Source organism: Leucoraja erinacea, chromosome 1 (genome assembly GCF_028641065.1).
Source record: "Leucoraja erinacea ecotype New England chromosome 1, Leri_hhj_1, whole genome shotgun sequence".
NCBI lineage: Eukaryota > Metazoa > Chordata > Chondrichthyes > Rajiformes > Rajidae > Leucoraja > Leucoraja erinaceus.
Window position 1 is genome coordinate 2,947,938 of NC_073377.1, and position 144,179 is coordinate 3,092,116.

A 144,179-nucleotide genomic window follows, 5' to 3' on the forward strand; every position below is an offset into this window, starting at 1 on the left:
GAGAGAAGGAATGGGTGACGATTCGCGCCAAGACCCTTCTTCAGACTGGTCAGGGATAAGGGAAACGAGAGATATAGCTGATGATGTAGAGAGATAAGGAACAATGAATGAAAGATATGCAAAAAAAGTAACGATGATAAAAGAAACAAGATGTTTGTTGGGTGAAAACAAACCCAACAAACGTGAATCTAGTGCAACTTGGGTGGGGGAGGGATAAAGAGAGAGGGAATGCCGGGGTTACTTGAAGTTAGAGAAATCAAGTTCATACCACTGTGCTGTAAGCTGTCCAAGCGAAATATAAGATGCTGTTACTCCAATGTGCATTTGGCCTCACTCTGACAATGGAGGAGAGCTAGGACAGAAAGGTCTGTGTGGGAATGGGAAGGAGAATTAAAGTGATCAGCACCCGGGAGGTCAGGTATGTCCAGACGGACTGAGCGAAGGTGTTCAACGAAACGATAGCCCAGTTTACGTCTAGTCTCGCCGATGTACATCTTGAACAACGGATACAGTGGATGAGGTTGGAGGAGGTGCAAGTGAACCTCTGCCAAACCTAAAAGGACTGTCGTGGTCCCTGGACAGAGTCAAGGGAGGAGGTATAGGGACAGGTGTTGCATCGTCTGCGGTTGCATGGGGAAGGTACCTGGGGAGGGGGTGGTTTGGGTGGGAAGGGAAGAGTTAACCAGGGAGTTGCGGAGAGAGGTCTCTGCGGAAGGTGGAAAGGGGTGGAAGAGAGGTAGGGGTTGACAAAGCCTGGCAAGTGATAGGTGCCAGGATACAGGGGAGGGTTTGTTTTGATGGGCAGACGGTTGGACAAAGGATGGAGATGAAAAGCCAAAATGTTTCAGATAAGGAGAAATGTTATCTTATTCGTTTTCTCCAGAGATGCTGCCTGACCCGCTGAGTTACTCCAGCATTTTGTGTCCATCTTGAAGGCTTGAGGTTTTGGGAGAGGTTGGGCAGGTTGGAGCATAGGAGGAGGATGTTATAAAGGTGGATAAGATAGGGTAGATGCAGTCATTTGACCAGAGTAGAGGAATCAAGAACCACAGGACATAGGTTTAAGGTGAGAGGGGAAATAATTTTTTAGGAATCGGAGGGGAATTTTTTTTTACGCAGATGGTGGTGGGTAAATGGAACTACCAGATGGAGTCTGAAGAAGGGTTTCAGCCCGAAACGTTGCCTTTTTCCTTCGCTCCATAGATGCTGCTGCAGCCGCTGAGTTCCTCCAGCTTTTTTGTGTACCTTCGATTTTCCAGCATCTGCAGTTCCTTCTTAAATATCAGATGGGGTAGTTGAGGCAGGTGCTATGGCAGCATTTAAAATACATTTGGACAGAGACATGGATAGGAAAGGGTTAGATATATATGGGCAAAACACAGGCAGATGGGAGTAGTGTGAATGGGGCACCTTGGTATACATGGGCAAGTTGGGCCGAAGTGTCCGTTTCCATGCAGTAAGACTCTATGTCTCTTTGTGCCTGGGACGCTGTTGCAAGCAAGATTTTCATTGTACCCGAGCATTTGACAATAAACAAGATATTACTTGATGATATTTAATTTGCAACAGAGGTTAGGGTGACCTTGGTTCTGGAGCGGAGGTGCTATTATGCGAACCGTTTTCCATTCAACCCACAGATTGGCTTCACTCCATTGGAAACCTCAATGGATGCGAGGTGTACAAATGATAAGACCAACATTTTAAAAATTAGTGTCGGTGTGATGACAGTCTTGCTTGACACTAGTTTCCATTGAGGGTCGCTCTGTTGTAAACCTGCTGGTTAGTTTATGCCTCTGTCATTAAGTAATAACTAAGATTCATACACATTTCTGTGGACAGTTACATTAGTGTTCTCAGCCCCTGATGAAACTAAACATAATGCAGAAACCATTCAGATCTGGGCCACACACCCGCCCAGTGGCCAATGCATGCAATTGCATTTCTTAATTCACAAACGTCAGCAATGTTTAATTGTCGTGAACTGGGAACAGAATGAAGAAATTCTTATATGCTGCAACTTTAGAGGCACATTAATCCAACAACAAATACATGTACAATAAAATATAATACAATAAATTACCAGATAATCATTTATGTCTGAAGGGGTTTGACCCAAAACGTCACCTATTATTTTCTCCAGAGATGCTGCCTGATCCGCTGAGTTGCTCCATCCTTTTACGTCTGTCTTAAATGATCAGATAAACTAGGTAACCAGACGATAATAGTGCAAGCTGAAGTACGTAGGGCAACCTTGTGCCAAGTCCATAGTAGTTGGGTGCTAAGATAGGGTTGTGGCTGGGATTTTACTGTGTCATTCAAGAGCATTATGGTGGATGGGAAGAAGCTGTTCTGGAACCTGGAGGTTACGGTTCTCAGGCTCCTGTGCCTTATTCCGCATGGTGGCAGCGAGAATTATGGCGTGGCAAGGGCAATGAGGGTCTTTGATATTAGCTGCTTTCTTGAGGCAGAGCATTTGTGCATCCAATTGCTGGTGGAGAGGACGGTACCAGTATTACATTGGTCAATGTCCACCACTTTCTGCAGCCTCCTTCATTTTTAGTGTTCGAGTTACCAAACCGGGCAATGATGCAACAAATCAGGTTGCTCTCCACCACACACCTGTAGATGTTCGAGAGGGTATTTGACAACATGTTGGAGTTACTTGAGTGAGATTTTGAGGTGCTGACAAAGGCGATCGATGAGGGTCGGGCGATAGATATTGTTGACAAGGCAGTTAATAAAGTCCCACAGGGTGGGCAGAACCTGAAGCATGATATCCAGTGATGGTCATTTGGATAAGGTTTAGATTTATTATTATCCAATGTACCGACAGTGAAAAGCTTTGTATAGGAAGGAACAGCAGATGCTGGTTTATATCGAAAATAGACACAAAATGCTGGAGTAACTCAGCAGTTTAGGCAGAAGGGATCCAACCCAAAACATCACCCATTCTTTTTCTCCAGATGCTGCCTGATCCACTGAGTTTCTCCAGCATCTTGTGTCTCTCTTCAGTCTTGCAAGCTATCCAAACAGATCACATAGTACTATACTTCACTACAATCAAGTCAAAGTCAAGTACAATAAATGGAGCAACGTGGAAGATAGAGTGAAGAATATAGTTATCAACATTGTAGTGCTCCAGACAAAGTCCAATTTCTGTAACAGGGTGTAGAGGTGAATCACAGTACCCTAGCGTATGGCAGGACCGTTCAGAGGCCTGATAACAGAGGGGAAGAAGCTGTTCCCGAGTGTGCTGGTGGACACTTTTAAGCCGCTGTACTTTCTGTTGGACAGGAGTGGGGAGAAGTCCCAAGATGGGACCGCTATGTTTATGTTGGCTGCTTTTCTGAGGCAGCATAAAGTGCAGATGGAGTCAATGTTGGGAAGTCCAGTCTGTGTGATGAACTGGGCTACATCCACACATTTCATGTGTTGTTGGGGCAAAGCTATTCCCAAACCAAGCTGTGAAACAACCCAACAGTACGCCTTCTCTGGTGCATACGTTGAGCCATTGGAGACAGGTCAAATTTCCTCGGTCAGTAGAGGCGGTGGTGTGCCTTCTTGGCTGTTGCTTCAAGATGTTTGCACGTGACAGAACTTGAAGCTTTCAACCATTTCCATTTCGGCACCATCGATGCTGATTGAAGTGCATACACCAGCACACTTCCTGAAGTCAATAACTAACGCCTTTGTCTTGTGATATTGAGGGAGAGATAATTGTCCAGACACCATGTTACTAAGTTCTCCATCTCCTTCCTGTATTCCATCTCATCATTATTCATAATCTGGCCCACTTCAGTGATGTCATCTGTAAACTTGCAGATGGAGCTACAGGTGAACTTGTCCGTAGTCATGAATGCATAGGAAGTGCACAGTAAGTATAGTAGGGGACTGAGAACGCATCCCTGCAGGGTACTGGTGTTAAGAATCATTGGGGATGTGTTCAGTTTATTGTATTGTCATGTACACAGATTTTTTTGCTTCATGCTAAAAGACTATACTCGATTACAATCAAGCCCTCCACAGTGTACAGATACAGAATAAAGGGAATTAGCGTTCAGTGCAAGATAAATTCCAGTAAAGTCCGATCCATGATAGTCAGAGAGTATCCAATGAGTTAGATGGTGGGTCAGGACCGCTCTCTAGATGGTTTAGTTTTATCACCAACTAGAGAGCGGTCCTGACCAACCATCTACCTGATTGGAGACTCTCGGACTATCGGACTTTACTGAACTTTAACTGGCTTGTCACCAATCTTTACTGATTGCGGTCTGTGAGACAGAAAGTAGAGGATCCAGTGGCAGTGGGGGAGGGTTCTGATTCAGAACTAGCTGCGGTGTTATTTTGACACCGATGTCCTGAAGTGCATAGAGTGGATGTGGAAATGATGTTTCCACTGGAGGGAGAGTCTAGGACCAGAGGTCATAGCATCAAAATTAAAGAGCACTCTTTTACAAAGGAGTTGAGGTGGAACTTCTTTGGTTAAAGGGTAGTTAATCTGTGGAACTCATTGCCACAGAGGGCTGTGGAGTGCGGAGGCCAAGACAGCAGATATTGTTACATAGAAACATAGAAACATAGAAATTAGGTGCAGGAGTAGGCCATTCGGCCCTTCGAGCCTGCACCGCCATTCAATATGATCATGGCTGATCATCCAACTCAGTATCCCGTACCTGCCTTTTCTCCATACCCCCCTGATCCCCTTAGCCACAAGGGCCACATCTAACTCCCTCTTAAATATAGCCAATGAAGTGGCCTCAACTACCCTCTGTGGCAGAGAGTTCCAGAGATTCACCACTCTCTGCGTGAAAAAAGTTCTTCTCATCTCGGTTTTAAAGGATTTCCCCTTTATCCTTAAGCTGTGACCCCTTGTCCTGGACTTCCCTAACATCGGGAACAATCTTCCTGCATCTAGCCTGTCCAACCCCTTAAGAATTTTGTAAGTTTCTATAAGATCCCCTCTCAATCTTCTAAATTCTAGAGAGAGTATAAACCAAGTCTATCCAGTCTTTCTTCATAAGACAGTCCTGACATCCCAGGAATCAGTCTGGTGAACCGTCTCTGCACTCCCTCTATGGCAATAATGTCCTTCCTCAGATTTGGAGACCAAAACTGTACGCAATACTCCAGGTGTGGTCTCACCAAGACCCTGTACAACTGCAGTAGAACCTCTCTGCTCCTATACTCAAATCCTTTTGCAATGAAAGCTAACATACCATTCGCTTTCTTTACTGCCTGCTGCACCTGCATGCCTACCTTCAATGACTGGTGTACCATGACACCCAGGTCTCGCTGCATCTCCCCCTTTCCCAATCGGCCACCATTTAGATAATAGTCTGCTTTCCTGTTTTTGCCACCAAAATGGATAACCTCACATTTATCCACATTATACTGCATCTGCCAAACATTTGCCCACTCACCCAGCCTATCCAAGTCACCCTGCAGTCTCCTAGCATCCTCCTCACAGCTAACACTGCCCCCCAGCTTAGTGTCATCCGCAAACTTGGAGATATTGCCTTCAATTCCCTCATCCAGATCATTAATATATATTGTAAATAGCTGGGGTCCCAGTACTGAGCCTTGGGGTACCCCACTAGTCACTGCCTGCCATTGTGAAAAGGACCCGTTTACTCCTACTCTTTGCTTCCTGTTTGCCAGCCAGTTCTCTATCCACATCAATACTGAACCCCCAATGCCTTGTGCTTTAAGTTTGTATACTAATTTTTTATGTGGGACCTTGTCGAAAAGCCTTCTGGAAGTCCAGATACACCACATCCACTGGTTCTCCCCCTATCCACGCTACTAGTTACATCCTCGAAAAATTCTATAAGATTCGTCAGACATGATTTACCTTTCGTAAATCCATGCTGACTTTGTCCAATGATTTCACCACTTTCCAAATGTGCTGCTATCCCATCTTTAATAACTGACTCTAGCAGTTTCCCCACTACCGATGTTAGACTAACTGGTCTGTAATTCCCCATTTTCTCTCTCCTCCCTTCTTAAAAAGTGGGGTTACGTTTGCTACCCGCCAATCTTCAGGAACTACTCCAGAATCTAAAGAGTTTTGAAAGATTATTACTAATGCATCCACTATTTCTGGAGCTACTTCCTTAAGTACTCTGGGATGCAGCCTATCTGGCCCTGGGGATTTATCGGCCTTTAATCCATTCAATTTACCCAACACCACTTCCCGGCTAACCTGGATTTCACTCAATTCCTCCAACTCCTTTGACCCGCGGTCCCCTGCTATTTCCGGCAAATTATTTATGTCTTCCTTAGTGAAGACGGAACCAAAGTAGTTATTCAATTGGTCCGCCATATCCTTGTTCCCCATGATCAACTCCCCTGTTTCTGACTGCAAGGGACCTACATTTGTTTTAACTAATCTCTTTCTTTTCACATATCTATAAAAACTTTTGCAGTCAGTTTTATGTTCCCTGCCAGTTTTCTTTCATAATCTATTTTTCCTTTCCTAATTAAGCCCTTTGTCCTCCTCTGCTGGTCTTTGAATTCCTCCCAGTCCTCCGGTATGCTGCTTTTTCTGGCTAATTTGTACGCATCATCCTTCGCTTTGATACTATCCCTGATTTCCCTTGTTATCCATGGATGTACTACCTTCCCTGATTTATTCTTTTGCCAAACTGGGATGAACAATTTTTGTAGTTCATCCATGCAGTCTTTAATGTCTTCCATTGTATATCCACCGTCAAACCCTTTTAGAATTAATTGCCAGTCAATCTTGGCCAATTCACATCTCATACCCTCAAAGTTACCTTTCTTTAAGTTCTGTTAAGGCAGAGATAGACAAATTCTTTAGAAAGGGTGTCAAGGGTTATGGGGAGAAGGCAATGTAAGGTAGACAACAATGCTGGAGAAACTCAGCGGGTGAGGCAGCATTAATGGAGCGAAGGAAATAGGCAACATTTCGGGTCGAGACCCTCTTCAGTCTGATGTGAGGGTGGGGCGGGAAGAAGAAAGGAAGAGGCAGAGACAGCGGGCTGAGAGAGAGCTGAGAAGGGGAGGAGAAAGCAGGGACTACCTGAAATTAGAGAGTCAATGTTCATACCGCTGGGGTGTAAACTGCCCAAGCGAAATATGAGGTGCTGCTCCTCCAATTTACGGTGGTACTTACTCTGGCCATGCAGGGGGCCCAGGACAGAAATGTCGGATTCGGAATGGGAGGGGGAGTCAAAGTGCTGAGCCACCGGGAGATCAAGCAGGTTAATGCGAACCGAGCGGAGGTGTTCGGCGAAGCGATCGCCAAGCCTACGCTTGGTCTCACCGATGTAGAGCAGCTGACACCTAGAGCAGCTAGAGCACCTAGACACCTAGAGCAGCTGATCCAATAGATGAGGTTGGAGGAGGTGCAGGTAAACCTCTGCCTCACCTGGAAAGTCTGCTTGGGTCCTTGAAAGCGGCAAGTGTAGCATTTCCTGCGGTTGCAAGGGAAAGTGCCAGGAGGAGGAGATGGGAAGATGTAGCCGGTGGCCGGATCCTGTGGCAGGTGGCAAAAATGTTGGAGGATTATTTGTTGTATGTGATGGCTGGTAGGGTGGAAGGCGAGGACAAGAGGGACTCTGCCCTTGTAGGTAAGTTGCTTAGCTTTAAGCTTATTATTGTGATGTGTATCAGGGTGCAGCAAAGAGGTGGTTTTTTTTGCATGCTATCTAAACGGATCAGATAACACTATACATAAATACAATTGTCAAATGCAAAGTATACTGGATAGAGCAAAGGGTAAGATACAGAATGTAGCTCTCAGCTTCGTACAACATTAGTTATTTAGACAAGGTCCAATGTCCACAATCAGGTAAAGGTGAATTAGACAGTACCCTAGCTTGTGGAATGACTGTTCAGAAACCAGATAACAGAGGGGAAGAAGCTGTTCCTGAGTCCTGTGCTGCACACTTTCAAGCTTAGGAAGTATGGAGATGACATGGATGAGGTATATAAATCATGAGAGGAATAGATTGGGTAGATACAGTCTCTTGCACAGAGTAGGTGAATCGAGGACCTGCGGGCATAAGTTTAAGGTGAAGGGGAAAAGATTTAATAGGAATCTGAGGGGTAGCTTTTTCACACAAAGGGTGGTGGGTATATGGGACAAGCTGCCAGAGGAAGTAGTTGAGGCAGGGACTATCCCAACATTTAAGAAACAGTTAGACAGGTACATGGATAGGACAGGTTTAGAGGGATATGGGCCATACACAGGCAGGAGGGACTAGTGTAGCTGAAGGGCCCGTTTCCACACAGTATGACTATGGAATGGAGGGGGATGTAAGTAGAGGAGATTCGGTTAACTTGGCATCATATTCATCACAGACATTGTGGGATATAAGTGCTGTTCCTGTGCTGTACTTTTCTTTGTTCTATGAAACTGTTGATAAAACATGTCCCCTTCCTGATTTGGTGATGCACGGTAACTGTATTCGAAATTCACACACGTGGGAGATAACATATATATTATTAAATTCATGAGTCAATATGTTGTATCTTTCAGTTTCAATAAACGGAAGATCACTCAGCACAATTCAAGAGTTTATTGAATTTTTGACTTGTAGGTAGTCACAATATTGCAATGCACCATTTATTCCTCGTGCCACCAACCCCAATGGATTGATAAACCGTAACAGTTTTTACACTGTTCAAGCCAAACAAAATCTAAAACCCTCGGCAGTCGCATCTATCCAGAATTTCGTCATGATACAACTATAATAAAAAATTATTGCACAATTATGGACCCAAATGCTGTACATAATTACATTGGTTAACAATTTTTTTGATCAAAGACAAAAATACATTTAAGCAGCAGAAGCCTAACGTACACACTGACAGAATGAGGCAAGACTTTTTGCACAAAGGATTCAGCACAGTTATCCGATAGTTAATTCCAGCCTTAGACCAGCCAATTCTAAAACGGAAGACCATGCAATCAATACTGACATCAGATACTAGCACTGATGTTGCTTAAAAACTAAATAAAATCTCTACCAAATTATGTGCCCAGCTGATGCCACTGGCCAACTCAAAAGAATATGATTTGGAGGAAGTATGCGAGAGAGAAGGATAGTTATGAAGCTGCTGTTCAGTCATCAGTACCCTGGCAGCAGAAGACTAACCAATATAGGAATGCCCTTTCAAAGCCTTTCAGTTCTGCACTCTGACCAGAAGGTGCTTGGATGCCAATCCAGGCACGTGACTCAGAGGGAAGATGGACTTCGATGGACAAAAAAATATCACATCCAACAGAAATTTCACAAGTAAAAATGCATTTGAGGGTTTTGCTGTAGAAACAAAGATACACAAAAGGACATAAATTGCTAGAGTAACTCAGTGGGTCAGGCAGCGTGTCTGGGGAATGTGGATAGGTGACGATTCGGATCTAAAGTAGAATCTTGACCCGAAACTTCATCTATCCACGTTCTCCGAGGATGATGCTTGACCTGCTTAGTTACTCCGGCACTTGGTGTCCTTTTGTATAAGGGTTTAGTGCTCTGCTCATGAAGGAAGAAGGGTCTCGACCCGAAGTGTCACTTATTCCTTCGTTCCATAGATGCTACCTCACCCGCTGAGTTTCTCCAGCATTTTTATCTACCTGCTCATGAAGAAAAGTTGCTTTACACAACAAAAATGGAGAATTTGACGTACTCAGAAGACTGCAGTTTATGCAAAACTGCATGGCAGTAGCCAGCAAAATGTATGGAACATGGCATGCTGACTTGGATAGAGAGCTACATGCAGTGGTATTTTTTATTTAATGCCAGTTTGTCCCCATTACCCCAAATGGTAACCGACAACATTTAAGAATGACAGGGGATTTTCCAGTTGCTGGTGAAGATGATCTTGCAGAACAAGTCTGACCACTCCAGCTCTCTAAAGCAAGCCTAACCTAAGGAAATTCCTGACTGGCATGATCTTAAAAAGCAAGGTCAATGCAAAGGCGGGAGCTATGCTAAAGCATATCAGGCAGCCAAAGGTTAGGAGCTGTAGCAAGCGCTTATCAAGTTTCAGCAATTGCAAAATTAATCTCAGCTCTCAAGTCAGCATCAATCTTTATGCAAGACAACTGCCCGTGGTGCTGATCAGGGGAAAATAAAAGAAAATTTGTGAAAATATAAAATCCGGATGTAACACTGGAAATCCAGAGCAGAAAACTGTGAAAAATCACAGAGGAAACAACACAATTAACAGAGGTATTACAGCATATGTTCTCTGGCACAATTATGGACCCAAATGCTGTACATAATTACATTGGTTAACAATTTTTTTGATCAAAGACAAAAATACATTTAAGCAGCAGAAGCCTAACGTACATACTGACAGAATGAGGCAAGACTTTTTACACAAAGGATTCAGCACAGTTATCCGATAGTTAATTCCAGCCTTAGACCAGCCAATTCTAAAACGGAAGACCATGCAATCAATACTAGCACTGATGATTGCTTAAAAACTAAATAAAATCTCTACCAAATTATGTGCCCAGCTGATGTCACTGGCCAACTCAAAAGAATATGATTTGGAGGAAGTATGCGAGAGAGAAGGATAGTTATGAAGCTGCTGTTCAGTCATCAGTACCCTGGCAGCAGAAGACTAACCAATATAGGAATGCCCTTTCAAAGCCTTTCAGTTCTGCACTCTGACCAGAAGGTGCTTGGATGCCAATCCAGGCACGTGATTCAGAGGGAAGATGGACTTCGATGGACAAAAAAATATCACATCCAACAGAAATTTCACAAGTAAAAATGCATTTGAGGGTTTTGCTGTAGAAACAAAGATACACAAAAGGACATAAATTGCTAGAGTAACTCAGTGGGTCAGGCAGCGTGTCTGGGGAATGTGGATAGGTGACGATTCGGATCTAAAGTAGAATCTTGACCCGAAACTTCATCTATCCACGTTCTCCGAGGATGATGCTTGACCTGCTAAGTTACTCCGGCACTTGGTGTCCTTTTGTATAAGGGTTTAATGCTCTGCTCATGAAGGAAGAAGGGTCTCGACCCGAAGTGTCACTTATTCCTTCGTTCCATAGATGCTACCTCACCCGCTGAGTTTCTCCAGCATTTTTATCTACCTGCTCATGAAGAAAATTTGCTTTACATAACAAAAATGGAGAATTTGACGTACTCAGACAGAAAACTGCAGTTTATGCAAAACTGCATGGCAGTAGCCAGCAAAATGTATGGAACATGGCATGCTGACTTGGATAGAGAGCTACATGCAGTGGTATTTTTTATTTAATGCCAGTTTGTCCCCATTACCCCAAATGGTAACCGACAACATTTAAGAATGACAGGGGGATTTTCCAGTTGCTGGTGAAGATGATCTTGCAGAACAAGTCTGACCACTCCAGCTCTCTAAAGCAAGCCTAACCTAAGGAAATTCCTGACTGGCATGATCTTAAAAAGCAAGGTCAATGCAAAGGCGGGAGCTATGCTAAAGCATATCAGGCAGCCAAAGGTTAGGAGCTGTAGCAAGCGCTTATCAAGTTTCAGCAATTGCAAAATTAATCTCAGCTCTCAAGTCAGCATCAATCTTTATGCAAGACAACTGCCCGTGGTGCTGATCAGGGGAAAATAAAAGAAAATTTGTGAAAATATAAAATCCGGATGTAACACTGGAAATCCAGAGCAGAAAACTGTGAAAAATCACAGAGGAAACAACACAATTAACAGAGGTATTACAGCATATGTTCTCTGCACAGGATAGGTGCCTGCCCTGTTGAATACTTCCGCTTGAAATTCGAAGCTCACCACAATAACTCCTTCAACATTCTTAATACAGTCTTGGCCACCAATTTTCAAGATTTCATTCACAGACCAATGATTTTCAGATAAAGCCATTTTGGGGACAATTTGTCCATTTTACCTATATGTCTTTGGACAGAAACCATAGGGAACTGTTCAACAAAACCTGAAGAGCGGACAATTAATAAGCAGCGTTAACAAAATGTCACTTGTAAAGACGCTCATTCCCGATCGAGATCATTAAAAATGCATAAACGTTCCTTTGACCGTGAAACTTGCACAGCAAGACAAATATTTCAAAATACATTAGATGTCTTGACCACTAATCTGGTGGTCCGGTTAACATTCTCCCTTATCTATACCATTCGTTGCACTTTCACATCAATGCAGGCATTCTAACTCTATGTTTTGTTGCAGGCAGGGAACAAACAGCAAGCAGATAGATGGAACAAGGTGAATGGCAGCTTTGTTTTTCTCTCTCCATGGACGCTGCCTGCCCTGCTAAGTATTTCAAGCCTTTTCTGTTTTATATCACAAACGGCAGGGTCCCTTCGGTTTTTTTGTCTTCTGGGTGATGGATGATTGTGCTCTTGAGACAAGGACCAGGTGAAGGAATGGGAAATGCAAGTCTCCTTAGTCAGCAATGGAGAGCTCGTCACACTGAGATGTTTTAGTTTGCACTTTCCTCCATAATGCAGGCACCTGCTCCGTTCGACACCTGCGCGTATATAAAAGCGAGCTGGTGGAATCAGTGACAAATTAATCGGAGTCTGTGCAAGAGAGGTAACCTCAAGGCAAACAGTGTCTCTCATTGGTATAGCCTTACCCATACACTTCGGGTCCATACTTAATTTTTTAAACGTTTAAACTTTCAGTGTGGAAGTACAGCAGGCCGCCACTTGGCCTTTTAACCTTTGGCAACTCGCAGAAGTGACAAAGCCTGTTTTCGTATTCATTCAAGGACATTGGCTGCCCACCGTGGAATGAAATAGAAGGGCCCGTGGATCAAGAAACTAGAGATCGGCCGGGATGGCTTTCCACTGCTAGGAGACTGATCCCCTCAAAGTCTTGCCTCCACTGGTACTCAGTGTCCGTGATCTCTGCCTCAGCGACTGCTTGTCCGGAACCTCAAAGCCTTCGAAGAGAGTGTTGCCAATGATGTCTACGGCCTCTGGGCGCTCCCCGGGTTCAGGAGAAAGCATTTTCTGCACCATTTCATGCTGTGCCAGAGATTCATAAAAATCCAGAAGTTAATTTCCACAGAGATTAGTTCAATTCTCCTCACTTTTCATTTAGTTTAGAGACACAGCATGGAAACAGGCCTTTTGGCCTACTGAGATTGCACCGATCACCAATCACCCGTAGACGAGTTCTATCCTACACACTAGGGACAATTTACAGAAGCCAATTAAACTCCAAACCTGCACTTCTTTGGAATGTGGGAGGACACCGGAGCACCCGGAGAAAACCAACGCGGTCACAGGGAGAACATGCAAACTCCGTACAGATTGCACCCATCGTCTGGATCAAACCCTGGGTCTCTGGCGCTGTGGATAAATGTGAGGTTATCCACTTTGGTGGCAAAAACAGGAAAGTAGACTATTATCTGAATGGTGGCCGATTAGGAAAGGGGAAGATGCAACGAGACCTGGGTGTCATGGTACACCAGTCATTAAAAGTAGGCATGCAGGTGCAGCAGGCAGTGAAGAAGGCGAATGTTATGTTAGCATTCATAGCAAAAGGATTTGAGTATAAGAGCAGGGAGGTTCTACTGCAATTGTACAGGGTCTTGGTGAGATCACACCTGGAGTATTGCGTACAGTTTTGGTCTCCTAATCTGAGGAAAGACATTCTTGCCATAGAGGGAGTACAGAGAAGGTTAACCAGACTGATTCCTGGGATGTCAGGACTTTCATATGAAGAAAGGCTGGATAGACTCGGTTTGTACTCGCTAGAATTTTGAAGATTGAGGGGGGATCTTATAGAAACTTACAAAATTCTTAAGAGGTTGGACAGGCTAGATGCAGGAAGATTGTTCCCGATGTTGGGGAAGTCCAGAACAACGGGTCACAGTTTAAGGATAAGGGGTAAATCTTTTAGGACCGAGATGAGGAAAACATTTTTCACACAGAGAGTGGTGAATCTCTGGAATTCTCTGCCACAGAAGGTGGTTCAGGCCAGTTCATTGGCTATATTTAAGAGGGAGTTAGATGTGGCCCTTGTGGCTAAAAGGATCAGGGGGTATGGGGAGAAGGCAGGTACAGGATACTGAGTTGGATAATCAGCCATGATCATATTGAATGGCGGTGCAGGCTCGAAGGGCCGAATGGCCTACTACTGTACCTATTTTCTATGTTTCTATGAACTGCATCAGGTACAGGCAATCGCTCCTAGCTAATGGATGCGAGGAGGATGTTTCCACTAGTGGGACAGTCTAGGCCCAAGGATCATGGCCACAGATTTAAAGGATGTTCCTCAGATTTAAAGGAGATGAGGATACATTTCTTCAGTCAGAGGGTGCTGAATCTGTGGAATTCATTTGCACAAAAGGCTGTGGCGGCTGTCAATGGATACCTTTTATGGAAGAGATAGATAGATTCTTGATTAGTACGGGTGTCATGGGGTTATGGGGAGAAGGCAGGAGAATGAGGTTGAGGGGGGGGAGATAGATCAGCCATGATTGAATGGCAGAGTAGACTTGATCAGTTTCCATTTGTTACCGTTGCGATGATATTTCATTACTGCAAATGAAGCTGTGGGAAATGATGGATGGGGAGCTGGGAGACAATGATGATGGTGCTTTGAATCCTCTGCCTTACCATCGCCCGGTGGGGTCACAACATCTGAAGCCTGGATCGCCTCGACGCAGCAGAGGGAGAATAAGAAGGGATGAGACAAAGACTTAAGACTTTTGCCTTCCATCACAGTGAGGAGGTACCTGGTGAACTCACTGTGGTGGATGTTAATTTGTGTTTTTGTCATTTTGTACTATATGTAGGACTGCAAGGCAACAAAATGATGTTCAGGTTTGTAAGCTAATTGGCTTTGAAAAGAATTGTAAATTGAGTGTGTGAGACAGTGTTAATGTACAGGGCGATCGCTGGTCGGTGCGGAGCCAGTGAGCCAAATGGCCTGTTCCGTGCTGTATCTCCAAACTAAACTAAACTTGAGACTTTACTCTACATTGAAAGATTCAATATAAGCGCAAGTTGTTGTCACTGCTGAAGAAAGATGCATGTAGCAACTCACTGCATTCGAAAAAGTAATTTTATCATTATTTTTCACTAGAGATAGGCTGGATGAACAGAGTAGCCACAACTTCCGAGTTTTATTCTTAAGCCACCTCAACCCATGTGAATTAATCATATATCTGGTACAAATAACACTAGACATGGCCGTACAATACCACATCCTTAACAACTTACCTCCTGAAGATATTCCTCCAGGAATAAAGAGGGGAACTTTAAATTCCGAACTTCTGTTAAGGTCTGTAAAAGGAAACAAGATCCTTGCTGGATTCATGCAGCTTGAACCATACTCAAAAAAGCTTATACTATACCGTATAGCAGCCCACTTGATAGGGACCCCATCCACAACCATTTCACTGTACTTCAGGGTATACGTCACAATAAAGGACTATGGAACTATCACTCACTCCAGCACTTGCATATTTATTGCAACAGTTCAGAATTGCCAAGGACGCTGTGTGAAGCTAGGAAAGAAATTGCAGGAGTCCTGGCTGAAATACATGAATCCTCACTAGACATAGGCGAGGTGTGGGAAAACTGGAGGGTGGCTAACGTTGTGCCTCTATTTAAGAAGTATTACAAAGAAAAAGCTGGGAATTATAAACCAGTGAGCCCAACATTTGTGGGAGAAAAGTTACTGGAATGGAATCTGAGGGATAAAATGATGATGCATTTACAAAGACAGGCTGATTCCAGATAGTCAACATGACTTTGCCTCACAATTTAGAGTTTTGAGGATGGGACCAAGGTGGTTGATGATGCATGGCAGTGGACAGAGTTTATATGTACTACTGCAGGACTTTGATAAGGTATTGCATGGCAGCTTACTCTTTAAAATAGATGACATGGGATCAAAAGAGAGCTGGATAGGCGAATACAGAATTGGTTTGATGGTATGAAGCAGCAGGTGATGGTGGAAGGATGTTTCTCAGTCTGGAGACTCAGTGTTCGGTACCTTTGACATCTATGCTTTAGGTTTAAGGCTTAAGCAAGGCATGATGACAGGTTTGCAGAAGACACTGAAGTTGTGGTATCATAGACATCAAAGCAGATTATCAAGAATAAAGGCAGGATATCAATCAGATGGATAAGCCAGTTGAGGAATGGCAAATGGAGTTAATTCAAATGAGTGCAAGGTGCTGCATAGTGAATGACAAAGGAGTACAATTACATACTACTCTGAAAGAAGCATCACAGTGATCAGGGTGATGGAGGAAGCTTTTGGCATGCTAGCCTGTACCACTTAGGCCATTAAGTATAGAAGTTGGGACTTTTGTTAGGGCCAAACTTGGGAGTGTTGATCATGTTTTGGTCATGATATCCGTTTTGGTCATGCCTCCACCGGAGATGTCATTAAGCTGAAAAGGGTGCGAAAAAGATTTATGAGGATGTTCCCAGGGCTGATGGAAGTGAGGTACAGTGAAGTGTTATGCAGGCTGAGACTTCATTCGTTGGAGCTCAGGAGGGTGATTTTTTGTTTTTGTTTAAGGAGATGTATAAAATGAGGGGCATAGATAGGTTGAATGCACACAACCGCATCATCACTCACTACCCTGCCACTCAACACCCCCTGCCCCCGCACTGCCTAATTGGGGAAATTAATCAAAATTAATTACGTTTAGAGGGATATGGATCAAATGCTGACAAACAAAACCAGCTTATCTGGGCATTGTGGTTGGTATGGATGAGATGGGTTAAAGAGCTTGTTTCTGTGCTAAACCACACCATGACTCTGCAGCGCCCCAAACTGAAATGTCGACTGTTCGTTTCCCTGCACAGATTCTGCCTGATTTACTGATTATTTTTTTTTTTTTTTTTTTTTTTTTTTTTTTTTTTTTTTTTTTTTTTTTTTTTTTTAAGCATCATTGTGCTTACCTGGACTCTCTCCATTTGAGTGCTGAAGGGATACAGCAACTCGAACAGGATCAGGCCCAGGGAAAAGATGTCAACTTTATGGCAATAAGTGTTTCCAGATATCTGACAATTGCAAAAGAAATTAATCAATATCACAGATCTCCACCCTGCAGATCTAGATTTACCAGTTCATAAAATAGATGTGGAATGACTTTTGTCACCTGCTCTGGGCTCAATAGAGTTTAGGGAGTGTCTGGCATACACTGTTGGTGGTAAGTATAGACCCCTCCTCTTCGTCTTGATCCATTGCCGTCACCAGCCCAAAGTCACCCACTTTCACCACATCATCCAATGTAAAGAAAATATTTGAAGGCTTTAAAAAAAGAAATAAAAAAGGAACCCATTTCAAACAAAAGAATACAGGAATGAGGGTGATATTTGCAGGGGCGTTATTGAAAGAAATGCAATTAGTTCAAAAGTTATGTGTAGGAAGGAACTGCAGATGTTGGTTTAAACCAAAGATAAACAAAATGTTGGTGTAACTCAGCAGGTCAAGTCGGAACCCTTCTTCAGATTGAAGTTCGAGGTGGGGGAGAAATAAACTGGAGGCGATAAAATGCCGGAACAAATCATGGCCGGCAAAAGATGACCTCAGGAAGGGTGGAGCCATACTGACCTTTCTTTCCTGGGCCTCCTCCACTGTCAGAGAGGCCACACACAAATTGGAGGAACAGCACGTCATATTTCGCTCGGGCAGCTAACAGCCCAGCGGTATGAACGTTGCTTTATTTAATTTCAAGTAACTGGCATTCCCTCCCTTCCCCTCTCTCCCCTACCCTAGTTGTCTTACCAGTTCCACTGGATGCATCCTTGTATACCTCTTGTTATCACACTTTCTCCACCTGACAAAGGGCCATTATGTAGCAATGTTACAAAATTTTGAGATTTAAAAAATCAAGTCTGCAATTTATCCCATCAGATAAAGCATAACAATAAGTTTAATTTGACACCAAATTCACTTTCATATCTCAAGTATTAAAAAAGTTATGACCATTTTCATACTCGGAAATTAGCATCTTGTTCCCTATTGATTTTCAATGGGCATTACAAAAAAGCTGTGATCTTAGATAGTCAAAAGCACATTTCTTAAGGAAAGATTAACATTTTTAAATAGCCTAAGTGTCCAAAGATTATTCACAAATAATTCACAATATAACATGATTTTTATATCTAATTTACATTAATTTATAGGCCAAATGGAAGGAATTTAGTGTTCAATTGCTGTAAATAAATGCCCATTTAAATCGGTTTTCTAGTGGGTTCATGTGGAACGCGCAGGTTTAGAATGTTGACAGCGCGCTGGATTAGTGCCCTCAAGTGCCGAGAAAAATACTGGGGGATATAAAAAGCCCAAAATGAGCTACTCGCTATAGAAAATTATAATTATAGGGTTATATACATGCCCCATTTAATGCAAAAATAAGGTACATACCTTTAATTGTTTGCTTTATAAAACCCTGGGGCTGCCAGAGCTTGCGGAATGAACCAGAGCTTTTAAATTTATTATATCTACTCTTCGAGGCCTATAAAACTAATAATAGCTTTTGGGACGGGTCTTGCAGCGATTCTCCGTTAATGATTTACTAGGCTGAACATCTGCGATTGGAACAGCCTAGTAAAAATCGGGTTTTAAACCCGCCCCCTCCAAACAGCTCCAAAATCACACACAAGGGGAGGGGCAGATGCTCAGCCACGATTCTGGTACGTTTTGTAACATACCTACATTATGGGCTCCACCTTTCCCGAGGTCATGGAGTGATACAGTATGGAAACAGGCCCTTCGGCCCAACTCGCCCACACCGGCCAACAATGTCCCAGCTACTCACATTCCTTGACCTCACTATCTCCATTGCAGGTGATAGACTTCTAACCGACATACACTATAAACCCACTGACTCCCCATGGCTATCTGGACTACACTTCTTCCCACCCTGCTTCCTGTAAGGACTCCATCCTCTACTCCCAATTCCTCCGTCTACGCCGCATCTGCTCCACGGATGAGGCGTTCCACACCAGGACATCTGAAAAGTCCTCACTATTCAAGGAACGGGGGTTCCCCTCCTCCACCATAAATGAGGCTCGCACCAGGGTCTCCTCCATACCCCGCAACACTGCTCTCTCTCCCCATCCCCGCACTCACAACAAGGGCCGAGTCCCCCTAGTCCTCACCTTTCACCCCACCAGCCGTCACATACAAAAAAATAATCCTCCGTCAGTTTCGCCACCTCCAACGTGACCCCACTACTCGCCACATCTTCCCATCTCCCCCCATATCTGCCTTCCGCAAAGACCGCTCCCTCCATAACTCCCTTGTCAATTCTTCCCTTCCCTCTCGGTCCACCCCCTCCCCGGGCACTTTCCCTTGCAACCGCAAGAGAGGCAACACTTGTCCCTTTACCTCTCCCCTCGACTCCGTTCAAGGACCCAAGCAATCGTTCCAGGTGCGACAGAGGTTTACCTGCATCTCTTCCAACCTCATCTATTGCGTCCGCTGCTCTAGATGTCAGCACATCTATATCGGTGAGACCAAGCGGAGGTTGGGCGATCGTTTCGCCGAACACCTCCGCTCGGTCCGCAATAACCAAGCTGACCTCCCGGTGGCTCAGCACTTCAACTCCCCTTCCCACTCCGCCTCCGACCTCTCTGTCCTGGGTCTCCTCCATGGCCACAGCGAGCAGCACCGGAAATTGGAGGAACAGCACCTCATATTCCGTTTGGGGAGTCTGCACCCCCGGGGCATGAACATCGAATTCTCCCAATTTTGTTAGTCCTTGCTGTCTCCTCCCCTTCCTCAGCTCCCCTGCTGTCTCCTCCCACCCTCCAGCCTTCTGGCTACTTCTCCTTTTCCCTTTCTTGTCCCCACCTACCCCCACCCCCGATCAGTCTGAAGAAGGGTTTCGGCCCGAAACGTTGCCTATTTCCTTCGCTCCATAGATGCTGCTGCACCCGCTGAGTTTCTCCAGCTTTTCTGTGTAACCTCCCAGCTACCCTAGTTCCACTTGAACGTGCTTGGTCCATAACCCTCCAAACCTGCCCTATCCATGTACCTGTCCAACTGTTTCTTAAACAATGGGATAGTCCCTGCCTCAACTACCTCATCTGGCAGCTTGTTCCATACACCCACCACCTTCTGTGTGAAAAGGTTAGCCCTTGGATTCCTAATAAATCTTTTCCCCTTCATCTTGAACCTATGTCCTCTGGTCCCTCGATTCTCCTACTCTGGGCAAGAGACTATGTGCATCTATTCCTCTCATGATTTTGTACACCTCTATAAGATCTCCCCTCATCCTCCTAAACTCAATGGAATAGAGACCCAGCCTACTCAACCTCTTCCTATAGCTCACACCCTCTAGTCCTGACAACATCCTCGCAAATCTTTTCTGAACCCTTTCAAGCTTGACAATATCTTTCCTACAACATGGTGCCCAGAACTGATTACAATATTCTAAATGCGATCTCACCGATGTTTTATGCAACTGCAACATGACCTCCCAACTTCCATACTCAATACTCTGAATGATGAAGGCCAAAGTGCCAAAAGCCTTTTCGGCCACAAAAAAGGTTATCTTTTGCCAGCCCAGATTTGTTCCGACCTTTTTTCGCCTCCTGTTTAAACTATGCCTGGAGGCAAGACCACTTCAAACCCAATGCATCAATTCCTTCTAGCAACCAGGCATCAAATCCTTCTACACATCAAGATACAAAATGCTGGAGTAATTCAGCGGGTCAGGTCGCATGTCTGGAGAACATGGAGGTGTGATGTTTTACGTCGGGATTTTTCTTCATGAGGTCTGAAGGGTTCCGACCTGAAACATCCATAAGTGACGTTGTTCTCCAGAGATGTTATTAAGCGGCCCGCTGAGTTACTCCAGCATTTGTATTTTGTTGTGCAGAAAGATTTGATGCCTCGGTGCCAAGACAGCGTGGATTGACATACTTTACAGTTTGTGATTTTTAGGATATTGTACAGATTGTCAGGCCAGCATGTGTTGTCAGCTACAACTACCCTGAAGCATTGCATGTACGTTTCTTAAACCAACAAAAAGCAGCTCAACAAGTGGATAGGTACAAATCTACTCAAATGGTAGTCGGCAGAGAGCAAGGACCAGGATTTGCAGAAAGCGTAGAAAGTCCAGGGGCAAAATACCTGAAAATATTTCGTCTTGGGTTCATGCTATATGCATGAACTAAATGAGTCAAATATCCTTCTGACCACATTGATCTCATCAATTCACCATTTTTGAAATAATTGTAATAATAAGTACATCACCTGAAACAGGCAGTGCAGCAGGCAGTGAAGACAGTGAATGGTATGTTAGCATTCATAGCAAAAGGATTTGAGTATAGGAGCAGGGTGGTTCCACTGCAGTTGTACAGGGTCTTGGTGAGACCACACCTGGAGTATCGCGTACAGTTTTGGTCTCCTAATCTGAGGAAAGACATTCTTGCCATAGAGGGAGTGCAGAGAAGGTTCACCAGACTGATTCCTGGGATGTCAGGACTTTCATATGAAGAAAGACTGGATAGACTCGGTTTGTACTCGCTGGAATTTAGAAGATTCTTATAGAAACTTACAAAATTCTTAAGGGTTGGACAGGCTAGATAACTTATACAGCACGGAACAGGCCATCTCGACCCTTCTAAAACACATAATCTCCCCTAGTCCCATATACCTGGCTCAGACCATAACCCTTTCCCTTCCCATCCAGGCTAAAAACGATGCCTCCACCACCTTCACTGGAAGCTCATTCCACACAGCTACCACTCTAGATGTGGAAGATGCTCCCGATGTTGGGGAAGTCCAGAACAAGGGGTCACAGTTTAAGGATAAGGGGGAAATCTTTTAGGACTGAGATGAGAAAAACATTTTTCACACAGAGAGTGGTGAATCTCTGGAATTCTCTGCCACAGAAGGTAGTTGAGGCCAATTCATTGGCTATATTTAAGAGGGAGTTAGATGTGGCCCTTGTGGCTAAAGGTATCAGGGGGTATGGAGAGAAGGCAGGTACAGGATACTGAGTTGGATGATCAGCCATGATCATATTGAATGGCGGTGCAGGCTCAAAGGGCCGAATGGCCTACTCCTGTACCTATTTTCTATGTTTCTATCACAGTACCGTTACATAGCTCAAAAATCTCTCAACTGTATCCCACACCAGGGAGGCTAACATTCTATTAACCTCTCTTCATGATGTTCAATTAACTTCTGGGTCAAAATCCCAAACTATCCATGCCCCTCAAATTAATAACATACTCAATCACAGTACATTGAAGTAAAGAACAGCTCTCTCAGCACACAATGTCTGTGCCAAATACGATGGCAAGATAAACTAATCTCCTCTGCCTGCTTGTGATCCAGATTCTCCATTCCCAGCCTGTCCTGTCTCCTCCGCCACCGCTGGTAATGCGTCCCACAGACCCATCACTTTGTGTAAAAAAATAAAAAAAAATTCCCCTGCACATCTCAGTAAACATAGAAACATAGAAAATAGGTGCAGGAGTAGGCCATTCGGCCCTTCGAGCCTGCACCGCCATTCAATATGATCATGGCTGATCATCCAACTCAGTATCCCGTACCTGCCTTCTCTCCATACCCCCTGATCCCTTTAGCCACAAGGGCCACATCTAACTCCCTCTTAAATATAGCTAATGAACTGGCCTCAACTACCTTCTGTGGCAGTGAATTCCTGAGATTCACCACACTCTGTGTGAAAAATGTTTTTCTCATCTCGGTCCTAAACGATTTCCCCCTTATTCTTAAACTGTGACCTCTTGTTCTGGACTTCCCCAACATCGGGAACAATCTTCCTGCATCCAGCCTGTCCAAACCCTTAAGAATTTTGTAAACGTTGCCCGTCTCACCTTAAAGCTATGACCTCTGGAGTTTAACATTTCTGCACTTGGGGAACAAAGTTGTGACCATCTACCTCATCTCTGCACAAAACACTTGCCCCCGGTTTGCCAGTGTGGTTTGAACAACTGTACTCCATAGATATGTGCACATTCATGGACAGTCCCTTTTGCAAACATTAAGGCGACAATTCGGTGCTCCGCACATGTTGCATTATACCTTAAGATCCCTGTGCATTAGTCCTTTGGTGTGCAAAAAGCAGACAGCATCGGCCATCTGCAAAAATATCCGAAGACAGTCAGTACGATCCCGTTCCTCCATGCGACATCGCCCATTCATCCAGTCCTTCAGCGTCTCTTTCTGGCAGAGCTGCATCTGTATGTACAAGTAAACTTTGGGGGAGCTTTGCTGCTTCACTTTCTCTTCCACTCCTTTGGACAGACCCAGATTTAGTGAGGTGGGTCTTGGTGGAGAACGTGATAAAGTACAGTCAGGGTGCAAACCCTCAGTTCTACTGTTCACCTCCACCCTAGACGTGGTGGTTTGCTTGCCACTGCTGCCTGTGCAATGGCATGATGGCTCGAGGCCTGATGCTTGTTGGCAGCCCGAATCTTCAAACACAATGTCAAAGGAAGCAGTCTTGTCATCACCCTTGACTTTACCAGCAGCCGTTGGGAATATTTCAAAGGAGTTTGTCAGGTTGGAGTTTCCATCAGTTTCACCCGTGGACAGGTGACCATTCTGGTCACATTGCCTGCGCTCTGAGGGCTGGTTAACATCCTTGGAAAAGTCCAGACACATGCATAGCTCCGACGACGAAGGCTGACTCGCAGCAATCACAGAGTAGGAACTGAACTTCACAGAAGGCGCAGAGGTCCCCGCGCAGTTTCCCACGACCGGATGCTTCAGCTGGTTGATGGAGGGAGAACTCGCAGGCCATTCAGTACTGGGAAAGTGAAAGCAGGGACAAAATTAAACTCAAGTCACGACTTTCTTCCGCTATAAATGTGAATGCAGGAATTCACAAAGGAAATATTTGAAGTTATAAATAAAAATAAGAGGAGGGGAAAAAAAGATATGCAATCATGCATACATGCAGATATAAAGTTACATGTGTTACTCTAGCATTGTTGTGACTTTTTGGCATTTCAAAACAGGATTTGTGGAATAAACAAAACCAGATGTCAATTCTGAAAAGATAGAAATGACATAAAAGAACAGAACAGTGGAGCACAGGAACAGGCCCTTCAGCCCACAATGTCTGTGCTGAGCATGATGCCAAGTTAAACTAATCTCCTCTGCCTGAACATGATCTATAGCCCACCATTCCCTACATATCCGTGTACTTATCTAAAAACCTCTCAAATACCCCTATCGTATCTGCCTCCACTACCACCCCAGCAGTATGTTCCAAGCATCCACCATTGTGTAAAAACATCCCTCACATCATGTTTAAACATTGCCCCTGTTACTTTTAAGTAATCCCCCCCCCCTCCCAGTCTTTTACATTTCCACCCTGGGAAAACTGCTGACTCAACACTATCTATTCCTTTCATAATTTTTATATCCTTCTATCAGGACTGTAAAGTGCACAGAGAGATGAGATGCTCTTAGTCAGAATTATATTGAGCATTGTTATAACAGGGCAGGGGTCAAGATCTGATGAGTTCGAGTGGGAGTGGGATGTAGAATTAAAGTAGCAATCAGCAAGGAGCTTAAGAGTTCTCTCTGTGAACTGAACGCAGGCACTCCATAAAAGCGGACAAGACTGCTGATTTGATCAACGTAGACAGATAAACGCATTGTGAAATGAATGCAATGTAAGTTGTGCAAATGAATCAGTGCTTCACTTGGATAAGACTGTTCAGGTGCTGGATGGTGGGAAGGGAAAAGGTACAAGGCCAGGATACATGGAAGCAAAACTAATTCCTGTTTGGGAATGAAGCCAGTTGCACACGCAACCCAAAAGTTGCTAAAGCCTCTGAATACACTGTTTTTAAAATAAAGGAAAAGGAAACGCAGATCAGGAAAAAAGTCAGAACAATCTTTCGATTACAGATCAGTAAATTAAAAATACATATCATATCCCAGGAAACTACAGATACAGAATAAGTTAAGATGGTTAAGGTCACAAATATTTCCTTGGGAAGTCCGCAACTTATAAAGGGGACATAAAGATGTGGGAAATCTGACCTGTAAGAAAATAGATTATTTCTTGTATTTACAGTATGTCCTACATCTGACGTACTAATCACGTGTGTTATAAACTGCAATTAATTTGGAATAGTGTTTGGGACAGGTTGATGACCTTGATGAGCACCTGAAGGCACTCCCTGGAGTTTAGAAGGATGAGGGGGATCCTCGGTGAAATTTACTGAATAGTGAAAGGCCTGGATAGAGTGAATGTGGGGAGGATGTTTCCACTAGTGGGAGAGTCTAGGACTAGAGGCCTTAGACTCAGAATAAAAGGATGCACCTTTAGAAAGGAGATGTGGAGGATTTCATTAATCAGAGGGTGGTGAAGCTGTGGTAATTGTTGCCACAGACGGCTGTGGAGACCAAGTCAATGGACATTTTTAAGGTGGAGATCGACAGATTTGTTGATTAGTAAGTTTGTCATGGGCAATGGGGAGAAGGCAGGAGAATGGGGTTGAGAGCGAAAAATATATCAGCCATGATAGAATGGCGGAGTAGACATGATGGGTCGAATGGCTTAATTTTGCTCTTAAATCTTCTAAACCTTACAACACGGCAATATTTATTTACCCTTCGTCCTTGAGAAGCTGCCGGTCCATCTCCTCCTGCCAGCCTTCAGGAGGTGCCTCCAGCCAAGCGTTGAAATAGCGGACGATGCCTGGGTGCTCCAGTTTAGCTAGTGCCTTCACCTCTCGCATAACCTTCTCCCGCGCTTGATCACTGCGGAATCACAAACAATAAGATGAGGACACACCGATCACAAGTCCTCAGTACACAAAAATGGAGCCACAGGAAGGAGAGCAACAGATGTTCACTAGACTCGTGCCAGCAATGGCTGTTGCATCTTATATGGGGAGATTATGGGGGACTGGAACTGCATACTCCAGAGCAAAGATCCTATAGCAGAGCAAGATGGGTTACTCTCACGCAAAAGTGAAGTACGTTCATGGGCGGATTCATGGACGATTTTATGACTCATTTTAGCAACCAGCCCCAGCCATCTTGTTCCGCCATCTTGCTCCGCTTTCTTGCTCCCACCTTCTTGCTTCCGGCCAAAAATTGGATCCGCAGCGAGGAGAAGGGAGTGCGGGGTCCGGGGCAGCGAGGAGAAGGAGTGCGGGGTCCGGGGCAGCGAGGAGAAGGAGTGCGCGGTCCGGGGCAGCGAGGAGAAGGAGTGCGCGGTCCGGGGCAGGGAGGAGAAGGAGTGCGCGGTCCGGGGCAGCAGGAGAGGAGAAGGAGAAGGAGTGGCGGGGTGGGCGCGGTCCGGGGCAGCGAGGCAGGAGGAGAGCGGTCCGAGCGAGGAGTGCGGGGTCCGGGGCAGCGAGGAGAGGGGCGCATAGGAGGGGGGGACATTGTAGTAAGGGGGCAGGCAAGAGAGTGCCGGGGGGGGATAAGGCCTAGTGTGTGTGAAGTTGCAGGGAGGTTTACAATGTTTCTTATTTACAATGTTTCTTATTTAATGTCCCTTGTCTAGTCTGAAATAAAGTTCATTATTGGATTAGAAGAAATATAATTGTGTGTGTTATATACGTTTATATAATTTTCATGTATGTGTGTTTATAAACATTTTATTCTTTAACAAGAATTAACAGAATTATGAACTAACAGAATTATGAATCTAACCCTATATCACACACAAAAAGTCCCCCCTGTCAATCACCCTGCGAGTTGGGTCGGTTCCGGTTACTACAAAATCAACTCAAACACTGCTTGTGAGCCATTTAAAAAGAAATGATTTAAAAAGCATTAAAAAAGACAATTACCAGAATCAAATTGTATTCTTGACAAGAAGTTTGAACTGACAGATTTATGAATCTAACCGACACAAACTGTTGCCCCGCAACATTGATTACAGTGCGAGTCGGGTCGGGTTAGGTAGGCTCAGGTTGCTAAAATGGGCATGGAAAAATGCCCATGATCCCCTCCATAGCGTACTACACATCAGTCCATTGCATTTAGCAGGAGTAGCCTATCTTGCTCTGCTATAAGATCTTTGCTCCAGAGTGCGAATGAGAAGGGATCTCATTACTGTGGACTGTGGTTCCCACCTGTTTTGAAAGGAAATCAATAATACCAGTGCCGAAGAAGAGTTTAGTTTATTGTCACGTGTACTGAGGTACAGTGAAAAGCTTTTGTTGCGTGCCGAAAGACAATATGATTACAATTGAATCATTTACAGTGCATAGGGATTTAAAAGTATGGAGCAAAGTGACATGCCTCAATCTACCGACGTGTGGCACTAATGTCCATGGTAATGAAGTGCTTTGAGAGGTTGGTTATGGCACATACAGTATCAACTTCTACCCGAACAGGAATCTGGACCCACTACAATTTGCCTACTGCCACAGTAGGTCAATGGAGGATGCGACCTCGCTGGCTCTCCACTCTACACTGGACACTTGGACAATCAGAACACAAACGTCAGGCTGTTGTTAATACTACAGCTCAGCATTCAACATCATCAGCCCCTCCAAACTGGTTATCAAGCTCAGGGAACTGAGTCTCTGTGTATCCCCTTGCAATTGGATCCTCGACTTGGTCAGCAACTGAACACAGTCAGTTTGAATTGGCAGCAACACTTCCTGCTCATTAACCATCAGCACAGGAGCACCTGAAGCACAGCCCACACCCCTACACTCACTCTGTACTCATGACTGTTCCAACACCATCTTTACAATCGCCGATGGCACCACCGTTGTTGGACACTTTACGGATGATGACGAGTCAGTTGGGAGAGAGATCAATCGATTGACCGAATGGTGCCAGAATAAACTTGCTCTCAACATCAGTAACACCTGAGAGGTTGGTTATGGCACATACAGTATCAACTCCTACCCGAACAAGAATCTGGACCCACTGCAATCTTGAAAATATCAGACTTGTCTTAGCGGAATAAACAGAGCATTTTTCGAAGACATGGACACCATTCATTGATTTACTACAAGGATAGTATGGGTGCAACACAATTTTGGAGTTAAATATAATTATGGGTTGGGTGATGGGTGGGGAGGGATGCGAGGTAGGTATATCACCACCTTTTGTTTGATTCTTTCTGTTTTTGTCTTTTTATTTCTCTACGTCTTCCTTATTTCTTTTACTTACTCCCTCTTTGGCTACACCGCTTTGGTAGTCTAGGGGTTCTATCCTTGCACATTTCACTTTTCCTCTTTCCTGCTTTTTCTTTCTTCTTTTCGCTCAAATATAGCTAAAATCAAAATTGAAGCTGTATTATGTCATATGCCGCTGGTTATATCTTTGTACACTTGCTTCTAATAAAAAAATAAAAATAAAAATAAAAACATCAGTAACACCAAACAACTAATTGTTGACTTTCGAAAAGGATCCACAAACCTGTCTTCATCGATGGGACGGAGGCAGAGTCAGTAAACTTTGTTCCTGACTGGCACCAGACTGATTCCTGGGATGTCAGGACTGTCTTATGAAGAAAGACTGGATAGACTTGGTTTATACTCTCTAGAATTTAGAAGATTGAGAGGGGATCTTATAGAAACTTACAAAATTCTTAAGGGGTTGGACAGGCTAGATGCAGGAAGATTGTTCCCGATGTTGGGGAAGTCCAGGACAAGGGGTCACAGCTTAAGGATAAGGGGGAAATCCTTTAAAACCGAGATGAGGAGAACTTTTTTCACACAGAGAGTGGTGAATCTCTGGAACTCTCTGCCACAGAGGGTAGTTGAGTCCAGTTCATTGGCTATATTTAAGAGGGAGTTAGATGTGGCCCTTGTGGCCAAGGGGATCAGAGGGTATGGAGAGAAGGCAGGTACGGGATACTGAGTTGGATGATCAGCCATGATCATATTGAATGGCGGTGCAGGCTCGAAGGGCCGAATGGCCTACTCCTGCACCTAATTTCTATGTTTCTATGTTTCCTGGGCATGCATAACTCTGAAGATCTATCCTGGACTCAGCACATTGATGTAATCATAAAGAAAGCCCATCAACGCCTCCACTTCCTTAGAAAATTGAGGAGATTTGATATGCCGACATATACTCTCTTCAACTTCTACAGTTATATAGTAGAGAGCATATGGACTAGTTGCATCATGGCCTGGTTCAGCAACACCAACACCCAGGAATGAAGATGATTACAAGTAGTGAACACTACCCAGCCCATTACAGGTAATTAAATTCCCACCATCGAAAGGATTTACAGGAGTTGCAGCCTCAAAAAGCACCCAGCATCAGAGACCCACACTACATTGGCCACACTCTCATTTCACTCCTGCCAACGGGAAGGTGGTATAAGAGCCTGAAAACTGCAACTTCCAGGTTCAGGAGCAGCTTCCTCCCAACAGCCGTCAGGCTAGTAAACCTACAACCTCCAACTGAGCTTCGAACTATATAGACTTGTATTTGTCTTTGCACTATTAATGTGAGGTTTTTTTTTGTGGATGGAATACAACGCAACACAGTGTGGCAACGGTGGAGTTGCTGCCTTACAGCATTTGCAGCGACGGAGACCCAGGTTCAATCCGGACTACGGGTGCTGTTTGTACGGAGTTGGTACGTTCTCCCCGTGACCCATGTGGGTTTTCTCCGAGATCTTCGGTTTACTCCCACACTCCAAAGATGTACAGGTTTGTAGGTTAATTGGCTCGGTATTAATGTAAATTGTCCCTGGTGTGTGTGGGATAGTGTTAATGTGCGGGGATCGCGGGTCGGTGCAGTGCAGACTCAGTGGGCCAAAGGGCCTGTATCTGCGCTGTGTCTCTAAACAAAACTAAACGTTTCTCTGTTTATTCTGGTGTTCACTGAGTACTATGTTTTCATATATGATGTGCTGCTGCAAGAAATAATGTAATTATTCTTTTTCAGGACATATGACAATAAAACCCTCAACTCTTGAAACTTACAGTATTCTAACAGGATGAAGGGAGGATGTTTCTCCTGACAGAGTCAAGGACCAACAAAAGCTTTTCACTGTACCTCGGCACACGTGACAATAAACTAAACTAATTGTGAGCTGCACCAGATCAACGTGATAGGAGAGAGAAGTGAATTTATCTACTTAATGGACCTCAGTGATCCAGATTTGGTCACCTGCTAATTGACAATCTGTGAAACTTTGCAGCAATTGCTCACCGATTCGGGAGTCGAATCCTTTTGATGGCGTAGTTGCAGTCGTCGACTTTGTTTTTTGCCTCAAAGACTACTCCAAACCCACCACGTCCGAGACACTGGACCAACTCAAAGTCACTAAGACATCTGAAAGAGCAAGATCTGCATTAATGGATGCTTTGTAACTGTTTCAATGAGTAATCCCAAGAGAATTAAAATCATAAAATATTTAAGTGCTTGGAAACTCAGCCCAACCCCAAATCTAAGAACAGGCTAATCATCTCATTAAACCTGCTTTATCATTCAATTAGATTGTGGCTAGTCGGAATCTCAATTCCATTTTAAATAGCTTTCATCTTTATTCATTATAAGCCTAACAAAAAAAGGTCACGGCCACACAAGTTTAAAATTCAGCAGAGAGCATTTTACAGGGAGAAGATTTAAAATTTCAAATGTTTTCTGAGACACTTTCCTCCCATGGCCAATTTATATCATTCACATAGGGAATACAGATGCTGCTGGAAAGCGTGGCGTTTGTCGTCTCTCCAACATGTTCTTGAACTTGGCAGCTTGACCATTTCAGAGAAAATAGTCTTTGAGAGATAAACCGCAGGAGATGTAACACCTGTCCCTCTATACCCACCCTCCCCCCACTCGACTCTGTCCAAGGGCCCCAACAGTCTTTTCAGGTGAGGCAGAGGTTCACTTGCACCTCCTCCAACCTCATCTATTGTAGCCGCTGTTCCAGATGTGGACTTCTGTACATCGGCGAGACCAAGCGTAGGTTCGGCGATCGTTTCACTGAACACCTCCGCTCAGTCTGCCTAAACCTGCCTGATCTCCCAGTTGCTCAACACTTTAACCCCCCTTCACGTTTCCACACTGACCTTTCTGTCCTGGGCCTCCTCCATTGCCAGAGTGAAGCCCAGCGCAAATTGGAGGAACAGCATCTCATATTTCGCTTGGGCAGCTTACACCTCAGTGGTATGAACATTGACTTATCCAAGAAGCCCTTGCTTTCCCTCTCTCTCCATCCCCTCCCCCTTCCCAGTTCTCCGACCAGTTTTACTGTCTCCAACTACATTTTATCGGTTTGATTTGGTGTTACCTTCTCCCAGCTAACAATGATCTATTATATATTTAATCTATGTCTGCCATGATCTCCATTCCCTTGGTCCCGTCTCACACCATACACTTCCTTATCTATACACATCCTTACCTATGTATCTCCCACTCCTGACATCAGTCTGTAGAAGGGTCTTGACCCGAAACATTACCTTCCCTCCAAAGATTCTGCCTCTCGCTGAGTTACTCCAGCATGTTGTGTCTAACTAATATTGCACACAATACCCAAGGTGTGGCCTCACCAAGACCTTGCATTTTCACAGCAAGATTTTTCACATTCAATCTTGTCTTTAAAAACCCATGCACCATGTGGCTTCTTAACCACCTGTTGCACAAGGACACCTAGGTCTCATTACACCCCCCCTCCCCCCCGCACCTCCCAATCTACCGCCATTCAGAAAATAATGTGCCGTCCTGTTTTAGCCACGTTAGACTGCATCTACCATGCTTTTGCCAAACCCAACCTGTCCACATCATGTTGCAACTTCTTTGCAACCTCCTCACACTTTCACTCAGCTTTGCGTCATCTGTAAACTTGGAGATGACATTTAATTGCCTCCTCTGCAGCTGTAATATACATTGCGACACAAGCTGGGGTTCCAGTATGATCCCTGCATCACTATATATATGTGGGAAACGTCTCATTTATCCCTTCCCTTTGATTTCTGCATGCTAACTAGTTTCCTACCCATGTCAGTACCTTAGCCCCCAAACTCAAGTGATTTAATTTTACAAGCTAATGGGGGACTTTATCATAAATCTTTTGAAAATCCAAATACATCACTTTCATCGATTTCCACCTCATTTATTCTGCTGATCAGATCGTCAAAGTTCCAGAAGATTAAGAGAGAATAATTCTCCTTCTACAAACCCAGTTTGATACTATCTGATCTTGTCACCGTTTTCCAACTGCACTGCTATTACTTCTTTTATAATGAAACGCTAGCATTTTCTCTATAATCAATGTCAGGCTAACAGATCTATAATTCCCTGCTTTTTGCTTAACTATTTTTTGAGAATAGTGGAATTACATCAGCTACCTGCCAGTCTATTGGAACTGTTCCAAACAACCATGCCACTTGGAAAGATAATTAGTTTGCTTGAGATTCTATGTAATGTAGATTATCAGGCCTTCGATCAATCAATTTCCCCACCACAGTTCCCAACTAACATTAATTTCATTCAGTTCTTCCATCTCACTAAATCGGATACTCCCTATATTTCTGGGATTAGCATTCCCTTTTTAAAACAGAACCGAAGTACTTACATGCTCTGCCATTTCTTTGGTATAAATTCCCCTTAACCTGCACTGTAAGGGGCTTTTCACTGCTTTTTCTCTGTTCATTAATATTTTTTCACTAATCTTTTTCTCTCTGTATGTATGTCATTTCAGCCTTCCCTCAAATTCATCAATTCCTTTTTCATTGCCAAATTCTCAACTACTCCCAACTGCCGTTTGTTCCCTTTTCTAGCCGTTTTATATTCCTTTTGCTCGTCAAAAAATGATCAAATCCCGTTTGTAAGATGCAATTGAGCCACCTGTTATGTACACAAGAATGAGCAATTGTTGCAATTCATCCATGCGATCTTTAAATGCTAGACATTGACTACGCATGTCACCCTTTAAGCAACATTCCCTGATCTGTCATAGGCAACTGATGTCTCATACTTCATAGTTTTTTTCTTTATTTAGATTCAGGATCATAGTCTCAGAAATCAACTCTCTCACTCTCCATCTTAATGAAGAAAGGCATCATGCCACGATTGTTGTTCCCAATTATCCCGTACAATAAGATGGCTAGTTTATCCCTTCTCTAAGATGCCCGGTTCTCCAGTACAGCACCCACCAATGTGTAACAAACTTGCCCCGCAAATCTCCTTTAATCTTTGCCTCTCTTACCTTAAAGCCATGCCCTCTAGTCTTTGATATATCCACCTTGGGGAAAAAAGTTCTGATTGTCTAGAGTAAACAATTCAAGTGTGCCCAACTTCTCCCTGTAGCTAATGCCTTTGAATCCAGGAGACATTTGCAAAGGCTACTGGGGAGACTTTAAACTAGAATGGTTGGGGCAAGGTACTCAAATAGAGAAAGCTAGTAGACAGAATGGGAAGCAGGAAGCAGAAAAGGGAAGCACTCGGGCACAAGAGGAGAAAGAAAAAAAAAGGAAATAAACAGAGAATAAGAGGCGGGGGGTTTCTTAAATGTGCATATTTTAATGCTAGGAGCATTGTAAGAAAGGTGGATGAGCTTAGAGTCTGGATAGACACCTGGAAATATGATGTTGTGGCGATCAGTGAAACATGGTTGCAGGAAGGCTGCGATTGGAAACTAAATATTCCCGGATTTCGTTGATTCAGGTGTGATAGAATTGGAGGGGCAAGAGGTGGAGGTGTTGCATTGCTAGTCAGGGAAGATATTACAGCAGTGCTTTGGCAGGATAGATTGGAGGGCTCATCTAGGGAGACTATTTGGGTGGAACTGAGAAGTGGGAAAGGAGTAGCAACACTTATAGGGGTGTATTATAGACCACCAAATGGGGATCGAGAATTGGAAGAGCAAATATGTAAGGAGATTGCAGATATTAGTAGTAAGCACAAAGTAGTGATTGTGGGAGATTTCAACTTTCCACACATAGACTGGGAAACACATTCGGTAAATGGGCTGGATGGTTTGGAGTTTGTAAAATGTGTGCAGGATAGTTTTTTGCAGCAATACATAGAGGTACCTACTAGAGGAGGGGCAGTGTTGGACCTCCTGTTAGGACATGAGACGGGACATGTGGAGGAGGTATGCGTTGGGGAGCACTTCGGGTCCAGTGATCACAATACCATTAGTTTCAATATAATTATGGAGAGGGTCAGAACTGGACCTAGGGTTGAGATTTTTGATTGGAGAAAGGCTAACTTTGATGAGATGCAAAATGATTTAAAAGGAGTGAACTGGGACATTTTGTTTTATGGGAAGGATGTAGAAGAGAAATGGAGGACATTTAAAGGGGAAATTTTAAGAGAACAGAATCTTTATGTTCCTGTTCGGTTGACAGGAAACAGTAAAAATTGGAAAGAGCCATGGTTTTCAAGGGAAATTGGACATCTTGTTCAGAAAAAGAGGGAGATCTACAATAATTATAGGCAGCATGAAGTAAATGAGGTGCTTGAGTATAAGGAATGTAAGAAGAATCTTAAGAAAGAAATTAGAAAAGCTAAAAGACATGAGGTTGCTTTGGCAAGTAAGGTGAAAGTAAATCCAAAGGGTTTCTACAGCTATATTAATAGCAAAAGGATAACGAGGGATAAAATTGGTCCATTGGAGAGACAGAGTGGACAGCTATCTGCAGAGCCAAAAGAGATGGGGGAGATATTGAACAATTTCTTTTTGTCGGTATTCACCAAGGAGAAGGATATTGAATTATGTGAGGTAATGGAAACTAGTAGAGTAGCTATGGATACTATGAGTTTCAAAGTAAAAGAAGTACTGACACTTTTGAAAAATATAAAAGTGGATAAGTCTCCAGGTCCTGACAGGATATTCCCTAGGACATTGAGGGAAGTTAGTGTAGAAATAGCCCTGGCTATGACAGAAATATTTCAAATGTCATTAGAAACGGGAATAGTCTCCGAGGATTGGCGTACTGCGCATGTTGTTCCATTGTTTAAAAAGGGTTCTAAGAGTAAACCTAGCAATTATAGGCCAGTTAGTTTGACTTCAGTGGTGGGCAAATTAATGGAAAAGATACTTAGAGATAATATATATAAGCATCTGGATAAACAGGGTCTGATTAGGAACAGTCAGCATGGATTTGTGCCTGGAAGGTCATGTTTGACTAATTTTCTTGAATTTTTTGAAGAGGTTACTAGGGAAATTGACGAGGGTAAAGCAGTGGATGTTGTCTATATGGACTTTAGTAAGGCCTTTGACAAGGTTCCTCATGGAAGGTTGGTTAAGAAGGTTCAACTGTTGGGTATAAATGCAGGAGTAGCAAGATGGATTCAACAGTGGCTGAATGGGAGAAGCCAGAGGGTAATGGTGGATGGTTGTTTGTCGGGTTGGAGGCAAGTGACTAATGGGGTGCCTCAGGGATCGATGTTGGGTCCTTTGTTGTTTGTCATGTACATCAATGATCTGGATGAAGATGGGGTAAATTGGATTAGTAAGTATGCAGATGATACCAAGATAGGGGGTGTTGTGGATAATGAAGAGGATTTCCAAAGTCTGCAGAGTGAGTTAGGCCATTTCGAAGAATGGGCTGAAAGATGGCAGATGGAGTTTAATGCAGATAAATGTGAGGTGCTACACCTTGGCAGGACAAATCAAAATAGGACGTACATGGTAAATGGTAGGGAATTGAAGAATACAGTTGAACAGAGGGATCTGGGAATAACCGTGCATAGTTCCTTGAAGGTGGAATCTCATATAGATAGGGTGGTAAAGAAAGCTTTTGGTATGCTAGCCTTTATAAATCAGAGCATTGAGTATAGAAGCTGGGATGTAATGTTAAAATTGTACAAGGCATTGGTGAGACCAAATCTGGAGTATGGTGTACAATTTTGGTCGCCCAATTATAGGAAGGGTGTCAACAAAATAGAGAGAGTACAGAGGAGATTTACTAGAATGTTGCCTGGGTTTCAACAACTAAGTTACAGAGAAAGGTTGAATAAGTTAGGTCTTTATTCTCTGGAGCGCAGAAGGTTAAGGGGGGACTTGATAGAGGTCTTTGAAATGATGAGAGGGATAGAGAGTTGATGTGGATCAGCTTTTCCCTTCGAGAATAGGGAAGATTCAAACAAGAGGACATGACTTCAGAATTAAGGGACAGAAGTTTAGGGGTAACATGAGGGGGAACTTCTTTACTCAGAGAGTGGTAGCGGTGTGGAATGAGCTTCCAGTGGAAGTGGTGGAGGCAGGTTCGTTGGTATCATTTAAAAATAAATTGGATAGGCATATGGATGAGAAGGGAATGGAGGGTTATGGTATGAGTGCAAGCAGGTGGGACTAAGGGAAAAAAGTTGTTCGGCACGGACTTGTAGGGCTGAGATGGCCTGCTGTAATTGTTATATGGTTATATGGTTAATATGCTACGCTAGATAACAAAGACCCCACCCCACATTCTAGTAAATCTCTTCTGCACCCTCTCTAAAGCCTCCACACCCTTCCTGTAATGGGTTGACCAGAACTTCAAATGCAGCATAAGCAAAGTCCTCTAAATCTGAACCATGGCTATCTGACTCTTAGCCTCAAGGCCTTGTTCCATGAGGAAAAACATATCATATGCCTTCTTTCCTGTTACCGTCTTGTGGTGCAACATCATGTTTGCTCTGATTAAACCCCATCTGACAATTCTCCCCCCATTTCTATAGCTGATCTAGATTCTGCTATATACAGCCTTCTGCACTGCAACTCCACCAAGGTTGGGGACATTTGCAAACTTACTCACCGACTCATCTACATTTACATACAAGTCACTTATACATATGACAAACACCAGGTCCCAGCATAGATCCATGAGGAACTCCGCTGGTTACAGGCCGGCCTTCCGCCAGAATAATCCTGTCTTTTCTATAAGCAAGCCAGTTCTGAATCCAAACAACCAAATCTCCGATGATCCAATGCAGATAAATCTTCTGGATCAGCCCACCATGAGGGACTTCATCAAACGCATAAAATCCAGACAACATCCACTGCCCTACCCTATAGGGAGATAATGTTCAGATTATCACAACTGGGATATCAAGTGCATCATATAACAATTACAGCACGGAAACAGGCCATCTCGGCCCTACAAGTCCGTGCCGAACAACTTTTTTTTCCCTTAGTCCCACCTGCCTGCACTCATACCATAACCCTCCATTCCCTTCTCATCCATATGCCTATCCAATTTATTTTTAAATGATACCAATGAACCTGCCTCCACCACTTCCACTGGGAGCTCATTCCACACCGCTACCACTCTCAGCGTCAAGAATTTCTACCCCGTATTTCCCCTAAACTTCTGTCCCTTAATCATTTGGAAGGAGATTTTTAACATTGAGAATTATAGAATTAATCAGGGAAGTTGCCAAATAAATAGTCTGGCAGGTTACCCTCAGGATCACCAGGTCTACTGGTGGATATTTGGAAGCAATGCGGATGTTCATCTTGGATGGCTGATAAACTGCAAACTGGGAGGCACAGCCAGATCAGAAGAAAATATCAATGGTGAACGTCGATCAAGAAATCAACATAATGAAGCAATGATAAACAAACACCGCCCCTAGTCACTTGACCCTTCCTCCACTTAAATAGTGCCTTCTGAAACAGGACCGCTTCGAAACTCTTCTCAATGGGACCATTAAGTGTGGGTCTTGTTGTGAGCATGTACCGTATATAATAGAATCCAAGAACACCACCAATGCACAACGAATCTTACCTGGACATATAGTCAACAATCCCAGAGGAATTTGCCAACTCAACTTTCACTGGTTCTAAAGCTACATCGCTAGTACTGTCAGGTTGACATGGTACCTCGTATTCCTTCTTTTGCTGCAGAGATGAAGCAAACATAGAAATTAAACAGTAAACCTTCACTCCACTAAAAAGGCTAAGGGACGTGGTGATAGGTTTCAAGGATACAGACAGTCTGATGGCATAGGTGAAATAATTCAAGTATAAAGAACTCCAAGTACAAATAATTTATGATGCCTGGAAGAATGAGGAGAGAAAATAGACTCCAAATAGTACATTAAAGAAAAAAATCAATGCAAGAGAAAGATCTAACATTGTCTGTGCACAGTTCTTGGACAGTGGAAGGACAGGCAGTTAAAGCATGTGGGCGAAGATTAGTGCCTGATGTGGCAAAAAAACATGTTCTGTAGAAGAGCAATAAAAATGTAGTTCAAGCCATACAAGAATATCATGTCCAACTCCAGGCACCAGACAATAGGAAGAACAAGACTTAGAGCAGTGCTTCTTAAACTGGTGAATGAAATTATTTTGGGGTGACTTAGTTAATTTATGTTTTTTGCTCATGTGACAAAATAAATTATATATCTGTATCTGTATCTTTACGTATAATCACCATCACTGGTTGTTGCATATGTTATATAAAATTATATACAAGGGAGAATAAGATGAAAATTAGCAAAAAACATTAGAATATTTCGTTGAGGGTAAATGAAATTTTGTGATATACTGAAATAGTTTAAGAAGCACTGGCTGAGGACGATATGAGGTTTATCGGAATGGTCTGGGAGACGAGTTATTAGTTACACAAATAGGCAGATAGATCTGAAGATGTTCTCCCTGCTAAGCAACCTGCCAAATCTTCTATTGATGCCAATCATTGGCCAAACAACACAAATCCCCACTTGCCACAAAGCCCAGACCATCTCTCAGGACTAGACAGATGAATATAAAAAGGGAGGGAAATTAAAAGGCAGAATATTCAAGCTATTTTCTGCATCAGAAATAGAATAGAGTCTGAAGAAGGGTTCTGACCCGAAATGTCACCTATTTATTTTCTCCAGAGATGCTGCCTGACCCACTGAGTTACTCCTGCACTTTGTGTCTCCGTTCAGAAACTACTCCGGCATGTAGTAAGGAATGTTTCAACACCCATCTGATGGAACCAGTAAACCAGCAGCAGGGTCATTTAGGCAGCTTGCAGCAGCAAACTGAAAACATCTTTTCAAGTTGCAAAATGTCCCAATGTAATCCCGACAAACACAAACTATGGGGATTAGGGAAGGCAACCTAAAGCTTGGTTAAAGAGATATATTAACATTAGGGGAGAAAGAATGGAAAAGAGAAAGCAAGAGGGGGTGGGAAGAAAATTGAGAGAAAAGGGAAAAAGAAAGGGTGTACAGAGATATACAGAATGATGAAGGAACTTCCAGATGACATGTCCTTGGCAAGCAGTAACATAAACTCCAGATTCCTCCCACATCCCAAAGATATGGTGGATGGTAGATTCATTGACTGCTGTAAAATACCCATAGCTTCGGAGAGTGACAGGAGGGTTGGGGAAGGTTGATATGCATGTGAAGGAGAATACAGGAAGATTGTTCCCGATGTTGGGGAAGTCCAGGACAAGGGGTCACAGCTTAAGGATAAGGGGGAAATCCTTTAAAACCGAGATGAGAAGAACTTTTTTCACACAGAGAGTGGTGAATCTCTGGAACTCTTTGCCACTGAGGGTAGTTGAGGCCAGTTCATTTGCTATATTTAAGAGGGAGTTAGATGTGGCCCTTGTGGCTAAGGGGATCAGAGGGTATGGAGAGAAGGCAGGTACGGGATACTGAGTTGGATGATCAGCCATGATCATATTGAATGGCGGTGCAGGCTCGAAGGGCCGAATGGCCTACTCCTGCACCTAATTTCTATGTTTCTATGTTTCTATAAGCCACAGACAAATAAACAAGTCACAGGGATGGGACTGATTGGAATGCTACAAAACCAACATAAACATGATGGACTAAATGGCCTTTAATGTCACCAAATCAAAATGAAATGAATACAAAATATGAATGTAGAGATTTTGAATGGTTGGAGATAGACACAAAATGCTGAAGTAACTCAGCGAGACAGGCAGCATCTCTGGATAGAAGGAATGGGTGACGTTTCGGGTAGAGACCCTTCTTCATTCCTTCCGTCCAGAGATGCTGCCTGATCCGCAGATACTCCAGCATTTTGTGACTCGGTACTGTTTTCAGACATGGATCGCTGGCAGATAAAGGAGCAAAAAGTGCCGTTAGAGAATTTCAATGACATAAAGACAAGAACAAAAGAAGCTGCATAGAATCCAGTCAAGTTTTTAAATCCCTTGTGCATGTATAGCCGCGATTCATGTGCCTAATCAGCCACACAGCAACATAAATGATACCAGTCATTCCAACACCCCCCCCCGGACACGTCTTCCTCAGTGACTGATCTCCCTCCCCGGAAATTGCACTACTGCTACTGTATATGCTACTGGTAGGCGGTGCGGCTCTAGCCAGCAGCGGCCTCTGCAGCCTGTCCGCGTTTTTATTATTTTTTGTCTGTGTTTTTATGTAGTTTTTGTTATTTTATGTTGGGGTGTGTGTGTGGGGGGATGGGGGGTGGGGTGGGGGGGAGGGGGGGGAAACTTTTGAATCTCTCCCTGCACTGGAGACCCGACCTTTTCTCGTCGGGTCTCAGTTGTCGTTGAGGCCGCAACGAGGAGCGGCCTCCAACGGGAAGAAGCCGGGGACTCTGGTGCCGACTCACCGTTGCCGTCGCGGAGCTGGCCGAGACCGGAGCGGGTGGAGCGGTGGAGGAGCGCTGCTGCTGCTGCTGCTGCTGCTGCTGCTGCTGCTGCTGCTGAGTCGGAGGCTGCAACTGCGGGTCTGCGGACGGCGGCACCGGGAGCCCGCGGATCCCTGGAGGGAGACCGCTTTTCGGGGCTCCTGCAACGGCGAATTCTCCCGCCCGAGTTGCGGGGTTGAAGAGCTCCTGGAGCGGGGCCTGACACCACTGCCCCGTGCGGCTGGAATGGCCGCGGGACTTTGCGAGCGCACACCGGGGGCTTCAACACCAAGACTCGGTGTGCGACCTCGCACCACCCGGCGTGGCTTCAATGGCCGCGGGACAATCGCCATCGCCAGCCAGGGGCTTTGACTTTGACTCTGACATCGGGGGGGGGGGGGAGAGTGCAGTGGAGAGATAAGTTTTTTTGGCCTTCCATCACAGCTATGTGATGGATGTTTATGTAAAATGTAATTATGTTGCGTCTGGGGTCTATTTGTGTGTAATGTATGGCTGCAGAAACGGCATTTCGTTTGGACCTCCAGGGGTCCAAATGACAATTAAATTGACTCTTGACTCTTGATATACATATATATATATATTTACTGTTCCATTATTCTGTGTTCGCACTTCTGGGTGAGATACTAACTGCATTTTGTTGTCTCTGTACTTGCACACTGCACAATGACAATAAAGTTTTGAATCTCAATCTGAATCTGAAAGTTTGCAAAGCTTCCTACAAGGGCTGGCGGGGGATTAAAAAAAAAAAAAGTGGATGCCGAATACACTTCATAATCCATAAGCTTCCAAAAGTTATGGTGTTCGATTCTCCTTTGCAGACATTGAACTTTGTCTACGGAGCTGATGCTCTACAATTTTGAGAAGTATATTCTGCACTCTATATCTTCCCATTTTACCTATTAACGTACAAACGTTGTACAGTCAGCACCTGTAGCCAGGATCAAACCCTGGTCTCTGGCGCTGCAAGGCAGCAGCTGCACTGCTAACACACTATACAACCCCTGAAGTCCAGGTTGAGTCCAGGAATAAAAACCCAAGCAATATTTGGAAAGCATTATGAACAGGATGATGCACAGTATATACATACCTCAATAGATACTGGGTGACGGACGAGCTTACGAACAACATAAGTAGTAGCGAGGACGCAGAGGAGGATGGTTCCTGCTATTTCCCCCCACCAGTCCAGCAGCAAGACGGGGTCTTTCTTTCTGGCTTTTTTCTTCGGTTTTGAGGAGTCGAAGAGTCTGACAGAAATATGGATGTCTCGCTTACTCCGATCTTTCCCGTAGTAGGGCAAATAAAAGCCACTGTCTGGCAACGCAAGCATAAAAACGTGTACTTTAGCTACGGTAACCACCACACGCCTAACGTTAATCTACAACTGTAATTGATCATAAAAGAAACGAGGCAAAAACAAATGTATTATTGCAATGATATCCAGCATCACAGCCCCCTCTGCTGGTAGAGTGGCGATATTGCTTCAATGTTTCGGCAAAACGGTTGCCCAGTCTGTACTTGGTCTTGCCGATGTGAAGGAGGCCACATCGAGAGCACCAAATGAAAAATAAATGTCTTGCTTCATTCTCGGGTAAGGTTTGGCTTTAGAGGCAAGTTGGGGAATGCTGTCACAGAGACATCGAGTCATGCAGAGTGGAAACAGACCCTTTGGCTCAACTTGCCCACGCTGCCCAACATGTCCCATCCAAACTAGTCCCACCTACCTGCTTATAGCCCATATCCCTCTAAACCTACCCTATCCATGTACCTCTCTGAATGCTTTTTTAAATGTTGCAATAGTACCTGCCTCAACTACCTCCTCCGTCAGCTCGTTCCATATACCCACATGTGGACTGAACTGCAGAGAGTCACCAACAATAGAATGGGAGAAGGCTGGGACGGGAGAAGGCCAGGACGGGAGATGTTCAAGAAGGAACTGCAGATGCTGGAAAATCAAATGTAGACAAAATTACTGGAGAAACTCAGCGGGTGCGGCGGCATCTATGGAGTGAAGGAAATAGGCAACGTTTCGGGCCGAAACCCTTCTTCAGACTGATGCAGGGTCATCCACAGAAAACCCTACACGGTCACAGGGAGAACGAACAAACGTCATACAGACAGCATCCATGGTCAGGATCGACCCATGACTCTGGTGCTGTAAGACAGCAGCTTCATTGCTGCGCTACTGTGCTGCGTAAACTTGGCAAGATTTACAAAGCAATGCGATGGTGAAACAAGTGGGGAACTAAAAATAAGCGATGCTCAAATATAATGCAGTATGGAATTATGTAGACACAAGAAACTGCAGATGCTGGTTTACATAAACACTGCTCGAGTAACTCAGTGGGTTAGGCAACATCTGTGGAGGACATGGACAGCAATGGTTTGAACCAGGGAACTTCTTCAGACTGATTGTAGTAAAAGAGAAAGTTGGATAAGAAAGGATACCAGGACAAAGCCTGGTAAATGATAGGTGGTTGCTGTGGAAATACATAGAAACATAGACAATAGGTGCAGAAGTAGGCCATTCGGCCCCTCGAGCCTGCACCGCCATTCAATATGATCACGGCTGATCATCCAACTCAGTATCCTGTACCTGCCTTCTCTCCATACCCCCTGATCCCTTTAGCCACAAGGCCCACATCTAACTCCCTCTTAAATATAGATAATGAACTGGCCTCAACTACCTTCTGCGGCAGAGAATTCCACAGATTCACCACTCTCTGTGTAAAAAATGTTTTTCTCCTCCCAGTCCTAAAAGATTTCCCCTTTATCCTTAAACTGTGACCCCTTGTTCTGGACTTCCCCAACATTGGGAACAATCTTCCTGCATCTAGCCTGTCCAACCCCTTAAGAATTTTGTAAGTTATCACATTGTAATAATCTATAACTCTGAGAAATGATTATAACACTTACCGTACGGATATTGCAATAGAGACAGGGCTCCGATACTGTATTCCTCGTGTGAGTGTATGTCATTGCTGAGACATTTATCATGTTCATCAGAGCGGACCAAAGCTGGCGTTCTAGCAGGTGAATCTTTATACACAAAAGAAAAACAGTTTTCAATATTTTGCAGTTGTGTATTTGCACTCCTCATCCACAGTGGCTCATTAAGAGGTTGTGCATTCAAGACCAATCAGGATGTTTGAGAGTATAATCCAGGCAACCACTCCATTGCCATTACAGGACTTTCTACATGGAGAGAGGATTCAGAAATCGGAGGTGCAAAAGGACTTGGGAGTACTGGTGCAGGGTTTCCAAAAGGGTAATTTGTCGAATCCATGCCAGGAAAGCAAATGTAATATTCACAATTACTTCGAGAGGACGAGAATGTAGAAGCAAAGATGTAATGCTGTGGCTTTATACGGAGCTGGTCAGACCACATTGTAAGCTGTTTGAGGCCCTACATTTGGGGAAGTATGCACTGGCATTGGAGAGGGCCCAGAGGAGGTTTACAAGAATAATCCTGGGGATTATTGGGTTAATGTATGAGGAACGTTTGATGCCTGCACTTGCTGGTGTTTAGAAGGATGAGGGGGATTCCCATTGAAACCTACTGAATAATGAAGGGCCTGAATACAGTGGATGTGGAGAGGATGTTTCCAGTGGTAGGAGAGTCTAGGATCAGAGGGCAGAACATCAAATAGGATGCACCTTTAGAATGGAGCCGTGGTGGAGTTTCTTTAGCCACAGGTCGGTGAATCTGTGGAATTCATTGCCACGGACTGCAGTGAAGGCCAAGTCACTGGGTATTTTTACAGTGGAGATTAATAGGTACTTGATTAGTCAGGGAGTCAAATGTTGAGGGGGGGGGGAAGCCAGGAGTACGGGGTTGAGAGAGAAAAACAAATTAGCCACGATCAAATGGCAGAGCAGACTTGATGGGCCAAATGGCCTAACTCTGCCTCATGGGTCTTAAGAAGTTATGAACGACTGTCAGATCGCCATATTTTGGGATGATTTTAATGGAGGCTCAGTCTGCCATCTCAACCGCATGCTGGAGGCCAGAGGAGACCATTTCAAAGAAGAGCAAGAGAGTTCTGTTCTCACTGATACAGAACTGAAACAGGTTAGTAGATCACGGTTTGAGAGCTGGCTGTGAACTTTCAATGACATTTCAAAAGCTGCTGGGGTTGAATGTCCAAGGTTCAGAAAGGCATTGAAGCCTTTATCTGGAGCAGAACGGCACAATACTGCCACCTGCTGGACAATGTGATAATTGCACCAATAGACCAGTGCTGTCAGAAGTGGCTTCAAATTCCTTCAAAAGAGGAATAACCTATGAACAGAAAAGTTTACTTAAGGAAAGGAAGGGTTGAGAGCTGGAAGGCGAGCAAAGGCTGTGCATTCAAGGGAAATGTGGGAAGGTGAAAGGACGGAGGGTCTTAGAGTTTGATGAATGAGTGGAAATTTAAGCCAGTGGAGGATTCTGGTGGGGATGTGTATGAAGATCCTCTGCTGCTTTTTCCAGTCAAGTGTCACAAATTGGAGAGGACACACACACACACTTTAAAAATCTGTCCTTACACTTTACAGAATAACTTGATTCCAAGGTCCCTGGCTTAAACCTTCTTTACTAGAATAGACCAGCTGGGGCAAATAGCCTGCTTTTGTGCTGCAATTGTATACCATCAATATTTAAACTCGGCATAACAAGTACAATGGCTACCTGCAATTATGTCATGGGTTATGGGGAGGAAGCAGGAGAATGCAGTTCGGAGGGAGAGATAGGTCAGCCATGATTGAATGGCGGAGTAGACTTGATGGTTCGTATAGCCTAATTCTGCTCCTATTACTTAGAAACATAGAAAATAGGTGCAGGAGTAGGCCATTCGGCCCTTCGAGCCTGCACCGCCATTCAATATGATCATGGCTGATCATCCAACTCAGTATCCTGTACCTGCCTTCTCTCAATACCCCCTGATACCTTTAGCCACAAGGGCCACATAACTACTTATGACCTTATCTCAAATCATTATGATGGTGATATTATTTTCAGAAAAACAAATTTCAATACATTGCACGCAAAAGGATTTTAAATACTGCGTTAGTACTGGATCAACTTACGAATTAGAGGCTTCCATCTGATGTTAGGCAAGGAGATGATGTCCGTCTCATGTTCCCCAACAGCCGGCACCATCAATGGGAACTTGTCCGATAATCTAACAGATGCCTGCATGTACAGCTGTCCCTTGTACATACCTGGAAATGAGAGTGAAAGGTTGACAGTGTCAGCAACAGGCTTAAATGTAATGGAACTGAACTATTCAGACTGTACTGCTGAACGACAGTGGTCTCATATGCATCAGATTCTGTGCTTGGGATAAATAAATCATAAATTGAAGACATCGGAAATGTATCAGGTTTGATCTTTCAATTCTATCATGGGGAACAGGGGTTATGGATTACATTATGGTTATTGCATTACATTTCTTCCTCTGACAAATCCAGACTGTGAATATCCTCCCTGCACTTTTAAAACATGAATCCTCGACGTAAACATCACCAACAATGTGTTCTGGAACACTCATATTCTACTTCTTTAGAAGGCTTAGGAAGTTAGGCATGTCCCCAACAACTTTCACCAACTTCTACAGAGGTGCCATAGAAAGCATTTCATCATTTTATCAGGATGCACCACACATGGTTTGGGAACAGTTTGATCCAAGATTGCAAGAAATTGCAGAGAATTGTGGACACAGCCCAGACCATCACACAAACCAACATCCCTTCCATGGACTTAGTTCACACCTCGCGCTGCCTCGGCAAGGCCATCAGCATAATTAAGGACGAGTCGCACCCTGGCCACTTCTTCTTCTCCCCTCGGGCAAATGGTATAGAGATGTAAAAACCTCTATGCCATTCAGGGACAGTTTCTTCCCATCCAGCTGTTATCAAGCAACTGAATCAGCCTACCAACAACAAGAGAGCAATCCAGAGCTACTATCTACCTCATTGGAGACCCTCGGACTATCTTTGATCGTGCTTTACTGGACTTTATCTTGCACTAAAGGTTATTCATGTTATTCCCTTTATCATGTACCTGTACACGTGGATGGCTCGATTGTAATCATGTGTTGGCTTTCCACTGAGCAGTTCGCACGCAACAAAAGCTTTTCACCGTACCTTCGTACACGTGACAATAAACTAAACGACCACTCGGGAGTGCTCTGGTCATGTTTGCCACCTACTTATTCACAGGCTATCGTTTCATTGGTATTTGAGACTATTATGCTGTGCACTAATTTGCTATTAGGTTTTGTGGATGAAAGAATATCGACAGAGAGCATTGGTTTAATTAGCAAGCCTCTCTTGTGGAACTTTTGCCTCCCAGTGGTCCAGATGGAACAATTCATTGGACTTTCTCAGAGCACTTCAGTAGCCACTTACTTCCAAAGGTTAGTTATGTAGCACAGTGCCTCCTTTCAAAAAATCCACCCAATGGACTGGAACTCACCATGTGGGGAATTACCCCAAACCAACAAGCATCCTCGTGACTTGCTCCCCCACCCCCTACACTCCTGACACCCAATTGTCTTTTTTTTTTTGCCTCTAGCCATTTCCACCGATCTGATAACCACCTCCTGACCCTCAACTGTATCCACCGATCACTTGCCAGGCTTTGCCCCATCTCTACCTCTGTAGCACGGTGACACAGCGGTAGAGTTGCTGCCTCACAGCGCCAGAGACCCGGCTTCGATCCTGACCACGAGCGCTGTATGTACAGAGTTTGTACGTTTTCCCTGTGACCGTGTGGGTTTTCTCTGGGTGCTCCATTTTCCTCCCACACTCCAAAGATGTACAGGTTTGCAGGTTAATTGGCTTTGGTAACAGGCAGGTAAATTCTCCCTAATGTGGATAGTGCTAGTCGGTGCAGACTCGATGGGCTGAAAGGCCTGTTTCCACACTGTTTCTCTAAACTAAACGCTCTCTTTTACAGCTTTCTTCACAAGATCCCCTCCCACCCCATACACACACAATCCAACAGTCTGAAGAAAGGTCCCCACCCAAAAGATTGTCTGTCCATTTCCCTCCCCAGATTCTGCCTAACCCATTGCGTTCCCCCAGCACCTTCTCTTGCTCTTGCTTCCTTGTGCTCACAATAGTAACTTGCGTAAATCAGGAAGCCAGGCCGCTTAATTTAAAGGAATGGCACCGGATCCGTGGATGAGTTTACCAACTGGCTTTTCCACTCTTACCCAGATAGACGCTGGATTCTGCCGACTCAGCTGCTCCTCTTGCTGCCTCCACGAGATCTTCCTCATCATCTTTGTCATCGTTGGCGGAGTAGCTGGCATCATCGAAGAGGCTGACTGGGGTCACTTCTCCATCTTCTACCAACCAGGCCGACGCTACTGGAGTACAGAACTGCCAAAGCAGATTGGGCAAGGGCACGTCACAATCAACACACTGAACATAGAAGAGTGCAGCACAGGATCAGGCCCATCGGCCCAGTGTCTGAGCCAAACATAATGCCAGGTTAAACTAATCTCCTCTGCCTACATGTGATCCATATCCCTCTATTCCCTGCATTTCCATGTACCCATCTAAAAGCCTCTTAAATGTCACTGGTGTATCTACTTTCACCCTTACATCTGATAGCATGTTTCAGTCACCCACCACTATTTGTGCACAAAAAAAAAAAAAAAAGTTGCCCCCACCCCCCCCTTTAAATCTTATCTAATTGGAAAATTATTTTTTTTTTATTTCCATCCTGGGACAAAGGTTCTGATCGTCTACCCTACTGTGCCTCTCATAAAATTATACATGTCCATCAGGACACCCCTTAGTCTCCGATGCTCCAGAGCAAACTATCCAAGTTTGACTAACCTCCACTAGCAGCAAATACCCTCTAATCAAGGAAGCATTCTGCTCCCCGTTGGATTGCAACCTTGTCGTGGTCGGGGAGCTTGTGTGTCTCAGTGACCCCAGAGCTATGCCAGCAGGAGATTCGTCTCCTGTTAGTAGGTATGTTACAAAACCTACCTGAATCGTGTCTGAGTATCTGCCCCACCCCGTGTGCGCGATTCTGGCGCTGTTTAGAGGGGGCGGGTTTAAAACGCGATTTTTACTAGGCTGTTGCAATCGAAAATGTTCAGCCTAGTAAATCATTAACGGAAAATCACTGGAAGGCCCCGTCGCAAAAGGTATTATTAGTTTTTATGGCCTTGTATAATAGTTATAGTAGTTTAAAAATCACTCTCTCAACCCACAACCTCTCGCAGCCCCAGGGTTTTATAAAGCAAACAATTAAAGGTATGTACCTTATTTTTACATTAAAAGGGGCTTCTTAAGAACCCTGTATATAAAGTTTTCTATAGCGAATAGTTCATTTTGGGCTCTTTATATCCCGCAGTATTTTTCTGGGCATTTGAGAGCACAAATCCAGCGTAATGTGAACGTTCTAAACCAGCGCGTTCACAGGAACCCACTAGAAAGCCGATTTAAATTTACTTTAATTTACAGCAATTAAACACTAAATTCCTTCCATTTGGCCTATAAATTGATGTAAATGAGATTTAAAAATCATGTTTTATTGTGAATTATTTGTGAATATTATTTGGACACTTAGGCTATTTAAAAATGTTAATCATTTATTAAGAAATTGATAGATGTTTAGATCTAGTAATTGAAGTTTGAAATTAGCTACAATTGGGTAACTAACTAATTATACACTTTAATTTCAGGTCCTCCAAGTAAGATTATTTTATATTTGTTTCAGAATGGTTCAATCTATGATAACTGAAAATTTCATTCAGTTCTCTTAATTTTTAAGAAGGTTATGGGCTTTTGACTGTCCTCGATCACAGCTTTTTTGTTATGTCCATAGAAAATCAATAGGGAACAAGATGCTAATTTCCGAGTATGAAAATGGCCATAACTTTTTTATTACTTGAGATATGAAAGTGAATTAGGTGTCAAATTAAACTTATCGTTATGCTTTATCTGATGGGATAAATTGCAGACTTGATTTTTTAAATCTCAAAATTTTGTAACATTGCTACTGTTAGGTTCACCCGTGCTGGACAGGTTGAAGGGTAGAGGCAAGACGAAGAACGATCCACTGGTCCTCCAGGTTGGAGGTTGAGCACAGGGCTAACAGCCCTGTCTCGTAAAACAAATATTTACGGAAACAGCAACTGAAAGAATCAACACTACTGAGTGGAGGACATTCGTTGCTGCCTACATGCCAGGAGGCATAATAGGCAGTAAGTAAGTAAGTCAAGGAAGCATTCTGGTAAACCTCCTCTGAACCCTCTCCAAAACCTCCACATTCTTCCCGTACTGTACACAATACTCCAAATGCACCCTAACCATGTGCTGTAACGCTGCAACAAGACTTCTGGACTCGCACTCATTACCTCAACCAATGAAAGCAAGCTGATACAGATGTCATAGCACACAGAACTTATAAAGTGACTAATTTTACATACACGCACCTTCGCATATACATAAACTGAGTACCAATTTCGTCCCTGTTCTGACAAAGGGCTTTGAACCTGACATTTTACCTCTGCTCCCTTTCCACTAATTCTACCCAACTTGCTGAATGTTTCTGGCATTTTATTTTTTTCAGATTTCCAGCATCCAGTTGTTTTTTAATTTTTTTAAATCATCACCTGGTGTTCCCATTCCAGCTGTCCATCATGTTTGTTACTGAAGGACATCACCTTCCAGTCTGAAACAGAGACCTTTATCACCCTGTCTTTAGTGCTGCCGTCCTGTTCCATTTCTGAGAGGACCTTCGATCGACCCTTCCAGTGGTTGGCACTGCTCTCACTCTCAATGTAGTTGATGCTCGATGTGGCATCGCGGACAAACCTTAGGTCACAGTGTCCAACACTGAAGTTCCACCTTACAAAGAGCAAACAAATATTAGATTCTCCACACAAGCTAAAACATCCAGCTTTAAAGCACAGTAAAATGTCCCAAGAGGCTTAAGTAAACTAAATACAAACCGCAGGAGTCAAATAAAAGGTTTGCTCACCAGTAAATGTTAATGGCAATGGAATTTAAGGAGGCAGAAAGGGAGGGAGGGAGGGAATGGGGAAAGGAGGGACCTTAAGGGGAGGGGGGGGAGGGGGAGAGGAGGGGAGAGAGACAGAGAGAGACGGAGAGATGGAGAGAGACGGAGAAAGGGAGACAGAGAGAGAGAGACGGAGAGAGACGGAGAGAGACGGAGAGAGACGGAGAGAGACGGAGAGAGACGGAGAGAGACAGAGAGAAAGCTCTCTAAACTAAACACATAGCTGAATTATTCACGTTGAGTGTATGTTGAAATATGAAGTAAGGCACTGCGAATGGTCAAACAGTCATTTGATCAGTTTCAGTAAGAAGGTATTGCTGAGACAAATTGCAGATTGACATAGAAACATAGAAAATAGGTGCAGGAGTAGGCCATTCAGCCATTCGAACCTGCACCGCCATTCAATATGATCATGGCTGATCATCCAACTCAGTATCCTGTACCTGCCTTCTCTCCATACCCCCTGATCCCTTTAGCCACAAGGGCCACATCTAACTCCTTCTTAAATATAGCCAATGAACTGGCCTCAACTACCTTCCGTGGCAGAGAATTCAGGAGATTCACCGCTCTCTGTGTGAAAAATGTTTTGCTCATCTCGGTCCTGAAAGATTTCCCCCTTATCCTTAAACTGTGACCCCTTGTTCTGGACTTCCCCCAACATCGGGAACAATCTTCCTGCATCTAGCCTGTCCAACCCCTTAAGAATTTTGTAAGTTTCTATAAGATCCCCCCTCAATCTTCTAAATTCTAGCGAGTACAAACCAAGTCTATCCAGTCTTTCTTCATATGAAAGTCCTGACATCCCAGGAATCAGTCTGGCGAACCTTCTCTGTACTCCCTCTATGGCAAGAATGTCTTTCCTAAGATTAGGAGACCGAAACTGTATGCAATACTCCAGGTGTGGTCTCACCAAGACACTGTGCAACTGCAGTAGTACCTCCCTGCTCCTATACTCCAATCCTTTTGCTATGAAAGCTAACATACCATTCGCTTTCTTCACTGCCTGCTGCACCTGCATGCCTACTTTCAATGACTGGTGTACCATGACACACAGGTCTCGCTGCATCTCCCCTTTTCCTAATCGGCCACCATTCAGATAATTTATACACCTGACTACCTGAATACACCAGACATTTATACACCTGACTACTATCAATGTAAGAAAGTGGCTGAGACAGTTTTACAAACCTTGTGAACTACCCATTATCAATAAAACATATCTGGGAAAAGACCTTATGAAGTGGAGACAATCAGGCTGATAATCATAAGAGCATGTGGTTAAAGTGATCATAAAAGCCAAGTATTATCATAAAAGCCATTTTATCTAAATGGTGGCCGACTAGGAAAAGGGGAGATGCAGCGAGACCTGGGTGTCATGGTATACCAGTCATTGAAAGTAGGCATGCAGGTGCAGCAGGCAGTGAAGAAAGCGAATGGTATGTTAGCTTTCATAGCAAAAGGATTGGAGTATAGGAGCAGGGAGGTTCTACTGTAGTTGTACAGGGTCTTGGTGAGACCACACCTGGAGTATTGCGTACAGTTTTGGTCTCCAAATCTGAGTAAGGACATTATTGCCATAGAGGGAGTGCAGAGAAGGTTCACCAGACGGATTCCTGGGATGTCAGGGCTGTCTTATGAAGAAAGACTGGATAGACTTGGTTTATACTCTCTAGGATTTAGGAGATTGAGAGGGGATCTTATAGAAACTTACAACATTCTTAAGGGGTTGGACAGGCTAGATGCAGGAAGATTGCTCCCGATGTTGGGGAAGTCCAGGACAAGGGGTCACAGCTTAAGGATAAGGGGGAAATCCTTTAAAACCGAGATGAGAAGAACTTTTTTCACACAGAGAGTGGTGAATCTCTGGAACTGGCCACAGAGGGTAGTCGAGGCCAGTTCATTGGCTATATTTAAGAGGGAGTTAGATGTGGCCCTTGTGGCTAAGGGGATCAGAGGGGATGGAGAGAAGGCAGGTACGGGATACTGAGTTGGATGATCAGCCATGATCATATTGAATGGCGGTGCAGGCTCGAAGGGCCGAATGGCCTACTCCTGCACCTAATTTCTATGTTTCTATGTAAGTAGAATTTGGAGAAATTAAAGAAACAGGTACATACAAGGAAAGTAACGGAATTATAGTCAGACAATTGTCTATCAAAATCAAAGCCTATGAGGTATGTGATGTAAAAAAACTGGATGATTGGGAGCAACAAGTCTGTAGGACAAACATTGCAGAAGTAAGGCGTCAAATACTTAAAGAAGACCCTGGATTGCAGCTCAGCTGGAGTAGATGTTACCTACAGCAAATAGGTGGGATTTTGGAACTTGTAAAAATAAATTTAAGAGTTGAGTAACTACATAAGTCAGGTAACTAAAATGTTAATTAAAGCTTGAAACTTTGTAACAGTGGTGTAGCAAAGAGGTGAATTAGTTTTGCTTCAAGCAATATAATGCATCTTTGAGGTTAGTTTCATTTTTAAGTTTACAGCGAGAAAACAACCCTTCGGCCCACCGAGTCTGTGCAAACCAGCGATCACCCCGTACGCTGCCTACACTATCCTACACACTAGGAATAATTTGCATTCTTTACCAAAGCTAACTAACCTACAAACCTGCATGTTCTTGGAGTGTGTGAGGAAACTAGAGCGCCTGGAGAAACCCATGTGGTCACAGGGAGAATGTACAAACGTTGCACAGACAGCACCTGTAGTCAGGATCGAACCCGGGTCTCTATCACTGTAAGGGAGCAACTCTACAGCTGTGCCACCCCACTAACAATAATTGCACCAATTGTGATAGATAAACTATAGTTATTAGGAAAAGTTATTGTCTGGTGTGGTTGAGCTTTAATTAGCAACATGTAGGTTCCCAACTGTCCCAAAATGGAGGAATGCAGATCTTGAAGGATCATAAGAGATTACGAAGAAGGGGAATGGGCAGGCACTGAAGGGATTTAACAGCAAGGGAATAATTTAATAAGCACTATCATACAGGAAGCCAAGATAAATCAGCAAGCACACTATTGATGGGTGCAAAGACAGGAAGAGTTCAGACCACGTGTACAGAGAGTTTTAGAGCTAAGACACTGCCACACTTGGGGGCAGTTGGCCCCTGTTATAGCCCTGATATTTTACAGCAGCCAGATTATTGTTCTTAATCCAGTGCTGCGAAATCAGTGCTAATCCAGAGCTGAGAGATCATCTCATGAACCGTGGAGTTTGATCAACCATCTGGCAGAAGAAACGCAAACTTAAAAGTCCATACCATCAGATTCAGAAAGAGCTCCATCCCCGTGGCTACCAGAGTACTGAACAATCCTCTCACGAGCTATGGCTGTAGTCCCCATCTCCCTCCCCATTTTTTTTAACATTGTTTTAAAAATTAGAAGTACAATAATATGGTACCATAGGTACCTAGTATATATTGGCATGTACAGCTTCTTCTTAGAGACAGAAAAAGAATAGAAAAGAAATAGAGAAGTGTGTGATATCAGAAAGTGAAAAAAGAAAGAAAATGAAGAGAAAAGAAACAGAGGTAGAAAGCAAAAGAATAAAGGAGAGATATTATTGAGATAGGGATATCATCTTATTGAGGCACCGGCACATTTTTAAAATCTGCACTTTCTCCGAAGCTGTAGCGCCATGAAACTACAACCTTATATTCTGCATTCTGGTATTTTTCTCTTTGCACTACCTGTTGTGTGTGTGCGGTTTGATTGTACTCGCGTACATATGAATTCACTAGATAGCACGCATACAAAGTTTGTCCATTATATGTAGGTGCACGTGATAACAACAAACCATTATCAATACCAACTGGCCAAATTGCCTTACTCTTTGAGGACACCTGCAAGAGCTACACGGTGGCGTTAACATTGCAAAACTACAGAGATAAGAATTACAGAGAGACCAGAGATAAGAACAGATTTGAAGATTGGATTGCGAATCCAGAGGGAGGAAAGTAACACTAGGGAGGAGAGGGTATGGAGTAGAGATATAGATGTGAATACAGATGGGATACAGGGAAGGGGGTTAGTTAGAGGTTAACTATAAATTGGAGAATTCAATCATCATACTGTACTAATGCGCAATCTTCTTCTCCAAAAAGCCCCAATTTATTCCTTAAGGTATCTCCGCCTTCTCCAACCCTGGCTTTAATCGGGTTCCTTTAAGAACAGACATGAATTAAACTCACTTCTCGGCACCAGATCGAGGTCCCACAGCTCTCACCGTCTTCTGCGTGCGCTGCAGCAGCAGCAGATCAGATTCCTGGTCCGTCACATCCTCATCCCAGCGGCTGCATCCCCCCATGGAGCAGACGTACTGCATCTGGATAGGGTTGGGTGGGTGGGAGCGGGTGCAGGAGGTAAAGCAGAGGAGATTCCCTGTCAGTAAAAGCACTCAAGCAGTTAGACGGCAACGGTGCAGAGAACCAGCAACTCGTAGCATCCAATATCACAAGCACCATCAGACAACTGAGTCCCCACTGTGGGCTTCACGTAGACACCATGAAGAAAGTATTGCAGTGGCAAGACAAGTTGCAAAAAACGTCAGCCACTGTGCCTTGCCAGGACTACAGTGAAGGGCACCCTTCTCCAATGTGAGAAGATGTGCAGGCTTCAGATGTACGACGCTGGCAAAGTGACATCTCGTCAACAACACACATCATTATTAACATGAAAATGCGTGAAATACATCAAGCTGCAGATTTCCAAGACTTGCTGGTCGATTACTGCTGCTCCAGCATTTTCCTCTCAGCGTCCCATTAATTGCAAAAACGCTGGATTTGCAAGTTAAACTTACAGCAGAAACTCCTTATTAATAGCGCAGCCACATCGTATGAATGGTGTTGTGATTGCTGATGCAAAACTCAATCAATCTCTCTGCCAAATTGGGAAATCTAGTCCTGTAGCATGTAGATTATTCTCGACATTCTCTGAAATTCATCTCTTGTTCAAACTTCATTCTTAATTAATTTGTTCTTTCCTCCTCTACATTTCTTTCTGCACTTGACTTGACTATTTTAAAGTGGCTTCCATTCTCTTCTCTATCACATAAAGTGTAGATTATTGGTTATACTTAAAGTGCAGATGAGAAATATTAATTGCCACAACCTTGATCGCCTAAAACAATCAATGTTCACTGGCACCCAAAGAAATATCAGATTCGCATCCAAAACAGATGAGTTGTGGTTCAATTAGTTTGGAGATACAGCATGTACTCGGGTCTCTGGCATTGCAAGCACTGTAAGGCAGCAACTCTACTGCTGCGCCACCGTGACCGCCCTCACGATGCCTCATCTAAGCTAGTCCCGTTTGCCCACATTCCTCGAAACCTTTCTGATCCATGTCCCCGTCCAGGTTTCTCAGTTACCTTTCCAGTGTCGGCATCCAGCCCGTAGGTTGTCTGGGACTTCCCTCCAACCAAGACTACATCGTCGCCAAGTCGGTAAGAAGATTCCAGGAGAGACTCCACCGTGAAAGGAACCGCCTCCATGCTTTCTCTGTCTCGATCCCATTGGAAAAGGTGCCCATCCAGCGACGGAATTATCACTTTGTTCCCAAAGACCTGCATGAAAGTAGCAGTCACTGTCATTATGCCACATTATGCTATGGGCTGTACACAAACACACATTTATAGTGTAGGGGGTTACATTGTCCTCAGCAGTCCCAGTTAAAACTCGAAGATAATATCCATTTTATGCTGTACCTGAACAGGATGAAATAACTCCATAACTCAACCTCAACTCTGCTAGACCAAGGCAACTCCACAAACTCAAAACACTCAAGGCAACACCATGAACTAGAAGCTTCTTGGAATTTCTGGACTTGGGAGGCTTTATGTAGAAGTCCCAAAGTTGCTTCTGCTGATTTCATAGAAACATAGAAACATAGAAATTAGGTGCAGGAGTAGGCCATTCGGCCCTTCGAGCCTGCACCGCCATTTAATATGATCATGGCTGATCATCCAACTCAGTATCCCGTACCTGCCTTCTCTCCATACCCCCTGATCCCCTTAGCCACAAGGGCCACATCTAACTCCCTCTTAAATATAGCCAATGAAGTGGCCTCAACTACCCTCTGTGGCAGAGAGTTCCAGAGATTCACCACTCTCTGCGTGAAAAAAGTTCTTCTCATCTCGGTTTTAAAGGATTTCCCCTTTATCCTTAAGCTGTGACCCCTTGTCCTGGACTTCCCTAACATCGGGAACAATCTTCCTGCATCTAGCCTGTCCAACCCCTTAAGAATTTTGTAAGTTTTGTCCAACCCCTCAAGAATTTTGTAAGTTTACCCAACAGAATCAAGCAGGGGCAGAAAACCCGGGGGGGGGGGGGGGGGGGGGGGGGGGGGGGACCAGAGGGGACACGTCCCCCCCATGTTTTGAGAGGTGGGCGACATCCCCGCCAGGTTAACCTGCATGGGCTTGCGGGAAATATGGCCAGCGCGGAGAAGCGGCGCTGGTATCCCATCGGTCCAGACAGGGCTGTTAGTTAACCCGGTGGGACAGGCAGTTGAGGTGCATTTAGCGCTGGATTGAGCCTCAGAAGCCGCGTGCGGGCGTGTGTGTGTGCGCATGCGGCCGCCAAAATATTGTGTCCCCCGTCCCCTCCATGTTTTGATAGTGAGTTCCGTTCTTGGAATCAAGAGAAAAACCTGGATTGACAGGAACTTAAACCTTTTACAAAGTAGACATACTTTGAAATACCTGAAAATCTTGTTTTGTGTAATACTTGCCTGGCAAACCCTGGTCCTAAGATCATAATTCCATCACAATTCAAATTTATAATTCCATAATATTTCAAAATATTACAAATTCTAACAAAATATATTTCAACTACTTAAATCAATGGAGTCATTCAGCTTAAAAGCAGGGAATTTCTGCAAATCCTTTGTAAAGTTCAGGATTTACCTCAACTGGAGCAATATATTCAATTCCATTTGTTGCTTTATAGAACAGGTCTCAAGGGTGTAGGGAAGGTTCACAAAGAATTACGTCAGCTGCGCAGCACAGGCCCCGAGTACGCGCCCGGGGATGCCGTCAGGGCCAGCAGCCTTACATGCATTAGTCCTACTCAGTGCCACGTACACGTCGTAGGGGGTGAGTGTGAGGGGTGGGTGATCAGCAGGGAGCACAGCCTTGATGGCGGTCTCTAGATTGTCCCTGTCGAAGCGGCCATAGAAGTGGTTAAGCTCCGGTAGCGAGGAAAAGGCTAGGAATCGCTAGCCTGTGTGGGGCTAGCTCTAACCTGGCCTTTAACCCACCTCTGCGTCCCCAGCGGTGCTTTCGTACGCGTCGCCGTCTGTTGGTGCTTCCGGTCGGCCGAGCTGGCTTGGTGCGCGCTGGTGTTCTGCTGCTCCGTTGCTCCGCGCCTCCGTGGCTCCGGTGGCGTTCTCCAGCCCCGCGGCTCCGCTGACGTTCTCCAGCCCCGCGGCTCTGCTGGCGTTCTCCAGCCCCGCGGCTTGAGTGGCGTTCTCCAGCCCCGCTGCTCCGGTGCTCCATTACTCTGACGAGCTCAGGAACGAGGCGGAGATCGCCCAGAAAGTTGTTGCAGCCGCAGGAACCGAAGTCCAGAAGTTCCTGTCGGCTGTACGAAATGGATACAAGACTGCTCCGTGTGAGCAGCCTTGAAGCAGGTAGGGGAATTGTCGCTATTTTTCCCATTCTTGGGAGACACGGGGCGTCGCGATGTGCCCGCGCCGCCGCCATTTTGGTTCTGCAGGTAACAACAGGAAATCACTATACCGTGGTATATGTGATAATAAAGAACTATTGAACCACTGTGAGGGAGGTTTGACCAAGTTTTATAAATGACACGGTGGTATTATAGTGATGGACTGAACTACATCCACAACTCAATGCAATTTCTTGTGGTCTTCGTTTAGCAATACCACTGCCTCAACTTCTCCATCTTGGTCTGGTTTGGCTCAGCCAGACATAAAAACAGCTTTTCCCCCCACAAGTTGGAGGGTAAATCTGAAGAAGGGTCTCGACCCGAAACTTCACCTACTCCTTCGCTCCATAGATGCTGCCTCACCCACTGAGTTTCTCCAGCATTTTTGTCTACCTTTCTACGAGTAGTAGCTCTACTCAATAACCAAAAGTCTGTCGCCTCATTTTGCTCTGGTATTTTATTTCATTCACATGTTTAAACTGTAATGTCTTATTATTAATGTTTAATGTTTTATGTGTCATTCTTAAATGTTACTGTATGTCGTGTTGTTACTTGCGAGCAGAGCACCAAGGCAAATTGCTTGTATGTGAATATACTTGGCCAATAAACTTATTCATTCCACAAGACCATACGAAATAGCAGAGGTGTGGATGTAGACCAGTCCATCACACAGACCAGACTCCCCCTCATCAACTAATTCTACTACTTTTGCCACGATATCTGAGGATGTGCTGGCTCTGGTGAGGGTCCAGAGGAGTTTTACAAGAATGATCCCAGGAATGGTGGGTTAACATATGATGAGCGTTTAACAGCACTGGGCCTGTACTCGCTGGAGTTTAGAAGAACGAGGGAGGACCTCATTGAAACGTACAGAATAGTGAAAGGCTTGGATAGAGAGGATGTTTCCACTAGTGGGAGAGTCTAAGACTAGAGGTTAAAGTCTCAGAATTAAAGAACATTATTTTAGGAAGGAGATGAGGAGAAATTTCTTAGTGGTGAATCTGTGGAATTCTTTGCCATGAAGGCTGTGGAGGCAAAGTCAGTGGATATAAGGCAGAGATGGATTCTTGATTAGTACAGGTGTCAGAGGTTTTGGGGAGAAGGCAGGAGAATGGGGTTAGGAGAGAGAGATAGATCAGCCAAGATTGCATGGCAGATTAGACTTGATAGTAGAATTAGGCCATTCGGCCTTTCAATTATGATCTACATTAACCATCTGCATTTCAGGGAAAGTAGCCAGCATAATCAAGGACTACTTACCCCAGTTATTCCCTATTCTCCCCCTGTCTCGTTGGCATGAAGATACAAAAGCTTGAAAGCATGATCCACCAGATTCAGGGAAAGCTTCTTCCCTGCTGCAAACAGCCCACTTAATGGTCAATTCATAAGGTAAAGGGCCTGTCCCACTTGGACGTCATCATTTACTCGTCGTGATGCGCGCATGGTGCGTGGTGACGTAAGCAGTGACACGCAGTCGCGTGTGGCACCCCAGGATATTGGGATGTACAAAATCTTCGTGCGCCATCTGCATGATGTGCAAATGACGCCCAAGTGGGACAGGGCCTTAAGGGTTATAACCCCAATGTCCAACCAAACTCATTGTGGCTCTTGCACTTTTTAGTTTTTAATCTGTACTTTCTCTGTAATGCTATAATGCTGCAACACTATATTCTACATGTTGGCATTTTTCCACTTTGGAAAGTCGAATGCAAGGGGAAAGTATACAGTTTATGGCAAGACTGTACATCATTGATGTATAGGGAGATTCACACAGAGAGTGGTGAATCTCTGGAACTCTCTGCCACAGAGGGTAGTTGAGGCCAGTTCATTGGCTATATTTAAGAGGGAGTTAGATGTGGCCCTTGTGGCTAAGGGGATCAGGGGGTATGGAGAGAAGGCAGGTACGGGATACTGAGTTGGATGATCAGCCATGATCATATTGAATGGCGGTGCAGGCTCGAAGGGCCGAATGGCCTACTCCTGCACCTAATTTCTATGTTTCTATGTTTCTATCCCGCCTTCATAGGTTGGGGCATTGAGTGAAAGAGTCAGAAAGTCAGGAATGACTGTTTGTGTGGTTGGAATCTGGAATACATTGCCCACAGGTGTAGTGGAGGCAGGTTCCAGTGTGGCTTTCAAGGGGAGACTGGATCAATAATATTGTGGAGAAAATTGTGAAAGGGCAGTGAGAGGAAGTGGACAGATGTCTATAGAGATAGCATGGGCTGAGCCGAGTATGGGCTGAGAAGCCTTGTTCTGAGCTGTAAGTATTTAAACATAATTTTATTTAGTACTCCAAGATATAAAATTTAAAATTTAAGTCTGCTTTTTGATTTTCTCCCCGTTCAGGCACTTTGATCAAATTTAAGTGAATGGACACTGGAGATCCCGTTGATTGAGGCCTGATAACAACAGGCACCGGGAAATGGTTTTACCATTTTGATAGGTTTGTAAACCAGTAAAAGTACCATTATACCACCAATCACTCCATCTTTAAAAGGCTATACAATCATTGAAAGTACACTTCAAACCAAGCAAGAAACCAATTAATAAACTTCAAACCTATTGATACTTAAGACTGTAGTAGAAGGCAGTTGTATAAACGAACAGGGAGGGGCTGTGGGTTACATCAATGATTAGTCAGGTTAGTGCTACCACTCAACTGGAAATCAGTTCAAAGTGGTTTTAGCAACACTTTGGGAACACCAGATTCCCATCATAAACTGATAGAAACCAGGAATAAAACATTTTTATGCCCTCCCTGTCTATGGAACATCTTCCAAGTTACCAATAACCTCAATACATTCCAGGTGATGTTCAGCATCAGCAAGACACATAGCATGAAGTTGCACTTAAACCAACATGATACAGTCCTTCCTTTTCCTGGGCCTTAGCGGCCAATTTTATAATTCGCAGATAACAGTCAAACTGCTGGTAATGCCGTGACAGGTATAGCAGTATTCAAGATATCTCAAAAATCAAGAAACAGTTTGCCAAAGTGTCTAAATGGACAAAAAAAACAAAAAAACAAAAAATTGAAGATTGCATGGAAATATAAAATACTGTTCACACAAAGGATAAAATAAAATATGCATATACATTCTTCATAAATGGTGCTGAGATAGTAATGAATGCAAATGAAAAAATACTGTCAGAAATATTCAAATTGTGGAGGCAGTGCTGAAATGTAAGCAATAATTACAGAAGCTTGGGTTTAAGAGCCTTGAAATGACTGCATGAATAAAGCACTGTCAATCTCGATGCCATCAGTGTGGAGGATATTAAGGGAGATCCCGTGTGCTCTATCAAGTGGATGCAAAAGAAAACAACCTGTAAGTATCAGGGGAGTTCTCCCTGGTGTTCGGGGCAATATACACACATCGAAAATCAACAAAACTGAAATAGATTATTTAGTAAAATATTTCATTTCTGTTTGAAAGACCTTCCTGAATTTCTTTCCACGGAAACCAAATTTCATAAAAGTCTTCACTGACTACGAGGTCAAGAAAGATGCACAATAAAATGACATGGAAACAAATTGCTAGAATGTTTAAAATTCAAATTGTAAGCTAAGGAAATTCAGAAAGTAAGTTTATTATTACTGAAATACAGTGAAAAGCCTTATTTGATATGCAATTTATTTGCATTCATATGACCAGGTATGCTCTCAACAGTACACCTGTAGAAGTTCAAGAGGGTGTTCGTTGACATACCGAATCTCTGACCCATCATCATCTGTATTCCATCCACAGCGAATTTGAAGACAGAATAGAAACTGCGTTTGGCATGTTAGCAAGAAAGCGAAAGGCATGTTGGCCTTCATAACAAGAGGAGTTGAGTATAGGAGCAAAGAGGTCCATCTGCAGTTGTATCGGGCCCTACTGAAATCACACCTGGAGTATTGTGTGCAGTTTTGGTCCCCTAATGTGAGGAAGGTCATTCTTGCTATTGAGGGAGTGCAGCGTAGGTTTACAAGGTTAATTCCCGGGAATGGCAGGACTGTCATATGCTGAGAGAATGTAGTGGCTGGGTTTGTATACTCTGGAGTTTAGAAGGATGATAGGCGATCTTATTGAAACATATAAGATTATTAAGGGTTTGGACACGCTAGAGGCAGGAAACATGTTCCTGATTTTGGTGGAGTCCAGAACCAGGGGAACAGTTTAAGAATAAGGGGCAAGCCATTTAGAACAGAGATGAGGAAACACTTTTTCACACAGAGAGTTGTGAGTCTGTGGAATTTTCTGCCTCAGAGAGCTGTGGAGGACAATTCTCTGGATACTTTCAAGAGAGAGCTAAGATAGGGCTCTTAAAGATAGTGGAGTCAGAGGATATGGGGAGAAGGCAGGAACGGTGCATTGATTGAGGATGATTAGCCACGATCACATTGAATGGCGGTGCTGGCTCGAAGTGCCAAATGGCCTACTCTTGCACCTATTGTCTGTTGCGTCCTCCTATACACTCATTATCACATAGTGAGGGGGCTGAGCTTACCGCCTTCAGGAGCTCCTGTACTGATGTTTATCGATGTTGCCAATTCATACAGATTGTGGTCTCAGCATTGTAGCGTATCAGTTCCATAGACAAAATCCAATGACCATAATGGAGTACAGGTGAATTGAACAGTACTCTAGCTTATGGAAGGACTGTTCGGAAGCCTGATAACAGAGGGGAAGGAGCTGTTCCAGAGTCTGATGGCGCGCACTTTCAAGTTTTTGTCAGATGGGAGCAGACAAGTCTTTGATTATGTTGGCTGCTTTCTCAAGGCTGTGCAGATAGGGTCAATGGTAAAATGTCTGGTCTGTGAGATGGACTGAGCTACATCTACAACTCGTGGCAATTTCTTGCAGTCTTGGGTAGAGGTGCTTTCAAACTAAGCTGTGATGCAACCTAACTACGTTTTCTATGGTGGATCTATAAACCAATAAAAGAGAGTAATTACAAAATTCTCAACTGCAAAATAATTAGCGTTAATGGACTCCCAATAGAATCAATTAAGAAATAATTAGTTATAACTGTGAGAAAACACAAAACACTGTGGATAGATAAACAAAGAAGGAAATTACTAAAAACAACACCAGTAAATGAGCTTTTTATTGGCTTTTGATGATGTAACAAGATCAACAGAGAGAAGTATGCATCTTCCAAGTAAAGATTTTGCTATCTGCAAGAACTACAACACACTTAAGGGAAAACCAATTCATGTTGGTTGTGGATCCTGACTTGTATTTAAACTCTCCAGGGCAGAAACATTAATTGTCCAACATTAAACAGTCAGTGTTTCCTGATGGTTGCAACAACGATTATTAACAGAAGTCCTAAAATTTGAACTCTATACTTCAATTTTATGTGTAAGAACGAAGTGCAGATGCTGGTTTACACCGAGGAGAGACATAAAAAGCTGGAGTAACTCAGCAGGTCAGACAGCATCTCTGGAGAAAAGAATTAAGAGACATTTTGGGTAGAGACCCTTCTTGACCCATCTGAAGGATCGCGACCTGAAACATCACCTATTCCTTTTCTCCAGAGATGCTGTCTGACCCGCTGAGTTATCCAGCTTTTTGTGTCTTTCTTTCATTTTATGTCCCAGACTCCCAATATTAAGAACAAGATCTTCAATTAAAAGCAGCAATCGTTCAGGATTTAACGGAAGTGGGTTTGTTGTCCTCACAGCTTGTAGTTAAATACCTTGTTGTGACATAACAAGAAATTATTTAAATGTCTTCCTCCAAGGTCAAATTGATTGATGTTAGTAGAAATATAGAAAGGCACTGTTGTAAGCCTGTTGATAAAAACTTTATGTGAAGAGTTGAATGTTCTAAATAAAGATGGCAATGCAGAGATGCTGACCAAAGTCAGAAAAATGTTGAATTATTAGACATGAAGCAAGGTGCAGCATTATTAGATTCAACAGAATATGATGTAATATTCAATATATACTTTAATAAGAAATAAAAGTTGCCTTCCTCTTCTTCCCTCTTCTAAAATAATTACTCTATAGGGTTGTGTGCAGAATGACTTCAGCAAATTACATCAGGGGGTAGTGAATAGATGAACCCACACTGCATCAATCCCATCTATTGGGCTCGGAACAGAAGGCTGACCGCAGCTAAATATTTTACAATAACACAATCTGGCATTTTATTGAAAAGCTCCAGTTAAGGGGATCAGCGCTGGGAATTTATCAATAACAAACCCTCGGTAAATCAAGAGCTCGGCTCGCTCTGCAGGTGGCAGTGCTGAAGGTGCAGTGTGAAAGGAGGTGACATCATCTATCACCCTCTCTAAAGACCATTACCTCACCAGCTCATCTGCTAGTATGACTCACACCAGACTGTAGGCATTCTTAATGCTTCCAAGTGGCGTTGCTTTCAAACAGTAATTCCCCTTGCAAAATTTTAAAGATCTCGCAGAATGCCGGAGGGCAGTCAAGCTGCAACTGCAGAAGAACAGGATACACAAACATTCTCGTGGGGGTGGGGGGGGAACAGATTTCACAGTCCACATTCCTCAGTTCCCATTAGCTACAAAATGATTCATAGAGGAAATCTGTCCCTCTATCTCTGCCATCTCCAAAAGCAAAACAGCTGCAAAAATAAAATCTTGTAAGGATACGCTCTGGGTACTGTCTGCAGTTCTAGGTTATCGGAAAGAAGTGACTGCACTACAGAAGGTGCAAGAGAGATTTATGAGGATGTTGCCAAGACTGGGAAATCACTGCCCTCGAGAAAAGGCTCACCAGGCTTTCCCTGGAATAGAGGACTTTTGGAAGGTGGGGCCTAATTGACAGAGCCAAATGAAGAGCGTAAAAAAAATATATTTTAAAACATCACAGGTGCCGAAAATCTAAAATAAAAACAAAAACTGCTAGAAATTCTTGGCAGGTCAGGCAGTATCTTTGGGAAGAGAAACAGAGTTAATGATTTGCATCAGAGACTCTCCATCAGAACAGGATCCTAATTTATAAGCTTGTTGGGAGGAAAGTAGTGAAGAATGTGGGAATTTCCCAGGATGGAAAATCAAATACTAGAGCACATAGCTTTAAGGTGAGAGGAGAAAAGTTTCAAGGAGATGTGCAGAAGTTTTGTTTTATACATAGAGAGTGTGGTGAGTGCCTGGAACATACTGCCAAGGATGATAGGTAAGGCAGATACAATGGTGGGATTTAAGAGACTTTGGATAGGCATACGGCTATGCAAAGGAGAGACATGGATGATGTGCAGACAGATAAGAGTTGGTCTTCGTACATGTTAAGCGCAGACATTGTGGGCAGAAGGACCCATTCCTGTGCTGTACTCTTGTATGTGCTGAGCTTGTCATGGAGCAGCATAAAGCCCCTGTCCCACTCTCCCAAGTTACTCACAAACTCTCCCGAGTTTTCCCCTTGATTCGATCTCGGGGAATGTCGATAGCGAGCTCGTAGGAGGTAGGATGCTGTAGGAGTGCCTTCAGCGCCGCATTGAAAGCAGCCTCTACCTACAGTTTGTTTGTTTATCTATAATTTTTTAATTTATAGTTAGTATTAAAAGTATGTTTCTTTAGTTACTTTAGCTTTTCTATGTGGGGGAGGGGGGTAGGGTAAGAGGGAAACCGTTTCCCAGTCACTTCATGGCGAGGACGCGACTATTCTCCGAGTTGCGTCCTCGCCTGCCATCTGGATTGGAGCGGCCTTTCCTGCCGGGGACTGGACCAGAGCTCCGGCAGCGGCAGCGCAGCGCTAGATTCACCGCAGAGCGGGCGATGCCTTACCTGGGATCGCCGTTGAAACTCCAGAGTGTTGGGCCTGCTGCAACGCGGGCGGCGCTGCCTTCAACATCGTGGAGTCCTGGGGCCCTTTGCCAAGGGCCGCCAGCGTTGAATCTCCGCCCAGCGTGGCCTGTGGACTTCTGGAGCCGTGGACTCCGGTAGGAGGTGGCCGATTCGGATGTCCAAGCCGCAGAGGATGTCCTCCAGTCCCGACGTCGGTCTTCCATTACCCCAGCAAGAGGGCCTGAACATCGAGCCGCACGTAGCGGCTACAGCGGGGATTCGGGAGGCCCCACAACCACGGGAGGACAACGGAGGAGGATGATTGAATTTTGGAGCATTCCCTCACAGTGGGAAACTTTGATCCCGCTGTGTGGGGATGTCTGTGTTAAAGACTATCGTGTTCTGTATTATTTATTTATTATTAATTTTCTATTATTATTATTATTCATATGGCTGTAGGGTGACCACACATTTCACTGTACTAATTGGTACATGTGACAAATAAATGTATCTTGATATCTTGATCTTGATCAAGATATTTCGTAGCAGCTCGTAATGCTAGCCGTAGGAACTTGGGGCATCGGGTAAGCTGGGACGTTTTTTCAAAATGTTGAAAAATGTCTATGAGTAAAAAGAAAAGCCCCGAGTACCTACAACTGGCTATAACCGTAATTCCCCGAGTTCGAATCAAGAGGAAAACTCGGGAGAGTTTGTGAGTAACTCGGGAACGTGGGACAGGGGCTTAACTCTCACTGCTTCACATTTCCTAGTTTCTCAGATTCTATCCTATCTGTTCTGACACCTCTCACAACTGTTTTTCAAAGAGAAAGAGGGAACTGCATAAGCTGGAATCTTGGGTAAAACACAAAGTGCTGGAGGAATTCTGCAGGTCAGGTAGCGGAGGTCTGTGGAGGGAATGGACAGGAGGCATTTTGGATCGGGATCCTGCCTCGGACTGAAGACGGCCCCGTTTAGTTACTTGTCCAAAGAATGGGCCGATCTAAAATGTCACCTCGCCGTTCCATCCGCAGTTGCTGCCTGATACACTGAGCTCCTCCAAACCAATGTGTTCTTCAAAGTGTCTTCCTTTTCCTATGATCACAGTTTCCCTTACACCAATGCTTCTGTGTCATTTCCCATAATCCCAAGATTATGGAGATTCGGTATGTCAAAGAGGATTCTCGTGAACTTCTATAGGTGCACAGCAGAGAGCATACTGACTGGTTGCATCGTGGCCTGATTTGGCAACTTGAACATCCAGGGGCAGAAAAGACTGCAAAAAGTTGTGAACACTGCCCAGTCCATCATCGGCTCTGACCTCCCCACCATCGAAGGGATTTATCGGAGTCGCTGCCTCAAAAAGGCAGCCAGCATCATCATAGACCCACACCGACCTGGCCACAACACTCATCTCACCACTGCAATCGGGAAGAAAGTACAGGGGCTTGAAAACAGTAACGTCCAGGTTCAGGAACAGCTTCTTCCGAACAGCCATCAGGCTATTAAACACTACAACCTCATACGTTCTGAACTACAACAGAATATTATTATTATTACACTGTTATTGTTTGTTTTTTGAGTATGTATGCATGTGTGTGTGTATATTATGTGTGTGTGTGTATATTGTGTGTGTGTGTGTGTGTATATTGTGTGTGTGTGTGTGTGTATATGTGTGGGTGTATGTGTGTGTATATGTGTGTGTGTATATATATATATATGTGTGTGTATATGTGTGTGTGTGTGTGTGTGTATCTTTATACTTATACAACTGATCTTGGATGTGTATGTATTTGTGTGTATGATGTTCGTCTGTGATTCATATCTCCTCAAAAACACGGTGCGTTAACGGTGAGATTTTTACATATTCCGATAGAGATTTACGGCATGATGTCAAAAATCGCCTCAACTGAAAATCTGATAAACATAGGTGCAGGAGTAGGCCATTCGGCCCTTCGAGCCTGCACCGCCATTCAATATGATCATGGCTGATCATCCAACTCAGTACCCTGTTCCTGCCTTCTCTCCATACCCCCTGATCCCTTTAGTCACAAGGGGCACATCTAACTCCCTCTTAAATATAGCCAATGAACTGGCCTCATCTACCTTCTGCGGCAGAGAATTCCAGAGATTCACCACTCTCCGTGTGAAAAAAGTTTTCCTCATCTCGGTCCTAAAAGATTTCCCCCTTATCCTTAAACTGTGACCCCTTGTTCTGATGCATTATTTCTCGAGTTTTTTTCCCAACTTCCTGACAGACAGGAAGCAGCATGTGAGGCTGGGAAAGCGCATCTTAGACCGGCTGACCTTAGCATAGGAGCACCGCAAGGTTGCGAACTCTCCCCTCTCCTCTACTCTCTCTGCACCGACGACTGCACCTCCACAGACTCCTCTGTCAAGCTTCTCAAGTTTGTAGATGACATAACCCTGATTGGACTGATCCAGGATGGGGAAGAATCTGCCTACAGACAGGAAGTGACACAGCTGGCGTCCTGGTGCCTTCGCACCAACCTGCTCTTAAGACAGTGGAATTGATTGTAGATTTTAGGAGAGTTCCCCTCCCCTCTCCCCACTCACCATCAACAACACCACATTCACATCTGTGGAGTAATTTAAGTTCCTTGGAACCATCATCTCCGGGAACCTTAAATGGGGGTCCACCATCGACTCCAGTCAAAAAAGCCCAGCAGAGGATGTATTTCCTGCGGCAGCTGAGGAAGCACAATCTGCCACAGGCAATGATGGTCCAGTTTTATACTGCCATCGTAGAGTCTGTCCTCACCTTCACTATCATGGTCTGGTCTGGCTCAGCCACCAACCACGACATCTGGAGGCCGCAGTGCGTTCGATCAGCCGAGAAGGTTGTTGGCTGCAACCGTCCCCCCCATTGATGAACTATACACTGCAAGGGCCAGGAAGCGAGCGGGTAAGATAATCTCTGACCCCTCTCACCCTGGCCACAAACCCTTTGAAGCACTTCCTTCTGGAAGGCGATTTCAGACTGTCAAAGCTGACACAGCTAGACGTAAAAACAGCTTTGTTTCCCCACGAGCAGTAGCTCTACTCAATGACCAAAAGCCTGTAGCCTGCTTTTGCTCTGGCATTTTATTTCATTCACATGTTTAAATTAATGTTTTATTTTTAACTGTCACCTGTATATCGTGTTGTTACTTGTGAGCAAAGCACCAAGGCAAATTCATTGTATGCATATATACTTGGCTAATAAAATTGATTCAATTCAATTCATTTAGTTTTGATGAAAGGTAATTTATCTCTATTGTTCTCCCTCGACTATTTTCTCTCTTCAAGGATGCTGCCTGACCTGCTGAAGATCTCTACTATTTGTATACATTTTCTCAGACTGTTAAAGGTTTTACAGTAATACCGAGCATTTTTCCCTCTTTTTGCCTGTTCTCATTCATCCTTCCATTTCAGCTTTCTCCTAACTGACAGCTGAAATAAGAAAGTCCCCTTTCGCCTCTCGCAAACAAAACAATCTTGGCCTTTAATCTCTCCTCTACTTACCACAGACCTATCCATGTGATGTATCCGCCTACACCACATTTTATCTCTATCTTTACTAGCTCTGAAGCAAGGCACAAACCTGAAACAATTGTTTAAGAAAGAACTGTAGATGCTAGAAAAAATCGATTATAGACAAAAATGCTGGAGAAACTCAGCGGGTGAGGCAGCATCTATGGAGCGAAGGAACAGGTGACGTTTCTGGTCTAGACCCTTCTTCAGACTGATGAAGGGTCGCGACCCGAAATGTCACCTATTCTTTCGCTCCATAGATGTTACAAGATACAAGATATATTTATTTGGCACTGTGAAATGTGATCACCATATAGCCTTACGATAAAAATAAAGAACACAATATACGATAGAGTTCAACACAAAACATCCCCACACCGCAGAATTAAAGTTCCCACTGTGAGGGAAGGCACCAAAGTCAGTCATCTTCCTCTGATGTTCACCCATGGTCGGGGCCTCCGGAGCCTTCCGCAGTCGAGAAATAGTTGCATCCCCGTTCCAGCGCAGGTCCGCAGAAACAGCAGGTACAGCAAGTACAGTACCTGGAAACAAAGGGGAAGCCTCCATTGTGTCCGGAAACGTGGCCGACGGGCAGGACTTCAGGTCAGAATGAAGCGCAGGGGACTTCGGCCCCCTCTCCCTACTATCCTACTGGCCAACCTACAGTCCCTTGAAAACAAAGTGGAGGACTTAAGGGCAAATCAAAGGGAGCTGAGGGAATGCTCTGTTCTGTTTCACAGAGACATGGCTCACCCCCAGCTCCCCAGACTCAGCGGTCCAGCCTGAAGGTTTCTCCATCCACTGTATGGACCGTACACTGGCATCTGGGGAAGGGAGAGGAGGGGGCGTCTGCCTCATGGTCAACTCTGCGTGGTGCTCAGACGTGGCAGTCCTGTCCAACTCCTGCTCTCCACACCTCGAACATCTGGCGGTGAAGTGCCGTCCCTTCTACCTCCCAAGGGAATTCACCTCCATTATCCTGACCGCGGTCTACATCCCACCCCAGGCAGACGTCCGTCTGGCACTGGAGGAGCTGCACGCCGTGGTCAACAAACACCAGACGTCTTACCCCGAGGCATTTACCACCATTGCTGGGGACTTCAATAAGGCAAGCCTAAAGAAATCACTCCCCAACTTCCACCAACATGTCTCCTGCTGTACCAGAAGACCTAACAACCTCGACCTCTGCTACACCACCATCAAGAATGCCTATCGCTCTATCCCTCGCCCTCACTTCGGTAAATCCGACCATACCGCGGTGCTGCTTCTTCCTGCCTACAGGCAGCAATTGAAGAGCGCACCCCCAGAGGTGAGGACAGTACAGAGCTGGTCGGGGGGGGGGGCAGAGGAACAACTCCAGGACTGTTTGGGGTCTGTAGACTGGGCAATGTTCAAGGCCTCGGCAACGGACTTGAACGAATACAGACTTCATAAATAAATGTGTGGAGGCCTGCATCCCTACAAAAACCTTCCGAGTGTTTCCCAATCAGAAACCTTGGATGAACTTTGATATCCGCACTCTTCTGAAGTCCAGACACAGGGCATTCACTTCCACTGATACAGTGGCCTACATGAAGTCCAGATACAACCTTGGTAAGGCCATCAAAAAGGCCAAAAGGGACTTCTGCTCCAAACTGGAGGATGAAACAGATGTTCGGCAGCTGTTGCGGGGCCTGAATGCAATCACCTCCTACAAGGCGAAACTAGGAGGCAGCTCGAATGTCGGCGAAACATCACTCCCTGACGAGCTCAATGCATTTTACGCACGCTTTGATAGGGACAATACTGATGTGCCTTCCCGATCCCCCATTCGCTGTGATGGCATTTCAGTCTGAGTCACAGAGGTCGACGTCAGGAAATCCTTCAGAGGGGTGAGCCCCCGAAAAGCGCCTGGACCTGATGGTATACCCGGTCGTGTTCTAAAAACCTGTGCGGACCAACCAACTGGAGTATTTACGGACATTTTCAACCTCTGATAAATTCTGAGGTCTGAGGTCCCCACCTGCTTTACAAGGGCATCAATTATACCAGTGACCAAGAAGAATAAGGTGACGTGCCACAATGACTATCTACCAGTGGCACTAACGCCGGTGGTGATGAAGTGCTTTGAGAGGTTGATCATGGAGCAAATCAACTCCTACCTCGACAAAAACCTGGACCCACTGCAGTTCGCTTACCGCCACAACAGATCAACGGTGGATGCGATCTCGCTGGCTTTCCACTCCACTCTGGACCACTTGGACAACAAAAACTCATATGTCAGGCTGTTATTCATCGATTACAGCTCGGCATTTAACACAATCGTCCCCTCCAAGCTGGTTACCAAACTCGCAGAACTGGGTCTCTGCATATCCCTCTGCAATTGGATCCTCGACTTCCTCATTCACAGACCACAGTCTGTTCGTATTGGTGGAAATGTGTCAGCCTCGATAACAATCAGCACGGGAGCACCTCAAGGCTGCGTGCTCAGCCCCATGCTGTACTCACTCTATACCCATGACTGCGTAGCCAGTCACAGTGCAAACTCCATCATCAAGTTCGCTGACGACACCACTGTTGTGAGGCGTATCACTGATGGAGATGAGTCAGAGTATAGAAGAGAGATCGAGCAACTGTCCATATGGTGCCAGCGCAATAACCTAGCCCTCAACACCAGCAAAACCAAGGAACTGATTGTGGACTTTGGAAGGAGTAGGAGGGGGACCCACAGCCCCATTTATATCAACGGGTCGATGGTTGAAAGGGTCAAGAGCTTCAAATTCCTGGGCGTGCACATCTCTGAAGATCTTTCCTGGTCCGAGAACACTAATGCAATTATCAAGAAACTCATCAGCGCCTCTACTTCCTGAGAAGATTACGGAGAGTTGGTTTGTCAAGGAAGACTCTCTCTAACTTCTACAGGTGCACAGTAGAGAGCATGCTGACCGGTTGCATCGTGGCTTGGTTCGGCAATTTGAGCGCCATGGGGAGGAAAAGACTGCAAAAAGTAGTAAACACTGCCCAGTCCATCATCGGCTCTGACCTTCCTTCCATCGAGGGGATTTATCGCAGTCGCTGCCTCAAAAAGGCTGGCAGTATCATCAAAAACCCACACCATCCTGGCCACACACTCATCTCCCTTCTACCTTCAGGTAGAAGGTACAGGAGCCTGAAGACTGCAACAACCAGGTTCAGGAATAGCTACTTCCCCACAGCCATCAGGCTATTAAACCTGGCTCGGACAAAACTCTGATTATTAATAACCATTTTCTGTTATTTGCACGTTATCAGTTTATTTATTCATGTGTGTATATATTTATATCATGGTATATGAACACACTTATCTGTTTGTAGTAAATGCCTACTATGTTCTGTGTGCTGAAGCAAAGCAAGATTTTAATTGTCCTATACAGGGACACATGACAATAAACTCACTTGAACTTGAAATCCACGCCAGGAAGCGACTGGCAAGCGGTTTCCCCCTTACCCTCCCCCTCATACAAAAACGAAACTGAGTTTCTCCAGCATTTTTGTCAACCTGAAACAATTTGTTCTTTCTCCTCAGGTGCTACTTGACCTTAAGTATCACCAGCATATCCTGTTTTTATTTCCCCAAAAAGATGCAATTTGGCTCAGAGGCAGAGACTGCCACAACATGACAAAACACCAAGCAACACAAATGTTCACTTCAGCAAGGAACTAGTGAGCTGTCAGAATCTGTGAAACAAGAACAAAATGACATATCCTGAAGATAATAGTAAGGTACACAATTGGCACTGCCCTGTCAAACAGACGAAAGCCGTCATATTATTACCATGATCTTTTTTGACGCACTCCAGTTTGTGTAAAAGGACTGCATGTCAACAGAGCAATGGCACCTTAAGACGATGTTTGTGCATCAGTGCTCAGCTCAGCAAGCGCAGATCAACATCTGGCATGGAAATCATTATTCTACCAGGATAAATGTAGAAGGAACCTATACCGTTCATACCAGGACCATTAACAGCATTGACATGTAAAGGCATTTTAAATCCATCACTCTCAGAAAAGGGCAAAATTAAGTCGATTGCATGGTTAAAAAACAGTATGCCTAACTTCATCGGTCAGGGACAAGTATAAGAGTCACGATGCCACGTTGCAACATAATAAAGATTTGGATCGGCCACATTTGGAGAATTGTGCCCGGTCACCTCATTACAGAGGAATGTGGAGGCTTTAGGGAGGTTGCCAAACAGCTTCATCATGATGATGCCTGGAGTAGAGGGTATTAACTATAAAGAGAGGTTGCTGAAACTCCTGGGTGATTGCTTTCTTTGGAGTGTTGGAGGCTCATATGACATTGGAGGCTGATAGACACTGGAACAGTCCCACAATATTCATGCCGAACATGATGCCCAGTTAAACTCCTCTGTCTGCAAATGATCCATATCCCTTCATTACCTGCAAATCAATATGCCAATCCAAAAGCAATCTTAATAGTTTCTTCCCAGCTGTTATCAGGCAACTGAACCATCCTATCATCAACTAGAGAGTGGTCCTCACCTATCATTTACCTCATTGGAGACCCTCGGTCTATCTTTAATCGGACTTTACTAGACTTTATCTTGCACTAGACGTTATAGCCTTTATCCTGTATCTCCACAGTGCGGACGGCCTGATTGTAATCATGTATAGTCTTTCTGCTGACTGATAGCTCACAACACAAAAGCTTTTCACTGTACCTTGGCACACATGACAAACTAAACTAGATACTGCCTGCCCCACCAAGATAATCGAGCACTGTGTCTTGAGAGGATAGTTGGGGCAGGGGAATTTTGATTTGTCCTTCAACGATTTAACCTTGTGCACCTATGAATAAGGCTTGGGAAAACGAATATTCTTCCAAAAGTGTTTCTTGACCTTGATGTTTAAATTTCATGTATCTTCATATTTTACTTGGAATAATATTGTCACAAATCACCATCCAAAAAATATGGGACATGGAATTTAAATTTTCGAATGAACTTTGTGGAAATGGTATATTAATAAGCAAATAATGTATTTCAAATTGTATTTCCTGACGCGTGGCAGATGGTGCAGCTGGAGACACGTCACAAGAATAATGTTTGCGGGCAATCACGACCATTCCCATGTGAAATCACTTTAATATTGTCAAAGCAGTTCACCTTTCATTACAAGGTATGGAACAGTGAAGCTAATTTGAAAAGGAGAACTGTGGGCTTATCCCAAAACTATCCAATGTACTATTATGGTCTAGTTATATAGTACTACTAATAATTTATTGTATTGTTGATTATCGTATATCTATTTGTGTTGTTGGTTTAAAGTGCCTGTAAAACCTGCAGCAATAATTGAATTGTTCCATTCACAGTAGAATTGAAGATTAAAAGCTCTTGATAGTTGTCAGACCACACAACACAACTCAACTGTATGCTAATAAAATAAAACAGTAAAACAATCATTAGTTAACCGAGCATCCAATCCTGTCTTATTTAGCAGATTGTATCAAAGGCTATGTGAAAAATTCCACATGCCGATACACATTTGGAATGTCTTTAGTCTTTCACAAATATTTCATCCCTTAGAATAATAGCAACTTATTTACATTATATAATATGCCAAATCTCCACATGAGATCGTTGTTATTAATAATTAACACTATCCCTTTCTCTAAACTTGCATTTCACTCCTTTCCTTATCTGACACCCTTTGGTTTCCGCCCGAAACGTTGCCTATTTCTTTTGCTCCATAGATGCTGCTGCACCCGCTGAGTTTCTCCAGCACTTTTGTCTACCCTTTTGCAGTTCAGTTTAGTTTATTGTCACGTATACCAAGGTACAGTGAAAAGATTGTTGCGTGCTAACCAGTCAGCAGAAAGGCATAACATGGTTACAATCGAACCATTTACAGTGTATAGAGACATGATAAGGGAATAATGTTCAGTGCAATGTAAAGCCAGCAAAGCCCGATCCAGGATAGTCCGAGGGCCACCAATGAGGTAGATAGTAGTTTAGCACTGCTCTCTGGTTGTGGTAGGATGATTCAGTTGCCTGATAACAGCTGGAAGGAAACTATCTCTAAATCTGAAGGTTGGTTAAGAAGGAATTGCAGAAGCTGGAAAATCGAAGGTAGACAAAAATGCTAGAGAAACTCAGCGGGTGCAGCAGCATATATGGAGCGAAGAAAATAGGCAATGTTTCAGCCCAAAATGCATTCATATGCACCTCTGTCACTATCTGGCAGTTTATTCCATATACCCACCACCCTCTGTATGACAAAATTACTTTTTTCCAACTTGCACCTACTCTGTGTCTTATAAACGGTGGAAAGATTTAACAATATCAAATATATAGACTGAGGGCGAATAAAGCCACAGCAAGTCAACACAAGTATCAACTATAAACATAGTTTATTCTCTGCCTCAGACGGATTATAGTTGATACTTGTGTTGACTTGCTTTCAAAAGAGTTAAATAGAACACTTAAAGATAGCTGAGTCAGGGGATATGGGGAGAAGGCAGGAATGAGGTACTGATTGTGAATGATCAGCCATGATCACAGTGAATGGCAGTGCTGGCTCGAAGGGCTGAATGGCCTACTCCTGCACTTATTGGCTATACCATGGTCATTATCACTTCTGTGATACTTCCACAAGGGTACAAAAGTTTATTCATTCAGTGCAAACGACAAAATGAGACACTACATAATTTGTTAAAATCTGGCATCTTGAGGATTAAGTCCCATCAGAGTCCTTCAAGCCTCACTCTGCTTTTTGGACTCAAAACTTTGAAAGCAATGAATATGTAATTGTGAGATGGTTTCATGAATAGTTAATTGCCTATCTATAAAATCAGAGCACCTGGAGGAAACCCACCAGGTCACAGGAAGAACTTGCAATCTCCACGCAAACAGCACCCACGGTCTGGATGGAACCTTGGTCTCTGGTGCTGTGAAAGAGCAACTCTACCAGCTGTATCACTATGCCACCCTAAATTGGTGGGGCAGGCAGGATACAACAAGGATATTTGAACCCTGCTGCAGGTTATGGGTAGGTTGAGTGGGCGGAAACTAGGTAAATAGTTTGATGTAGGGCCGTGCAATAGACTGATTCCTGGGATGTCAGGACTGTCTTATGAAGAAAGACTGGATAGACTTGGTTTATACTCTCTAGAATTTAGGAAATTGAGAGGGGATCTTATAGAAACTTACAAAATTCTTAAGGGGTTGGACAGGCTAGATGCAGGAAGATTGTTCCCGATGTTAGGGAAGTCCAGGACAAGGGGTCACAGCTTAAGGATAAGGGGGAAATCCTTTAAAACCGAGATGAGAAGAACTTTTTTCACACAGAGAGTGGTGAATCTCTGGAACTCTCTGCCACAGAGGGTAGTTGAGGCCAGTTCATTGGCTATATTTAAGAGGGAGTTAGATGTGGCCCTTGTGGCTAAGGGGATCAGGCGGTATGGGGAGAAGGCAGGTACGGGATACTGAGTTGGATGATCAGCCATGATCATATTGAATGGCGGTGCAGGCTCGAAGGGCCGAATGGCCTACTCCTGCACCTAATTTCTATGTTTCTATGTTTCTAAGAGAAATCTAAAGGCAGACTATGATCTAAATGGAGAGAGAGTACAGAAGGATGGAGGTGAAGCAAAACAGCATGTTGACCTGAACTACTATCTACCTCATTGGAGACACTTGGGCTATCTTTGATTGGACTTTACTGGCTTCATCTTGCACTAAACTTTATTCCCTTATCATGTATCTGTACCCTGTGAACGGCTCGATTGTAATCATGTATTGACTTTCCGCTGACTGGTTAGCACACAAGTCTTGGGGCAAGTGACAAAAAACAACACTAAAAGTAAACTAAAACTACTGCCAGAGGGTTGGAGTTTTGAGATAGGATGGTGTTGTTAAAGTTGTACAGGGTGCTGGTGAGGCCACACCCATACAGTTTTGATCTCCTTATTCAAGAAAGGATACAGTACCATTGGACAGAGTGGGGAAGAGAATGACTAGGCTAATTTCTGTGATGAGAAGATTGTCCGCTCACAAGTTGGCACAGTGGAGCAGGTGGTAGAGTTGTTGCCTCTCACATCTCAGTCAGGTTTGTAGTTTAATTGCCTCTAGAGTGTGTGTGAGTGGATGAGAAAGTGGAATAATATACAACTAGCGTGAACAGGACATTCACAGGAAGGACAAAAGGCTGGAGTAACTGAGCAGGTTGGGCAGCATCCCTGGAGATCATGGACAGGTAGATGTTTCAGATCAGTACTCTTCTTTTAGGTTTATTATTGTTACATGTACCGACATACAGTGAAAAACATTGTTTTGCGTGCTATCTAAACAGATAAGATATAGTACAGAAGGTACACAAAAATGCTGGAGAAACTCAGCGGGTGCAGCAGCATCTATGGAGCGAAGGAAATAGGCGACGTTTCAGGCCGAAACCCTTCTTCAGACTGATGGGGGGTGGGGGGGGAGAAGGAAGGAAAAAGGGAGGAGGAGCAGCCCGAGGGCGGGGGGATGGGAGGAGACAGCTCGAGGGTTAAGGAAGGGGAGGAGACAGCAAGGGTTAGCAAAATTGGGAGAACTCAACGTTCATGCCATCCGGACACAAGCAACCCAGGCGGAATATGAGGTGCTGTTCCTCCAGAGATACAGCACGGAAACAAGCCCTTTGCTCCACTGCAATTTCTGCACATTAACACTATCCTACACACACTAGGGACAATTTTATATTTATAGCAAGCCAATTAACCTACAAACCTGTACGTCTTTGGAGTGTGGCAGGAAACTGAAGATCTCCGAGAAAACCCGCGCAGATCTTGGGGAGAACGTACAAACTCCATACTGACAAGCACCCGTAGTCAGAATCCAACCCGGGACGCTGCAAGGCAGCATCTCTACTTCTGCACCGACTCACCGTAGAGAATGGGAGATTGGAGATTGAAGAAAATCTACATCCCGCCCAGTGGCCTTGATTATGAGATCAGACAGGGAGCAATGGGAATGCAGGGAAAATAGATTACAGAGAAAATTAGGGAGGGAATGGTATTGCTTTGCAGGTTAGTTGAGGCTTGATGGGCAGAATGGCCCCTTCTGTGCTTTTAAGGGGGTAAAGAAAATGTATCTTCTCAAGTGTTGCATGAATTACCCAGCATCAGTTACTATCGGTCACTTTTGGTATAGATTTATTATTATCACATGTACTGAGATTCAATGAAACACTCATTCCAGAGGTTCTCTGGTACCCAGCAACATTGGTGTAATCAAACGCAATGCACGTACCCAACTGCAATGAAATATTCCCAGAAGGCATACATTTTTATTGCAACTTTCTGAATATGGCATGGTGGGATTGCAGTAGAGTTGTTGCCATTCCAGACTTGTCATTACCAGAGGTTTCTAGTGCAGATTTCCAGGACGGAGGCATAGTGACGCAGCGGTAGAGTTTCAGCCTTTCAGCCCCAGAGACCCGGGTTTGATCTCGACTACAGGTGCTTGGCTGTACGGAGTTCGTACCTTCTCCCCGTGACCTGCGTGGGTTTTCTCAGAGAACTTCGGTTTCCTCCCACACTCCAAAGATGTACAGGTTTGTAGGTTAATTGGCTTGGTATAAATTGTCCCTAGTGTAGGATAGTGTAGCTATGCGGGGATCGCTGGTCGGCGCAGACTCGAGGAGCTGAAGGACCTGTTTCCGTGCTGTATTTCTAAACTAATTATTCATTCATTGCCATTAAAACAACCAATCGAACAGCACTATGAGGGCATCCTCAGCAGAATGACTGCAGCATTTCAAGAAGACAGTCACCACCACCTTCTCAAGAAAATAACATTCAAAAGAAAAGTGATTGGACTTTTTGTTTTGCAGAATGCCCTTTTTTTTTTTAAATCAAGGATTTAGTTGAAAAACTGAAATAGCAAACAGAAGAATTAAAATTTTGCAATAATGATTTGAAGTAATGACACTAAATACACGGAAAAGTTTTATTAGAGGCAATATAGTGAAATGGCCAGTAAAACCTCAAAGCTCATGTTAAAGAGTATCATTCTTCATTTTCTTTAAGGAAATGAGCCTATATCTAAACATCAACCTCCATGTCCATTTCAGACCGTCTCAAGCTTCATTATTTCATGGAACATAACACAAAAACATCATCTCTTATTTGCAAATAGCAAGCCCCCCCACAAACTACAATGTGATAATAACCACATTAATCGTTGCATTAAGAAATGTTTAGTCAGAGTTAGCTCTGATAAATCCCATCTACCCCACAGCTCTTCTCTAACATAGTGCCATATAGTATCAGAAAACGTTGGGGCCACAATTTAGTTTCTCATCTGAAAAACACCACTTATGGGGCCCGTCTAACTTACGTGACTTTTTCAGCGACTGCCGGCACCCGTCATAGGTCGTCGAAAATTTTCATCATGTTGAAAATTCAGCGGCGACCAGAAAGACGCTACGATTCTTTGGGTGACTGAGGAGACGACTCATGACCATACAGGCGACACCCTGGCGACATGTCGCGGGGTGAAGCCTGTGTGGTCGTGAGTAGTCGCCCAAAGAGTCGTATCTTGTTCTGGTCGCCACTGGAGTTTCAACATGTTGAAAATTTTCGGAGACCTGCTGCGACTATGACAAGTCGCGAAAAAAAATAAATTTAAAAATTGTGTAAGTGGGACAGGCCCATAAGGAGAGCAAATCTCATTCATTACTGCATTGGACGGTGAATCTGAGCTTCTGCACTCAAGTGCAAGGCAAGGAAGCAAATAGCTCGGCCATGGCTGAGCAGAAGATAAACAAAATGAGTAGACTTAAATGCCTTGCCGGATCCATGTGACATCACAGACTATGGGAAATAGCCACTTCTTGTAGAGGAAGTAACCACAGAAACCTCAGAATTTCCTTGTTAAGGGACATTTGGAGCTTTCTGCTAGATCTGATCTATCGCAACAGGTAACAAATATTGCTCATCAAAATTCTGAGCAAGTGGATTGAAACACTGATTTCAACTCAAAATATGCGAGTGTGAGAAGATTTGATATGTGGATACAGACTGGATGCATCAGGCTCAGGAAGGAAGTCTATAAAAAGTGGTAGGCACTGTCATGTCCATCACAGAAACTGACCTCCCCACCATTGAAGGGATCTGCAGGAGGCACTGCCTCAAAAACCCCCCCACCACCCTGACCACACTCTCATTTCACTCATATACAATACAATTAACTTTATTTATCCGTTAGGAACTTGTTTTTGCAGCCATACGAGAAGAAACAATTTTACAAGACACACGACCAACTCAATTCACACAGACATCCATCACAGCGAATCTCCTCCTCACTGTGATGGAAGGCAAAGTCTTGTCTTTCCCCGGCTCGCCATCCTCTCCCAATGTTAAAGACCCCAGCAGGCGATGGTAAGTCCCACGGCCTTTAAGGCCACGCCGGCGATGTAAGGCCCTGCTCCGGATCTTAATGATGGAAGCCCCGCAACACGGGCGGGAGAAGTTGCTGCCGTGGGAGCTCCAAAAAACAGTCTCCCACCAGGGATCTGCGAGCTCCCGATGTCACCATCCACCGGCCCTGCAGCTGGAGCCTCCGAAGCCCCTAAGTCTGGTCGCAGCCGCGCACCACCACAGCTCCCCACGCTCAGAGGCCAGACAGCCCCACAACGGTAAGTCCGCAGGCTCCGCGACCGGAGCCCCCAGGTCTTTCCGGCTGGAGGCTGCTCCACGGTGCTAGGCCCCAACAACAATGGAGACCCAGGGGAAAGGTCGGGTCTCCCGTGCAGGGAAGAGATTCAAAAGTTTCCCCCACACCCCCCCACATATACACAGTTTAAAACAATACAAAAACCACAGCAAACTACACATCGAACGGAAATTAAAAAAAAAAAGACAGACGGAGGGCAGGGGCTGCTGCCGCGAGGGGCCGCCATTCTTCAGAGGAAAGTGGCATCGGAGTCTGAATAACGTGACCACCAGCTTCAAAAATAGTTTCTTTCCAACAACGATCAGGTTCTTGAACACTACACACTTACTTCAACCGAATGAACTTGCGAGCGGCAGCCTCGCCAGCAGTGTGACAGTCATTTTGACTTTCTTTGTTTTTTTAAGTATGTCTAAATGTGTGTGTTAATGTTTCTCAGTATGTGGGGATGGGGGGGGGAGAGAGAGAGAGAATAGGCGGAGATGCGACTTTTCTCCTAGTTGTATTTTCACCTCCCCCGCAGCCTAACAACTTGGATTGGTGCCGCCTTTCCCAGAGACGACCCAGAGCTTCAGCAGCAGGCGCAGCGCGGACTTTCACCGCGGAGCTAGAAGAAAGGCTCCGACCGCCAGCCTGCTGACTTTAACATTGTGAAACTGCGGTCTGCGGAGCTTCTAGCCGCGGGCGTGGAGCGGAATTTTACCATCCCGGAGCCAGGGATCCCTTGCCGGGGATCACCAGAGAAAAGCTCCGACCATTGACCTGCCTGCGGCCTATGACATCGAGAAGCCGTGGTCTCTGGTAAGAAAGTGGCCGATTCAGGCACTCCAAGCCGCGGAGTGTTTCATCCGTCCCGTCGTCGGAGCTTGGATCATCCCAACGAGAGGGCTTGAACATCGGGCCTTCCATAGCGGCGACTATGGAGGGTGAAGGCCCTATACAAGGGTGAACTTTATTGCCTTCCATCACAGTGATCATATGGTGGATGTTTATGTTAAGTTCCATCGTTCTTTTAATAGTGTTGTGTTCTTTTAATTATATGGCTGCATGGTAACTCAAATATCACTGTACCTTAATTGGTGCATGTGACTGTAAATATGAATTTGATTTTTGATTTTATCAATTGGATCCGGTTGCACCAAGGACGTTTTTTGCACGAGTATTGGGGTTACTAATTTATTGAATTTTTGTTTATTATATATAATCCATGCACATTCTGATTGTTGGCCTGTTCTGCCTCATGTAAGAAGTTCATTGTTCTGCAGATGGTACATATGACAGTAAAGGGCCTGTCCCACTTGGGCGACCTAATTGGCAACTATAGAAGAATTTAAAGAAATAAAATGTTGAAGACCTCCTTCAACCTCCTTCGACTATGTTGAAGACCAGCTACGACTAGCTATGACTAACTGGGAAAATTGGACACCGAATAGCGGAGAGTGAAGACTACCTCCTTCAATCTCCTTCGACCTCCCTTCGACTACGATGAAGACCATCCACGACTACCTACGAGTAACATGGCGACCTACTACGACTAAGCCTACGAGTAAAAAAAAGTAAGAATTTTTTCCACGGCAACCTTTTATACTCGCGGGCATATCTTATCATTTTTTTAAAAACGCCACGACCTAGCTGAGGCTTCGAATACGCAGAGACCACTCTCGAGCATGAAGGAGAGTTACGAAGACTTCCTACGACCTTGAGACAACCATGCTGCGAGTACGAGTCAAGGGCAAGCTCGCCAGAACTCGCCAATTAGGTCGCCCAAGTGGGACAGGCCCTTTAAACACTCTTGCTTTCTCTCACCAACTTCTACAGAGGCACCATAGAATGCATTTTATCAGGATGCATCACAGCTTGGTTTGGGAAAAGCTGCATCTAAGACCGCAAGAAATTGAAGCGAATTGTGAATGCAGCCCAGACAATCACATAAACCAACCTTCCTTCAATTGACTTCATTTATACCTCACGCTGCCTCGGCAAGGCCAGCAGCATAATCAAGGACCAGTCACAACTGGCCACTCCCTCATCTCCCTTCTCCCATCTCCCATCAAGCAAAAGGTATAGAAGTGTGAAAACACACACCTCCACATTCAGGGACTGTTTCTTCCCACCTGTTATTCGGCAACCGAATCATCCTACCACAACCAGAGAGTAGTGCTGAACTACTATCTAACTCATTGGTGATCCTTGGACTATGCACTAAACGTTATTCCCTTACATTGTAAATGGCACAATTGTAATCATATTTTGTCTGTCTGCTGACTGGATAGCAAGCACAAAATCTTTTCACTGTACCTTGGTACACGTGACAATAAATTAAACTGAACTTCTTTCTCTGTTAATGCAAAGATACTCAAACTTTATATTAACCATATAATAACCATATATTGGAAACTATGTGGGAAACAATTACTAAGATATATTAATAGACTAAGATTAGTAATATCTAGATTAATAGATATTACTAAGCAACGTTGCAGACAAGAGAATTGGATCAAGGCTCACGACAGTCCATTCGCCTTCAGAAACAAAAACAAAAGAGTACTGTTGAAATGATGAAAAGTCAGCAACAGATCAATCCCAAAGAGTCTCTGGGAACCTATTCTAAAATAAAGTGTAGTCAGACACAAAATTATCAAAAGTTGTTTGGAGTGGCAGCCTTAAAAGCTAGAGGGCTGTAATGCAAAGCCTGGTTATAACTATACAGACTGGATTACAGTACAGTACTAAGCATAATTTCAGGGAACTCGCCTTAAGAAGCCTTGGAGGGAGGATGGCAGAAAATTACCAAAAGTTTATCATGGCTGATATTACAAAGAAAAATTGGGAAAGATATCCTACAAATCTAATTTCAGCTGGATCCTACAGCAGGAAGCACAAGCCCACGAATGAAAGGTTTTATCACAGTTATATAAAGCACTGTTTACAAATTGGATTATTTATCGAGTACAGTGACCAATAAGTAGCTGAACATGATACATGTTACTAAGTAATAGTATTTTGTCAATGATATTGATTGAGGAAGCTCTTCATCCAACAGCCCTCATGACCTTTAATGATCAACAGGTAGATTGGCGACAGACTCAGCATTCATCCGCAGGATAAACTCAATATTTATATATTACGAGATTCACCTTAGCGTCAAGATGACAGAGAAGCAAGCAGAAAACTCTTTGCAAGCACGAGAGAAATCAGATCAGAAAAAAAAAACCATCTCAATAGGAGTTGTAGTCAGCGTTATACAGCACTGAAACAAGTTCTTTGGCCCAACATGCCCACACCAACCAATCACCCCTATCCACACTAGTCTCACCTGCCTGTGTTTAGCCAATACCCCTCTAAATATTTTCTATTGATGTATAGTAACATAGAAAATGGGTGCAGGATGAGGGCATTCGGGCCTTCGAGCCAGCACCGCCATTCATTGTGCTCATGGCTGATCGTCCCTAATCAATAACCCGTGCCTACCTTCTCCCCATATCCCTTGATTCCACTAGCCCCAAGAGCTCTATTTAACGCTCTCTTAAATCCATCCAGTGATTTGTCCTCCACTGCCCTCTGTAGCAGGGAATTCCACAAATTCACAACTCGCTGGGTGAAAAAGTCCCACCATTTCAGGGATCAATCTCTTGAACCTACGCTGCACTGCCTCAATCACAAGTCCTTCCTCAAATTAGGAGACCAAAACTGTACACAATACTCCAGGTCTGGTCTCACCAGAGCCCTATACAACTGCAGAAGAACCTCTTTACTCCTATACTGAAATCCTCTTGTTATGAAGGCCAACATTCCATTAGCTTTCTTCATTGCCTGCTGTACCTGCACGCCAACTTTCAGTGACCTGTGTACAAGGACACCCAGGTCTCGCTGCACCTCCTCCCCCTTACCTAACCTAACCCCATTGAGATAATAATCTGCCCCTTTGTTTTTGGTTTTGCCCACTCACTCAGCCTGTCCAGGTCACTCTGCATCCTCCTAACATCCTCTTCACAGTTCACACTGCCACCCAGCTTTGTCATCCGCAAACTTGCTAGTGTTGCTCCCAATTCCCTCTTCCAAATCATTAATATATATGGTAAACAGTTGCGGCCCCAACACCGAGCCTTGCTGCACTCCACTCGCCACTGCCTGCCATTCTGAAAAAGACCTGTTCACTCCTGCTCTTTGCTTCCTGTCTGCCAACCAATTTTCTATCAATGTCAACACCCTACCCCCCAATACCATGTGCTCTAATTTTAGTCACCAGTCTCCCGTGCGGGACCTTATCAAAGGCTTCCTGAAAGTCTAGATACTGGCTTCCCTTCATCCATTTTACTTCGTCACATCTTCAAAAAATTCCAGAAGATTAGTCAAGCATGATTTCTCTTTCATAAATCCATGTTGACTTGGACTAATCCTTTTACTGCTATCAAATGTTCCATTATTACCTCTTTAAAAATTGACTCCAGCATTTTTCCCACCACCGAAGCCAGGCTAACTGGTTTATAATTCCCCGTTTTCTCTCTCGTTCCTCTCTTGAAAAGTGGGGTAACATTAGCTATCCTCCAATCCCCAGGAACTGATCCTGAATCTATTGAACATTGGAAAATGATCACCATTGCGTCCACTATTTCTAAAGCCACCTCCCTGAGGACCCTGGGATGCAGACCATCAAGCCCAGGGGATTTATCATCCTTCAGTCCCATTAGCCCACTCAATACTATTTCTCGCCTAATGAAAATTTCTTTCAGTTCCTCTACCCCCTTAGATCCTCTGTCCTCCAGTATATCTGGGAGATTGTTTGTGCCTTCCTTAGTGAAGGCAGATCCAAAGTACCTGTTCAACTCTTCTGCTATTTCCTTGTTGCCCATAATAATTTCACCCGTGACTGCCTTCAAGGGACCCACATTTGACTTTGCTACTCTTTTTCCCTTAACATATCTGAAGAAGCTTTTACTGTCCTTTATATTCCTGGCCAGCTTCCCCTCGTACTTCATCTTTTCAGCCCGTATTGCCCGTTTTGTTTCTATCCAAATGTCTCTTAAAAGTTGTTATTGTACCCGTTTCAACTACCCACTCGTGTTCCATATACCCACTACCCTTTGTGTGAAAACGATGTACCTCAGGGTCCTATTAAATCTTTCCCCTCTCACCTTAAACCCATGTCCTCTGAATTATCTTTAAAAAATAAATTTGCCCTTTGGCCCAGCTTGTCCATGCCGACCATGATCATCTAAGCAAGTCCCATTAGCTCACATTTGGTCTTTATCCCTTAAAAGCTTTCTTATCCAGTCAACAGAATTTTGGAGTTTAAAAGAATGAGGGGAGACCTCATTGAATACAGAATAGTGAAAGGCTTGGATAGAGTGAATGTGTAGAGCATGTTTCCACTAGTGGGAGAGTCTAGGACTAGAGGTCATAGCCTCAGAATTAAAGGACATTCTTTGGGAAGAGATTGAACATTTTTTTTTCGCCTTCCATCACAGTGAGGAATGTGGAGGAGTCACTGTGGTAGATATTTATGTTAAAGGGTATTTTGCGTGTTGCGTTGCATTTAATTGGTATGATTGTATGGCAAATCAAATTCCTCGTATGGTGCAAAACATACTTGGCTTATAAAGTATGATTATGAAGGAGATGAGGAGAAATTTATTTAGTCAGAGGTCAGTGAATCTGTGCAATTCTTAGCAACATAAGGCTGTGGAAGCTGCCAGTGGATATTTTTAAGTCAGAGATAAAGCAATTGCACATTGCTTTAGAAGCCAATTTTAATGCAAGAGACACCACAGAGCAAGTGGGATAAATGATCCCGACCGGAAACATCAGCAATCCTTTTTCACCAGAGATGCTGCTTGACCCACTGAGTTACTCCAGCATCTATCTATGGGAAAATGATCAATGCCATGCTTACACTGATGTTTAAAGGATACATATTGTGTACATCATTAAAAGCCCCATCACTCACTTCCTACAAGCACTTTGATCACAAAATGGGTTTAAGAATTATTAGTACGTTGCAGTTATTTTTCAGGTCAAACCTTAAGTAAAGATCCAAGCATAGGCTGCATCCCACAATCTTTCCGCTTAACAATACACAGAATGCATGAATTTGCAGTATGTATTAAAATAAACACACAGAAAGGAAGTTGCAACAAAATCTTCCACATATAGCTATTTCAATATAATGTCCCAAGGGGCTAAGCATTAGAAAAGGTGACTAAAAGTTTGATTAAACAATGGGTTTTAAGATAAGTCTTAGATGCGATTTAGGGAGATAAAATCTGACCCATTTGGGACCCGTGAAGCAAAGGCTGTGAGGATTTGGAGATTCACAAAAAGATGATAAATGTGCAGGTGATCTCACAGGATGCAATTTTAAAGAAAATTAGAGATAGAATGGGATGTGGAGATTTAGAGAAGATTTAATCTCGAGCTCAAGAATTTATGTGTCATAACATTCTGGGGTGGGTATTAATATGTGTCGTTGAACTTAAGGGCAATTATAAGGACGCCTTGTGGGATGGGAAGCACCCACTAGAACAAACGGTTGGAAAGAAGAGCTTCAGCATAGTTGAGCTGTCCACAGTTGAGAGTTCTAACACCGAACAGCAATGGGCAATAGCAGGGAATGACGATTTGGCTGTCTCTTACCCCTGGCTTGCTGAGACTGGCAGAAACTAAAGATCCAGCTCCAACATCCATCTCCCACCGTTTAATTCCACGATTCTCGGGATCCAACGCTGCAATGCGCCCATCCATCAAACTAATAATAACCAGGGATCTGCAAGCAAACAAAGTAGTTTTAACGTACACGAAAGATAAGGACCTCCAACAAAAAACATCCCATGTTGGAATCTCGGTTTTTGCATAGTTTCCATCGTTAAGAGAGAAAATTAATACTTATAATAATTCAGTACCAGTTGGTGAGTGATACTTGCATTGACCAGGTAATGTTTCAACAGCTATTAACTTGATTTCTAAGTTTAAAAGGCATGCACCAAGGACACCTTATAATGTACAACACAGAAGCTAGAGCACAACTGCCAGCCGTTCAGCCTATCTGGTCCACACCTTGTGGGGTACTCAGAAGGCTGTGGAGGCCAATTCTCTGGATGCTTTCAAGAAAGTTTTAGATAGAGCTCTTAAAGATAGCGGAGTCAGGGGATATGGTGAGAAGGCAGGAACGGGGTACTGAATGTGAACGATCAGCCATGATTGCAGTGAAGGGCCAAATGGCCTACTCCTGCACCTATTGGCTATTGTATGTATTCCAAGCTTCCATTCATTCTAGTACCTCACAAGTGAGAGGAGTAGAATTGGACCAGTTGTCAAGGGTTATGGGGAGAAGGCAGGAAAATGCGATTAGACGGCAGAGATCAGCCGTGATTAAATGGCGGAGTGGACGATGTGTCGAATCGCCTAATTCTGCTCCTCCAACTTGTGAACATGAATATCTGGGCAGCGGAATCTGCTTTCCAGATGAGGCTATCCATTCGAGGACATCCGAGATATCCTCTTTCTTTAGTGAACACTATTTCCCTCTTGCTGTCATAAAGTCATCCTTCATCAGTGTCTCCAGTCTAATAGTTCTGCTCTCGCCCATTATCCCCGCCCAGAAGGAACAAAGATGGAGTTCCCCTGTTCCTTACTTTTGACCCTACCAGCCGCTGCATCCAACAGATCATTTCTGCCACTCTCAGTATGATACCACCAGTTACATATTGCTATCCCCACTCCTATCCGCCTTCTGCAGTGAACCTCCGCAAGTCCCTGGTTAACTTAACCCTTCCCAACCAAACCACCATTGTTCCAGGGGGGGAAAGTAATGCCTGTCCGAGTATCTCTTGAACATTGTATTCTCCAATTTTAGATAACCAACCTACAAACACCCTTCTTCTCCCTCGCTCTTCCTTATGGCTCAAATTGATTCACACCTACCTACCCCCCTTCCCTTCCATCACTTTCCACCAACATTCCACCTTATCTCACACTTTTAGTCTTTTAAAAACATAGACATAGAAAATAGGTGCAGGAGCAGGCATTTCGGCCCTTCGAGTCAACACCGCCATTCAATATGATCATTCTAAATCTGTACCCCATTCTTACTTTCTCCCTTGATTCCGTTGGCCAAAAGAGCTATATATAACTCTCTCTTGAATTAGCGTCCACTGCCATCTGTGGCAGAGAATTCCACAGATTCACAACTCGGTTTTTATTCAAGGACAAGCTTTTCCAGTAAGTAAAACTCCTACGCATGCCTGGAACTCCCGCACATGCGTGGACTTTATCAAGTCGTTGAAGGCGCATTACACATAGCATAACATCCCCCAGATCTACAATGTATGCTCGCTTGGCATATATCTGTCCAAGTGAGAAAATAACACTTTTTTTTTTAAAGCAAAAGTTCCTTTCCTTCTCATTATCTTATTTACACAAATTTGTTTTATCATACTGGCAACCCCAGGCAGACATAACAATTGATAAGAGCTACATCAATGGGTCACATAGTCTCCGAAATACGTAGGCGATCTCACAGCTCCATCTGAGCGAGTTCTCACTGTTTTGTTTTGTTTATGTCAATGTCCTTGTTTTTGTCAGTTCACTCAGTAGCTGTTTTCTTTTCATTAGACGTTGGCTGCTGTTTCAACGCCCGTGTCGCGTTAGTTGTGGTTGGTGTAGTAGATTCGCCCTGGTCTTTGATGGTCTGGCCGTGGTTCGCGTGTTGACGTGCGACTAGCTCGCCTGGTAGATATTTGCAGGTCTGCGGAGAAGTACGTGATTGCGACGGTATATGTGACGGTATATGCCAGATGGGCTCTGAACCACATATGAACGCTCGTCAAGGTGGCGAGAAACAATGGCTTTCTCCCAACTCTTCTCTCCTTGTACGAGGGTTTGCATTCGCACTGTGTCGCCCTCATGAAGTGTGGAACGGTCTTTAGCTGACATTGTAATTGTCAGCTTGCTGCAGAAAGAGCTGCTTCGTGCGTTCAAGCTCCTACATAACTCTGGGTTCAAGTAGTCTCGCTGTCGTCGGCAGGAGTGTACGTGTGCGACGATTCATGAGGCGCTGAGCGAGACGTGCTCAACCCTTAAAGATCAAACCATCTTGGACTGCGAGCTCATCCCTATAGCTGTAATAAGGCGTGAGCTGCTCTGCAAGCCTATCTCGTTCACTAGGCCAACCACCAATGATGACACGTTTCAGCATCTGCAGTGTGTCTTCTTTCGCTGTTTGATCGCGAATTTGCTCGAGACGCTCATCTCGAATTGGCAAGTGTGATACCATGTTTACCGCCTCGAATGCTTGCTCTCTGCTCAGAGTAGCGCTAACTGCACGCAATAGTGTACCCGCAAGGTACATGAGCTTCGGCTGACAGCAGCTGATGTCAAAATCATAGCCCTGTAGACGGGGTACCATCTGTCTGATCTTGGACATCGCTTTGTCCTGCTCAGCAGACCACTCCCATGCTATGTCTGGTTTCGTCAGCTGACTGATGGGCTCAAGGGTATCAGACAGGCTGGGTAGAAAACAGCCCAGGTAGTTGACTAATCCAACCAGCCTCTGCACATCCTGTACATCTGAGGGTGCTGGCATATTGACGACCTTTTTAGAGTCGGGTTGTAGTCCTGTGCCAGTGATCACATGTCCTAAAAAGGTTAGGTGCACAAAAAAGCTGGAGAAACTCAGCGGGTGCAGCAGCATCTATGCAGCGAAGGAAATAGGCAACGTTTCTGGCCGAAACCCTTCTTCAGACCCTAAAAAGGGTATCTCAGTTACTCTGAAGACAGACTTGTCCTTGTTAAGTTTGATGTGTTGCTGTACACATCGCTGAAGCAACTGCTCGAGCTTCAAGTCATGGTCGATGACCTCGTCTTCCATCGCCTCTCCCTTACCATAGACGAGGATGTTGGCTACAACGCAGATCACTCCAGGTAGCCTTTCGAGTGCTTGATGTAATCTTCACTGGAAGATTTCAGACGATACACTCAAACCAAATGGCAATCGCGCCACCGGTAACATCCGAAAGGCGTGTTGAACATCGTCAGATTGCACGATTCGTCATCAAGTTTCACCTGCCAGAAAGCTGAGCTCATGTCTAGCTTACTGAAGATCTTCGCTTGGTCAAGATCTGGCAAGATGTCCTCAATAACTGGGAGCGGATAGTGTTCTCACTTCAGCACTTTGTTTCGCATTCGTGGATTGATGCACACCCGGAGATCGCCATTCTTTTTCTCCGCGACCACGAGCTGGCTGACCCAACTCGTCAGCTCGTGAACTGATGCAATCATGCGACAGTCTACCATGCGCTGTAGTTCCATCTTCACCTTCTGCCTTATCGCACGAGGTAAACGTCGTGGCGGTAAGACTGCGAGTTGCACTTCCTCGTCAATCTGCAGGTGTGCTTCACCAGGCAGCTCTTCTAGTTACCGTCAAACACTTCTGCATAACGTTCTTCACTCTTACCCACTTTCTCTTTTACGACCATCAACGTGTGTACATGGTGCCAACTGTTGTCATTCACCGTGATCAAATAAATTCACTGACTAGCTTTGCTTCCTAGCAGTGGTGTGAAGCCATCACTGACCACAATGAACTCCACAGAATATTTGCGGTTTGTCTTGGGGTTGAGCAGCTTAACCCGGCACACTCCTTCCACGTCCATCGTAGTCTTATTCCACATCATGAGCTTCTTTTGACATGTGACTAGCGTGTGGTCTACGCCGAGTAAATATCTGCATGGCAAGATATTCACACTCGCTCCACTGTCCACTTAGAGGTCGACCTGCTTCCCATTGACAAGCATTGATGCATAAACATCATCTCTAGGCCGCACCATGTTGATTGTGAGTGTAATACTATCAATGTACTCAATGCTCATGTCACTTCCGGCATGGTTGTCCACTTCGTGCACTTTCTTCTTTCTGCACACTTTTGCAAAGTGGTTGCGACTGCCACATGCCCTACACGACTGTCCGTAGGCTGGACATTGCAGTATGTCCATTACATGCTCCTTGCCACAATACTTGCACACTTTCCCTTCTTGATTGTGCTCGTCTTGGCTTTTCTTAGGCTTAGCCCACTTGCTTTGCTTGTGAAGAAATTGCACAGCCACACCTCTGCTTGATTTTTGTGGACTGCAACAACAGACCTGCTACTTCTGGTGAAAGCTTGGAGGTGACTTGTCAGTCTCAGCACTCTTGCAGATGCCGATACATCCGGTGAGAGTGAGGTTCCTTTTTTGCAGCAAACATCTCCTCGTCTGCGAGTCGCTAATGCCCAACACAATCTTGTCACGGAGCAAGCTGTCCATCATGCACTGGCAGAAATTACCAGACTTTGCTAGTGTTCTCAGGCTAGCAGGGAACGCTTCAAAGTTCGCACCTGTTTCTTGTTGTCTCTTGTTGAAGAGGTATCGCTCACACGTCTCATTCTTTTCGCCAATGGCGTAGCTCTCGAACGCGTGAATGATATCAGCCAGTTCTTGGTTCTCCTCGCCGTTGGCGAACACAAAACTGTTGTTAATCTCCAGTCCTAATGAGCCAATTGTATAGAGAAACAATGCCGTCTGGTATGTTGGTGTTTGCCTGTCTAGCTGCAGTTGCCCACATCCGGCGCCATGTTTTCCAATCCTCAATCACTCTGCGGTTGACGGTTAATGGGGTCGATGGTCGTATACTGCTCACGGGTGGCGGACCGGCAGCGTGCTGTGGAGTGCTACAGGTGGCTGTCTGCGTAAGCCACTGGTCGCCCGTCTCCTCCTCCGCACTCGACTCTGCTTGCTGCTGAGCGGCCATCTGCCCCACCCTTCGGGTAGCCATGTCGTTTTCCGTCAGTTTTAATATTATCCATGCCTTAAATGTTGCTCACTCATCAATCCAATGGCGATTGAGATTCACTAGTCCTTAGCTGCTAACTGTTCCAGCTGGGAGCTTCAGGTTGTGGCAGAAAAATGATTCTTTAAGGCACCACCGTTACCACCATGTTCAAGGACAAGCTTTTCCAGTAAGTACAACTCCAATACATGCCTGGAACCCCCAAGCATGCGTGGACTTCATTAAATATTTAAAGGCACATTATACATATCATAACACCCTCCTCCCCCCTTTTCCAAAAGAGAAAAACATACAGATGTACAATATATGCTCATTGGGCATATATCAGTGAACAGTTTTCATCACTTGCCTTTGTTCAACCATCTACCAATCAATCCTCTCCCTCACCTGTACCTACTTATTACATTTGGAGGAAGGAACTGTAGATGTTCATACGATCATAAGTGATAGGAGCAGAATCATGCCATTCGGCCCAACAAGTCTACTCCATCGATAGACACAAAATGCTGGTGTAACTCAGCGGGACAGGCAGCATCTCTGAAGAGAAGGAATGGGTGATGCTTTGGGTCGAGACCCTTCTTCAGTCATTCAATCATAGCTGATCTATCTCTGCGTCCTAATCTTCTTCTCTGACATCTGTACTAATCAAGAATCTATCCATCTCAGCCTTAAATATATCCACTGACTTGGCCTCCACAGCCTTCTATGGCAAATAATTCCACAGATTCACCACCCTCTGACTAAAGAAGGTTAAAGAAGATGCTGGTTTATATCAAATAGGCACACAATACCGGAGTAACTCAGTGGGTCAGGCAGCATCTCTAGAGAAATGTATTACATGCCAGTCTTTGTCCCCACCTCTTTTCCAGCTTTCTCCCCTTACCACAATCAGTCGGAAGTAGGATCCCAATCCATAGAAACATAGAAAATAGGTGCAGGAGTAGGCCATTCGGCCCTTCGAGCCTGCACCGCCATTCAATATGATCATGGCTGATCATCCAACTCAGTATCCTGTACCTGCCTTCTCTCCATACCCCCTGATCCCTTTAGCCACAAGGGCCACATCTAACTCCCTCTTAAATATAGCCAATGAACTGGCCTCAACTACCTTCTGTGGCAGAGAATTCCACAGATTCACCACTCTCTGTGTAAAAAAATGTTTTTCTCATCTCGGTCCTAAAAGATTTCCCCCTTATCCTAAACATGTTCCCGACGTTGGGGGAGTCCAGAACCACGGGACACAGTTTAAGAATAAGGAGTAATCCATTTAGAACAGAAACGAGGAAACATTTTTTCTCACAGAGAGTGGCGAGTCTCTGGAATTCTCTGCCTCACGGGTGGAGGCCGGTGCTCTGGATGCTTTCAAGAGAGAGCTAGATAGGGATTCACAACTCTCTGTGTGAAAAATGTTTTCCTCATCTCGGTCCTAAAAGACTATCCTTAAACAGTGACCCCTTGTTCTGGACTTCCCCAACATCGGGAACAATCTTCCTGCATCTAGCCTGTCCAACCCCTTAAGAATTTTGTAAGTTTCTATAAGATCCCCCCTCAATCGTCTAAATTCTAGCGAGTACAAACCGAGTCTATCCAGTCTCTCTTCATATGAAAGTCCTGACATCCCAGGAATCAGTCTGGTGAACCTCCTGTGTAATCCCTCTATGGCAAGAATATCCTTCCTCAGATTAGGAGACCAAAACTGTACGCAACACTCCAGGTGTGGTCTCACCAAGACCCTGTACAACTGCAGTAGAACCTCAATGCTCCTATACTCAAATCCTTTTGCTATGAATGCTAACATATAATTCGCCTTCTTCACTGCCTGCTGCACCTGCATGCCTACTTTTAATGACTGGTGTATCATGACACCCAGGTCTCGTTGCACCCCCCCCCTCCCCCCTTTCCTAATCGGCCATCATTCAGATAGTAGTCTACTTTCCTGATTTTGCCACCAAAGTGGATAACCTCACATTTATCCACATTATACTTCATCTGCCATGCATTTGTCCACTCACCCAGCCTATCCAAGTCACCTTGCAGCCTAGCTTCCTCCACACAGCTAACACTGCCCCCCCCCAGCTTCATGTCATCCGCAAATTTGGAGATGTTGCATTCAATTTCCTCGTCCAAATCATTAATATATATCGTAAGTAGCTGGGGTCCCAGCACTGAGCCTTTCGGTACCCCACTAGTCACTGCCTGCCATTGTGAAAAGGACCCGTTTACTCCTACTCTTTGCTCCCTGTCTGCCAGCCAGTTCTCTATCCACATCAGTACTGAACCCCCAATACCGTGTGCTTTAAGTTTGTATACTAATCTCTTATGTGGGACCTTGTCAAAAGCCTTCTGAAAGTCCAGATATAACACATCCACTGGTTCTCCCTTATCCACTCTACCGGTTACATCCTCAAAAAATTCTATAAGATTAGTCAGACATGATTTACCTTTCATAAATCCATGCTGACTTTGTCCAATGATTTCACCACTTTCCAAATGTGCTGCTATCCCATCTTTAATAACTGATTCTAGCAGTTTCTCCACTACCGACGTTAGACTAACTTGTCTGTAATACCCTGTTTTCTCTCTCCCTCCCTTTCAAAAAAAGTGGGGTTACATTATCTACCCTCCAATCCTCAGGAACTACTCCAGAATCTAAAGAGTTTTGAAAAATTATCACTAATTCATCCACTATTTCTGGGGCTACTTCCTTAAGTACTCTAGGATGTAGCCTATCTGGCCCTGGGAATTTATCGGCCTTTAATCCATTCAATTTATCTAACTCCACTTCCCGGCTAACCTGGATTTCACTCTGTTCCTCCATCTCATTTGACCCCCGGACCCCTGCTATTTCCGGCAGATTATTTATGTCTTCCTCAGTGAAGACAGAACCAAAGTAGGTATTCAATTGGTCTGCCATGTCCTTGTTCCCCATGATCAGTTCACCTGTTTCTGACTGCAAGGGACCTACATTTGTTTTAACTAATCTTTTCCTCTTCACATATCTATAAAAGCTTTTGCAGTCAGTTTTTATGTGCCCTGCCAGTTTTCTTTCATAATCTATTTTCCCTTTCCTAACTAAGCACTTTGTCCTCCTCTGCTGGACTCTCCCAGTCCTCTGGAAGGCTGCTTATCCTGGCTAATTTGTACGCTTCATCTTTTGTTTTGATACTATCCCTGATTTCCCTTGTTATCCACGGATACACTACCTTTCCTGATTAATTTTTTTGCCAAACTGGGATGAACAATTGTTGTAGTTCATCCATGTAGTCTTTAAATGCCTTCCATTGCACATCCACCGTCAACCCATTAAGAATCAATTGCCAGCCTATCTTGGCCAATTCACGTCTCATACCCTCAAAGTTACCTTTCTTTAAGTTCAGGACCCTTGTTTCTGAATTAACAATGTCACTCTCCATCCTAATGAAGAACTCAACCATATTATGGTAACTCTTGCCCAAGGGACCACGCACAACAAGACTGCTAACTAACGCCTCATTACTCAATACCCAATCTAGAATAGCCTGCTCTCTCGTTGGTTCCTCTACATGTTGGCTTAGAAAACTATCCCGCATACATTCCAAGAAATCCTCTTCCTCAGCACCCTTGCCAATTTGATTCACCCAATCTATATGTAGATTGAAGTCACCCATTATAACGGTTTTACCTTTGTTGCACGCATTTCTAATTTCCTGTTTGATGCCATTCCCAACTCCACTACTACTGTTAGGTGGCCTGTACACAACTCCCACTAGCGTTTTCTGCCCCTTAGTGTTTCGCAGCTCTACCCATATCGATTCCACATCCTCCAAGCTAATGTCCTTCCTTTCTATTGTGTTAATCTGCTCTCTAACCAGCAACGCTACCCCACCTCCTTTCTCTTTCTGTCTATCCCTCCTGAATATTGAATATCCCTGGATGTTGAGCTCCCAGCCTTGGTCACCCTGGAGCCATGTCTCCGTGGTCCCAACTATATCATAGTCATTAATAGCTATCTGCACATTCAACTCATCCACCTTATTACGAATGCTCCTTGCATTGAGACGCAAAGCCTTCAGGCTTGTTTTTACAACACTGTTACCCCTTATACAATTACGTTGAAAAGTGGCCCTTTTTGATTTTTGCCCTGGATTTGGCTGCCTGCCACTTTTACTTTTCACCTTGCTACCTATTGCTCCTACCCTCATTTTACAGCCGTCTGTCTCTCCGCTCGCACATTTAAGAAACCCTTTCCCTTTAACTCCATCCTCAACGATCCCATTCGACAACTCACCCCCCTTATTCAGTTTAAAACCACCCGTTTAGCAGTGGCAAAACTGCCTGCCAGAATGCTGGTCCCCCACCTGTTAAGATGCAATCTGTCCCTTTTGTACAGTTCCCCCTTACTCCAAAACAGATCCCAGTGATCTAAGAATCTAAATCCCTGCCCCGCGCACCAGTTCCTCAGCCACACATTCAGGTCCCATATCTCCCTGTTCCTGCTCTCGCCAGCACGAGGAACTGGAAGCAAACCTGAGATAACAACCCTGGAGGTCCTGCTTTTCAGCATTTTTCCGAGCTCTCTAAAGTCACGCTGCAGAATATTCATCCCCTTCTTTCCGACATCGTTTGGGCCGACATGCATTACCACTTCCGGCTGTTCACCTTCACCCTTGAGGATTTTCTGCACTCTGTCCGTGACATCCTCGAATCCCGTCTGTTGTATGAACCGGGGTTGTGGAAATGTCCTCATTCTTCAGGGAACGGGGGTTCCCCTCCTCTACTTTAGATGAGGCTCTCACCAAGGTCTCTTCCATACCCTGTAACACTGCTCTCTCTCCCCATCCCCCCCCCCCCCCCCCCATTCGTAACAAGGGCAAAGTCCCCCTAGTCCTCACCTTTCACCCCACTAGCCGTCACATACAACAAATAGTCATTTTCGGCACCTCCAACGTGACCCCACCACTCGCCACATCTTCCCATCTCCCCCCCGTCTGTTTTCCGCAAAGACCGCTCCCTCCGTAACTCCCTGGTCAATTCTTCCCTTTCCTCCCGCACAATCCCCTCCCCGTGCACTTTCCCTTGCAACCGCAAGAGATGCTACACTTGTCGCTTTACCTCCACCCTCGACTCCATTCAAGGACCTAAGCAGTCGTTCCAGGTGCGACAGAGATTCACCTGCATCTCCTCCAACCTCATCTATTGCACCCGCTGCTCTAGATGTCAGCTGATCTACATCGGTGAGACCAAGCTTAGGCTTGGTGATCGTTTCGGCCGTTCCGCATTAACCAACCTGATCTCCCGATGGCTCAGCACTTCAACTCCCCCTCCCATTCCGAACTTTCTGTCCTGGGCCTCCTCCATGGCCAGAGTGAGCACCACCGGAAACTGGAGGAGCAGCACCTCATATTCCGCTTGGGCAGTCTGCAGCCTAGTGGCATACACATTGAATTCTCCAATTTCCGGTGGTGCTCACTCTGGCCTTGGCCTCTCCCTCTCCCCCTCCCCCCCCCTCCCCTCACACATCAGTCTGAAAAAGGGTTTTGGCCCAAAACATTGCCTATTTCCTTCGCTCCATAGATGTTGCTGCACCCGCTGAGTTTCTCCAACACCTTTGTCTACCTTCGATTTTCTAGCATCTGCTGTTCCTTCTTAAACAACCAGGGCTGTGGAGTCGGAGTCCTTGAGTCGGAGAAATTTTGGTGCTGCTGGAGTCGAAGTCAGTAAAAATGTCCCAACTACGACCTCAACATAAATTTCAGAGACTACGTAAATTGGAAAAAAAATCCCACTATTTAAACATACCGCACACTTTATTTCCACCCGAGAGAATGAGAAGTTCGGAAGAAAGGGCTACTACCTGAGAAATCAGAACAAGAAAATGAAGATTGGAGTACCAAATCCTTCTCCTCTTAGAATGATGGTCAGATTTTGTAAAATCGTTAGATAAAATTGAACAGTCAAGAGCAAATCGTTCCTGTTTAAACGTGCAAAGGCAGCCTTTTGATGTTAAACTAATGGAATTTAAGGAAGATTTTCTTGGTCGTTTAAAAGTAGAGAAACATGATTAGGTAGAGAAAAATGCTGGAGAAAAACTGCGGGTGAGGCAGCATCTATGGAGAGAAGAAAATAGGCAACGTTTCGGTCCGAAATCCTTCTTCACACTCAAATCAAATATGATTGATCACCTAAACTTACAGTACAATAAGTCATCCCTGCTTATCCAGAAATAGTAAAATTTGCAGCTATACCACCCACTCAGGTCAGTGTGGAGAGACTGTTCTCTGCACTGAAAATAATTAAATCAGATTTAAGAGTTTCAATGAAAGTGGATCTAGCAGAAGCAATTCATTCCTAAGGACAAGTTATTAATAAATTTAAGATATCTGCTTTTGTAGCAAACTTGACTATGCATTTAATTTTAATTTCTATTGCACAACAATTTTTTTTGTCATAATTTAGTCATTTATCTCATACCTGTGGCTTTAGTTTAATACATTTTGGAGTAACGCTTTTATAATTTTTAAGGAATTTCGATGGAATTTTAATTTTGTCATATTTCTATATACAATTGTTTTTCTTTTAGCATAATGAATTATGTTTTTTTTTCCCCAAGAATAAACAATAAATTAGCCACAATAGCATAGCTACAACCGTTAGACTCAAAACTTCAAGGACATGGATTTAAAAGGAAGCCTGATGATTCTTGTAATTCTAAATTAAATACCATCTTGTGTAAGGGTATGAGAAGGCAGGAACAGGGTACTGATTGTGGATGATCAGCCATGATCACATTGAATAGCGGCATTGGCTCGAAGGGCCGAATGGCCTACTCCTGCACCTATTTTCTATGAACACCTATCCATGGTCTCCTGCAATGTTGCCTGAACCACTGAATTACTCTAGCGCTTGGTATCTATTTTCAGTAAACCAGAATCTGCAGTTCCTTGGGCCCAACAAGACTTGGCATAGACATGCCAACATACAAACATCCAGGGGCAAAGAATATTCAGAAACAGGTGATAGCCATGAAATGTTTGTAAAATCTTATCAGACATTGTTCCACCTCAAGTATATTCGGTATATTTAATGAATACTTAGCCTAGATCTTAAAGTAGATGTAACGATATGCATCTGCGCTGTTGTGCTACATGGTCAGATGATTGCAGTCACATGAGTTTACTTAAAGAGCATTGTTACATTTTACTGTTTAGTCTGGATAGCATCCAACAGGTAGGAGAGTAAATAGAGCTGAACAATTCAAAGGAACAACAAATAAAAATTCAAGACCAGAGGAAATCTAAAGCAAGGTTTGTTTCTAGCTCCGGCACGTGGAACTGCACCCCAGGATACAAAGCTAACTATTCAAAAAGTAACTACTTATTCCAGTAGATCACTATCAGTTTATTCGTGTTAACTAGGATTTCTAACTAGGATTTCAGTCATATTTGAACCAGCACTGCTTTCTCACCTACTCCCTCCTCTCATACTAGAAATGTTGATTACTCTCAAAGATTCCCAAACAGGACCCCTGTCAGTTTTGACGTTTGAAAGATGAGATTAAGATAAACCTCAAGACTCTGCCTGGGAGCATAGGGAGACGGTAGGAGGTGTTGGGGAAAGGAGATAACAGCGGGGACTGGACCAGGGCATTGGGGATGGGGAGCTGTTCAGGACCGGGGTGTTTGGGGATAGGGAGATGGTGGGGGCTGGACTGTTGGGGATGAGGGCGACTGGGGACTGGACCGGGACGATAAACATAGAGACAGTGGGAGATGTTGGGGAAAGTAGATACCGGTGGGGACAGGACCAGCGTGTTGGGGATAGGGAGACGGTGTTGGGGATAGGGAGACGGTGTTGGGGATAGGGAGACGGTGTTGGGGATAGGGAGACGGTGTTGGGGGATGGGGGATAGGGGAGACGGTGTTGGGGGGATAGGGAGACGGTGTTGGGGGATAGGGAGACGGTGTTGGGGGATAGGGAGACGGTGTTGGGGGATAGGGAGACGGTGTTGGGGGATAGGGAGACGGTGTTGGGGGATAGGGAGACGGTGTTGGGGGATAGGGAGACGGTGTTGGGGGATAGGGAGACGGTGTGTGGGGGATAGGGAGAGGGTGTTGGGGGGATAGGGAGACAGGGGGAAAGGAGATAACAGTAGAGAACAGGGTGTTGGGGATAGGGAGACGGGGGAAAAGGGAGATAACGGTGGGGACAGGACCAGGGTGTTGGGGATGGGGGAGACGGTGTTGGGGATGGGGAGAGGGTGTTGGGGATATAGGGAGAGGGTGTTGGGGATAGGGAGACAGGGGAAAGGAGATAACAGTAGAGAAACAGGGTGTTGGGGGATAGGGAGACAGGGGAAAGGAGATAACAGTAGAGAACAGGGTGTGGGGATAGGGAGACGGTGTTGGGGATGGGGAGAGGGTGTCGGGGATCGGGAGAGGGTGTTGGGGATCGGGAGAGGGTGTTGGGGATCGGGAGACAGGGGAAAGGAGATAACGGTGGAGAACAGGGTGTTGGGGATGGGGAGACGGGGAAAGGAGATAACGGTGGGGACAGGACCAGGGTGTTGGGGATGGGGAGACGGTGTTGGGGGGGGGGAGAGGGTGTTGGGGATGGGGAGACAGGGGAAAGGAGATAACGGTGGAGAACAGGGTGTTGGGGATAGGGAGACGGGGAAAGGAGATAACGGTGGGGACAGGACCAGGGTGTTGGGGATAGGGAGACGGTGTTGGGGATGGGGAGAGGGTGTGGGGGATCGGGAGAGGGTGTTGGGGATCGGGAGACAGGGGAAAGGAGATAACGGTGGGGAACAGGGTGTTGGGGATAGGGAGACGGGGAAAGGAGATAACGGTGGGGACAGGACCAGTGTGTTGGGGATGGGGAGAGGGTGTTGGGGATGGGGAGACGGGGGAAAGGAGATAACGGTGGAGACCAGGGAGTTGGGGATGGGGGTGATGGAGGGGGTTGGACTGCTGGGGGTGGGATTGAGTGGGGACTGGACCGGGACGATGAACATAGAGACAGTGGGAGATGTTGGGGAAAGGAGATAACGGTGGAGAACACGGTGTTGGGGATGGGGGTGATGGAGGGGGTTGGACTGCTGGGGGTGGGGAGCCAGTGAAGGGATGGACCGGGTTTAAGAGGGAACTGCAGATGCTGGAGAATCGAAGGTTACACAAAAAAGCTGGAGAAACTCAGCGGGTGCAGCAGCATCTATGGAGCGAAGGAAATAGGCAACGTTTCGGGCCGAAACCCTTCTTCAGACCAAGGGATGGACCAGGACGTATTGGGGGAGGGCAGGGGGTAAAAGTTACCTGGGCTTCTCCTCCCCGCCCGGCTCACTCTCCTCCGCCTCGTCGTCCTCCACCACCGCATCCACTCCGCTGCCTCCTCCTCCTCCTCCGGACACCTCCGCTGCCGCCGGCGGCTCCTCCCGGGCCGTCAGTCCGCCGCCCGCCGCCGCCGCCAGCAGGAGGAGGAGCAGGTTGAGGAGCAGGGCTCGGGTCAACATGGACACAGCATGAACAGGACGCCGCCACCAACACCACACACTCTCGCCGGCCGCCAGCTGTTCCCGGACGGTTCCGGCTCCGGCTCCGGCTCCGATTGACTCTGCGGTTTGTTGTGGTCCGATCACCCTCCCCGAAGACCCGCCCCCTCCACACCCCGCCCATTGGTTCAAACCTCCGTCAGTCATGTCCAATCCACCAATAGAGCACCGAGAAGTGGATTTTGACCGCGCTCTCCGCCTCCCATTTGCCGCTCATCGCGTCAGCCAGCGACTCGACGAATCAACGTCCAGCGAGTTTCATAAACTGCTTCCTCCCGCCCCCTCCGAGCAGCCTGATTGGTTGACGTTCCAGTCGATCAGCCACAATTCACCAATCGAGCGCCGGGATCTGGATTCAGGTTCCGCCCTCAGCTTCCCTTTGGTTGACGCTCAAGTCAGACGGCGTCCGGGCGAATCATCGTCCGGCGAGTGTCGTAGAGTTGGGGACGCCCTCCTTGAGTCCGATTGGTCGGGATGTACGTCACCCGGGCGCGTCCGGCCAATCGGCGGCGGGTGGGGAACGGGCGGGTATGATTGGTGGTGGAGGGTGTGTCTCCGACAAATCAGGGGAGAGGAGCGGGACGTGTGCGCGCGGGGAGGGGGGACGGGTGACAGTTGACGACCCGCCTCCAGGTCACGTGCGCCGCAAGTTCGGTTGGAAAACTTCCTCGCGCCTTCGCCGCGCGGGGGGGGGGGGATGACGTCACCGCGGGGACGTGGCCGCTCTGTAGGCGGCTCATGAGATGGGGGAAAGGGACTATAGGGACCAACAGCGCTCAAACTGCACTGCAACTTCACGCAAACTTTTCTTCACTGCTTCCTTTGTTATCACATGTACCAGGGTACAGTGAAATTAATTTTATTTTTAATGCAAACAGTTCAGCTGTTTGCATTAAAAATAGTAAGACTATTATCATTTGGAATAATAATAATAATAATTTTATTTATAGAGCACTTTAAAAATAATCATAGTTGCAACAAAGTGCTTGTACACTAGTCATTGTCACTAATCATTGACAAAAAAGTTAATACACACCAATAATAACAATCAAAAGAAATAGTAGGAAAATATATGTAAAATAAAGAAACATTAAAAACAATAAAAACAGAAGCAAAGTCTCAGGCATGGTCAAAAGCCAGGGATACAAATGTGTTTTAACACTGGATTTGAAGATGGACAGTGAGGGGGCCTGTCTGATGTGCAACTGCAGGGTGTTCCAGAGTGCCGGAGCAGCAACAGAGAAGGCTCTATCCCCTCTGAGCCTCCGATTAGACCTCGGTACCTCCAGGAGCAGCTGACCTGAGGGACCGGGCAGGAGCGTATGGGTGGAGCAGCCTAGAGAGGTAAGGCGGGGTGAGCCCATTCAGAGATTCAAAAACAAATAACATTTTGGAGGACCAAGAAACAAGAAAAGCATAGGATACATGGAAAAATAGACAATAGACAATAGGTGACTTTGAGCCAGCACCGCCATTCAATGTGATCATGGCTGATCATCCACATTCGGTACCCTGTTCCTGCCTTCTCCCCATATTCCCTAACTCCGCTATCTTTAAGAGCTCTGATGAAAGCATCCAGTGATTTGGCCTCCACGGCAGAGAATTTCACAGATTCACAATTCTGTGTGAAAAAGTGTTTCCTCATTTCGTTCTAAATAGCTTACCCATTCTTAAACTATGGCCCCTGATTCTGGACTTCCCCAACATCGGGAACATGTTTCCTGCATCTCGTGTGATCAATCCCTTAATAATTTTATATGTTTCTTTAAGACTCCCTCTCATCCTTCAAAATACCAGTGAATACAAGTCCGTCCATCCATTCTTTCATCATATGCCAGTTCCACCATCTCGGGAATTAACCTTGTGAACCTACACTGCACTCCCTCAATAGCAATCCTCAAATTAGGAGACCAAAACTGGACACAGTACTCCAGGTGTAGTCTCACTAGGATCCTGTGCAACTGCAGAAGGACTATTTGCTCCTGTACTCAACTCCTCTTGTTATGAAGGCCAACATACCATTAGCTTTCTTCATTGCCTGCTGTACCTGCATGTTTACTTTCAATGACTAGTGTACAAGCACAACCAGGTCTCGTTGTCCTTACCTTTTTCCTAATCTGACATAATTGAGATAATAATCTGCCTCCTTGTTCTTGCCGCCAAAGTGGTTAATCTCACATTTATCTATATTAAACTGCATTTGCCCACTCACTCAACTCAATGTATATAGTCATACACCATGGAAACAGACCCTTCAGCCCAAGTTATCCATGCTGACCAAGATGCCCTATCTACATTAGTTCCACCTGAGATAGACACAAAGTGCTGGGGTAACTCGGCGGAACGGGCGCTGGGCGCGCTCTTGCCTCCCGGTCACGTGCGGCGCAAGTTTGGTTGGAAAACTTTCTCCTGCCTTTGCCGCGAGCCGGGCCATGCTGGAGAGTGGGGGGGGGGGGGGGGCACTGATGTCACCCTGGGGATGTGACTGCCCTGGCGCGGCTCATGAGGGCGATGGGGAGGTATTACAGGGACTAACTGCACTCAAACTGCACTGCAACATTCCCCAAAACTTTCCTCACGGGCTCTTTATTATCACATGTACCATGGTACAGTGAAATTCCTTTCTTTTGTCACATTGTCCAGTAAGACGATTACCAAAAATGTTTACACTAGTGGGAGTATCTGGGACCGGAGGCGATAGCCTCAGAATAAAAGGATGTACCTTCAGAAAAGGGATGAGGAAGAATTTTGACAGAAGACAGACACAAAATGCTGGAGCAACTTGGTGTACAAAATAATGAGAGTAATAGATTGGGTAAAGAAGTTCATGCAAATTTCCCAGACTTCACTGGTATTTTAATTTTTTTGGTTTTCATAATCATAATCATATTTAATTAGCAAGTATGTTTTGCAACATATGAGGAATTTGATTTGCCATACAGTCATACCAATAAAAAGCAACAAAACACAAAATACATTTTAACATAAACATCCACCACAGTAACTCCTCCATATTCCTCACAGTGATGGAAGGCAAAAAAAAGTTCAATCTCTTCCCTTCTTTGTTCTCGGGGGGCCTCAAGCCTTCCGTTGACGGGGCGATCTTGGCTCCCATAGCTGGCAGTCGGGCCTTCGCTTTGGGACGATCAAGCTCCCGCATTGGGGGGGGGGGGGGGATCTCAGCTCCACCGCGCCAGGTGGTTGGACCCTGGATCAGGGCTGATCAAAACCTTCTGCGTCGTTTGGAGCTTCCCGACATCAGTCTCTGACCGAGACTGCGAGCTCCTCGACGGTGAAATCCACAGACCGTACGCGAGTGGAGCATCGATCCCAGGGAAGGGATTGGTTCCGATGGTAATTCCAGGCCCCACGGAGTGGTTCAGAGTCAGTCCCGAGCAAGGCCGCCAGCTCCATGATGTTAGGCCGCAGATACGATCCGGAATACTATCGCAACTTCGGCAAGGTTGAAAGAAAGTTTCTCCCAACCTCCTCCCCCACCCCCCACATAAAACAAACCAGAGAATATTAACACAAACTTTTAAAACACAATAAAACTAACAAAAAAAAGACAGACAGACTGTTGGCGAGGCTGCATTTCGTTGTCTCTGTACTGTACACTGACAATGACAATTAAAATTGAATCTGAATCTGAATCTGACTGCGCCACCCGGTGGTTACATATAGATCAGTAAGATTTTTACCATACATAATTACAATTCCCAATTAAGTATAAATTTAGGTCTGACGAAGGTACTCGACCCAAAACGTCTCCTATTCCTAAGGTCATACAACTTTCCAAAACTTTCTTCACTAGTTCTTTATTATCGGATGTACCAAGGCACAGTCCAGTAAGATATTCATACCACTGGGTTGTTAGCTGCCCAAGGGAAATATGATATGCTGTTTCCCAATTTGTGTTTTGCCCCACTCTGACAATGGAGGAGGCCTGGAACAGAAAGGTCAATGTGGGAATGGGAAGTGGAATTAAAGTGTTAAGCAACCGGGAGATCAGGTAGGTCCAGGCCTCCTCCATGGTCTGAAGAAGGGTCGTCAACCAAAAGGACACCCATTCCTTCTCTCCAGAGATGCTTCCTGTCCCGCTGAGTTACTACAGCATTTTGGTCTATTTTTGGGTTTAAACCAGCATCTGCCATTCCTGCCTACACAGGTACATAGATAGGACAGGTTTACAGCGATATGGGCCAAACGCAGCCAGGTAGGACTAGAGTGGAGATGGGTCATGTTGGTCGATGTGGGCAAGTTGGGCCGAAGGACCTATTTCCACTCTGTATGACTGTATGACTTTCTCATGCCACAAGTTCATGCAACTTTCCCAAACTTTCTTCACCGGTACTAGTGGTGGCCTGGACCGACCAAGGTACCGTGAAATTGAAATAGTCTGAAGAAGGGTTTCGGCACGAAACGTTGCCTATTTCCTTCGCTCCATAGATGCTGCCTCACCCGCTGAGTTTCTCCAGTATTTTTGTCTACCTTCGATTTTCCAGCATCTGCAGTTCCTTCTTAAACAGTTAAATTCTTCTTTTTTTGCACACAATTCAGTAAGATTATTGCCAAAAATCATTTCACTGGTGCTGGAACAACTTGGTGATTTTATAGAAGTGTACAAAATCCGAGAGGAAAAGCCGGGATAGAGTGGATGTGGAGAAGATGTTTCCACTTGTGGGACCGTCTATGACCAGAGGCCATATCCTCAAAATAAAAGGACTTTAGAAAGGAGATGAGGAGGAATTGCGATAGTAGACACAAAATGTAGTAAACTCAGCAGGACAGGCAGCATCTTTGGGTGACGTTTTGGGTCGAGACCCATCTTCAGAAGAATTTGCCACAGGTAACCTGTGCTTCAACCTTCATATTGTCCATGCTATAGATTGAAAATCCAGACCTACACGTTGAAAGATATCAATTCCAAGCTTATTGTAATATTTTATTGTGATCACAGCTTCTTTACAGAATTATTAATTAACCCTGCAGGAAAGAACTGAAGATGCTGGTTTAAATCGAAGGTAGACACAAAATGCTGGAGTAACTCAGCGGGACAGGCAGCATCTCTGGTGAGAAGGAATGGGTGATGTTTCGGGTCGAGACCCTTCTTCAAGTCATTCTTACATTGCACAGCTGTGAAATAAAACATCCTAGTCAGTCCCCAACAAAGCAACCTGAAAATACATGTTCTATATAGTCGAGTAATTAATTGTGGTGCTAGTTTGATTTATCAAGTTTATGGAATTTCTGGCATCAACACAATGGTATAAAGAAGGAACTGCAACTGCTGTATACAAAAAAAAAACACAAAGCGCTGGAGTAACTCAGTGGACCAGGCAGCATCCATGGCGAACATGATAGGTGATATTTTGGGTCGGGGTCCTTTCGACTGATTGTGGGGTGGGGTGGGGAAGGGGTGAGAGGGGAAAGGAAGCTGGAAGAAAGGAGTGGCAGCACAAAGCCTGGCAAGTAATAGGTGGATACAGGTGAGGGGAGAATTTGATAAACAGATGGTTGGACAAAGGCCAGAGATGATAAGTCAAAAAGTTTGAGGCAAAAGGATTGGGGATTGTGAAGCTAGAAGAAGGAATGTAGGTGATAGGGAAGAAATCGTCCCAGTGGGTCTCATTTTGTGCTGTATATTTCTGTGATGCTGTGATGAAGAAGAAAAAAACTCCATGGTGCTGAGGAAATGCTTCATTGTTAGATGGTGTGTTGTCTTTTGGTTCGGTAACTTGCTCTGTTCACTTTGTCAAAAATATTGCACGTCTTGAAGGAAAATAGACAAGTCTTTGGGTCTAAATTTCCCTGTCTCATTTCACTGCACTAAAGTAACAATAGCTTGCTGTTAATACAATTTCCTCCAAAGTTGGGAGAGGGAATTTGGTTAGACTCGTTCAAAACATTCATTCCGGAGTTCAGGAAAGAATTTTATGCCTCCATCTAGTGGAGGAAATGGGTAGTTACAGACAAAGAAAGTCCAAATCAGGAACCAGGACATGATGGAAATGTATTACTGACTTTGCTTTCTGTAATTTTGCCTTAGAAATTGGACTAAAACTAAACCTCCCTCACAGATATTTTGTTTCAGATGAAGGTAATACCATCTTCCTGTTATTTTAGTTTAGATATATGGCACGGAAACAGCCCATCGAGTCCATGCCGACTAACGATCCCTGCACACTAACACTAACCTACACACACTAGGGTCAATTTACATTTATACCAAAGCCAATTAACCTATAAACCTATTTGTCTTTGGATTGTGGGAGGAAGCCGGAGCACCGGGAGAAAGCCCATGCAGGATCGAACCCAGGTCTCTGGCACTGTAAGGCTGCAACTCTACTGCTGTGCCACCATACTGCTTTTTCTGGCTATTCATTGTTTTAACTTTGTTGGCAATGTGTTGGTGTAGATTTAGTTTTGGATATCAAATTTGTTTTTGTTACATTTCTGAAGATAACATATTTGTAGGACTTTGAGGAAAGAACAAAGTCTGAAGAAAGGTCTCGACCCAAAACGTCACCCATTCCTTCTCCCCCGCTGAGTTACTCCACCTTTTTGTGTCTATCTTCGGTTTAAACCAGATTCTGCAATTCCTTCCTACACAAAGAACAAAGTCAAATGGATTGTTCAACAAAAATGTAAATCACAAAGGCAAACATCCACGCCTTTTCTTCCTCAGAAGTTTGAGGAGATTTGGTATATCACGGATTACTCTATTGTAAACTTCTACAGGTTCTATCCCCATTTACCAGCACTTTGCCCTTAGCCCTCAATGCCTTGGCAACTCAAGTGCTGATTTTGATGGAGGAAACCATGAATGAGGGTAAGACATCATTAAAACATACAGAATAGTGTAAATTGAAGAGTGGATGTGGAGAGGATGTTTCCACTAGTGGGAGGATCTAGGACTAGAGGTCATCGCCTCAGAATTAAACAACGTTCTTTTAAGGAGATAAGGAGGAATTTCTTTAGTCAGACGGTGGTGAATCTGTGGAATTCTTTGTCACAGAAGGTCGTGGAGGCAAAGTCAGTGGATATATTTAAGGCAGAGATAGATAGATTCTTGATTAGTACAGGTGTCAGAGGTTATGGGGAGAAGGCAGGAGAAGGGGGCTAGGAGGCAGAGATAGATCAGACATTATTGAATGGCGGAGTAGACTTGATGGGCCGAATTGCCTAATACAACTCCTATTACTTATGATCTTATGAACCAAAGCATCCAGAAGGGGGAGGAAAGCTGCCATTCACAAGGAGGATGTGCAAACCCCAGATACACCTCTAGTCAGGATTGAATCTGGGTCGCCAAAGCTATGTGATGGTTACATCATTCGATATCACCCTTTGAAATAACATTTATTTAATTAAAGAGTTAAGTTATTGATTTCATGATTAAGCAAACTTCCTGTTAGTTTAATAGTTAAGATTACAATCTTGCCTGACACTGGCTCACTACCAAATAATTAGAATTCATCCACGTTGGTGGAACATAAGGTAACAGGTTGATCTATCCACTGATGAAAGGCTGAAGTCTGTACACTCCATCCGTGACCACAAAACATTGCAGAGAATTGTGGACGCAGCCCAGACCATCACACAAACCAGCCTCCCTTCCATTGACTCCATTTATACCTCACGCTGCCTTGACGAGACCACCAGCATAATCAAGACTAGTCTCATTTCAGTCACTCCCTCTTCTCCCCTCTCCCAGCAGGCAAGAGGTGAACGTTTGAAAACACACATCTCCAAATTCGGGAACAGTTTCTTCCCATCTGTTATTGGGCAACTGAACCATTCTCTTATTTGAAATTTGAATTTGAATTGAATTTGAATTTGAATTGTCATTCAGACCTTTCGGTCTGAACGAAATTACGTTGCCTGCAGTCATACACAGTAACAATAAATAACAAAACATACAATAAACACAAATTAACATCCACCACAGTGAGTTTACCAGGCACCTCCTCACTGTGATGGAGGCAAAAGTCTTAGTCTCTGTGTCTTCACTCCTTGTCCTCCCTCTGCGCTGAGGCGATCGATCCAGGCCGAAGATGCCGCTCTCCAGTCCAGCGGACCTCCGTGGTGATGTCGCCGCAGCCGAAAGCCGGAACACCGTCTCCGCTCCGAGTCGGCCCGCCACAGTATCAGCTCCGAGCCCCGCTTCATCAGCTCCGAGTCCCGCTGCAACAGCTCCGAGTCCCGCTGCATCAGCTCGGGGTCCCGCTGCAACAGCTCCGAGTCCCGCTGCATCAGCTCCGAGTCCCGCTGCCCAGCTCAGCTCCAGCCTCAGCTCCGGGCCGCTGCATCAGCTCCGAGTCCCGCTGCAACAGCTCCGAGTCCCGCTGCAACAGCTCCGAGTCCCGCTGCAACAGCTCCGAGTCCCGCTGCATCAGCTCCGAGTCCCGCTGCATCAGCTCCGAGTCCCGCTGCAACAGCTCCGAGTCCCGCAGCCTCAGCTCCATGTCCCGCAGCCTCAGCTCCGGGCCGCTGCATGAGCACCGAGTCCCGCAGTCTCAGCTCCGAGTCCCGCTGCCCCAGCCCCGAGTCCCGCAGCCTCAGATCCGGGCCGCTGCAACAGCTCCGAGTCCCGCTGCAACAGCTCCGAGTCCCGCTGCCCCAGCCCCGAGTCCCGCAGCCTCAGATCCGGGCCGCTGCAACAGCTCCGAGTCCCGCTGCAACAGCTCCGAGTCCCGCTGCCTCAGCTCCGGGCCGCTGCAGCCTCAGCTCCGGGCCGCTGCATCAGCTCCGAGTCCCGCTGCAACAGCTCCGAGCCCCGCAGCCAGAATGCATTACTAACCTCCCATCTACCTCATTGGAAACCTTTGGACTTTCTTTAATCGAACTTTATCTGACTTCAATGTTATATCTTGTAATGAATGTTATACTCTTTATCTTTTATCTTTGATCAGCTATGGTCACATTGAATGGCGGTGCTGGCTCAAAGGGCTGAATGGCCTACTCCTGCACCTATTGTCTATTGTCTACTGTCTATTAAACTTTTTTTTAGACTTTAGAGATAGAGCGCGGAAATAGGCCCTTCGACCCACTAAGTCTGTGCCGACCAGCGATCACTCCATACATAAGCACTATCCTGCACACTGGGGACAATTTACTATTTTTACCAAAGTCAATTAACCTCCAAAATTGCACTTCTTTGGATTGTGGGAGGAAACCGAAGCACCTGGAGAAAACCTATGCGGGAGAACGTACAGATAAGCACTCAAAGTCTGGATCGAACCCGATGTAAGGTGCTGTAAGGCAGCAATTTTGGTGGCAAAAACGGGAAAGCAGATTATTATCTAAACGGTGGCCGATTGGGAAAGGGGGAGATGCAGCGAGACCTGGGTGTCATGGTACACCAGTCATTGAAGGTAGGCATGCAGGTGCAGCAGGCAGTAAAGAAAGCGAATGGCATGTTGGCTTTCATAGCAAGAGGATTTGAGTATAGGAGCAGGGAGGTTCTACCGCAGTTGTATAGGGTCTTGGTGAGACCACACCTGGAGTATTGCGTGCAGTTTTGGTCTCCAAATCTGAGGAAGGACATTATTGCCATAGAGGGAGTGCAGAGACGGTTCACCAGACTGATTCCTGGGATGTCAGGACTGTCTTATGAAGAAAGACTGGATAGACTTGGTTTATACTCTCTAGAATTTAGGAGATTGAGAGGGGATCTTATAGAAACTTACAAAATTCTTAAGGGGTTGGACAGGCTAGATGCAGGAAGATTGTTTCCGATGTTGGGGAAGTCCAGGACAAGGGGTACAGCTTAAGGATAAGGGGGAAATCCTTGAAAACCGAGATTAGGAGAACTTTTTTCACACACAGAGTGGTGAATCTCTGGAACTCTCTGCCACAGAGGGTAGTTGAGGCCAGTTCATTGGCTATATTTAAGAGGGAGTTAGATGTGGCCCTTGTGGCCAAGGGGATCAGAGGGTATGGAGAAAAGGCAGGTACGGGATACTGAGTTGGATGATCAGCCATGATCATATTAAATGGCGGTGCAGGCTCGAAGGGCCGAATGGCCTACTCCTGCACCTAATTTCTATGTTTCTATGTTTCTAATTTTACCGCTGCACCACTGTGCTGCCCATTGAGACATTAATAAATTAAATTAAACTAAACATCACTGCAAGGACACCATGATCAATTGTACCAGCATTGACTTATTGAGGAAGACATAGAAAACAGAGTTGGAATACATTGATTGTTTTAAGATGAGAAGGCTGTACCCAAGGATCAGTTCTTTACTATTTATATTATTGATCCAGAGGAGGAGGCAGAATGGTAGGTATTCCATTGACACAAAATAGGTACAGGTACAGTGAAAAGCTTTTGTTCCGTGCTACCCAGTCAGCGGACAGACAATACATGATTACTATCGAGCCATTCAGTGTATAGATACATGATAAGGGAATAACGTTTAGTGCAAGGTACAGAAAACCAGCAAAGTCTGATCAAGGATAGTCCGAGTGTTTAAGAAAGAACTGCAGATGCTGGAAAAATTGAAGGTAGATTCAATGCTGGTAGAAGAAAATGCTGGAGAAACTCAGATTGTGAGGCAGCATCTATGGAGAGAAGGAATAGGTGACGTTTCGGTTCGAGACCCTTCTTCAGACTTCCGAGAGTCACCAGCGAGGTAGATAACAGCAGCTGAATCATCCTACCACAACAGAGAACAGTTCTGAAGTACTATCTACCACATGACAATAAACTAAACTGTAACTGTAAAACTTTTATTCATGCAGTTTGCAAATATCGACCATCAGATTACAACACTGTCAGCCATAACCATGACGCACGAAAGGCGTCCAAAGTTTTGATTAATGCAGTATTTCACAAAACAGTTAATTTGTTCTCCCGTGATACTACCTGACCTGATATTCCAGCACCTTGCATTTTTCTGCTTCCAATTTCGTTTGAGAAAGAAACTTCCAAGCTTGTCATCAGAAAGTAGGTGTATTGCGCTTCAGCAGGGAAGGGGGAACTCCCTGTTTCCCTAAGGAGTTCAAGTTCAAGTTCAAATGAGATTATTGTCATGTGTCCCTGATAGGACAATTGAATTCTTGCTTTGCTTCAGCACAACAGAACATAGTAGGCATTGACTACAAAACAGATCAGTGTGTCCATATACAATTATATAAATCAGTTCAGAGTTTTGTTCAGAGTTTTGTCCGAGCCAGGTTTAATAGCCTGATGGCTGTGGGGAAGTAGCTATTCCTGAAACTTCAGTCGTTGCAGTCTTCAGGCCCCTGTACCTTCTACCTGAAGGTAGCAGGGAGATGAGTGTGTGGCCCAGGATGGTGTGGGCCTTTGATGATACTGCCAGCCTTTTTGAGGCAGCGACTGTGATAAATCCCCTCGATGGAAGGAAGGTCAGAGCCGATGATGGACTGGGCAGTGTTTACTACTTTTTATAGTCTTTTTCTCTCCAGGGCGCTCAAGTTGCCGAACCAAGCCACGATACAACCGGTCAGCATGCTCTCTGCTGTGCACCTGTAGAAGTTAGGAGGAGCGGCATGGTGGCGCCGCGGAAGAGTTGCTGCCTTACAGTGCCAGAGACCTGGGTTTGATCCTGACCATGCTGTCTGTATGATGTTTATACTTTCTCCCATTGACCACGTGGGTTTCCTTCGGGTGCTTCAGTTTCTACCCACACTCCAAAGAGTTCAAAGTTCAAAGTTCAAAGTAACTTTATTGTCAATTCAATTATGCAACAGTAGTTACACAGAGGATTGAAATTACGTTTCCCCATACTCCAAATGTGCAGTAATATTAAAAACACAGACGACAACATACCAATAAAAATAGACAATAGACATACATTATTTAAAATATTAAAATATTCACAGTATGCCAAAATGTAGCAAAAACTTTGAGGTATTTTAGAAAGGGTGCAACAATGAAAGGTGCAATATAGAAAAAGTGCAAATTTCGTACTGGAGACATTGAGCCAAAGTTATTTTCACAATTTGTTGTCTTTGTTTGGGTACTGTTCATGGAATTTTCTTAAGTGTGTTGAGTAGTCTGATGGCCTGAGAAAAAAAGCTGTTTTTGAATCTGGTGGTTTTGCTCCGCATGCTGCGGTAGCGCTTACCGGAAGGTAGGAGGGTGAACAGTTTGTGTGCTGGGTGGGTGGTGTCTTTGATGATATTGCAAAGATGTACAAGCTTGCAGTTTAATTGGCTTTGGTAATATTGTAAATTGTCCCTAGCATGTATGATAGTGTTAGTGTACAGGGGCTGGTGGTCAGCATGGGCCTATTTACGCACTGAATCTCTAAGCTAAGCGATAAAAGTAAGTTTTGTCCAGAAGGCATTTTACTGCCCCCTGCTGGGAGCCAGCTCCAGGATTACCAGCAACTGGGTGAGAAACCCAGCTGCAATGCTTGTTGATGTTGTAGTTGGGGGGGGAAACAGGATGCTCTTTATTGCCTCATCTTCAATTGAACACACTGCTCCCGAATGATGTTTGACAAATGGACAATCTCTGGAGACGTGCCCTCTGGTGCTTTGGCCACGTAATCCCAATGTGCTTTAAGTACATTTGGCATGTTCAACAGCCATTGCAAGTCACGGTCAACCTCTGCACCCACGTTCTTTGCATAAATCTTATCAGTTTGATCCAATTTAATTTAAACTCACCAGGGCCTATTGGCAATGTTCCTGACCTAACAGGGACCATACAGGAAGGTGGCTAGAATTAGATAATTTGTGGTACAATATTACACAGATAGGACAGGTTTAGAGGGATATGGGGCAAACACAGGCAGGGGGGGACTAGTGTGTTTATGGGACATGTTGGTTGGTCTGGCCAAGTTGGGCTGAAGGACTTGTTTCCATGCTATCAGACTGACTATATTATGACCCTCTCTCCAGCTTATAGTCCTTTAGAGGGGTCTGAAGAACGGGCTTGATCCGAAATGTCACCCATCCCTTCTCTCCAGAGATGCTGCCTGTCCCGCTGAGTTACTCCAGCATTTTGTATCTATCTTATTGTCCTTTAGAACTGTGCTTCATAGCAGGAGATCTGACACTTACATAACTATTATTTACAGATCTAAAATATGTACATTTGCAATCTTATGTACAGCCAATTTCCTCCCCCCTTTCCCCTAATCATTGCAAAGGAATTGCATTTCTAGTAAACAATCCATTTTTTAATTTTTATTTCCATCACACAAAGCCGTGTTTAAATTAGACATACAGTGTGGAAACAGGCCCTTCGGTCCACCGAGTCCATCGATCACCCATACACTAGTTCTATATTATCCCACTTTCGCATCCGGTACCATCTAGACAGGATAGTGAAGACCGCAAGCAGGATTATTGGTGCTCCACTCCCCTTCCTGCTGGACATATACAGGAAGAGATGTATCAACAGAGCCATCTCCATCATCAGACCCTTACCACCCATCGCATGACATTTTCTCCATCCTCCCATCTGGGAAGAGGTACAGGAGCATTAGCTGCAAAACCAGCAGGATGCTCCTCAGCTTCTTCCCACAGGCTATAAGACTGTTAAATGGACTTTGCCCCCTGCCAAGTATCGCGCACAAACCCCCACACTGCAGCAGAGCCACTGTTGTGCCGCTGCCGGTCAGAACGGCTGTTGAATGTTTAGTAGAGTGTTAAATTTGTTCATGATACATGTATTTTTTATTTCTATTTATTTTTTTCATGCACACTGAATGGACACTGGTTGAGCAACGTTCTTTTGTTTCCTCTGGGTATGCGAATACTCAGGAAATGACAATAAAGATATACAATACAATACAATACACTAGGGGCAATTTACAGAAGCCAATTAACCAACATATCACATCTTTCAGATGTAGAAGGAAACCAGAGCACCCGGAGAAAACCCATGCGCTCAAAGGGACAAGGTACAAACTCCACATGTTCAGCACCCGTAGTCAGGATTGAACCCGGGTTTCTGAAGCTGTGAGGCAGCAGCTCTACCATTGCACTGCTCTTATCTGTATGTGTCAAGAGATATGTGAAAAGAAGTTTAGCCTTTTCAGCTCATAAGTTTCAGAAGAGCAAATGTTTATTCCATATCCTGGAGACCCTCGGACTATCTTTAATCGGGCTTTATCTTGCACTAAACATTATTCCCTTTATCCTGTATCTGTACACTGTGGGCGGTTTGATTGTTATCATGTACAGTCTTTCCGCTGAACGGGCAGCAAGCAATAAAAAAGATTTTCACTGTACCTGGGTGCATGTGACTATAACTTACATTAATATAAATTAACAAAACTTTTCATAGTCTTTTATGAGATTCTGTAAGGGTGAATTTTCATTGCCCAAAGCAGTCAGCTGTACATAATAATAATACATTTTATTTTCGGGCGCCTTTCAAAATCTCAAGGACACCTTACAGAAATTAACAGGAGAGAAAAAACATATAGTCGGAGTAAAATAAATAATGATGACATCACCAATACACAAATTAAAGACAGAAATCGCTCCAAAGACAAAAAATCAAAAAACACAATGTGAAAGAGAGAGCAGCGGCAGCTAAAGCGCGCCAGCGTCCACTCTCCCTTCCGACAGCCATCTTGGACACAGACTAACATAGTAACTTACACACAGGAAAAAAATCATCCCCCCACAGTGGATACCACTGTGGGGGAAGGCACAATGTCCAGTCCCCATCCCCAGTTCTCCCAAAGTCAGGCCTATTGAGGCCTCCGCTATTGCCTCTACGGAGGCCCGATGTTCCTGGCCGTTCTGGCCGGGTGGAGTTGCCCCGGCGTCGGGAGAGTCCTCTCAGCGGCTGGGCCACCTGGAATGGCCGCTTCCTTACTGGAGACTGCGGCTTCCGAAGCCGACAAGGCCGCGCCGGTTTGGAGCTCCCAGGCTCCCGATGTTGAAGTCGGCGCCGCCCGCTCCGCTCCGCAGACCCGCAGCCCGGAGGTGTTGATCTCGGCGGTCACAGCTCACCGGAGCTCCAGCGCGTCGATCCAGCGCGGCGACCCAGGCAAGGCATCGCCCGCTCCGCTCCACGATAGCGCCCCAGCGCTGTGCCGCCACCGAAGCCGAGGTGCTGGGCGGTCCCCGCCAGGAAACGGCGCTCCACGCCCGCTGGTAGGCCACGAGGACGGGTCGACGGGGCAGCCCGGAGAAAAAGCTGCCTCACCGACCAGGTAGGGACCTAGAAGTAAAATTGCCCCCTACCCCCCACATTAAAAAGTCCATTTCTCCAACAGACGAAGCACAGGACTTACTCAAAACTTCAAAAAAAGTGAATTAAACGGACGGCTGCTGGTTAGCAGCCGTTCCCCAAGATGGCTCCTCCTCCACTAAACAGTACATACTAACTATGAAGCGAGTTACTTTTGCTATTGAAACAATAATCCTTCACTTCATTCACACTCTTTTGCATTATCCATGTATTTGAATTATCCTTGGAGCCATAGGAACTCCATTCAGAACTCCATCTTCCTGAGCGCAGTAGTTAGTAGACCTACTGCCTCACAGTGCCAGAGAACCGGGTTCAATCCTGACCTTGGGTGCTGCCTGTGTACAGTTTGCATGTTCTCCCTGTGGTTCCTCCCGGGTGCACTGGTTTCCTTCCACATCCCAGGCATGCAGTTTGTAGGTTAAATGGTCTCTGTAAATTGCCCCAAGTGCGTTGGGAGTGGATGTGAAATTGAGATAACATGGAGCTAGTGTGAGCAGGTGATCGATGGTTGGAGTGGATTTGTTGGGCCGAAGGGCCTGGTTCCAAATTGTATCTTTCAATCAATTTAATCATTCATTCCTGGAGAAGTCAGAATCTGCTTTACATTATAATGATGCATGGCATGTGGCCAAACCGGATATTTGTTTACTAACTAAACAGTGCACTGGAAATGCTGAGCAGTACCTGTGGAGTGAAAAAGCAGAGCTAACATTTAAGGCCGTATACTTTTTAATTGCCCTGATGTCCCTGACTTTGCCTTGAGCGGTTGAAATTACCGTCTTCTTTCCTCCATCTTCTTTTGGCATTCCACCTACAAAAATGAAGGGGGGATTTGGCGGGAGGCCGCTGAGAACTAGGGGTTGCCAACTGCCCCGTATTAGCCGAGACATCCTGTATATTGGGCTAAATTGGTTTGTCCCGTACGGGACCGCCGTTGTCCTGTATTTGACTGCTACTACTCGGGTCGAGGGGACTGTTGGGTTGGAGAGCCGCATCTGACCTCACCCGTCCCGACGTAGTGCAGCCCATGGAGTGCAGCAGCAGCACCTCGCTCGTGACCCCGTCGGTCGGCAGCCCGGCCAGCTGTCTGACCTTCGGACCTTCGCTTACCACCGACACCACCACCCCTCCTTCTCATGGCCAATCATCAGTTCATGCATTGGATGGGGTGCCGGACTTTGTGCGCGATGTCGCGCGGCCCGGGCCAAAACTCCTCAGCTGGCCCGCCGGCTGGGCTTTGTGTGCAGTCCAGCACCCGGGCCAACTCATCATTCACCCAGTCCGGTTGGACGACGCATTTCCATCTGGAATTTGTTCCGTATTTTGCCTTTTTGTCCCTTATGTGGGAGTGAGAAATTTGGCAACCCGACTGAGAACGAATGGGGGACCCGGCATGGGACTGCTGAGAAGGAAGGGGGGAACCTGGCGGGAGGCCATCTTTGGCTGCGAGAAGATAAGTATTTGATAAACCTTTTGTAACTTTGTGGGTGCCAGACACGTGGTGACTCTTGTGTATGTCTGCTGTATGATTTTACCGGGCTATTTGCAAAATAACGAATTTCACGGAACCTCGGTACACATGACAATGTATAGAAGTATAAGTATAGAGATTTACATGGTCAAAAATCACCTTATCTGAAAATTTGATGCATGGTTTCTCGAGTTATTTATGAAAATGTTCACAAATGTGCAGAAACTTGGAAAAAATAATTGCTTTTCCCCTGTTACAGCTGTGATGTCACAATGGGATTGTAGACCTGCTTGCAACACTGTGGCTATCCAAGTACATTGAGTTCTGCTAGCAAGTGCAAATGCATTTTTTAAGTCACTGGTCAGAGCAAATGCATTTTTTTAATGTTTAAAAATGAGGGAGGGTGCATGAGACGAAATGAGCAGTCCCTGCGCAGTTGCCGGCTATGCTTGAGTGGTGGAATATTGCGTTTGGGAATGGGTTGCGTTGGGGGACCAGGCCTCCCGTGGGGGCTTTGGGTGAGTGGTGGAATATTGCATTGGGGAACGGGTTGCGTTGGGGGACCAGGCCCCCCATGTGACAGGGAACCAATGGGTCCCACTTGGTCTAGTAGATAGATTGGTACAGGTGACAGGGGTTACGTGGAGAAGGCAGGATAAAGCAGTTAGGATGGAGAAATAGATCAGCCTTGATTGAATGGCGGAGTAGACTTGATGGGCCGAATGTCGTAATTCTGCTCCCATCACTTATGATCTTATGACCACCCGGTCACATATGCATAGTGCATTTTTTTACTTACAAACAGTAGAGTATTGCCATACCTAAGCAAATTCCCGATTAGGAGGTGAAGCAGTCTGAATTAGCAGACTGAAGCAGGGTCTCAACCCGAAACATCACCCATTCCTTCTATCTGGAGATGCTGTCTGTCCCGCTGAGTTACTCAAGCATTTTCTGTCTACCTTTCAGTGTCAACCAGCATCTGCAGGTCCTTCCAACACACTTCCGATCTGTGGTATTTAAATTGCATTGTTTGGCACTGACCAATATCCTTTCTTGAGAATGGGGAATCTTGTTATCAGACGATTTTTGGTGGTAAAACAAATGAGTTGGGCAGACTTGCTCCACTTCTGACCCACTTAAATACAAAGTCAGTCGCTATCGCTCGTCATATTATCTCCAACCCGCTGGACGAGTCTTAAAGGTTTAATGCATTAGCAAAATCCGCACATCCCATCAATATTTAAACTCCCAAGGCGTCTGGCTGGCACATTACCTCATCTGCTGCTTTTTGTACATCAACAACTTGCCCAGCGGGAGTTGGGCAGACGGCTTCCGATGGTGAAGCAGTCTTCAAATCAGGAAGAAAGGAAGTAATAATCGTGGATAAAAAGATCTTTACTCCGAAAAAAAGGGAAAAAAATTAAAACGTGTTCAATAAATCAATCTATTGTCTGGGCAGATTTTAAACACTTCTCGGATCTATTAAGTTAAATGAGTGCTGGTGGCTAACTGTGGTCAGGGTTCACTTCCGCCAATAATTGAACTGAATTTATTTTTAATTGAGTTGCATAGCCTGGGGTTTTAATTTAATTGCACTGCAGTGCGCAGATGTTGCATTTTTCTGGAGGCCAACATATTAGAGAGATAATGCAACCTGGAATGATACATGGGTTCGAAGGGTTAAAATAGGACAGGTTGCATAGGCTAGGTTGGTATTCCCTTGACTGGAAGGTTTAGGTGGCAACTAAATACGGTAGTTAACATGGCCACTGCATTCAATAGCGCAGTAAGTCAGACTATTGTCCCTGGGGAGGAAGGGTGAAAGGTGGGATGGGGTTAACAGAGTTAGAATTGAGCTCCTCAGGAAGCACTTCCCCACAAATGGGTCGAGATCAGGAATATTTTTGAGACATAGAGCAATGGAAACAGGCCTTTCAGCCCAACTTGCCCCATCTACATTAGTCTCTGCCTACATTTGCCCCATTGCATTCTGAACCTATACTATCCATGTATCTGTCCAAATGTTTTTTTTAAATGTTGTGATAGTGCAGGCAGCTCGTTCCATCTACTTACCACCCTACAGTATATGTTAAAAAAAGTTTCCCCTCAGGTTCCTATTAAATGTTTCCCTCTCATCTTTCAGTGGCACCTTTCCCACCCTCTTTTGTGCCAATAGATGGCTGGTCCTGCCATACCACCTTATCTGCACTTCAGCCAATTGCAAAGTGATTGAGCAGTTCTCGGAGTTGGCAAAAGGGCTGAGTGCCCTTCTTCTGTGCTGTAAGAAACAGTGAACTTTTGTCTCCTTCAATCTCCAGCATTCCCTGGCTCATCTCCCAAGGGTCAGATGATCCTCTTTGGTAACTTCAGTGCCAGAGATGCAAAGGATATGAATCTCTTGAAAGGAGTGATTGGCACAATAGGAGCAGGGAAAGCGGATTCCGCCTGATGGTTCGCCCTGATTAAAATGTTTGGTACACTCATCACTAATGCACTGCTTTTATTAGGCAAATAGAGGATCTCACAGCAGCACCTTTGATCCAAGCACAGAACCCCATGTCATTCTGATCAGCCAAATTATCGGTCTGGTCGGCATGGACAAGTTGGGCCGAAGAGCCTGTTTCCATGCAATACGACCTGTGCTATAAAATCATGAGAGGAATAGGTCGGGTAGACACAAAGTCTCTTGGTTTAAGGTGAAGGGGGAAAGATTTAATAGAGATCTAAGGGGTAACTCAGCGGGTCAAGCAACATCTCCATAGAAAATAGGTGACGTTTCGGGTCGAGACCCTTCTTCAGACTGAGAGTGTCTGCCAAAAGCTCAGGTTTGGTTCAGCTATCTATCTCTATATAACTAAAAGTCTTTGTCTTGTTTGTGCCCACGAAGTGTTAATTTGGTTTTCCTATCTTCTTCCCGATGCTACGCCACAGCCTTCCCATTTTCACACATCCCACTCACATATTTCCCGTTGTGGAGATAAACATCTTCCCGTCGCTAGCCCAACTATATTTCCCAAGTAAATAATCATTTAAATTTTAAAAACAGCCCCAAAAACATACCCATTTCGGGGAAAAATTGCAGTCGCAAGGCAGGACGGGACACTCCTGTAACAGGTATAGCTTGGACCCAATAGCAGCACAGAATCAGGCAGGTATAATTGGTAATGAACTTTATTACGATACTGTAACACAGAGTAGTAACACAGGAATGGGTACACCGTACTCACACAGAGGCTCAGGATTGAGCGAGGGTTCCGAAGAGGGGCAGGCAGGAGACGTAGTCGGGGTAGCAGAAGGTCCGGTAACCAGGAGATCCAACACACGATGCAAACAAACCAGCGAGGGACAGACGAAAGGAGAGTCGAAGCCAGGCAGGAAGTCGAGGAGCCGTTGCAGGGATACACCAAACAGCCCAGGAGAGAGGCAGACAGAAACCAGGAGGTACGGGACAAAGGCCGTGGTCGGGGACAGAAGGCTGAGGTGATATCCGGGAAGACGACAGGACGGAATGGTCAGGGGCAGGCAGGCAGGCAGGTTCGAATCCGTGTAGTCAGTCGGGAAATCGCTGGAGAGTCTTGCATGAATGCTGAGAACAATCTGGCGTGTGAACGGTGAGGAGAGTCTATATACCGGGTTAATAGGTGATCAGAGGCAACTGAGTGCAACAGGTGAGGAGAGTTGGGCTGATGAGAGGGGAGTGGCAGGCAGGCGAGGTGAAGGAGGGGCTGGTGGAAAAGTACTGGGAGGTGAAGTGGATGAGAATGAGGAGAGGGCAGACTGTGACAACTCCCTGAGGGAGGGGCAATCCCAGCGCTCGTGTTGAACGAGGAGTGGCGGTGGCTGCCGGCGCTGACGGCCGCACAGTACCTGGTGGGGAGGGTGGTGCCACGGGCCCAGCCTGGGAACTGGAGCTGGGCTGAGGATGGAGCTCGGGGCTTGGGATGGGGCCGAGAAAGAACCCGCCGCTGGAACCAAGGACTAGCCTGGGTCCGTGGTCAGGGACGAGCCCAGAGATGAAGTCGGGGCCTGGACTGGAGCCCAGGCGGCGGCCAAGCTGACGGCTGGAGTCTACAGCCAGGGCCAGGCCGAATACAAGAAACAGGCCGAGTTCCAGGCCCTGTCACTGCTCTACGACCTGGGTAGGTGCTGGGGCAGGGAATGGAAGTGAGGAGGATGACCAGGTTCAGTCCAACTCCATCATCAAATTTGCTGATGACAATGTGGTGGTGGGCCTGATGAGAACGCCTACCAGGAGGTGGTGGCTGATCTGGCACTCTGGTGTCAGGCCAACAGCCTCCTCTTGAATGTCACAAAAACTAAGGAGCTGATTGTGGACTTTAGGAGGGCACAACATCCGAGGACGTACACGCCACTGGGGATAAATGGGACTACTGTGGATAGGGTGAGCTGCTTTAATTACCTGGGAATCCACATCACAGAGGATATGACATGGACAACACACACTGGTGAGTAAGGCAAGGCATCGCCTTTACCACCTCAGACAGCTGAGGAAATTCTGAGTCTCTTAGAGGATCCTTCAGTGCTTCTACTCTGGGGCTGTAGAAAGCATCTTGTCCGGCAACATCACAAACTGGTTTCCATTGATTGCCTCCACAAATACCATAATTTTGTTTGTGGAGGGTGATGGGGGCGCCTGTCCCCGGGGTGAGCGCCAACGCTGCGCCCTCCCCCCCCCTCCCCCCCCACCCGCGTTGGGGGACGGGGCTCAACGGGTCCCATTTGGTCTCGTATCTAAACCCTTCCTATCCATGTACCTGTTCAAGTGTCTTTTAAATGTTCTTATGGAACCCATTTCAACTACTGCCTCTGATAGCTCGTTCCATATACCCATCACCCTCTGTGTGAAAAGGTAGCTCCTCAGGTTCCTATTAAATCTTTCTACTCTCACCTTAAACCCATGTCCTCTGGTTCCTGATTCCCCTCCTCTGGGTAAAAGTCTGGGCATTCAGCCCATCCATCCATTCTCTGATATTAACACATTTATATCCCTGTGACAGGGTCAGATGATTTATTAAACATATTATCAATTTGCCTGTGGTATATTTAAAATAACAGGACACTGGAAGAAAAAAAATAACACAAGAACAGCAAATCTCCAAAACAATGTATTTATATCAATTTCTTCATTTTAAAAAAAGGTATTTTGTTCTGTGTTGAATTGATTAACCAGGAAGCTCCAAAACACTTGCCCACCACCAGTCAGCTTTAGGTTGAACAAGCCAACAGAAACATTAAACACATTGCCATCAAACCGAGCAGGAGCATGGCGAATGGTCATTTTAAGGCAATTGTTGGGCTGAGCCCAGGAGAACGACATTAACAACCGTAAATAATATGTCAGTCTCATAATAACAAGCCAGCAATCAATGGTTCAGAGTAGTCAACGTGTGTTGCGGACAAATAAATACCCCCCTTCTGCCAGGGTCCCACTAATGCCTTTAGTGAACTGGTGTTTGTCCTGGGAATAGACACAGAGTGCTGGAGTAACTCAGCGGGTCAGGCAGCATCTCTGGAGAAAAACGATGGGTGACTTTTCGGGTCAGGTGCCTTCTTCAGACTGAAAGTAGGGGGGGAGGGGGGAGGGGGAGAGGAATGAACTAGAGGTAGGAAATGCTCGTTTGTCCTGGGAATACAGGGAAATGTTCAAGTCCTGGGGGGTGGTCTCATCAGCTGGAAACACTTCCCTAAACCGAGACCGTTTTTTATCCTTCACTTTGTGATCACGAACTAGCACCTGGCAAACACAGACAGAGAGCTCACTGGGAAAACTGAGCGTGGAATGGACACAGGCTGTGATCTGCACTCAAGTCCCTGCTCCTGGCTTAAATCATGGCACTTCCCACCCTCATTCTATCTCCACCCGGACCTGCGGTCTGAAGCGGGCCACAGGCATTGCAAGACCAGATGATAGTGTTGATGCACAAGAATGATCCCAGGAATGATTGGGCTAACAGATGATGAGCATTTGAAGGCACTGGGCCTGAGTGGTTGGGACCTCATTGAAACTTACCGAATAGTGAAAGGCTTGGATAGAGTGGATGTGGAGAGGATGATTCCACTTGTGGAAGAGTCTAGGACCAGAGGTCATAGCCTCAGAATTAAAGGATGTACCTTTAGAAAGGAGATGAGGAATTTCTTTAGTCAGAGGGTGGTGAATCTGTGGAATTCATTGCCACAGACAGCTATGGAAGCCAAGTCAATGAATATTATTAAGGCAGAGATTGACAGATTCTTGATTAGTTTGGGTGTTAGAGGTTATGGGGAGAATGCAAGTGAATGGGGTGGAGAGGGAGAGATAGATTGGCGATGACTGAATGGCGGAGTACACTTGATGGGCAAAACGGCCAAATTCTGCCTAATGGCCTAATTCTGCTCATAGAACTTATGTATAGTGAAGAGCACACTCTACAGCAGACCATCTGTGCATTTCATTGCCTCCTCTCCAGAAGGCAGCCAACAAGGTCTACTGGGTCGACATGAAATGCTGGAGTAACTCAGCGGGTCAGAGCAGCGTCCCTGGAGAGCATAGATTGATGATGTTTTGGGTCAGGACTTTTTCAGACTGATTTCCCGGGGTGGGGAAGAAAGCTAGATGAACAGGACAAAACATGGCAGATCATAGGTGAATGCAGGCAGAGGGGAGAGGATTGAAAGGCTAGAGATGAACACATATGGTGTGAGACAAAAGGATTAGACTTGTGAACTGTGGAGCTGGAGGATTGGTATAAAATATTTAAGAATGTAGGTGGAGGTAAGGTCAGCCATGACTCGGTGGAGGCATGGGAGGGAAAGAAAGGGGGTGTTTTGGGGAGAATGGGGGAGTGGGGGGATGTTTTGTTGTGGTTTCTACAAGACATTGGTGAGGCTACATTTAGAGTATTGTGTTCAGTTTTGGTCACCCTATTAAAGGAAATATGTTGTTCAGCTGGAAAGGGCGATGCCCATAGCAGGACAATCAAGAACCAGTGGACAGAGGTTTAAGGTGAGGGGAGATGATTTAATGGGAATCTGAGGGGAAATCTTTTTTTAATATACAAAGGGCAGTACGTATATGGGAAGAGGTAGATGAGTCAGATACCATCACAATGTTGAAATGTATTTTGGACAAGTACGAGGATTGGATAGCTTTAGTGGGATATGGGCCAAACATAGGAAGGTGGGTCTAGTGTAGATGGGGCATGTTGATCGACAAAGGCCCTGTTGGTTAAAGTTGGAAAAATTGAGAATTGGAGGAAACCGAAGATTCCGCAGAAAACCCACGCAGTCACGGGAAGAACGTACAAACTCTGTACAAACAAGCACCCGTAGTCAGGATCGAACCTGGGACCCTAAGGCAACTCTACTGCTCTGCAACCGTCTTGGGTCTTGACCTGAAACGTCACCCAGCCTTGTTTTCCAGAGATGCTGCTTGACCCGTTGAGTTACTCCGGCACTTTGGAGAGTTCAATGTTCATAAGGACGGTTGGTATGTTGGAAGGATTGTCAAGGGCGCCTGCCTGCTGTGGGGGAGGGGTCGGGTACATCTCTGCCTGTGCTGTAATCTTCACATGACAAACTCAGAGAGATGACCTACAATCATTCTTGGGTCGTGTAGGCCAATCGACAGCATGGGAGCTGAGGCAGGAATCTGCGGGGTCCCCACCTGGGCAGAATAACTCAGAGTAAGGCAGCTGTAAACAGCTATTGCAGCAAGGGCTGAAGATATATAAGAGGCTGCATAATAAAAACAAAAGAACCTTCAAAAATAAAATATTTGGCAGATAAAGTCAATGAGGATTGAAATCAGAAAGTTTAAGGCAAAGTGATCTTCACAGTGGAGGGAAGTCATTGTTCTTCGTGCTCCCTTGTTCAGTGTGACGGTCTGTCCCGGGAGAAGACGGTGCCATCCTTCATCCCAAAGTAAACTCTCTCTACCATGTTGATGAATAGACCTGTCTCCACCACTCCTGCAGGGATAGAGAGTGTTTAGTACAAGTCCAGACACACCGTCACTCCCGTGAAAGCACATACAGTGTGGAAACAGGCGCCTCACCCCAACTTGCCCACGCCGACCTTCACTAGTCCCATATACTCACCATCCTTTGTGCAAAAAAGTTACCCCTCAGGTTCCGATTAAATCTTTCCCGCCCTCACCTTAAACCCATGTCCTCTGGTTCTTGATTCCCCAACTCTAGGTAAAACATAGAAAATAGGTGCAGGAGTAGGCCATTTGGCCCTTCGAGCCTGCACCACCATTCAATATGATCATGGCTGATCATCCAACTCAGTATCCTGTACCTTCCTTCTCTCTATACCCCCTGATCCCTTTAGCAACAAGGGCCACATCTAACTCCCTCTTAAATATAGCCAATAAACTGGCCTCAACTACCTTCTGTGGCAGAGAATTCCACATTCACCACTCTCTGTATAAAAAATGTTTTTTTCTCATCTCGGTCCTAAAAGACTTCTCCCTTATCCTTAAACTGTGATCCTTTGTTCTGGCCTTCCCCAACATCGGGAACAATCTTCCTGCATCTAGCCTGTGTATCTATCCGAACTAAACACCTCATCATCTTACACACCTCTATAAGATCATCCCTCATCGTCCTGTACTCCAAGGAATAGAGTCTTAGCCTGCTCAACCTCTCCCTATAAGCCCAGACCCACGGGTCCTGGCAACATCCTCGTAAAATGGCAACAGCCTTGTAAAAATGCTCATAAAAGGTCAGCATTCAAAGTAGTTTGACTGCAATATCAAAAAAAACAAAAACAAATTTGCATTCAAATAAAACCACTTTAAAGGTGATCAAAAGTGGTCAATTCCAATTCCCAATTTTGTTTAGAAATCAGAAAGGTGACCAGTGAATTTCATTGGCTCATTGGGGAAAAAAAAGTAAGCAGTACTAAGGATAACCAACCGGTAATATTAATGTCCACTGAGCTTCACAGCTGTGTATGTCTGGCTTCTTAAAAGTTGTCTCCACTCCTTCTCCTGCCCCCCCCCCCTTTAAAGGACTTACGTGACCCTTCCCGTATACTGTGCTTTCACCGTCTTAATTACAGTGCCTACCTTCCTGTTCATCGCGGTGTGTGTCTGTATCACATTGGCTTTGCACCGTGTGAACTTCACTCAGACAGTGCCCCCTCCCCCCCCCTCGCTTGCCCTGTCCCCCACCTGAATAATGGGCTGGTGAAGGAAGCGATGTGTGTGTGTGTGTGTGTTCCACTCTGACAGTCGCTGTTCCAGTCACCGGTTATTCAGGCTGGAAAATCACCGGAGGGAAAGGCCCTTTAGTCTCCCAAATTCCCATTATTAGAAGCCTTAAGCAATGAGAATTGCTGCAATAACCAAAATTATGGACACAGATACAGTAACCTAAAACCAGCTTTCTACAGTTCAGCTGTTATCAGGCAACTGAACCATCCAATCACCAACCAGGGAGCAGTCCGGCTCCACCATCTACCTCATTGGAGAATCTCAGACTATCTTTAATCGGACTTTACCTTGCACTAAATGTTATTCCCTTCATCCTGTATTTGTACACTGTGGAGGGCTTGTTTGTCATCACGTTTAGTTCTTCGCTGACTATACAGCATGCCTCAAAATGCTTTTCACCATACTTCGCTACATGTGATAAGAACCGACAACCGAGAGGATTGGGTTAACACATGATGGTCATTTGAAGGGACTGGACCTGTCCTCATTGGAGTTTAGAAGGATGAGGGGGCACCTCATTGAAACTTACCGAATAGTGAAAAGCCTGGATAGAATGAATCTGGAGAGAATCTTTCCACTAGTGGGAGAGTCTAGGAACAAAGGCCATAGCCCCAGAATAAAAGGACGCACTTTTAGAAAGGAGTTGAGCAGGAAATTTCTTTAGTCAGAGGGCGGTGAATCCGTGAATTCATTACCACAGACAGCTGTGGAGGCCAAGCCATTGGAAATGTTTAAGGCGGAAATTGACAGATTTTTGATTAGTATGGGTGTCAGGAGTTATGGGGAGAAGGCAGGAGAATGGGGTTGAGAGGGAAAGATAGGTCAGCCATGATTCGATGGTGGAGTAGACTTGATGGTCTAATTCTGCTAGTACATGAACTTATCAACTAATCATTCTTACCTGGGATCATTTTAATGCCCACATTGACATCTTTCCAATTGGAAATATTAGAGAACTTCCAGTCCAGGATCAAGTTCCCGTTATCCGTCACCACTGGTCCCTGGAATAAACCAGCATCAGAGGGGGCAGATTATCATTTGACAAACCACACAGAGCCGGGTCTCAGGCAAGAGGTGCGCATAAAGTCTTCCGGAGGCATAGACATGTTGCCACTGGCCTCACTCTCACCTGACAATGCACAAGGTTTTGTTTAGTTTAGTTTTGAGATACAGCGCGGAAACAGCCCCTTTTGGCCCTGATGGGAGGAGGGCAAACAGTCCATGGTTTGGGTGTGAGGGGTCTTTGATGATCTTCCCAGCCCGTCTCAGACACCGTTTTCGATGGAGGGCATCCATGGCAGGGAGCGGGGCACCGATGATGTGCTGCGCGGTTTTCACCACCCGTTGTAGTGCCTTCCTGTCCGCAGCAGTGCAGCTGCTGTACCATACCGTGAAGCAGGTGGTCAGGATACTCTCTATGGTACAGCGGTAAAAGTTGGTCAGGATCCGGGGGGACAGGTGGGCTTTCTTGAGCCTCCTCAGGAAGTAAAGGCGCTGCTGTGTCTTTTTGATCAGCTTGGAGGTGTTGCGGGACCAGGACAAATCCTCCGAGATATGTACCACCATCCGAGGAATTTATAGCTGGAGACGCGCTCCACTTCAGTCCTGTTTATATGGATGGGGGTATGACTGCCTCCTCTGGTCTGCCTGAAGTCAACAATAATCTCCTTCGTCTTCTTGGAGTTGAGGACGAGGTTATTGTTGACACACCAGGCTGTCAGGTGCTGGATTTATGCCAAGCCAATTAACCTACAAATCTGCACGTCTTTGGAGTGTGGGAGGATACCGAAGATCTCGGAGAAAACCCACTCGGGTCACAGGGAGAACGTACAAACTCCGTATAAACACCCGTAGTTGGGATCGAACCCGGGTCTCCGGTGCTGCATTCGCTGTAAGGCAGCAACTCTACCGCTGCGCCACCGTGACCGCCCAAGGTTTACCGTGACCAAACAAGGTTGTCGGTTCAAATCTCAACGTACCTGCTCCATTTCACAATCTATGCCGACTCATTACTGAAGCAATGTACCATCACAGGCGTAAACATGTTGAATAGGAGGCTCGTTTTCCATCTCAAATGGGACAATAGACCCTCAATGAGTCTCCCCTCCACCATCTATCCAGTGACCTGTCCAATATTGGTCCCTCACTCAACATCTCATGGTGGAGGTGCAATGGTACAATGGTGTTTTTACTGTCACACATGCACAGTGAAATTCTTTACTTACGAACAGCAGAGTATTGCCATACCTAAGCGAATTCTCGATTAGCAAGTGATGCAGTCTGAATTAGAAGTCTGAAGAAGGGTCTCGACCCGAAACGTCACCCATTACTTCTATCCAGAGATGCCGCTTGTCCCGCTGAGTTGCTCCAGCATTTTGTGTCTATGTATAGAAATAGTCTACTGATCCCACATGCAAGAGATGCCATGCCTGGCACCATTTTCAAAGTCCAGTCTGCATTCTAGTTATTATTATTGGTGGTGTCCATTCCAGGCGAGCCCCAGGCTGCTGTGGGCCTCCATCTATCGCCATCCTTGGACGTCTGGATCAACCTGCGAACCGACGTCCCTCTCCTCCACCTTTGTGCTACGGGGATGCCCCCCCCTCCCCCGCAGCCAACCTCGAGGGTGCCGTAGGTCAAGTGCCCGTTCCCTATCCACTTCTACCGGCCTTGCTTCTCACGTTTGTCGTCATCGCCGGCTCCATCCTCCCGGTCTCGGCCTTTGAGGACAGTTTCTTCCCAGCTGTTATCAGGAGGCTGAACTATTCCATCAACAACTAGATAGCGGTCCTGACCAAACATCTATCTCATTGGAGCACTTTGGACTATCTTTAATGGGACTTTGACTTACCATTAATGTTATTAATGTTCAGAACGCTGTTGCTAGAGTTCTAACAAAGACCAAAAAATTTGAACACATTACACCAATTCTTAAATCCTTACATTGGCTCCCTGTATGTCAGAGAATTGATTTAAAAATCCTGCTGCTCACCTATAAATCACTACATGGTTTAGGACCAGAGTATATCACTGACATGCTTCCACTATATAAGCCTTCTAGACCGCTAAGATCTTCTGAAACCAATCTGTTAGTGATTCCCAGAGTAAATACAAAACATGGGAAAGCAGGATTTAGTTACTATGCAACAAATAGCTGGAATAAACTTCCTGAAGATTTAAGACTTGCCTCAACTTTGACCACTTTTAAAACAAGACTGAAAACTTTTATGTTTACTTTAGCTTTCAGCTAAATCTTAACTACATTGCCCTTTTAACTTTTGCACTTTTTATAATGCATTTTTAATTTTGCTTTTCTTTTCTTTCAGTTCTATGTTATTTCATTTTATTATTTCATTTTATTGTATGACATGTTTTTATGTAAAGCACTTTGATTCTGCCTCGTGTATGAAATGTGCTATATAAATAAAGTTGCCTTGCCTTGCCTTATTCCTGCATCTGTACACTGTGGAAGGCTTGATTGTAATCACATAGTCTTTTCGCTGACTGGATAACACACAACAAAAAAAGCTTTTCACTGTACCTCACTGTGACAATGATAAACCAAACTAAACAAGACCACTTGTATAGGAAAGAACTGCAGATACTGGTTTAAATTGAAGATAGACACAAAAGTCTGGAGTAACTCAGTGGGACAGGCAGCATCTCTGGAGATGAAGGAATAAACAAGACCACGTGCAGGCTGATGTACAGTTTAAACTAGTATGGCCGGCATAGACACGGTGGGCTGAAGGGCCTGTTCCTGCCTGGTACCGTTCTAAGGTAGACACAAGATGCTGGAGTAACTCAGCGGGTGATGCAGCATCTCTGGAGAGAAGGAATGGGCGATGTTTCGGGTCAAGACCCTTCTTCAGAACGTTCTGTGTTCCAATCGACTCTATGCCGGGAGGCAAGGTGGAGAGATTAAGTCGTGTACTCACAGCTTTGCTGACTGCCATTCGCAGCGCGGCATTTCCTCCGTACTTAGCGACGATGGCCCTGGTCACTGGAACACAAGCCATCGGAATGACTTCAATTGGAACACCTTTCTTCCATTTCTCACCCAGGCTTTTGGAATCCTTCCTTAAAAAAAAAAGGAATTAAAGAAACAGGCACTTAATCGGACCGTGGTTCGGCACCATCTGCTGGCATTTGCCACAAGGATCAAACACAAGTTGCTACAAGTTGAGGTAGACACTCAGAGCCTATTTCCCAGGATGGAACTATTTGATATTTCCATTATGGGGGAAATAGATTAACAGTGTGAGGGGGACACAAAATGCTGGAGTAACTCAGCGGGTGAGGCAGCATCTCTGGAGAAAAGGAATGGGCGACGTCTCGGGTCGAGACCCTTCTTCAGATCCGACCCGAAACGTCGCCCATTCCTTTTCTCGAGATGCTGCCTCATCCGCTGAGTTTCTCCAGCACTTTGTGTCTAGCTTCGATTTAAACCGCCATCTGCAGTTCTTTCTTACACAAAGGTGTGAGGTGCAGAGCTTTAATTTAAAGTGAGAGGGCACCTTTTCATTTGTTTTTTTGTGTGTTTATTGATTTATCCATTTATCCACCTATTCATCTTACCATCTGCCTACCTATTTATCTATCTCTACATCTGAAACGTCACCCATTCCTTCTTTCCAGAGATGCTGCCTGTCCCGCTGCGTTACTCCAGCTTGTTGTGTAAATCAGCAGCTGCAGTTCTCTACATCTACCTACCCATATCTCTATTTGTTTGACTCACATGTAACACAGACGGTGGTGAGTGCCTGGAACGAGCTGCTGTGACTGAAGGATGAAGCAGATACAATAGAGGCAACTAAGAGATTTTTAGATAGGCACATGGTTGTTTAGATAGGCACATTCCACCGGGTGGCGCTGCAGTGTCTCGTCCTTTTCCTTCTGTTGTTTTTCAGAATGTACCAAATGTATGTTTTAATGTTCTTTAGCTTGTTTTATATGGGGGGTGGGGGGATGGGGAGAAACACTTTTAAATCTCTTACCTCGACGGAGATGCGATTTATTTTCCGTACCGTATCTCCGTCCGCACTGAGGCCTAACATCGTGGAGTCGGGGATCGACCTTGGGAGCTCCAACCGCGGAAGCCTGCGAACCTTAACATCGAGGAGCTCGCGGTCCCTGGTTAGGGACCGACTTTGGAAACTCCAAGCCGCAGGAGCATCGTCCGCCCTGACGCGGGAGCTTCGATAGCCGGCTGCGGGAGCTTCGATCGCCCCGACTGCGGATGTTTGACTCCCCCGACCACAGGGGGAATAAAGAGGGAAGAAGATTAGACTTTATTCCCTTCCATCATAGTGAGGAATGTGGGGAATCCGCTGTGGTGGATGTTTATGTTTCTATGTTTCTATTTCCATCTGCCTACCTATGGAAATCCTTTAAAACCGAGATGAGAAGAACTTTTTTCACACAGAGAGTGGTGAATCTCTGGAACTCTCTGCCACAGAGGGTAGTTGAGGCCAGTTCATTGTCTATATTTAAGAGTTAGATGTGGCCCTTGTGGCTAAGGGGATCAGGGGGTATGGAGAGAAGGCAGGTACGGGATACTGAGTTGGATGATCAGCCATGATCATATTGAATGGCGGTGCAGGCTCGAAGGGTCGAATGGCCTATTCCTGCACCTAATTTCTATGTTTCTATGTTTCTATGTCTTATGTTAAGTTTCATGTAGTTGTGTATCTTGTTGCTTTTTTTAGTATGGCTGTATGGAAATCGAGTTTCACTGTACCTTAATTGGTACATGTGACAATAAACAGACCTTGAAACCTTTGGATATGCAGGGAATACAATGCCATTTATTGTCATTTGAGCCTCAGTGAGGCTCAAACGAAATTCCGTTTCCACAGCCATACAAACAAAGACAATTTCTACAGACATACACACAATTTAATTCACACAAACATCCATCACAGTGAACCCACTGTGATGGAAGGCAAAGTCTTTTCTCTCCCCTGTTCTCCATTTCTCTCCCATGTCCAAGCCCCAGGCGGGCGATGATAAGTCCCACGGCCATTTTAGGCCGTGCCGGGCGATTTACGGCCCCGCTCCCGGTCTAAATGTCACAATGGGAGGATATGGATTATACACAGGCAGATTAGGGTAGGTCTTGGCATCATATTCGGCACAGACATGGGCCGAAGGGCCTGTTTCCGTGCTATACTGTTCTATGTTCTATGATTTGCAGCAGTTTGTTGGAGTCAATGAAAGGAGGCCAGTCTTGATCATCGAATCCCAGAATTGTACTAACGGGCCCTCTCAGCCACCTCATCCATGCTGGCCATGATGCCTATTGATGTTCGTTCTATTGTACTGTTCTATTTTACCAGTGGGCATAGCGCACAGGCCAGTACAGAACAGACAGGCCCGTCTGCCCACATCTTTTCCGAACAAGATGCCAGGATCAACTAATATCCTCTGCCTGCACATGGTCTATATCTCACAAATCCCTGCATATCAATGTGCTCATCTAAAAACCTCTTGATCTTTTCTGCTTCCACCACTACCTCCAGGCAGCACATTCCAGGCACAGCACCCTTGGTGTAAAAAATAAACTTGCCCCGTACAACTCGTTTAACCTTTGCCCCTCTCATCTTAAAGCTGTCCCCTTTAGTATTCCATCCTGAGACAAAAAGTTCTGACTGTCTACCCTCTCATAATTTTATATACTTCCATCAGGTCTCCCTGAGAAAACAGTCTGTCCTATAAATATGTCCCAGTAACCAATACCCTATCATCTCATCCATATATCGTTCGAGTGTACGTCCTTTGCACACTTTCCAATGCATCCATATCCTTCCTGTAATGTGGCGACCAGATTTTAAGATATAAAATTGCATTATGTCTGCCATAGCTTTAAGGTTAGAGGCACAAAGTTAAAGGGAGACGCTCAGGGCAATTTGCTTTTATTACCCAGAGGGTGGTGGACGTCTAAGTTTCTGCCAGGAATGGTTGTGGAATCAGAATCAGTGGCATTTAAGGAATGTTTGGGCACATGGATATGCAGTGAATGGACAGGTATGAATCACATGCAGACAGTGGAGATTAATATAACCTGGCATCATGTTTGGCACCGCCATTGTTAGACTAGTCTTTAGACTTAAGAGATGCAACGTGGAAACAGGCCCTTTGACCCATCACATCCGTGCCAACCAGTGTGATCACCCCGTATACTAATACTATCCTACACATTCGGGACTATTTACAATTTTACCGAAGCCAATTAACCTACAAACCTATGCATTTTTGGAGTGTGGGAGGAAACCAGAGAAAACCCATATGTTCATAGGGAGATCATACAAACGGCGTATAGACAACACCCGTAGTCCAGATCGAACCCGGGTCTCTGGCGCTATAAGACAGCAACTCTACTGCTGCGCCACTGTGCTGCCACCTAATGTTCTGTACATGCAGACTTGGCTGCCACCCTGAATATAACAGTCTGCAGTGTTTTGGGGCTCCTAAGAGCAGGTGCATTACCTCTACCCGGGCTGCTGAGCTGTAGGTGAATGCTCGCTCCAGCCCAGAGTGAACCCAGTATGGCTTCCTTCAGCAAGAACTTCACGCAACACTGACTCCCATTCAGGTGAATGCCACAAGCCGCATTAGGAAGATGGATGTGGAAATGCATTTCAGCGTGAGATTCAGTTTAGTTTAGAGATACAGCGCGGAAACAGCCCATTCGGCCCACCGAGTCCGCACCGACCAGCGATCCCCACACACTAACACTATCCAACACACACTAGGCACAATTTTACATTTATACCAAGCCAATTAACTTACAAACCTGCACGTCTTTGGAGTGTGGGAGGAAACTGATGATCTCAGAGAAAACCCACGCTGGTCACGGGGAGAACGTACAAACTCCGTACAGACAGCACCCGTCGTCAGGATCAAACCCGGGTCTCTGGCGCTGTGCGGCAGCAACTCTACAGCTGCACCATCGTGCTGCCCTGGGATGCTGTGGGAGTTCTTCAGCTGATCCCGGCAAGTACTTCAAACCTCTGAACGACGCAGCACTTTTTCCTTAAGGAATGACCAGCATTATTTGGGAGAGGCCTTACCTATAGTCAGCAATGACAATAAACGTCTTTGCACAGGCGGCAATAATCTTCTCTTGAGTCAAGCAGCCTCTGTTGGAAAAGCAGACACTAATTTTACACCCAAACGCTCAGGATACTGAGTGCGTTATCAGCAGAAAGCTCTTGGAGTGATGGATGAGGAAGGTCATTTAATTTCGAGGTTAAACACAAAATGCTGGAGTAACTCAGCGGGTCAGACAGCATCGCTGGAGAAAAGGAATAGGTGAGGTTTCGGTTCGGGACCCTTCTTCAGACTGAAAGATAGTCATCTGTTCTGCCATTCGATCACTTCTGATCTATTTATCCCTCGCAACCCCATTTTCATGTCTTCTCCCGTAACCTTTTACCCCCTTACTAATCAAGATCTCATCAATCTCTACTTTAAAAATACCCAATGTCTTGGCCTGTGGCAATGACTTCCACAGATTCATCACCCTCTGGCTAAAGAAATCCCTACTCACCTCCTTTCTAAAGGTACGTCCCCTTATTCTGAGGCTATCACCTCTGGTCCTGGACTCTCCCATTACTGGAAGCATCCTCTCCACATCCACTCTATCAAAGCCTTTCAATGAGATCCCCCCATCCTTCTAAATGCCAGCGAGTACTGGATCATTTATGAATTATGTTCACCACTAATGTCTTGTTTTTGCCTTTCATGTCTTTTTCCTTCTCACGGTATTGTATAATTTATGTATAATTCATATGTAATTTGTGCATAATTTATGTATAATGCACACATATGTCATGCATAATTTACATCTTGTGTCTTGTCTGAGTCTATGTGCATATGATACGGCTGCAAGCAAGATTTTCACTGTACCTGCACCACTTGTGAACATGATAAAAATGTCGACTTGATGGCCTGAACCAATATAATTATTGCTGCCTGATCTGCTGAGTATTCTATCTTTGGATTTCAATTTACCCGTATCTGCAGTGATAGGAGCAGAATTAGGCCATTTAGCACATCAAGTCAAGTCTACTATATAACCATATAACAATTACAGCACGGAAACAGGCCATCTCGACCCTTCTAGTCCGTGCCGAACACATATTCTCCCCTAGTCCCATATACCTGCGCTCAGACCATAACCTTCCATTCCCTTCCCGTCCATATAACTATCCAATTTATTTTTAAATGATAAAAACGAACCTGCCTCCACCACCTTCACTGGAAGCTCATTCCACACAGCCACCACTCTCTGAGTAAAGAGGTTCCCCCTCATGTTACCCCTAAATTTCAGTCCCTTAATTCTCAAGTCATGTCCCCTTGTTTGAATCTTCCCTACTCTCAGTGGGAAAAGCTTTTCCACGTCAACTCTGTCTATCCCTCTCATCATTTTAAAAACCTCTATCAAGTCCCCCCTTAACCTTCTGCGCTCCAAAGAATAAAGCCCTAACTTGTTCAACCTTTCTCTGTAACTTAGTTGCTGAAACCCAGGCAACATTCTAGTAAATCTCCTCTGTACTCTCTCTATTTTGTTGACATCCTTCCTGTAATTAGGCGACCAAAATTGTACACCATACTCCAGAATTGGCCTCACCAATGCCTTGTACAATTTTAACTTTACATCCCAACTTCTATACTCTGCCATTCAATCATGGTTGATCTATCCTTTGACACCTATATCAATCAAAAATCTATCTATCTCTGCCTTAAAAATATTCAATGGCTTGGCCATTAAATATACGTTCTCCCTGTGACCTGCGTGAGTTTTCTCCGAGATCTTTGATTTCCTCCCACACTCCAAAGACGTGCAGGTTTGTAGGTTACTTGGCTTGGTGGATGTGGAAATTGTCCCTAGTGTGTGTTAATATGCAGGGATTGCTGGTCGGCGTGGACCTGGTAGGCCGAAGGGCCTGTTTCTGCGCTGTACCTCCAAACTAAACTAAGCCTCCACAGCCTTCTGTGGCAAAGAATTCCACAGATTCACCACCCTCTGACCAAAGTAATTACTCCTCGTCTCCTTCCTAAAGGAACGTCCTTTAATTCTGAGGCGCAACCGCGCGGGTCAGGGAACTACTCCAGCAAAGGGAGAAGAAGGGTCCCGATCCAAAACGTCAACAATCCATATTCTCCAGAGATGCTGTCAGACTTGCTGAGTTACTCCACATAAATAATACACCAAATATAAATAATCTTCCCAATATTGTCATAGAGTCCTGCTGTTACTATTGCTTTAAGATGGGGTACACGCTGATAAGATAAGCTTGGTATAAAGTACTGTGCAAGGACTGGGTAGATTCAGGTAGATAAGGTGGTCATTGGCCTTCATCAGTCAGAGTATTGAGTATAGAAGTCGGGAAGTCATTTTATAGTTGTATAAGACGTTGGTGAGACTGCATTTATAGCATTGTGTTCAGTTCTGGGTACCATGTTATAGGAAAGATGTTGTCAAGCTGAAAAGGGTCCAGAGAAGATTTACAAGGACGTTGCCAGGACTAGAGGGTCTGAGCTATAGGGAGAGGTTGAGGAGCCTGGGACTCTATTCCCTGGAGGATGAGGGGTGATCTTATAGAGGTGTATAAAATCATGAAAAGAATAGATCGAGTAGATACACAGAGTCTCTTGCCCAGAGTGGGTGAATCGAGGACCAGAAGACATAGATTTAAGGTGAGGGGAAAAGATTTAATAGGAATCTGAGGAAGAGTGAGTGTATGGAACAAGCTGCCAGAGGAGGTAGTTGAGGCAGGGACTATCCCAATGTTTAAGAAGCAGTTAGAGAGATACATGGATAGGACAAGTTTGGAGGGATATGGACCAAAATGCAGGCAGGCGGGGCTAGTGTAGCTGGGACATGTTGGCCATTGTGGGCAAGTTGGGCTGAAGGGCCTGTTTCCACGCTGTATCACTCTATGACTCCACTTAACTCAAGCACTTTGTGGTTTGTTAACACCCTTGTGAAAACACAAGAGTTTTTTTCCATAAAGTGGACAACTCAAGAAATGGTATTAATGTTGTCAAGTAACACTTACCCTCCACCTTTGATGAGGTTGAGGTTACAGTCCACCTCGTCTGCACCATCAATGGCGACATCAAGCTGTGAGTGTAGTTGGATAAGAGAGGAAAAATAACTTGTTCAGTAAACACACCCTCTCCATTGTACATTATTGTTTTTTTAGTTTAGTTTAGAGATACAGCGCGTAAACAGGCCCTTCGGCCCACTGTGCTGACCAGCGATCCTTGCGCACTAACACTATCCTGCACACACAAGGGACAATTTATAAATTTTAACCAAAACCAATTAACCTACAAACCTGTACGTCGTTGGAGTGTGGGAAGAAACTGGATCTCCTGGAGAAAACTCACGCAGGTCACGGGGAGAACGTACAACCTCCTTACAGAGAGCCCCCGTAGTCAGGATAGAACCCGGGTGTCTGCTGCTGCCACCGTGTCATGATACTTACACTACTAAACTAGTCATTCTATTTTGGGCTACAGTTTCACAAGTCCTGTTGGCCATATCTTGGGGGGGGAAGACAGAATGCAGCGACTAATAGAATTGCTACCTCAGAGCTCCAGTGATCCAGGTTCAATCCTAATCGTGAATTCACATGACAGTCCCACCATCCCGGGAATTGACATCATGAAACTACGCTGCACTCTCTCAATAGCAAGAATGTCCTTCCTCAAATTAGGAGACCAAAACTGCACACAATACCCCAGGTATGGTCTCACCAGGGCCCTGTTCAACAACTCCTCTTGTTATGAAGGCCAACATGCCATTAGCTTTCTTCACTGCCTGTCGTACCTGACGTTCTTTTCGGAAGGAGATGAGGAGAAATGTGTTTAGTCAGAGGGTGGTGGATCTGTGGAATTCTTTGCCACAGAAGGCTGTGGAGGCCGTTAAGGCAGAGATAGATAGTTTTGATTAGTACAGGTGATGGGGGTTATGGGGAGAAGGCAGGAGAATGGGGTTAGGAGGGAGAGATAGATCAGCCATGATTGAATCGCGGAGTAGGCGTGATGGGCCAAATGGCATAATTCTATGCCTATCACTTATGACCTTATATACATGCTATTGATGGCCCAATCTTGGCAACAGATGTAGAAATAAAGAATGAGTTTGTGCGTGAGAGAGCAACACAGCCCATGGCCGCTTCCACCAACGCCCAACTACTTGGCTGAACGCACCCTTTGTTTTGATACTCCAGGCCAACAAGGCCTCACCACCCATCCTCTAGAGCAAGCGACGTAACAAGATCATTTACCTCAGGGTGTCTGTCCAGGTCACTGAGATGTAGATTGTGCTGGAGGATCAGTTGGCGAGCCTGCAGGGGGAATGAGAGGTAGATGTCCATTGAGTTGCAACCACTCAGTTCAGTTTAGTTTATCGTCACGTGTACCGAGGTACAGTGAAAAGCTTTTGTTGCGTGCTATCCAGTCAGCGGAAAGACAATACATGATTAGAATTGAGCCATTTACAGTGTACAGATACATGATAAGGGAAAAACGTTTAATGCAAGGCAAAGCCAGCAAACTCGGGTCAAGGATAATTCGAGGGTCACCAAAAAATTAGATAGTGGTTCAGCACTGCTCTCTGGCGTGGTAGGATGATTCAGTTGCCTGATAACAGCTGGGAAGAAACTGTCCCTGAATCTGAAGGTGTGCATTTTCACACTTCTATATCTTTTGCCCGATAGGACAGAAGAGGTTGTGGTCAGGGTGCGACTCATCCTTGATTATGCTGCTGAGCTCGCTGAGGCAGCGTGAGGTGTCAATGGAGTAAATGGAAGGGAGGTTGGTTTGTGTGATGGTCTGAGCTGCGTCTACAATTCGCTGCAATTTCTTGCGGTCATGGATGGAGCTTCATATGCTTACATTGTAAACACAGCTCCCATTGTTTATACATGGTGTAGATGACTAGTGCATGTGCCTTTAACATAGTGACCTCACCACTACTAACCACTCCCCTTGTTAGATGTATAATTGCAATCTCCCCACCCATAGCTCTCTCTCTCTAGCTCCGGTGACAGACCACGTACAGCTAGAACAGCAATGCTTGTGAACTATCAATAAACAATTAGTAAAGACACGATGTGTTGGTGAGACTTCTTTACATGGTGTCAGAAGTGGGATTGTAGTGACTAGTGCATGTGCATTTAATGGTGAGAAAGTGTCTGCTGCTCACTCCCGCCTGCATGCCTATGGGGGAGCTTTAAGATGTTCAGCCGACGTCAGAACCCTAGCGAGTCGGTCAACAACTATATCGCTGCGTTGAGACACATGGCCAGGCGTTGTCGCCTGGAAGCTCTGACCCCCGACCAAGTGACCCGGGACATCCTAGTCTACGGCCTCCGTGATGCTAAGCTAAGAGCAGAACTTCTGCGCAAGCCTGATCTGTGTCTGGAAGAGGCTCTGCACGCCTCCCGCATGGCTGAGGCTGTCGCCTCCACTCTGCCGCCTGATGACCATGACATTAACTTTGCCACTGCCACTGGCCCGCGGCGGGACGTTGCCCCGCAGCGGCAACAGGGTTCTCCTGCGCCCAGGTCCGGCGGAACTCGACGTTGCCCCAACTGCAACTTTGCCTCACACCAGTTTAATGTGTGCCCTGCCTTGGGAAAAACCTGTAACTTTTGCAGAAAGCTAAATCATTTCTCTGCAGCCTGCCGCGCCCGAGTTGTAGAACCTGTGATCAACCCGCCGCACCGCGTCTCCTTCGCCATGAAGGACAAGGTGAAGTCTGCGTTACTGAACATGGTCTCCATGGGCATCCTGAAAGAGGTGAGCGAGCCCACCCGGTGGGTCTCCACCATGGTGGTGGCTGCGAAGAAGGACAAATCTGAAATTCGCATTTGCATCAACCCCAAGGACCTGAACCTGGCCATCAAGCGCCCGCACTACCCGATGCGTACAGTAGAGGACGTCGCCGCGCAGGTTGGCCCGGCCACTGTTTTTTCGGTCCTCTATGCCAAGAGCTCTTTCTGGCAAATACCGTTAGACGAGCGATCCTCCTACCTAACAACCTTCAGCACGCCTTTCGGAAGGTTTCGATTTTTACGCATGCCATTCGGGATTAACTCTGCCAGTGAGGTGTTCCAGCGGACCATGGAGCAGTTGTTCGCCGGTCTGCCGTGTGCCATCATCGTTGACGACATTCTGGTCTACGGCAAGGACGTGGCCGAGCACGACCTCCACCTCCGTCAAGTCCTAGATCGGGCCCGGGAAATCAACCTGAAACTCAACCCGAAGAAGTGCCGCTTCCGCGTTCAAGAGGTCACCTACGTGGGCCACGTCTTCACTGCCTCGGGGCTTGTTTCTAAGAGGAAGGATGTAGATGACTAGTGCATGTGCCTTTAACATAGTGACCTCACCACTACTAACCACTCCCCTTGTTAGATGTATAATTGCAACCTCCCCACCCATAGCTCTCTCTCTCTAGCTCCGGTGACAGACCACGTACAGCTAGAACAGCAATGCTTGTGAACTATCAATAAACAATTAGTAAAGACACGATGTGTTGGTGAGACTTCTTTACACATGGGCACTGGGCAATCACAGGATTTGCAGTCAAAATGCTGGAGATCTGGTGTTTAAAACTTATTTTCGGTCAGTCGTCTAGAATAAATACTTAAGTATTTGTACTTAGTGAAGGGAAAAAAAAGTTTCATCTCACCTGGAAGGAGGAAGGTACACACACAACTTTCAGATTCTCAGCTTGAACCCGCTTAGCTGCAGAAGACAGAAACACGTGGTTTTAAAAGGGCAAAAAGCAAATCTGGTCATAGCCCAAGTAATCATTTTTATGGAGCAGAAATAAAGAACTGCAGATGCTGGTTAATATACAAAAGGACATAAAGTGCTAGAGTAACTCAGCAGGTCAGGTGCATCTCTGGGTAACGTTTGAGCATCTCTGGAGCGTTTGACAGCACTGGGCCTGTATTAACTGGAGTTTAAAAGAATGAGGGGATCTCAGATTATCGGGAATGCAACTATTGCATTATAGGACCCACTATCTGCACTAGATATCTCCAAACAAATACTGATTGCAGCTCTGTGAAGCCAGCCCCAACTCTCCCACAGTTAGAGAATCATCATCAATGATACACAGCTTACTCAAGTGGGTTTTTGTTTGTTTCTGCTTGCCCAACAATCAGATCAATATTTGCGATCAAGCTTCACGGCCAAGAGGTTTGTAAACACAGCAGATAAAAACCCAATGCTCCACGAGGCATGGCCCACTGTGCTGAATTGCTGGTCCCAATGATGGCGGTGAGAAGGTAATAGCATTCCCTGGGTCAAGCCAGAAAGTTGGGAATGGCGGTGAAGGACCCCAACGGCCATGGGTGGCCAGGCCACATCCTGCAACGTCGCCAAGACAACAGGCCTTCGTGGTCAGGTTAAAAACTCTACTCCTCCAACATTTTAGTCCCACCATAATTTGCCCGATGTTGGGGGAATCCAGAACCTGGAGTCACAGTTTAAGAATAAGGGGTACGCATTTAGAACTGAGATGAGGAAAAACGTTTTCACCCAGAGAGTTGTGAATCTGTGGAATTCTCTGCCACAGAAGGCAGTGGAGGCCGATTCACTGGATGTGTTCAAATGAGAGTTAGATTTGGGGTACTGATTGTCTATTGATCATCCATGATCACAGTGAATGGCGGTGCTTGCACGAAGGGCTGAATGACCTACTCCTGCACCTATTTTCTGTGTTTCTATGTTTCTGTGTCAGTGTGGTAATGGGAAGGAGAGTCAAAGTGTTTGGCAACCGGGATTTTGCGTAGGCCAAGGCAGATTGAGCAAAGGTGTTCAGCAAGACAATC

At 45.2% G+C, this 144,179-nt stretch overlaps 2 protein-coding genes across 2 annotated transcripts in view; both read right to left on the minus strand.

The window, feature by feature from the left end:
* Positions 1-10,224: 10,224 nt before the first annotated feature.
* eif2ak3 (eukaryotic translation initiation factor 2-alpha kinase 3) lies at positions 10,225-102,500 on the minus strand. Its single transcript, XM_055644369.1, is given in 18 exon segments — positions 10,225-12,967; positions 15,173-15,235; positions 16,871-16,972; positions 17,071-17,084; positions 17,087-17,222; positions 22,980-23,706; positions 25,527-25,676; positions 30,060-30,182; positions 37,568-37,680; positions 41,510-41,733; positions 43,336-43,458; positions 45,490-45,624; positions 47,622-47,790; positions 50,043-50,277; positions 54,644-54,777; positions 55,822-56,016; positions 87,727-87,856; positions 102,204-102,500. Coding segments are annotated over 18 exon segments (3,147 nt in total). The 5' UTR covers positions 102,401-102,500; the 3' UTR covers positions 10,225-12,790.
* A 21,715-nt stretch (positions 102,501-124,215) lies between these two features.
* Positions 124,216-144,179, minus strand: part of rpia (ribose 5-phosphate isomerase A (ribose 5-phosphate epimerase)) — a 28,364-nt gene continuing 8,400 nt past the window's right edge. Inside the window, exons 3-9 of the mRNA XM_055644501.1 lie at positions 143,030-143,085; positions 140,622-140,681; positions 139,386-139,450; positions 136,392-136,460; positions 132,258-132,399; positions 129,221-129,320; positions 124,216-127,069 (exon numbers count right to left, since the gene is read on the minus strand). Of these exons, the coding sequence (XP_055500476.1) occupies positions 126,972-127,069; positions 129,221-129,320; positions 132,258-132,399; positions 136,392-136,460; positions 139,386-139,450; positions 140,622-140,681; positions 143,030-143,085 (590 nt within the window). The 3' untranslated portion in view covers positions 124,216-126,971. The remainder of the gene's footprint in view (positions 127,070-129,220; positions 129,321-132,257; positions 132,400-136,391; positions 136,461-139,385; positions 139,451-140,621; positions 140,682-143,029; positions 143,086-144,179) is intronic.